The sequence below is a fragment of the Manis javanica genome, chromosome 3 (assembly GCF_040802235.1).
Source record: "Manis javanica isolate MJ-LG chromosome 3, MJ_LKY, whole genome shotgun sequence".
Taxonomy (NCBI): Eukaryota; Metazoa; Chordata; class Mammalia; order Pholidota; family Manidae; genus Manis; species Manis javanica.
Genome location: NC_133158.1, coordinates 173,226,731 through 173,370,909, shown reverse-complemented (window position 1 = coordinate 173,370,909; position 144,179 = coordinate 173,226,731). Strand labels below are relative to the sequence as shown.

At 39.6% G+C, this 144,179-nt stretch overlaps 1 protein-coding gene and 1 long non-coding RNA gene across 6 annotated transcripts; one reads left to right on the top strand and one right to left on the bottom strand.

The window, feature by feature from the left end:
• Positions 1-53,119: 53,119 nt before the first annotated feature.
• LOC108403871 (uncharacterized) lies at positions 53,120-77,620 on the bottom strand. Of its 4 annotated transcripts, none has more exons than XR_012129552.1 (5): positions 77,387-77,620; positions 72,768-72,894; positions 54,689-54,822; positions 53,878-53,931; positions 53,120-53,401 (listed from the first exon to the last, which is right to left on the bottom strand). It is a non-coding gene; the product is annotated as an uncharacterized lncRNA (long non-coding RNA). The 4 variants fall into 4 exon arrangements; XR_012129551.1 differs by lacking the exon at positions 72,768-72,894 and adding an exon at positions 54,194-54,235 and having other exon boundaries at positions 53,878-53,934; positions 77,387-77,612; XR_001854812.3 differs by lacking the exon at positions 72,768-72,894 and adding an exon at positions 54,194-54,235 and having other exon boundaries at positions 77,387-77,611.
• A 57-nt stretch (positions 77,621-77,677) lies between these two features.
• On the top strand, positions 77,678-117,829 carry SLC25A36 (solute carrier family 25 member 36). 2 transcript variants are annotated; one of them, XM_017671231.3, is made up of 7 exons: positions 77,678-78,018; positions 90,763-90,930; positions 94,233-94,310; positions 96,030-96,130; positions 103,922-103,988; positions 113,011-113,300; positions 113,948-117,829. In XM_017671231.3, the coding sequence occupies exons 1-7, from the start codon at positions 77,693-77,695 to the stop codon at positions 114,139-114,141; spliced, it is 1,224 nt and encodes a 407-aa protein (XP_017526720.1). In that variant the 5' UTR covers positions 77,678-77,692; the 3' UTR covers positions 114,142-117,829. The 2 variants fall into 2 exon arrangements, with proteins under 2 accessions (XP_017526720.1, XP_036880656.1); XM_037024761.2 differs by lacking the exon at positions 94,233-94,310.
• The last annotated feature ends 26,350 nt before the right edge of the window (positions 117,830-144,179 follow it).

Here is a 144,179-nt window from a genome sequence, read left to right as displayed (position 1 = left end):
TCTAGCTTGGATTAACACATAGTCTACAGGCACACACCTGATCATCTACATTTGCTCTCTAACAACACTAAACTATGTTTTCTACCTTTATCTTGCATCTACCTACCACTTCTGCATTTTATTAAAAATAATAATAATAATAATAATAATAATAATAATAATAATAATAATAAGGGAGAAATGTGGTATCCACATATAAATCAAGTATAAAAATCAGACGAATATTCATATTTGACCTGATTGTTTATAGTTAATAATGCGTGATCAAAACCGAAAGTTTCTGTGATGACTGCCCTTGTACTGTTCACCATGTAAGAACTTATTCACAATGTAAGAATTTGTTCACCATGTAAGAACTTGTTTGTTATGGTTCAGAAGATTGGAGACTGATGAGAATTAGGCTTGGGGTGGATTAATGATTGAGCATTGAGCATTGACTCCCCTATACAGAATTTTATTGTTGTCAACAACCATTTGATCAATAAATATGAGAGATGCCCTCTCAAAAAAAAAAAAACAAAAACAAACCTCAGGAGTGAAAACTTCTAAAAAAGACTTTGCTCAACTTCACAAATATATTAAAAAACATTGTTACTGGTTGCCCCCTCAAGGAACTCTCAGGCAAGCTGATGGGAGTAATGTATTAAGAGATTTCGAAAAGACTCACAGACAGGGAAACATTATCCCAGTACCTGTTTGGGTGGATGAATGGTCCATCAGTAAAGAAAAACTGGCAGCCTTACACACATTAGTTCAAGAACAGCATCAGCTAAATATATTAGAACTTTCCACAAGCCCGTGGAATTCCCCTGTATTCGTTATAAAAAAGAAGTCCAGAAAATGGAGACACTTACATGACTAAAGACAAATTAATGCAGTCCTTAAACCTATGGGACCTTTACAAGAAGGCCTCCCTTCTCCAGCCATGATTCCAAAAGACTAGGACATGGCTATCATTGGTCTTAAAGATTGTTTTCTTTTTTTTTACAATTCCTTTAGCTTTGGCAGATAGGGAAAAATTTTCTTTTACTGTATCCTCCTTAAATTTACAAGCTCCTTCAGAAAGATTCCAATAGAAAGTACTTCTTCAAGGAATGTTAAACAGCCCTACAATTTGTCAAAATTATGTGCAAGGGCTCTCATGTCCCCTCCTGGGGTGAGCCAGGAGCTCTGTCCATCCTCTCACTGTATCTCTAAATAAAAGCTTCCCCTTAGCTCTCCTACCTTGACTGTTTGCTAAGTTCATTCTTTGACTCCGCAAACAAGAACCCCGGCACCATCTTGGGGGCTCATCTGGGGTAACTTCAGAGGTGAGTATCAGCATCCAAGCCTGCCTCTTCTTTCTCTGTCCTAGAAGGGAGCCATCTATGGCACACAACATTGGGCACCCCTCAGCCACTTAAATGGGACTAGCCCGGCTGCCATTCTCAAAGTCTCGAGCGACAGGTTCCCCTGCGTGTCCCTCACTGGATCCTCCGTCTCCCTTGGGAGCCGGGAACGTCACCTGAGTGGAGGCCAGGATTCCCTTTCAGAGGCATCTCCTTGGATGCGAGGGACTGAGGGAGGCTGTGGCACCTGCGAGAGTCTAGGCTGAGGTCACACTTCAGCGGCTTCTCAAAGGGCCGCATGTCTGGCCCTTTAGCCCCCAATAGCCCAACTGGGTGTCCGTGAGGAGTGACTCTATCTCTGACTTCCAGCCTGCTTCTTCAGGCAACCCTGGCCTCTGAGTGAGGCAGGGGATGTTCCTAACTCTCTCCTAACTTCATCAGTTTCACGGAGCCTGATGCCCACCACAGCAAGGTAAGAGATTGTTCTTATTCCTGACTAAATGCTGTACTGAGCATCGATTAGCCACTTAAAAGACGATTAGCATCGGCTACCAGTATTAAGTCTCTGATAAGAAAGGCTTGGCCCCTGAGAGAAGTATACAACATAATAAGGTTATGCAGCTAAATATATTTTAATGCAATGAAGGGAAATGGTAAAAAATCCCTTAGACTACAATATGGAACTAGTTTTCTAAATTTTTTTAGTGAAAATCTATTCTACTTATTGGGTTCATCATAATAAAAAATTGAGAGGTTTTTAAACTAGACTCCCTGAAACGGAAGAAATTTATCTTCTGCAATACAGCCTGGCTTTAAATAATGGTGCTAGAATTGTACTTGCATTTCATTTCCAGCACCCTGGACACCCACAGTCCCTCTCAGTACAGAGCCTTCATCGGCCCTTTTAGTCTGGGGCCATCTAAACCTTAACCCAGTTATGTAAACTACTCACCCTTAGAGTGTATTCTTGAAAGTTGAGATACTTTTAAATCAAGTAAGCTAAAAAGAAAGAAGGCAATTGAATATTAGTAACTGAAATCTTTGTATCAGTTTATCTGTCTATATATGTTCTCTTATGAAAAGTGTTGCTAACTGTAGTCACTACATCTCTATGTTTGTGTGTCTAACTGTGTAAATGAAAAATATTTTTATACCTCGGATGGTATTAATAAAAATTGATTTAAAGACAAGCACTTGTAAAAATTGGGCATTCTAAAACTTCCAGAAAATTCTAATAGAAAATATTAAGCATTAATGCTAATTTAAGTTGAACTGAAACAGACATGTCCTTATGGTTATCAGCTGCCTAAGTTTACCTAAAGTCATTTAAGTTGATGTTATCTGTTAAATCTTTCAAGGAAAAATGCTTAAAATGAGGCTTGGCTTTGTCTAATGTGAGTAAAATAGCATAGTTGTTAGGAATGAGTAAATTAAGTGTAGCAAGTGAACATCTTAATAAGAGTGTGTTACAGTGTGTTACATTGTGTATACCTACAAATGGCCTGAGAATCTTTGAAGTAACCAGAACCTTAATGTTTTGCTAAGTAGACATATTTTGTGCTTAGAGATTGTGCTGTAAAGCACATGGTTCCAGAAATTATAAAATGTGTTCATTAATTTGTTAATCTAAAGAATGCTAGTGTAATGGTTTACAATAGCCCACTTCTCAGTGTTCACTGAAAATTAAGGTTCCTAATGGTTTTAAGTTCAAAATAAAACTACTTAAAGTAATAAGGAAAACATTTCTGCATGATAAAGAATGTATCTTGATAAAAGAAGGTAACTGTTCTAAAGTGCAGCTGTTTATTTAAAGAGGGAGAACACAATGTAAAAAGAAAGTTGCAGAAAGATTGTGGAAAAATTTATAAAGTCATGCTATGTGAAATTAAAGCAAGTAAGTCTTGATATCTGGTACACAGCAAAACTAGAATTTTTTGTTTGTTAAAAGAACAAAGGTTTAGTCTACCGTTAATGGTGAAAGATTGCAAAGGGTTTTCTAAATTGTTTTATCAAAACAGTTTCTCATGCTTAAAGTCTCAATGAGTTGTCTGAGTATTTAAGAAAATGAGATCTTAATATTAAAAGGACTAAAAGCTAAACTTTGCTAACAACTGTGTAACCTTCCGTATTTGCCTTTGAGGTGTTTTGTTGTCATTCTGGTTAAATGGATAAGTATTGCTTTATGGCAACCTGTAATCTTATTTAAGCAAGTGCCAAAGAAACTTTCTTCTGACAGCTTCCCAAAATCAAATTCAAAAAGGTGCTTTTTACCACTAGTTCACTCTGATATTTTCCAGAGGGCCCCTGGAACATGTCAGAGGAATTTTTTCTCCTCATCAGGGAAAATGTTTAGCTATTTTGACTTATTTATCTGATACATATTTACCTAGAAAGCACTGTCAAAGGGAATGATGCTAAACTTTGTTACTAAATGTTTTATGTTACAAAAATATCCAAATTTTCTTATGTCAACTGTCTTATAATAAGCTCTCATCATTTATAGGTCTTCTGTCATATAAAGTCACTGTTTTATTACTCCTAAACTAGTAAAGAACTAGATTTCAGCAGAGCAAGTATTAGTTACATAAGATTAAGTAAATTAAAGAAAATGATTTTGTGGCTTTTTGTCTCAAATATTGCTGATAAAGTGTTTTAAGCTTTTTCTCTTAAGCTGACTGACAGCAGTTTAGTAAATGACAATACCTTTACAAGCAGAATTGAAACATTTATCTTTTTCTCTGACCCCTCCAGAATTTAAAAACTTTCAGTGAGTATTTTTATATTTTATGGCAGTATGTTTATTTGCATAAGCTCAATAAGAATCTGCTTTCCTTGTAACAGGAACAATTAAAAACTCTGGTTATATTACCAAGGCTTTGACTGGAAGGTCATACCTGAGAGACACGTGCATAAACTCAGATATGAACAGACAGCTTTAAGGAACTAAGATTGACTTTATAGAACCAACAAAGCCCCTTGGAAGAACTGGCCTGGTACCTTGCTTACAGGGTTCCCAGCAGCCTTACCAGGGGAGTAAGGAAGGTCGCTTCCTGGCAGGTGCAGGAACCTCAGGATGCCTTGGGGACCTCAAGAAGAAAGGAATTCACTCAAATCTACAGGTACTGCAGGCAAAACCTGAAGGCAAGTCTGGCTTGGCTTTTTGGCCTCAAGAGGCCTTTAAATGTCCAATATGAAATTCCTTATAAAAAGTTCCAGCAAAGCACATTTAAAAGATCTTATGTAATCAATTGCTCTTCTTGCTGCACTTATGCAAATAGTCAAGCCAAGTGTTAATTATTTTCTTAATATACTTACTTCTAATAAAAATGAGGGTGATTTTAGAGAAGAGTATTGTTTTAATAATGCAGCCTTATCTATACTAAATCCTAATACTAGTCATTGGGATGTAGACTAGATCCAGAATTCTAGTTTCCCCACAGTATCTAGCTATGACTCTCCAGATGTTTTAGTTTTCTCCCATCATTTCAATTAAGTTTACTGTTTCTAGCCCTCATATTCAGCCATGCATTCTTAATCTTGTCAAGTTGCTCCAAAAAGGAAAATCCAACTCCAGTTGCTACTTTAACACGATTTGGTCTATCTTGCTTAGAAACTATAACACTGCAAATAGCAATAGGAATGGGACCCGGAATAGAAGTGCCAGTCTTCTGAGGCCCTCTCAACTGACCAGTGATGGAGACCTAACTGCACTCCTCACTGCACCCCCTCAGCATGAAGTGGCCAGAGTGATTATTGTCCCCTTTCCCTAGCAGCAGCTAGGGTCTCTATCTGTAGAGGGGGGAACGAGACAGGGACCAAGAGCTTTGGCAGAGTAGGGTGAGGACCTCCAGGAAAAGCAAGGCAGGATATTTGCAGTCAGAGCAATGTAACTACATGCAAGGAAACCCCCAACCAAAAATCTGTGTTAAACATTAAGCACTAGAGTCATTCTTCAGTGAGATCAGTTAAAGCTCAAAGGGCCAGGAGCAACTTGGCCTGGAATGTTTGAGTGTTCCACAATAAAGAAGGTTATCTCAGCATAACCTGTGGCTTCACTGTAAACAGCCCTAGCAAACAGACAACAAGCCAGCCCACCTTACAGTGTACAAGTCAACACCCTATGCCCTCTCTTCACATTATCAAAGTATATGTGGCATGGGATGCATCCTTCCTGCTCTAATAGATTATCCCAGAAATAGTCATGAAAGATTTCTCTGAGCTCTGCTATCTGATTGTGATGACAACTTGAAACTTTTAGATCCCATCTCTGTTGCAGTTGCAGCTGCATTCATCCTGCCGGTTCCTGGACTTGTTGGTGGAATGCAAAATGAAATATCTAAGTTAGCCTGTGAGTACAGTAAGACAACAAATTTAACTGTTTCCATATTATCTGAACTCAATATAGCATTGGGGGAAGTGCGAAAAGCAGTGCTCCAAAATTGTGCTACTATAGACTATCTGCTATTAAAAGAACATATGGGATGTGAACAGTTTCTAGGAATGTGTTGTCTTAATTTGTCTGATTTTTCTGAAACTATTCAAAATCAATTAGACAGTATTCATCATCATTTTTTTAAGATAATTATTTCTTATTGAAGGGTAGTTGACACACAGTATTACATTAGTTTCAGGTGTACAACACAGTGATTGAACATTTATATACATGATAATACTAGGTACCACCTATCACCATACCAAGTTGTTATAATATTTTGACTATATTCCTTATGCTATACATCACATCCCGGTTACTTATTTATTTTACAATTGGAAGTGTGTACTTTTTTTTTTTTGAGGGCATCTCTTCTATTTTTTTTGATCAAATGGTTGTTAACAACAGTAAAATTCTGTATAGGGACTCAATGCTCAATGTATAATCATTAATCCACCCCAAGCCTAATTTTCGTCAGTCTCCAATCTTCTGAAGCATAACGAACAAGTTCTTACATGGAGAACAAATTCTTACATAGTGAATAAGTTACATGGTGAATAGTACAAGGACAGTCATCACAGAAACTTTCGGTTTTGATCATGCATTATGAACTATAAACAGTCAGTTCAAATATGAATATTCGTTTGATTTTTATACTTGATTTATATGTGGATACCACATATCTCTCTTTATTATTATTTTGAATAAAATGCTGAAGTGGTAGGTAGATGCAAGATAAAGGTAGAAAATATAGTTTAGTGTTGTAAGAGAGCAAATGTAGATGATCAGGTGTGTGCCTATAGACTAAGTGTTAATCCAAGCTAGACAAGGGCAATAAAACATCCACGGATGCAGCAGATTTCTCTCAGAACAGGAGGGGGGAGGTTCTAAGCCTCACCTCTGCTGATCCCTAATTTCTCACCTGATGGACCCCCTGCAATTGTGCCTGTCTTAGGTTGTTCCTCCCTTGAGGAATCTTACCCGTTTCTGGCTAACCAGTCATCTTCCGGGGCCATACAGGGAAATGTGAAGTTGGTAAGTGAGAGAGAAGCCTTATTCTTTGAAAAGGTTAGTTTTTTACTTCTTTGCAGATTTATGCCCTGTGGCTTCTATGCCCAGCATTTGTCTTGAGGTATCTTTACCACTTGGAAGAATTGTGATACACGGTAAATTCGATGTGAGGCACGAATTCTATTTATGGGTTGTAATTAGGAAGGAAGAAGAAAAGCTATAGAAGTAGCAGGCAGAAGAAAACATGGGAAGATTGATTATTTCTTTGACATACCTTCTTGTATAGTAACTTCAGCATGTATAGGTTTTTAATTACTGATTAAATTGCGCACACACATTAACATAATAGAAATACAGTTACATAACCAAAGCATGCCTATAATTACCAGCCATCTCCAGTGAAACCAAGAAAACCAGTTAGGCACCTTGGGCATTTATGAAACTTATCTATGATATGGTGGATATTGTCCAACTGAACTTGAACAGTCTGAGAGAAATCAAATTAAAACAACCCATTCCTGGGGACTGTTCACATCCCATATGTTCTTTTAACAGTATATAGTCTGTAGTAGTAAGATTTTGGAGCGCTACAATTTGCACTTCTCCTAATTCATGGTTGAATTCCAGCAGTGTAGATCCAGTCAAATTTGTTGTTTTACTGTATGCACAGGCCAGCTTAGATATCTTCTTCTTCATTCCAATGGCAAGTCCAGGAACTGGTGGGATGAGTGCATCTACACCTGTAGCAGTGCATGGATCTTTGTTGGAGTTTTCTGATAATCATCTGGCATGAATCTTCCAGAGAGTGGTGATGTTGGAAGTTCTTTTTCATATCATATCTTAGTTCATTTTCTGGGTAGCCAAATTAGGCTTTGATCCTCTGTATAAACACAAACAGACCCTTTGCCCACACTTTGATATGCCCTTTATACCATTGTGTAGAACTCATTGGAGGTCACCACACAGGAACTGCTTTTTTTGTTGCTGTTATCTTAATCTACACTTACATGATGAATATTATGTTTACTAGGCTTTCCCCTATATCAGGTCCCCCCTATAAACACCTTTACAGTCACTGTCCATCAGCATAGCAAAGTGTTGTAGAGTCACTACTTGTCTTCTCTGTGTTGTACAGCCTTCCCCTTTCTCCCACCCCCCATGCATGATAATATTAATACCCCCCTCCTACTTCCCCCCTTTATCCCTCCCTACCCACCCATCCTCCCCAGTCCCTTTCCCTTTGGTACCTGTTAGTCCATTCTTGAGTTCTGTGATTCTGCTGCTGTTTTGTTCCTTCAGTTTTTCCTTTGTTCTTATACTCCACAGATGAGTGAAATCATTTGGTATTTCTCTTCCGCTTGGCTTATTTCGCTGAGCATAATACCCTCCAGCTCCATCCATGTTGCTGCAAATGGTAGGATTTGCCCTCTTCTTATGTATATGTACTCCATTCCATTGTGTATATGTACCACATCTTCTTTATCCATTCATCTATCAATGGACATTTAGGTTGCTTCCAATTCTTGGCTATTGTAAATAGTGCTGCGATAAACATAGGGGTGCATCTGTCTTTCTCAAACTTGATTGCTGCATTCTTAGGGTAAATTCCTAGGAGTTGAATTCCTGGGTCAAATGGTAAGTCTGTTTTGAGCATTTTGATGTACCTCCATACTGCTTTCCACAATGGTTGAACTAATTTACATTCCCACCAGCAGTGTAGGAGGGTTCCCCTTTCTCCACAGCCTCGCCAACATTTGTTGTTGTTTGTCTTTTGGATGGCAGCCATCCTTACTGGTGTGAGGTGATACCTCATTGTAGTTTTAATTTGCATTTCTCTGATAATTAGCAATGTGGAGCATCTTTTCATGTGTCTGTTGGCCATCTGTATTTCTTTTTTAGAGAACTGTCTGTTCAGTTCCTCTGCCCATTTTTTAATTGGGTTATTTGTTTTTTGTTTGTTGAGGCATGTGAGCTCTTTATATATTTTGGATGTCAAGTCTTTATCGGATCTGTCATTTTCAAATATATTCTCCCATACTGTAGGGTTCCTTGTTGTTCTATTGATGGTGTCTTTTGCTGTACAGAAGCTTTTCAGCTTAATATAGTCCCAGTTGTTCATTTTTGCTTTTGTTTTCCTTGCCCGGGGAGATATGTTCAAGAAGAGGTCACTCATGTTTATGTCTAAGAGGTTTTTGCCTATGTTTTTTTCCAAGAGTTTAATGGTTTCATGGCTTACATTCAGGTCTTTGATCCATTTTGAGTTTACTTTTGTATATGGGGTTAGGCAATGGTCCAGTTTCATTCTCCTACATGTAGCTGTCCAGTTTTGCCAGCACCATCTGTTGAAGAGACTGTCATTTCGCCATTGTATATCCATGGCTCCTTTATCAAATATTAATTGACCATATATGTTTGAGTTAATGTCTGGATTCTCTAGTCTGTTCCATTAGTCTGTGGCTCTGTTCTTGTGCCAGTGCCAAATTGTCTTGATTACTATGGCTTTATAGTAGAGCTTGAAGTTGGGGAGTGAGATCCCCCCTACTTTATTCTTCTTTCTCAGGATTGCTTTGGCTATTCGGGGTCTTTGGTGTTTCCATATGAATTTTTGAATTATTTGTTCCAGTTCATTGAAGAATGTTGCTGGTAGTTTCATAGGGATTGCATCAAATCTTGTATATTGTTTTGGGCAGGATGGCCATTTTGACAATATTAATTCTTCCTAGACACGAGCATGGGATGAGTTTCCATCTGTTAGTGTCCCCTTTAATTTCTCTTAAGAGTGACTTGTAGTTTTCAGAGTATAAGTCTTTCACTTCTTTGGTTAGGTTTATTCCTAGGTATTTTTTTTTTGATGCAATTGTGAATGGAGTTGTTTTCCTGATTTCTCTTTCTGTTGGTTCATTGGTAGTGTATAGGAAAGCCACAGATTTCTGTGTGTTGATTTTGTATCCTGCAACTTTGCTGTATTCTGATATCAGTTCTAGTAGTTTTGGGGTGGAGTCTTTAGAGTTTTTTATGTATAGTATCATGTCATCTGCAAATAGTGACAGTTTAACTTCTTCTTCACCAATCCGGATTCCTTGTATTTCTTTGTTTTGTCTAATTGCCGTGGCTAGGACCTCCAGTACTATGTTAAATAACAGTGGGGAGAGTTGGCATTCCTGTCTAGTTCCCGATCTCAGAGGAAAAGCTTTCAGCTTCTTGTTGTTCAATATAATGTTGGCTGTGGGTTTATCATAGATGGCCTTTATTATGTTGACGCACTTGCCATCTATTCCCATTTTGCTGAGAGTTTTTATAATGAATGGATGTTGAACTTTGTCAAATGCTTTTTCAGCATCTACGGAGATGATCATGTGATTTTTGTCTTTCTTTTTGTTGATGTGGTGGATGATGTTGATGGATTTTCGAATGTTGTACCATCCTTGCATCCCTGGGATGAATCCCACTTGTTCATGGTGTACGATCCTTTTGATGTATTTTTGAATTCAGTTTGCTAATATTTTGTTGAGTATTTTTGCATCTATGTTCATCAGGGATATTGGTCTGTAGTTTTCTTTTTTGGTGGGGTCTTTGCCTGGTTTTGGTATTAGGGTGATATTAGCTTCATAGAATGAGTTTGGGAGTATTCCCTCCTCTTCTATTTTTTGGAAAACTTTAAGGAGAATGGGTATTATGTCTTCCCTGTATGTCTGATAAAATTCTGAGGTAAATTCATCTGGCCCGGGTGTTTTGTTCTTTGGTAGTTTTTTGATTACTGCTTCAATTTCGTTGCTGGTAATTGGTCTATTTAGATTTTCTGTTTCTTTCTGGGTCAGTCTTGGAAGGTTGTATTTTTCTAGGAATTCGTCCATTTCTCCTAGGTTTCCAAGCTTGTTAGCATGTAGGTTTTCATAGTACTCACTAATAATTCTTTGTACTTCTGTCGGGTCCGTCGTGATTTTTCCTTTCTCGTTTCTGATACTGTCGATTTGTGTTGACTCTCTTTTCCTCTTAATAAGTCTGGCTAGAGGCTTATCTATTTTGTTTATTTTCTCGAAGAACCAGCTCTTGGTTTCATTGATTTTTGCTATTGTTTTATTCTTCTCAATTTTATTTATTTCTTCTCTGATCTTTATTATGTCCCTCCTTCTGCTGACCTTAGGCCTCATTTGTTCTTCTTTTTCCAATTTCGATAATTGTGACATTAGACCATTTATTTGAGATTGTTCTTCCTTTTTTAAATATGCCTGTTTGCTATATACTTTCCTCTTAAGACTGCTTTTGCTGTGTCCCACAGTAGTTGGGGCTCAGTGTTGTTGTTGTCGTTTGTTTCCATATATTGCTGGATCTCCATTTTGATTTGGTCATTGATCCATTGATTATTTAGGAGCGTGTTGTTAAGCCTCCATGTGTTTGTGAGCCTTTTTGCTTTCTTTGTTCTGTTTATTTCTTGTTTTATGCCTTTGTGGTCTGAAAAGTTGGTTGGTAGGATTTCAGTCTTTTGGAATTTACTGAGGTTCTTTTTGTGGCCTAGTATGTGGTCTATTCTGGAGAATGTTCCATATGCACTTGAGAAGAATGTGTATCCTGTTGCTTTTGTATGTAGAGTTCTGTAGATGTCTATTAGGTCCATCTGTTCTAGTGTGTTGTTCAGTGCCTCTGTGTCCTTACTTATTTTCTTTCTGGTGGATCCGTCCTTTGGAGTGAGTGGTGTGTTGAAGTCTCCTAGAATGAATGCATTGCATTCTATTTCCTCCTTTAGTTCTGTTAGTATTTGTTTCAGGTATGTTGGTGCTCCTGTACTGGGTGCATATATATTTATAATGCTTATATCCTCTTGTTGGACTGAGCCCTTTATCATTATGTAATGTCCTTCTTTGTCTTTTGTTACTTTCTTTATTTTGAAGTCTGTTTTGTCTGATACCAGAATTGCAACACCTGCTTTCTTCTCTCTGTTGTTTGCATGAAATATCTTTTTCCATTCCTTGACTTTAAGTCTGTGCATGCCTTTGGGTTTGAGGTGAGTCTCTTGTAAGCAGCATATGGATGGATCTTGCTTTTTTATCCATTCTGTTACTCTGTGTCTTTTGATTGGTGCATTCAGTACATTTACATTTAGGGTGATTATTGAGAGGTATGAACTTATTGCCATTGCAGGCTTTAAGTTTGTGGTTACCAAAGGTTCCAGGTTAGCGTCTTTACTATCTTACTGTCTAACCTAACTCGCTTGTTGAGCTATTATAAACGCGGTCTGATCATTCTTTATTTCTCTCCCTTCTTATTCCTCCTCCTCCCTTCTTCATATGTTGAGTGTTCTGTTCTGTGCTCTTTTTAGGAGTGTTCCCATCTAGAGCAGTCCCTGTAGGATGCCCTGTAGAGGTTGTTTGTGGGAGGCAAATTCCCTCAACTTTTGCTTGTCTGGGAATTGTTTAATCCCTCCTTCATATTTAAATGATATTCGTGCTGGATACAGTAGTCTTGGTTCGAGGCCCTTCTGTTTCATTGCATTAAGTATATCATGCCATTCTCTTCTGGCCTGTAGGTTTTATGTTGAGAAGTCTGATGATAGCCTGATGGGTTTTCCTTTGTAGGTAACCTTTTTTTTCTCTCTTGCTGACTTTAATACTTTGTCCTTGTCTTTGATCTTTGCCATTTTAATTATTATGTGTCTTGGTGTTGCCCTCCTTGGATCCCTTGTCATGGGAGTTCTGTGTACCTCTGTGGTCTGAGAGGCCATTTCTTCCCCTAGTTTGGGGAAGTCTTCAGCAATTATTTCTTCGAAGACACTTTCTATCCCTTTTTCTCTCTCTTCTTCTTCTGGTACCCCTATAATGCGTATATTGTTCCTTTTCAATTGGTCACTCAGCTCTCTCAGAATTCTTTCATTCCTGGAGATCCTTTTATCTCTCTCTGCATCAGCTTCTCTGCGTTCCTGTTCTCTGTTTTCTAGCCCATTAATGGTCTCTTGCATCTCGTCCATTCTGTTTTGAAGTCCTTCCAGAGCTTGTTTTATTTCTGTATTCTCCTTCCTTAGTTCTTGCATATTTCTCTGCAAGTCCATCAGCATGGTTATGACTTTTGTTTTGAATTCTTTATCAGAAAGACTGGCTAAATCTGTCTCCCCAGGTTCCTTTTCAGGGGAAGATGTAGCAGATGCCGAAGCTGTCTGGGTTAGTCTTGTCTGGATGATATTTTTTTTGCCTTTTCATGTTGATAGGTGCTATTGACTGTCAGCTGGGAGGGCCAAACTTTTCACTTGCTACTGGCCTTTCTTTACTGGGACAACTGCAACCCCTAGTGGCTTGTGTTGGGTAATTGTGTGTAGACTGGGTCTTTGTGTCTTGCCTGGTCGATATGGAGAAAACTCCCTTTCTGAGGGGGCGGGGCCTGCCTTAGGCTGCTTGTCTCTTTTGCAGCGCCCGGAGGGGTAATGGACGGGGGGTTTCTTTGGCTGTTTACCTCCGTGAGGGGTCTCAGAGCTGTTGCCCAGGGGGTTAGTGCGCCCGGTTTTCCCTGTAATTTCCAGCCACTGGACGTGACTTTTGTTGTTTCCGTCCAGCTGTTATGTCCCTGTCCCTTTAAGACTTTCAAAAAGCACTTGCTTTTCTTTGTCACAGGGGCATCAGCTTCGGAACCCGCTCAGAGATCTTGCTGCCCTATTTCCCTAGTTTCCAGCCCTCCATGCATGCACTGTGTCTGCGCTCTGGTGCGGGTGGTTGGGGCTGGGTGTTTAGCAGTCCTGGGCGCCCTCTCCCTCCCACCGGGAGCTGGGGGGAGGTGTGCTCCTGTCCCGCTGGGCCAGGGCTTGTATCTTACCCCTTTCGCCAAGCGCTGAGCTCTTGCACGAGTGGATGTAGTCTGGTTGTTGTCCTGTGTCTTCTGATCTCTCTTTTAGGATTAGTTGTATTTGTTGTATTTTCAAAAATATATACGTTTTGGGGAGGAGATTCCCACTGTCCTACTCATGCCACCATGTTGGCTCCGCCCCTGTTCATCATATTATTAATAGGTTTTCACAAAGGCCTGGGTTACCTAACTGGTTTTCTTGATTTCATTGGATATGGCTGGTAATTGTAGGTCTGCTTTTGTTATGTATCTGTATTCCTGTTCTGTTAAAGTGTGTATGTAATTTAATTAGCAGTTTGTTAAACCCTATACATGCTTATGTTACTCTACAAGAAGTTATGTCAAAGAAATAACCAATCTTCTCATATTTTCTTCCTTTGCTACCTCTATAGCTTTTCTTTTTTCTTTCATAAATACTGCACTTTACCAGAATTTGTGCCTCATACTTAAAATTACTGTGTATCATAATCCTTCCAGCTGGTAAAGATACCTCAAGACAAGTGCTGGGCATAGGAGCCACAGGGCATAAATCTGCAAAGAAGTAAAAAGCTAACCTTTTCAAATAATATTGCCTCTCTCTCACCAACTTTACATCTCCCTGTACGGCCCCAGAAGATGGCTGGTTAGCCAGAGACAGGTAAGATTCCTCAAGGGAGGAACAACCTAAGACAGGCACAGTCGCAGGGGGGCTATCAGGTGAGAAGTTGGGGGTCATCAGAGGTGAGGCTTAGAACCTCATCCCCCAGCTTTGAGAGAAATCTCCTGCACCCATGGCTGTTTTGTCACCCTTGACTAGCTCGGATCAATACCTATTCTATAGGCACGGACCTGACCACCTACACTTGCCTTCCTGCTGCACTAAACTCTACTTTCCATCTTTATTTTGTATCATGAGATTTAAAAGATTATCTTTTATGAAAAGATAAACTGTTAAAAAGCTTTATATTAGAAACTGTAATCTTAATTATGTCTACCTACTACTTAAACATTTTACTAAAAAAATAAGGGGGAAATGTGGGATTAATATATAAATCAAGTATAGAAATCAAATGTGTAATCATATATGACTTGATTATTTTTCCTCTAATTCCTGATACATGATCAAGAACAGAAGAAACAAGACGAAAACAGTTTCTGTGACCTAATCACCCTTGCTATTGTTTCAATACTGCATAAGATGTTGCGCCCCAGGAGACTGGAGACTGCCGAGGATTAAGTTTAGAGTTAGTTAGTGATTGTGTATTAAGTCCCACACACAGAATTCTGTTAACATTTATTTGCTTAATAAATACGAAGGGTGCCCTCTCAGCACCACTCTTGCGCTGTTAAGCCTCGAGGCCCCTGGCTAGTCCTTTCAGATCTTCGGTGTCTCATTGTGTCTCCCCCCTTGTCTGCGGGTCAGAAGCAGGGAGGGACTGATAAGGTCATTAACATAATTACTTTTTTCTTAAAAAATATATAATGGTTTCAAATACTTTTCAAATAATTTTCAAATTGTCAGATACTTTTCAAATAATTTTATTATTAACAGTGTGATTCCTGAATAGTGTTTAGGACTTCTTGGCAGTTCTTTTGTATCCTTAGTATATATCCCACTTGGGACATGTACAGTAAAAGTATTGTATTTTAAAGGCATATGAATCACTTTGATATGTGGTTAGGCTGTCAACTGATATCTAATTGGTTATTTATTTTTTTTCCAATATTTCAACACTCCTTTTTTTCCAATTGGATGTTTTTTATTACATATAAAACATTAGCATAGTTCCTATAAAATAAGTACCTGTAAAACAGGTATATCTAGATAAACTTTTATCCCTGTTCTCTCCACCCTACTTTCCTTTCCTTATAGATGTCGTATACTAGTTTTCGGATTATCCTTCCATAAAAACTATATATGAAAGGCATCTCACCGCAACCCCCTCTGCAACTTGAACTCCAGACACAGTCTCGCTGAAGAAGGAAGTTTATTGTCTGTAGGACAAAATGTCTGCCTCAAGAGAGTGAGAGCAGCTGCTGTGGAAATTAGCTGGCTGGTTATATAGAATGCGAAGGGAGAGGTGATTGGTGGTGGGCAGTCTGCTGATCTCGAGGAAGTGGGGTTGTTCTGAGAAAATGGAAACTTGAGCTGTTTGGCAGGGGCTAGAACCCAGATATGTTCCAGGATGTGGGTTTCTTACATTCCCGCTTCTTGTTTAGTTTAAAAAATGGGGAGGGTGAAGGGGCATAGACATCTTCTTAGGCTGCTTCCTGCTGGTGGGGGGCACGAGGCTGTAATCTCTAGACTGCAGCTTCTGCTGATGGGGGGTATTGTTTAGTTTAAAAAATGGGGAGGGTGAAGGGGCATAGACATCTTCTTAGGCTGCTTCCTGCTGGTGGGGGGCACGAGGCTGTAATCTCTAGACTGCAGCTTCTGCTGATGGGGGGTATTTGTGCAGGGAGTAGTGGTTTGTGTGTTTTGAAGAGTTTGGTAGTCTTGTGAGATTAGTTGGTTAATAGTTTGGTTGGTGATTTTGGAAATGTGGGTTTGTATAATGGAACGGAAGCAGTTAAGGAGACACGGGGCTATGAGGAGAAGGAAGCAGATTAGAAGAAGGGGGGAGATAAGTGGGAGGAGGATGTTAAAAAGCTGGTCAGAGAGGGGCCACCAGGAAGGATTGCTAGAGAGAGACTTTTGCTTGTTGAGAAGGTCACGGGAGAGATTAGTGAGTCATTGGAGGTTATCTTTTTCTTGATTGGTTGATGTAGTAGCAACATTCTTCCTTCAGGAAGAGGCAGGTCCCTCTTTTTTCATCAGTGAGGAGGTCAAGGGCTCTACGGTTTTGGAGGGTTACTTTGGCTAGGGATGAAAGTTGGAGTTGGAGAGTTTGTATGAATTGGGCGGTGACTTCTACTGTTGTGGTGAGTTTGTGAGATCTGTAAGATCTTGTGTGAATTGGTGGGAGGCTAGTAGAGAGTGAGCGAGGCTGCCGGTAGCCAGGCTTGCAGCAGTGATAACTGTAACAAGGCTGACTCCTACTAGTGCCGGAGTCCAGCTCCAGCCGAGGTGTGGGTCACGACGGAAAGGACAGCTCGGTGAGTGAGGAGATGAGTGAGGGGATGAAGCACCTGATCAAGGTTGTAACATCTCCCAACATCAAGTGGCAGGGTCTTTATTTTTATATCTTTTTAAGGTTTACATAATGTTAAATGCTTTTCTTTAGTCATGAATAGTACAATCCTTTTTCTGTCAGTTTACATAATTTCAGCTTATTGCCCTTAAGTAAATATCATCATTTCTTCTAATAGTAACCGTTTAACATTTAATTTTTAACTTTCCCCTGGTCTATTGTGATTAGTAATTTATGTAAGCTACGTGCTAGGTGCTAAACAGAAAATGGCATGAGACAGCATGTGGGCTATGATTTTTACTTATAAGCGTGTAAAATTATATAGAGTTTAAGATACATGTCTAAGGCTGTATAAAGTTTAAGCAGGTTATATAAAATGCAAGCTGAATGTCTTTTGGTTATTAAGTGTAACTATATTATTCATTAAATCCTATCCTACACATGTGGGTTTAGGCTTACATTTAAAGTCTAGGGATGGTACTCCTATCACTCATAAATGTTTTGACATTTCTTAACATTCCTGTGAATACAATAGGAACACCTCATTTTTTCATAATATTCATTTTACAATTTCAGATGTTTACACCTTTCCTCCTGTGTCTACAGGCACCAGGGCCTTGCAGTCCTCTTTAATCTTTTATATAACAACACTAAATCTGCTCTTACTACCTTACCATTAATATAATAATGTTTTATCCTAAATTAATCAGAAACTTCTATATGTGGGTATTTGTAAATATAAATCTTATTTTGCTCATAAATTCTTTCTTTGAGGGAGATACCAGAGGTGTCTTCTAATATTATAAGCAACATAAGGGGGGCCGTGAGCAGTGGGGACTATTAATCCCTTCTTATTACTTTGCTGTTTCATATAATTTTTTTGGGAGAATGCGTTTTTCCATGACCCAGGTTCCCATAACTTTTTCTCTGCCAGTATTCTAAAGAAATCCTGGTTAGTCATGTTTGAATTGTTACCAAGGGGAGAACAGACTGCATCTAGTTTTGAGAGGCCTGGGTTGTTCTGCCTCACTTCTTTGTGGCAATATGCCTGGAACAGTTGGGCCCGTAACACTGCTTTCGTTTCCGGAATTGCTGCTTTGATCAATATTTTGGGTTATGTTATTTGCTAAAGATTAATAAATCTTAAATACATAAGATTTCCCATTTATGAGCCCAATCACCATCGTCATAACTGCAAAAATAAGTGCAGGAATTAGCAGGGGCCAGCTGTGAGGTTTCCTGTTTTCAGGATTCCTCCTTGTGCCTGGACCTTATCAAACAGCATGAGCAGCATGGCCCGCGCCATACTAGTACTGCTAGAGAGGCTGCTCTGCGTTGTCGATGGTGTGTAAGGGGTGGGGTACTTGGGGTTCGCGACTGGAGAAAAGTCTAGTTAGTTCTCTGTTAGTGTAGACAGTCATGGGTGGGATGAGAGTGACTGAAAAACAAGGTCTATCCATGACATGGGGTAGGCAAACGTAGGGAATTGAGTTGCAAAGGAAGAAGGTTCCGTGGGAAGAGGTTAGGTTTTGGGTGATATTGTGAAATGTGGAGGCAGTAGGGCACAGTGAGACATTTTTGCCTAGCAGTCTGTTATGCTTAGAAAAGAAGGTAGGGTGGGTAAAGGGGAAGAGAGGAGGGGTCTGGGTGAGCAAGGTTTGGTACTGCTATTTCTTGGGATGGGTATTGGAGTAAGTAGAGGTTTTTGAAGGGGACAGCAGAGGACACATGAAGTGTTAAGAGATGAAAAGTTTTTTAGGAGGGTGAGACATGTGGAGAGGAGATCTGTGAGAGAGAAGTGGAGAAAGTAGTTGAGATATCACAGAGAATTTAGGATTTGTAGTCTGGTGTGGTTGAGATTTTGCTAAGGCTATGTTTGTACGAGATTGTTGGAGAGTTTTTGCAATGAGGATTTTTCCTCGTCCGTGATACCAGTTGGGGTTATAGAGACCTACTGCTGCTATCCTAGATTCCCAGGAAGCAGGGTTGGTTATGGTAAAGATAACGTTTGGCTGCCCACTGGCAGAGAGTAGGTGGATGGGATTGATTCCCCAGGCTCCCAATGTCTTATAGGCAGGGTAAGAGTAGTGGTACTTACAGCTCCATGAGGGGCATCCTTCCCATCCCCCCGGATCTTTACAGGAGGTGGAACTTTGGTCTTCTTGAAAACAAAGGTTTTTAGCTAGGAGGGAGCTGGCTGAGCTGGAACAGTGGTGGTTTGTGCATGAATCGAGGGCACTGAAGGTTAGACAATACTGGTGCACTGGCCGAGGGGACAGGAAGAAGAGTTGAGGAGTTTAGTTTTCTCTCCATCTATGAGGGTCCAGACTTCGAAGGTGTATTGGCAAGGGGGGAAGTGCAGTCATGGGAAGGATGAGAGGGAGGGAGGGAGGAGTAGGGGGAGGGGGAGGGGGAGCATTTAAAGGATGAATGGGATATGGCTTTGAGGCGGGGGAAATGTCTTCAGGGATGGATGGCAGTGAGGAAGGCTTCTTCTGGATGCAAAGAGTTAGTGGTCCCGTCTGCGTAGAGATGAAGGTGTCTGTGGGGAGAGTGCGGAGCGGGGTAGCTGTTTGAGTAAAGGGTTTTATATGTGAGTTATGTACCCAGTGAGGGATCCCCGATAGTTTTACTGCTGAGGGGTGGTAAGAATTACTTTGTAGGGGCCTTGCCATTTTGGAGTTAAAGGGAGACGAGGTTTGTGGAGCGGGTAAAGGAGGACTAAGTCTCCTGGCTGGTAGGGTGTGGGGGGAGGTGTCTGTGGTGCTGGGGTGAGGTGATCTGCATGAGACCACAGAAGGGTTTGGAGATGGTGGAGTAGAGGGGGGAAGAGGTGGGGGGAGAACTGGAGCTTGAGGGTGCAGACTGGGGGGGGGAGTATGGGTCTTCCATACATAAGTTCAAAGGGGGACAAAAAGGTGGGTTTTGGGGGTAAGGCTCTGAGTTTAAGCAAAGCTAGGGGTAGGAGTTTTATCCAGTCGAGGTGGAGTTCAATAGATAGTTTGGTAAGGATTGTTTTTAAGGTTCCGTTGGTTCTTTCGACTTTCCCTGAAGATTGGGGGTGATATGGGATATGAAAATGCCAAGGTATGTTGAGGACCCGCGTGATGGTTTGGGATATTTGAGAGGTGAACTCGGGACCACTGTCAGATTGAAAGGAGGTGGGGAGACCAAAATGGGGAATAATCTCAGATAGGAGGATGTTTGAGACTGTTTGGGCCCTTGTTGGTGGTGGTGGGGAATGCCTCTACCCACCCGAAAAAGGTATCAACTAGGACTAGTAGGCATTTATGCTTCTTTACTGTGGGCATGTGGGTGATATCTAGTTGCCAGTCATTTCCGGGGAGGAGACCTCGAACCTGATGACTAGGAAAACTTGCCTTGCATGTAGGTGTGTTGGGATTGACATTTTGGCAGGTGCTGCATGATGAGGCAAGGTTTTTTAGAAAAGTGAGCTCTGAAATAGAGAGGGGGTGATGAGATTTAATGAAGTGGTGAAGGGCTTGGAGGTAGGGGTGAAAGTTTGTGTAGATAGATGAGGACAGTTTCTGTGGAGGGGGAGCTAATAGTGGGGAGGAAGATTTGAGAGCCCCGGTGAGAGCGCTGATTAGAGGTGTTCAAGCTGCCTGTTTAGCTGCTTCATCTGCCCTGTTGTTTCCTTGAGTGATGGATTGGTCTGACTGATGGGAACAACAATGAACTAGACCTATGGCGGTTGGTAGGTATGAGGCTTCTAGTAATTGTATGAAATGTTTGGCATTAGTAATGGAGTTGCCCTTAGTATTGAGGAGTGTTCTCTTTCAAGATCACTGCGTGGGATAGGATGTGGAAAGGATATTTAGAGTCAGTATAGATGGTGAGGGAGGAATTTTGACTCAAGGTAAAGGCGCAAGTGAGAGCCAACAGCTCCGCTTGTTGGTTGGTGGTGTTTGGGAGAAGGGGTTTTGCTTCAGTGGTTTGGCTGAGGGAGAGAATAGCGTATCCAGCTCGACGGGTATTTTCGTGGAGGAAGGAACTACCATTGGTGAACCAGGTGTGGTCTGCTTGGGGAGGAGCACCCTCTTGGTTGTGGGAAGGGCAGGGAAGTAACTCATCTAGAATCTGCAGGCAGTGGTGAGAGGGGGTAGTTTGTGGGGTTTGTAGGTTGGGAGGAGGTAGGAGGAGGGTAGAGGGATTGCAGGGGGAGCAGACTTCGAATTTAATGGTGGGATCAAGGCCACTTGGAGTGACAGAACTCTCCAAGGGGGAAGAGTTTTTAGACCTTTGTATGTGAGGTGTTCAGAAAGGTGGTGCTGGGAGAGGACAGTGGTAAGAGCTCCGAAGGTGAGCTTCTTTGATTCTTGAGTGAGTATGGTGGCCATGGCTTAAGCTCATAAGCATGGGGCCCACCCTCAGACAGTGGGGTCTAATTGCTTTGAGAGGTGAACAACGAGGGGCGAGGGAGGGTCCTAATTTATGACTCAGAACTCCAAGGGCAAACCCTTGATTTTCTGAGATGAATAGGAGGAAGGGGCGTGAGAGGTCAGAGAGGTGAAGGGCTGGGGCTCGTAGAAGAGCAGCTTGGAGGGGCTGGAAAGGTTTGGTTATGGGTGCAAGGAGGGGTTCTGCTGAGGAGCCGAGGGTGGCGGAGTAAAGAGGGGCAGCTAGGAGGGAATAGTTGGGGATCCAGTTTCGAAGAAATCCAGCGAGTCCTAAAAAGAAGAGGATTTCTTATTTGGTCTGGGGAGGGGGTAAATCTTGGATGAATTTTTTTCTGCACATAGTGATAGCTTTAAAGCCAGGGGTGAGAAGGACCCCTAAGTAGGAAATTTCAGGGGTAGATAACTGAACTTTAGAAGGTGAAACTCGGTACCCACGGGTTGCTAAGAAATTTAGGAGATGATTGGTGTCTTGGGAGATTTTCAGGGAGGGACTACATAGAAGGAGATCATCAACATATTGGAGGAGAGGAGAGTTTGGGAGGGTGAGGGACTTGAGATCTTGTGCTAGGGTTTGCCCAAAATGATAGGGGCTGTCTCGGAAGCCTTGGGGAAGGATGGTCCAGGTTAGTTAGGTGGAAATTCGGGTAGTGGGGTCAGTCCATGTGAAGGCGAAGAGATTTTGGGAATCAGGGTGGAGAAGGATAGTGAAGAATGCATCTTTGAGGTCTAGAATGGAGAAGTGTGAGGAGGAGGCAGGAATGGTGGACAGTAGGGTATAAAGATTGGGAACTACTGGGTGGATAGGAATAACAGCAGCATTGATGAGCCTGAGGTCTTGGACAAGCCTATAAGAGCCATTGGGTTTTTTTTACCGCTAGTATTGGGGTATTGTAATGGGAATTGATGGGTTTCAACAAGCCTTTTCTCAAAAGATCTTGGATAATGGGGCTGTAGGCCCAGTAGACTTGAGAGGGGTAAGGGGTACTGGGATTGAGAGGGGTAGGAGGTGGGATTTTTGAGGTTGATGGTTATGGGAGGACAGCAGTGGAGGAGGTGGTGGTGTCCCATACCATAGGGTTAACTTGACTGGGAGGTATGGGAGGAGGGGGAGTTTGCGGCAGGTTGGAGAGTGAGTAGGAAAGGGATTGAAGGCGAGTTGGGGTTGAGGCGTTTGTGGGGAGTAAAAATGATGGAGGCGCCTAGCTTTTTTTTTTCCTTTGGTATCATTAATGTACAATTACATGAGGAACATTATGTTTATTAGACTCCCCCCATCACCAAGTTCCCCCCACATACCCCATTACAATCACTGCCCATCAGCATAGTAAGATGCTGTAGAATCACTACCTGTCCTCTCCGTGCTGTACAGCCTTCCCCGTGCCATCCCCCCACACACATTATACATGCTAATCGTAAGGCCCCCCTGCTTTCCCACCCATCCTCCCTGATCCCTTTCCCTTTGGTAGCTGTTAGTCCTTCCTTGGGTTCTGTTCCCAAGTTCAAACCCAGTCTGCTGCTGTTTTTCTCCTTCAGTTTTTTCTTTGTTCTTATACTCCACAAATGAGTGAAATCATTTGATACTTGTCTTTCTCCACCTGGCTTATTTCACTGAGCATAATACCCTCTAGCTCCATCCATGTTGTTGCAAATGGTAGGATTTGTCTTCTTCTTATGGCTGAATAATATTCCATTGTGTATATGTACCACATCTTCTTTATCCATTCAATGTAGTAAAATTTATTCTATTTTTACCTATGCTTTCAGCTTTTGTAACTTAAAAATATTCACTGTTGTGCTACTGCCACCTGGTGGCCATGCAGGTGATGTCATACTTCAGTTTACATTTTTTCCTGTATGTAGACTTTTTGATTTGGTTTGATTTGGTTTATTGACAAGAAGGTACTATTAAACCAGTAGAAAATATAAAGGTATTTTAAGGTCTAAAACACTGTAAAATAGAGGAAGATTTCACATTGGCTGGGACTTGGGAGTCAACAATGCCTAGGTTTGAATCCTAGGATTATAATATGTAGTTTACCATAAAATCATTTTACCCTCCAAGCTCAGTTTCCTCAAAGTCATAGTATCTATCTTTTATGAATATTATGAAGAATGAATTAGACAACATATACAGGGAAGAATAGTTAAGCATTCAATGACTAATATTCAGTGACTTACATTGTTAATTATTAAGAAATAATATCATCCAGAAAATATATTAGTGTATTGTCTGTAACTGAATGTGTATCACTAATAGGTATTACTAAATACATTAACGTTTAAGAGTAATGACCTAAGGTTGTATAATTTTACTAATGATAATTTCAAATAACTGTAGCAGCACTGTCCTCAGGAATAGCACTTTCCTACATAATTTAATAAATATCCATGTGCAGTTGTCAGGACTGTTAGAAAACAGCATAAAACCTAAATGTGATTTATTCCCACCAGGTGGTTTAAAACAGTTTAACAGTAAGGTATTAACAAAGGGAAAGAATGTGAACCCTGTAGTACTCAGCCAATGAGGAACCAGGGGAGGGACTCGCACACTAGGAGATAAATTATTGGTGCCAAACTCCCCAGGTTTGCCTGCCCACCAGACAGCCGACCGTCATTAAAGCCTTGCTCCGCTGTTCTCTTTGTCTCCATGTCCACTTATTGAATTTGGGCCAGTGAGTGTGTTTCTCACAGGAGCATGCTACTTACAGTGGACATTTAATTAGCTATTAGAAGCCCATGAAAAAGCTGGAAGAAACCTTGGACATTATAGTTCACACCCCTTATTTTACAGATGCAGAAACTAAAGTCCAGGAACTACAAAGCTAGTTAGTTGCAGAGCAGGACTGAATCCTGGGTCTCCATCTGCATGGTACTGTGTGAACTCTGTACTGCCACTCAGTTCCCTAGAGTGGAATGTGGATTGCACTGTAACTGGCTATACCATGGTTTGAACGAAAGTGGAGTAGAACACAAAAACCTTTTTCTTTAGGTTTTTATTTTGTTTCATTTGGTGTAATATGAAGGATAAACCAGCTGGAAGAAAGCCTCTGCCGTATTTGTGCATGAATAGTTTGTTTAGTACTCCTGTTAGTAATTTTAGAAATAGAGGTAAATAACATGCAATGGTTGTATCCCCCAGTTTTCTCATTCTCCTCTGTGTCTCCAGAGCACTCTCTCTATGCCTGTCATTACATTTATTTGTTACACTGGGGGAACATTTTTGGTTAATTTTTTTCTTTCCTTGGACTATTAATTCCTTAAAAGGCATGTTTTTCATCAGTGTTTATCTAGTTGTTAGTATAGCAATGAATTCTTTGTTGAATAAAGGAATCCCCTTCTCAGAGCAATATAATTTGTAGACGAGGCATTAGGACAGTGGGGCAGAGCCTCCACAGCACAGACTTTGGGAAGTAGCTAGAGACTCAGTGCGGAGCCTTTGAAGGCTTGGCAAAAAGAAATATGTCAGCTCTGAGAAGTTGTGGGTGAAACTGTAACATTTCCAGAATATCTCACCTGACTTTAGTGTATTTGCATATCTTCACGGATGGAGAGCAGTCCATATCAATGGGTAATTACCTGGGCAACCGAGGGTGTGTCTGAACCTGAGAGTTTAAAGGGAGGGGCTGGCCAGCTTGCTGGCTTGCTTCTTCCAGAACAGAGGAGAAAGACGCCCCTGGACTGCAGTTTGTAAGCAATAACCAGGTTTTAATCTTTATTTCTCCCTTTGACTGATTTCGGTTTTTAGAGGTGTTTTGCCCCAGGATTTCCTCTCCCCGGACTTACATCTGGTGGCAGTTGGCAGGGCACCTCTGAACCCGAAATCTGTCATAATGGGTGCAACCTTTGGGAGGGCTGCTTCTGTGGATGGTGGGAAGGCCCCAGCAGATGCAGCAGCAGAGGGTGCCACTTCACCTGTTGTTATACACCCAGCTGTGGGGCTTCCAAGTTGGGAACCCCTAGTGGGGAATTGGTCTACGATAAAGTACCTCCTAGAGGGGCGGGGCCTTTCCCAGAACTGGGGAAGGGTGGAAACACTGGAATCTGCAAGTAGCCCTCTGTGAGTTGGAAGACTGCTTGGAGACCCTAGGTGGCCATGTAATAGCTGGAATCGTATGGTGTCTTTTCATGGAGATAGTGGAAAATGTTATACAGGAGAAAGAGGATTATCCAGAGGGTTAGTGAGGAGAGAGAGGGACTTAGGCAGGAGAGGGACACACTTCAGCATCGCTTGGAGGAGCTGGGCGATAACCTATGGGATGCTGTTAAAGAACAGAGGCAATTACTGAAAAGGCAGGTCATGCTCCTAGAAGACTCCTTAGAGGCAAGGGGGGAGATGGCACAAAAAGCCGCGTTGCAGGAGGCCATGGGGGAGGGGGAGGAAAGACTGGTGCCTTCAGTCCCAGAAATGATGGAGGAGGAGCCGCTGGGGGAGGAGCCCGAGGGAGAAGAGGAGGAGGCGGGGCCGTTTATTGGATGGGCTACCCAGGCCACTGCCGGAGGTACCATCTTCTCCTGTTTTAAAGGCCTGCCCAGCTGTAATTAAGAAAATAAAAACGAAACAACTGCAGGCTCGGGGAGGAGCAGCCTCCTCCCCAGGTTGTGGAGCACTCCATGCTCTGCCCCTATACCCAGGATAAGCTGGTGGACATGAGCGTCCAGTATAGGCAGAGGCCATTGGAATCTGCCTACATGGCTTTTGTATCTCTGGGACATGGGGGTGGACAACATTGTTAATGTTGGGTACTGAAATGAGTGGAATGGCTTCCCTCTGACTCACCCTTTCCTCCAGCAGCAGTTGCAAAATGCCCATCACACTTCAGGGAATTAGACACTCCTGGAATTGCTGACAGCTGCCATGAGGATAGTTTGGCCTAATCAGGGTGATTTACCGTATTTTCCCAGTACTTGGGAAACATATGCAGAGCTCCAACAGGTACTTCAGAAAACCTGAAGTATGAAAAACATCATCTATGATGTGGACCCCCAGGGCCCTGATGAGGAGGTGTTCACTGTAGGAATGAGAAACCTGCTGCTGCACACAGCTCCCACTTCTCTCTTTGGGTCCCTAGTGAATACTCTTACCCCCACCTAGGGCAACCCATAAGGGAGGCTATTCGTACTTTAGCAGATATGGGGGAGGTTGAAACAATAATGGCACAGGGGGAAGTACGGGCCATGACTGAAAGGAGAAGTGCAAAAGGCTCTGTGAAGGTCTCGAGGACCCAGATGTGGTTGATGTGATAAATGCCGGGGTAGTGAAAGAAAAACTCGATGAGCAGCCCAGTAGAATATTGTTAGAACTGTGGCACCAATTAAAGCCAGAGCAGAAGTTCCAGCCACTGAGGTGCAGGACACAGAAACCAGAGTCAAGGCCTCATGCCTGGCCTGTGTCCCTGCAGAACTTCCTGGGAGACAGTACTCAGGATTCGCCTGAGCCCTCAGCTCCACAGAAGGACGATTGGGCATCGCAGTTTGACTGAGGGTGGGGCTCAAAGTCCCCACCTTGGGGGACATGGTGGGGACCAGAGGTCACATGTAGGATTAGCAATTTATTGGTCCCTTGTGAGTATACAATGTGTCCTGGCACTGGTGGACAGAGGAGTTGAGTGTTCTTTGATTCATGGCAACCCTGAACATTTTCCCAGGATCCCTACTGTGATAGATGGCTATTGGGGTAAGGCAATTAGAGTGAAGAAAGCCTAGCCCTATCCCCTGGACCTTCCCAGGCTGTGTCACATGTGCTTCCCCTACATCAGAGGTAGGTAGCAACTGGCAGAGTCTACTGCTGCCCCACCTACATCCACCAGGCATGGCCAGCCACACCACTGTTTGCCAGGCACTGCATGTTTCCTGGAATGAGTGAGAAAGACCGTGATGCACAGAATTGCTCCATTCTTCCAGAAACCAAGGGTCCAATGCATCATGCCTGGCTCCTCCTTCCCTTAGATGAATATATTGAAAAGTCCCCAAAGGCTTTGGGGCTTTTAGCAGGCCTGCTCAGCCTGTTCCAGCACACTTAACTTCTCTGGCTGTAAAACTCATGTCTTCTGGCTAAATGTCAACTCCTTGATGTGGCCCACAGAGCTCCACGACATGCACGGAAGGATACTTGAAACTAGAGGGTCACAGAAAGTGAGTGGTGACCTCTGGGGGGCAGTGCGGTGTGCTGGTTAGAACCTGGAGTAGACAGTGTGATCAGAATCCCAATTCCGCCTCCTAACAATGGCTTAACGGCTGCCACAAGTCCTTCGCCTGTCAGGAGGGCCTCTCACACCGTGTGGTCCTGGGGCCACTCTTGGCAGCTCAGCAGCTCACCTACCTCCTTCTTCTGAAACAAGGAGCAGCCTCCAAAGCCTAAGAAATCAGTCACCAGAGACTCCAACTTGGGTTAAGACCAAGACTTTCGGTATCTGCTCACCATTCTGGCCACTTACGGGGAGGAGCCAGCCAAGCAGTACCCACAGTGGATGGATCTCAGCTGGACGCTCTGGTGAGCTCACTGGCATGTGATTCTGGGTCAGCCAGCCCTCCTCCAGCAGCAGGTCTGTCCAGGCAGGGTTTCCATGACTTTAGTGCCCTTCTTCCATATCGGACCCACAGGAATGGATAAAGAAAGACAACAGAGCAATGGTATGTGGGCAGCAAGGATATGCTACTTACAACTCTCCTGAGGCTTGTGGAACTTCAAGCGTGTGTTCCTGGCACTGACCACCCCATCCATTTATCTAGTTACTCATGCCCCTGTGAACCTCAGTTTCTTCATCAGTAAAACAGTATAAAAAGCCAAACAATGTCTGCCTATTGTGAGAATAACATGAGATAATATGTTAAATCTTTAGGAGTCAAATTATGCTAAACCTCATATCCTGAACCAGTGCTAACAACAGGAATATCGTGCAAGCCACGTGTTAATTTTAATTTTTGTAATAGCCCCATTAAAAATGTTTAACTGAAAAGTATTAATTGTAATATTTTATTTAATCCTATATATCTGAAATACAATTTCAACAAGTGATTAATTAAAACCTAATGAGGCAAATTCTGTATGTATTTTACACCTAGCACACATCTCAGTTAAGAGTAGACACATTTTAAGAGCTCAGTGGCTACTTGTGGCCAGGGGATGCCATGTTGGACAACACACCTCTAGATTAAAGCTGGACTTAACTCTACAGATATAGAGAGCCATGGTGGATTTTTGCTACAGTACCAAATTGCACAAAAAAAATGCAGTTTAGGGAACTTTAATATAGCTGTGAGCTAGGGGCACAGCTGTTCTGACTCAGAGGTCCAAGCAATAGACCAAGAGACGGCACTCTATTTTCTGTCTCCCAGCACTATACAAGACCTGACAGAGTCCTTGGTAATTGGATTAGATGGAACAATCAACCAACAAATCACCAGGGTGGAGTGGCTATCTGGAACTGCAGAGCAAGTTATGGAGAAGGGTCAAGGTGAATCTGAAGGTCCTAGCCTGGAATCTGAGCAAAAGGATGGGATGCTGCAAGAAATAAGGAGTCTGGGTGAGGAGGTGGGGAGATGGCAGCATGATTCTCACTGAGAACTGGCAGTGTTCAATGTGACAGAAGGCTACTGGGACTGTGAGTAGGTGGGGGAATGAGGGACGAGCTCAGAAGATGTACACCACTCAGGCAGCAATCACCAAGTGGCAGAAAGGCACCAGGCACTCCTGAGCCGCTGGGAGGTGAGTGGCCATAGTGGCAAAGAGAGGAGATAGTGAAGGCTATCCTACACTGCTGATGGGAATGTAAATTGGTTCAACCATTGTGGAAAGCAGTATGGAGGTTCCTCAAAAAACTCAAAATAGAAATACCATTTGATCCAGGAATTCCACTCCTAGGCATTTACCCTAAGAATGCAGCAGCCCAGTTTGAAAAAGACATATGCACCCCTGTCTTTATCACAGCAGTATTTACAATAGCCAAGAAATAGAAGCAACCTGAGTGTCCATCAGTAGATGAATGGATAAAGAAGATGTGGTACATATACACAATGGAATATTATTCAGCCATAAGAAAGAAACAAATCCTACCATTTGCAACAACATGGATGTAGCTAGAGGGTATTATGCTCAGTAAAATAAGTCAGGTGGAGAAAGACAAATACCAAATGACCTCTCTCATTTGTGGAGTAAAACAACAAAGCAAAACTGAAGGAGGAAAATAGCAGCAGACTCAGACTCTAAGGAGGGACTAGTGGTTACCAAAGGGGAGGGTTGGGGAGGGAGAAGGGGATTGTGGGGTATCATGATTGGTGTACATGGTGTGTGTGGGATCATGGGGAAGACAGTGTAGCTCAGAGAAGGCAAATAGGAACTCTGTGGCATTTTACTACACTGATGGACAGTGACTGCAATGGGGTATTGGGGAGGCACTCGATAATAAGGGTGAATGTAATAACCACATTGTTTTCCTTGTGAAACCTTCATAAGAGTATCAATGATACCTTAATAAAAATAAAATAAGATAAAAACTAAAAATAAATAAATAATCAATGGATCAATGAACAAATTAAAACACAAATCAACAATACATACACACAAATGAAAACAAAAATTCAACAGACCAAAATCTATGGGATGCTGTGAAGGCAGTTCTAAGATGATAGTACATATCAACACAGGCTTACCTCAAGAAACAAGAACAATCCCAAATAAATAGCTTATACTCTGAACTCAATAAATTAGAAAAAGAAAAACAAATGAAGCCCAAAGTCAGTAGAAGGAGGGGCATAATAAAGATCAGAGCAGAAATAAAATAGAGAATAAAACAATAGAAAGAACTCAGTGAAACAAGGAGCTGGTTCTTTGAGAAAATAAATAATATAGATAAAATCCCAGCCTGACTTATCAAGAAAAAAAGAGACCGTATACACATATACAGAATCAGAAACAAAGAAAGAATAATCACAATGGACACCACAGAAATACAAAGAGTTACTAAAGAATACTATGAAAAAATTGTATGCCAATAAATTGGACAACCTAAAAGGAATGGACAACTTCCTACACAAATACAACATTCTAAGACTGGCCCAGGGAGAAATGGAAAATCTGAACAGACCACTTGCCAGCAATGAAATAAAATTAGTAATCAAAAAAACACTCAACAAACTAAATCCCAGGTCCAGATGGCTTCAGAGTTGAATGTTACCAAACATTTAAATACAAGCTTCTTAAAGTATTCCAAAAAGCAGAAGAGGAGTGAATACTTTTGAACCTATTCTATGAGACTGGCATCACTCCAACATCAAAACCAGACAAAAACACTCCAGAAAAGGAAATATCCCTGATGAACATATATGCAAAACTTCTCAATGATATATTAGCAAACTGAATTCAAAAATACATCAAAAGGATCATCCATTATGACCAAGTGGGATTTATTCCAGGGATGCAAGGATGGTACAATATTCATAAGTCAATCAATATCATACACCACATTAACAAAAAGGATAAAACCACATGATTTTCTCCATAGGTGCTGAAAAGGAATTTGACAAAATTCAACATCCATTCATGATAGAAACCCTCAATAAAATAGGTACAGAGAGTACGTACCTCAACATAACAAAGGCCATATGACAAACCCACAGCCAACATCATTCTTAATAGCAAAAAGCTAAAAGCTTTTCCTCTAAGATCAGAAAGAAGACAGGATATCCACTCTCACCACTTTTATTTAACATAGTACTGGAGATCCTAGCCATGACATTCAGACAAAACAAAGAGAGAAAAAGCATCCAAATTGGTAAGGAAGAAGTTAAACTGTTGCTATTTGCAGATGACATGATATTATACACAGAAAACTCTAAATAATCCACCAAAATTACTAGAACTAATAACTGAATTCAGTAAAGTTGCAGGATACAAAATTAGCTAGGAAATCAGTCGCATTCCTATATACTAACAACTAGCTAGCAGAAGGAGAAATCAGGAAAACAACTCTATTTATAATTGCATCAAAAAGAACAAAATACCTAGGAATAAACCTAACCAAGGAGGCCAAATATCTATACTCTGAAAACTAAAAGACAGTCATGAGAGAAATTAAAGAAGACACCAAAAACTGTGCACCTATCCAATTCTCATGGATAGGAAGAATTAATATTGTCAAAATGGCCATTCTGCCCAAAGCAATTTACAGATTCAAGGCAATCCCTATCAAAATACCAACAGCATTTTTCAATGAACTAGAACAAATAATTCTAAAATTCATATGGAACCACAAAATACTCCCAAATAACCAAAGCAATCCTGACAAAGAACAAAGCTGGGAGTATTACACTCATGACTTCAAGCTCTACTACAAAGCCACAGTAATCAAGATGGTTTGATACTTGCATAAGAACAGACCCATAGGTCAATAGAGCAGAATAGAGAGCCCAGATATAAACCCAAGGACATATGGTCAATATATGATAAAGGAACCATGAATATACAATGGGGAAAACACAGCCTTTTCAACAACTGGTATTGGGAAAACTGGACAGCTACATGTAAGAAAATGAAACTGGATTGTTGTCTAACTCCATACACAAAAATAAACTTGAAATTGATCAAAGACCTGAAATGTAAGTCATGAAACCATAAAACTTTTAGAAGAAAACATAGGCAAAAATCTCTTGAATATAAGCATGAGCAATTTTTTTCCTGGACACATTTCCTCAGGCTAGGGAAACAAAATCAGAAATGAACAAGTGGGACTACATCAAACAAGCTTCTGTACATCAAAGGACACCATCAGCAGAACAAAAGGCATCCTATAGCATGGGAGAATGTATTTGTAAATAGCTTACCTATTAAGGGATTAATATCCAAAATGTATAAAGAAGTCATACTCCTCAACATCCAAAAAACAAATAACCCACTTAAAAAATGGGCAGAGGATTTGAAGACACTTGTACATAAAAAGATCCTCCACATCATTAATCATCAGGGAAATGCAAATTAAAACCACAATGAGATATCCCTCATACTAGTTAGAGTGGCCACTATCCGAAAGACAGGCAATAACAAATGTTGGCAAGGATGCAGAGAAATGGGAATCCTCCTACACTGTTGGTGGAAGTGTAAATTGGTGCAATTCCTATGGAACATGGTAGGGAGGTTCCTCAAAAAACTAAAAATAGAAATACCATTTGACCCAGTAATTCCACTCCTAGGAATTTATCCAAAGAATACAAAAATCCCTGACTCAAAAAGATATACACACCCCTGTTTATTGCCCCACTATTTGCAATAGCCAAGATACAGAAGCAACCTGAGCATCCATCAATAGATGAATGGATAAAGAAAAGGTGATACATATACACAATGGAATATTATTTAGCCCTAAAAAGAAAAATCCTGCCATTTAGAAAAACATGGATGAATCTAGAGGGTATTATGCTCAGTGAAATAAGCCAGGCAGAGAAAGACAAATATCATATGACTTCACTTATTTGTGGAGCATAAAAACAAAGCAAAACAGAAGGGAAAATACAGCAGTAGACTCACAGACACTGAAAAGTGACTAGTGGTTACCAAGGGGAGGGTTTGGGGCAGGTGTGGAGAGAGGGTGAGAGAGATAAAGGGGCACAATGATTCACAACCACAATATAAGTTGTTCACAGGGATGGTAGTACAGCATGGAGAATATAGTCAATTATTCTGTAACATCTTCCTATGTTTATAGATATTACCTCAGTAGACGGTGTGAGGATTTAATAACATGGGCAACTGTTGAACCATTGTGTTGTACATTTGAAACTAATATAAGATTGTATATCAATGATACTTTAATTTTAAAAGAAATCACATCAGAGCCAACTTGAAGGAGGTCCCCCTGGCCAAAGATGGGATAATTTGAACATCAAAAACAATAATCATTTCAATTAGATTGAGACTGACCAAATATATACAAATATAGTTTAAAAAACACAACAGATATACATAAATTCACTGATTTAAATAATTTCATAAAATCACCATTGGATGTCTTTGGAGGTGGCTAGTATGCCAACTCAGTCTGAAACTGACACATAAAAGGAAAGGATCAAGCATTTATCCTGCCTTTTGTATTCAGACTGTTTTTCAGGGTAACCAAAAATTGATGAAAGTTCTTTATAAAAGAATCACAGCTAACAAATGTAGTAAGTGTTAATGACTTAGAAAATAACTATTTTGCAATTTCTCATAAAATAAGAACAGATAATGGTCAACAATGGCTGCCAAAAGCACCGAGTGAAACGTAGTTGGAAGACTTTATAGTGGATGGGTTATGCTGACATCATCCAAAACAGCTGATCAGTATTAAAACTGCTGAAAGTGAGACAACCAGACATTGTGTAATTCCTGATGTGATGTAACAGGAAGTACACACCACTTGTAGACAAATTATGCCAAATAAATATCTTTAAATTTCAAACATTTTTTGAAAATTAACAAGAATTTTATCAAGTCTCTGGTTCTACTTAAGAGTTTTCAGGAACACAAGGGATGGAATAACATGTAAAATAACAGTTCAAACATTAAATCAAATATATACAGAAGACCAGACATTCTATAGTGTAAATGATTTAGTTTCTTCATCAAATAAGTAGCATTTTTAAAAAGAAGAGAGAACATTTATAGTTATTTTTTAAATGAGATGTATGCAAAATATGAATTGAATGAAATGTGTGCACATTTTTGCATCCTGGTTCAAATAAACCAACAGAAAAAAATACAGAGGAAAGGAGCCAAGATGGTGGTGTGAGTAGGGCAGTGGAAATTTCCTCCCCAAACCATATATATTTTTAAAAATACAACAAATACAACTATTCCTGAAAGAGAGACCAGTGGATACAGTACAACAGCCAGGCTACATCTATATCTGCAAAAACTCAGCGACTCACGAAGTGGGTAAGATACAAGACGTGGCCTGGCGGGACCTGAGCACTCCCCCCACCCTAGCACCCTGGTGGGAGGAAAGGAGTTGGAGCAGGGAGGGAGTGAAAAGCCCAGAACTACTAAACAACTAGCTCTAGTAATCCACGGTGTGCTGGATATTAGAGAAATGGTAAAGCAAAATCTGAGAGCAGGTGCCTGCAACTGGCACCCCTGGGACAAAAGAACAATGAGTACCTTTTGAAAGTCTTAAAAGGACAGGGACCTCACATCTGGATGGAATCATTCCAGCACATGCAGCACAGCAGCTGGGAATTCCAGGGAACTCCAGACACCCCTAACCCCCTGGGTGGCAGCGCAGCTCTGAAGCCCCTCACAGTGATAAGCAGCCTGCCAGTCATTCCCCCAGCTGGCATGACCCTGGACACTGGTCCAATAGCTTGAGAGTGGGCACACAGGCTGGTGGCAGCCGAGTGACCCGGGAGCAGCCACGACTCCAGCAGGCACCCAGAATCTCTTCCCAGCATGCAGCCACCCATGCCAGACCCAAAGGCCACTGCCAGCATGCAGCTGCCTGGTGCAGGCAGAAGGGCACCACTCTCACAGGATAGTGTGCTGGGCTTGCCTGCCACTCCCTGCAGGGCTCTGGGCTGCCCTTATGGCGACCATGCCCACAGCAGCTTAGGGGATTAATCTGGAGGCTGCTCCAGGAGTGCGGGTAACCAACCGAGGCAGTGGAGAAGGGCAAGGTGACCAGCAAGCAGGAAAGGACTTTGTTCTTCCAGCTGACACACATGCTACCTGCCTACAGCTACCTCTATCACCATGAAAAAACAGAAGAATTTGGTCCAGTCCAGAATTACCCAGACAACCCCCAAGAGAGGGCCTGGGGAGATAGATTTAACCAATCTTCCTGAAAAAGAATTAAAAATAAAGGTCATAACCATGCTGATGGACCTGCAGAGAAATATGCAAGAGCTAAAGGAGCAAGTAGGGAGGGAGAGTACAGAAATAAAACAATCTCTGGAAGGACTTAAGAGCAGACTGGATGAGGTGCAAGAGGCCATTAATAGAATAGAAATCAGAGAACAGGAATACAGAGAAGCTGAGGCAGAGAGAGATAAAAGGAACTACAAGAATGAAAGAATATTAAGAGAACTGTGTGACCAATCCAAATGGAGCAATATTCACATTATAGAAGTACCAGAAGAAGAAGAGAGAGAAAAAGGGATAAAAAGTGTCTTTGAAGAAATAATTGCTGAAAACTTTCCCAAACTGGGGGAGGAAATAGTCTCTCAGACCATGGAGACCCACAGAACTCCCACAAGGGACCCAAGGAGGACAACACCAAGACATATAATAATTAAAATGGCAAAGATCAAAGACAAGGACAGAATATTAAAGGCAGCCAGAGAGAGGAAAAAGGTCATCTACAAAGGAAAACCCATCAGGCTATCATCAGACTTTTCAACAGAAACCTTACAGGCCAGAAGAGAAAGGCATGATATATTTAACGCAATGAAACAGAAGGGCCTTGAACCAAGAATACTGTATCCAGCATGATTATCATTTAAATATGAAGGAGGGATTAAACAATTCCCAGACAAAAGTTGAGTGAATTTGCCTCCCACAAACTACCTCTACAGGATATTTTAAAGGGACTGCTCCAGATGGAAGTGCTCCTAAGGCTAAATAGATGTCACCAGAGAAAATAAAATCACACCAAAGAAAGCAGACCAACAAAATACTAACTAAAGGCAAAAAGTAAAATCAACTACTCACAAAAGCAGTCAAAGGAAAGACAAAAGAGTACAGAATAAAACACCTAACATATAAAGAATGGAGGAGGAGGAATAAGAAGGGAGGGAAATAAAGAATCGTCAGACTGTGTTTATAATAGCTTAATAAGAGAGTTGACTTAGATGGCTAGATAGTAAAGAAGCTACCCTTGAACCTGTGGTAACCACGAATCTAAAGCCTGCGATGGCAGTAAGTACATATCTTTCAATAATCACCCTATATGTAAATGGACTGAATGCACCAATCAAAAGACACAGAGTAACAGAATGGATAAAAAAAGCAAGACCCATCTAAATGCTGCCTACAAGAGACTGACCTCAAACCCAAAGACACAGACTAAAAGTGAAGGGGTGGAAAAAGATATTTCATGCAAACAATACGTAGAAAAAAGCAGGTGTTGCAGTACTTGTATCAGACAAAATAGACTTCAAAATAAAGAAAGTAACAAGAGATAAAGAAGGACATTGCATAATGATAAAGGAGTCAATCCCACAAGAAAATATTACCATTATAAATATCTATGCACCCAATACAGGAGCACCAACATATGTGAAACAAATACTAACAGAATTAAAGGAAGAAATACAATGCAATGCATTCATTCTAGGAGACTTCAACACACCATTCACTCCAAAGGACAGATCCAGCAGACAGAAAATAAGTGAGTACACAGAGGCACTGAACAACACACTAGAACAGATGGACTTAACAGAAATCTACAGAACTCTACACCCAAAAGCAGGAGGATACACATTCTTCTCAAGTGCACATGGAACATTCTCCAGAATAGACCACATAATAGGCCACAAAAAGAGCCTCAGTAAATTCAAAAAGATTGAAATTCTACCAACCAACTTCTCATATCACTAATTTATAAAACTAGAAATAAATTGTACAAAGAAAACAAAAAGGATCACAAACACAGGAGGCTTAACAACATGCTTCTAAATAATCAATGGATCAATGACTAAATTAAAACAGAGATCAAGCAATATATGGAGACAAATGACAGTGACAGCATAAAGCCCCAATTTCTGTGGGACGCAGTGAAGGCAGTTCTAAGAGGAAAGTATATAGCAATCCAGGCCCATTTAAAGAAGGAAGAACAATCCCAAATGAATAGTCTAAAGTCACAATTATTGAAACTGGAAAAAGAAGAACAAATGAGGCCCAAAGTCAGCAGAAGGAGGGACATAATAAAGATCAGAGAAGAAATAAATAAAATTGAGAATAATAAAACAATAGAAAAAATCAATGAAACCAAGAGCTGGCTCTTTGGGAGAAAAAAAAAGATAAGCCCCTAGGCAGACTTATTAAGAAAAAAAGAGAATCTACAAACATCAAGAGAAACAGAAATGAGAAGGAAAAATGATGATGGACCCCACAGAAATACAAAAAATTATTAGAGAATACTATGAAAATCTATATGCTAACAAGCTGGAAAACTTAGAAGAAATGGACAACTTCCTAGAAAAATATAACCTTACAAGACTGACCAAGGAAAAAACAGAAAATCTAAACAGATCAATTACCAGCAAAGAAATTGAATTCATAATAAAAAAAACTACCCAAGAACAAAACTCCTGGGTCAGATGGATTCACCACTCAATTTTATCAGACATAATACCCATTCTCCTTAAAGTTTTCCAAAAAACAGAAGAGGAGGGAATAATTCTAAACTAATTATATGAAGCCAGCATCACTCTAATACCAAAACCAGGCAAAGACCCCACCAAAAAAGAAAATTATAGACCAATATCCCTGATCAACAGAGATGCAAAAATGCTCAACAGAATATTGGCAAAGTGAATTCAAAAATACATCAAGAGGATCATACACCATGATCAATTGGGATTCATCTCAGGGATGCAAGGATGGTACAACATTCAAAAATCCATCAACATCATCCACCACATCAACAAAAGGAAGGACAAAAACCACATGATAATTTCCATAGATGCTGAAAAAGCATTTGACAAAATTCAACATCCATTCATGATAAAAACTCTCAACAAAATGGGTATACAGGGCAAGTACCTCAACATAATAAAGACCATGTGTGACAAACCTACAGCCAACATCATACCTAACAGCAAGAAGGTGAAAGCTTTTCCTCTAAGATCAGGAACAAGACAGGGATGCCCACTCTCCCCACTGTTACTCAACATAGTACTGGAAGTCCTAACCAAGGCAATCAGGCAAAACAAAGAAATACAAGTCATTCAGATTGGTAAAGAAAAAGTTAAACTGTCACTATTTGCAGATCACATGATATTGTACATAAAATACCCTAAAGACTCCATTCCAAAACTGCTAGAACTAATATCTGAATTCAGCAAAGTTGCAGGGTACAAAATTAATACACCAAAATCGGTTGCTTTCCTATTCACTAACGATGAACTAACAGAAAAAGAAATCAGGAAAACAATTCCATTCACAGTTGCATCAAAAAGAACAAAATACCTAGGAATAAACCTAACCAAGGAAGTGAAAGACCTATACCCTGAAAACTACAAGACACTCAAGAGAAAAATTAAAGAGCACACTAACAAATGGAAACTCATCCCATTCTCTTGGCTAGGAAGAATTAATATTGTCAAAATGGCCATCCTGCCTAAAGCAATCTACAGATTCAAGGCAATGCCTATCCAAATACCATCGACATACTTCAACGAACTGGAACAAATAGTTTTAAAATTCATATGGTACCACAAAAGACTCCGAATAGCCAAAGGAATCATGAGAAGGAAGAATAAAACAGGGGGCATCTTGCTTCCCAACTTCAATCTCTACTTCAAAGCCACAGTAATGAAGACAATTTGGTACTGGCACAAGAACAGAGCCACAGACCAGTGGATCAGAATAGAGAGTCCAGATATTAACCCAAACATATATGGGCAATTAATATATGATAAAGGAGCCATGGACATACAATGGGGAAATGACAGCATCCTCAACAGCTGCTGTTGGCAAAACTGGACAGCTACATGTAAGAGAATAAAACTGGATAATTGTCTAACCTCATACACAAAAGTAAATTTGAAAAGGATCGAAGACCTGAATGTTATTCATGAAACCATAAAACTCTTAGAAAAAAACATAGGCAAAAATCTCTTGGACATAAACATGAGCGACTTCTTTATGAACATATCTCCCCAGGCAAGGGAAACAAAAGCAAAAATGAACAAGTGGGACTATATCAAGCTGAAAAGCTTCTGTACAGCAAATGACACCACCAATAGAACAAAAAGGCATCCTACAGTATGGCAGAATATATTCATAAATGACAGATCCGATAAAGGGTTGACATGCAAAATATATAAAGAGTTCACATACCTCGACAAACAAAAAGAAAATTATCCGATTTAAAAATGGTCAGAGGAGCTGAATAGACAGTTCTCCAAAGAAGAAATTCAGATGGCCAACAGGCACATGAAAAGATGCTCCACATCACTAGTCATCAGAGAAATGCAAATTAAAATCACAAGGATGGCCACCATCCAAAAGACAAACAACAAATATTGGTGAGGTTGTGGAGAAAGGAGAACCCTCCTACACTGCTGGTGGGAATGTAAATTAGTTCAACCATTGTGGAAAGCAGTATGGAGGTTCCTCAAAAAACTCAAAATAGAAATACCATTTGACCCAGGAATTCCACTCCTAGGAATTTACCCTAAGAATGCAGGAGCCCAGTTTCAAAAAGGCACATGCACCCCTATGTTTATTGCAGCACTATTTAAAATAGGCAAGAAATAGAAGCAACCTAAGTGTCCATCAGTAGATGAATGGATAAAGAAGATGGTGGTACATATACACAATAGAATATTATTCAGCCATAAGAAGAAAACAAATCCTACCATTTGCAACAACATGGATGTAGCTAGAGGGTATTATGCTCAGTGAAATAAGCCAGTTGGCAGAAAGACAGGTACCAAATGATTTCACTCATCTGTGGAGTATAAGAACCAAGAAAAAACTGAAGGAACAAAACAGCAGCAGAATCACACAGAACCCTAGAATGGACTAACAGTTACCAAAGGGAAAGGGACTGGGGAGGATGGGTGGGAAGGTAGAGATAGGTGGGGGGGGGGGGGCGGGAAATGAGGCATTACGATTTGCACATATAATGTGGGGGGGAGCACGGGGAGGTCTGTGTAACACAGAAGACAAGTAGTGATTCTACAGCATCTTACTACACTGATGGACAGTGACTGTAATAAGGTTTGTGGCGGGTACTTGGTGATGGGGGTGTCTAGTAAACATAATATTCCTCATGTAATTGTAGATTAATGATACCACAATAAAAAATAAAATAAAATAAAAACCAATAATAAAAATAGCTACCTTTAAAAAAAATACAGGAGTTTGGAAAATCAAGAGAAATTGAATGGTTGAACTCTGACTAGATATTAGGTTACATTAAGAAAGTATAATTATGGGGGGGTGGAGCAAGGGAAATAATCATGGAGTTTTTGGCTGTTCTTTTTTAAAAGTCCTTATCTATTAGTGGTACACACTACTGTATTTATAGATTAAGAGATATGATACCTGAGAATTACTTTCAAATATCCAAACAAAAATATTTGGGAGAAGAGATGGTGCAAGAATGGCAGGAAATTGATCATTGTTGAAACTAGGTGATGAGTCATGAGGATTCATTACAACACTCTATTTTTACATGTGAATATCTTTGTAAAGTCAAGTAAATGATCACCTTAGTAATTGCAGAAAGCTCATTTAATCCATTCAATATCCATTCATAATTGCTTTTCTTTGCAAACTGGGAATAAAAGAGAATTTATTTAACCTGATAAAGTATGCCTATCAAAACCTACAACAAACATTATAGTTAATAATGAAACAGAAGCATTTTTAAAAATCAGGAATAAAATAAGGATGCCCCTACTACTATCATTTTTCAGCAACACTGAATCAGAGAACCTAATCAGTACAGTAAGTGAAGAAAAAAGAATAAGAGATACAAGGATTGGAAAGGAAAAAGGTCAATATTCTCAAATGAAATGATTGTCTACATAGAAAAACCCTAAATGACAATAAACATTATTAGAATAATTCTAAGAATAATAATAATAATAAGGGTTTAGCAAGGGAATGATAAAACAATGGTATTTTTTCTCAGTGAGGAGGGAAAGGATTAAATTGGGGTAAAACACAGGTAGCTTTCAAAAGCATTGGTAATGTATTTCTTAAGACAAATGCTGGAGAAAAGGCTGTTTATTTTCTTATTCTATATACCTTATAATATGTGTGTGTGTGATTTTGTTTGCATGAAATACAAAATAATAAAATATTAAAAACAAATAAAACTAATGGATTTCTTATTTCTGGAATTTCTAAAGCATAAAACAAATGGCCATGTCTGTTGGGGATGTTGGAGAGATATTCTTGTTTTGAGTTACTTGCTCTTGAATGTCATTTGCCATATTCAAAAGTTCTCTACCAGTGATTATCACCAGATTGTTGCCATGTAACAGTGTGAACTTGAGGTTTCCAAATGTTCAGATATTCACCAAAAACCTGGGAACAAAAATTTTCTTAAGTTTCATTTTGTGAAACACTGTATGGATCAACACTGCAAAGGCCAAACAAAAGACATTTATCTGTACAGGTGCTAGGCTATAACTTCTGTTCCAGACTCATAGTCCTAGAGGCAGCCTTCGACTCTGAGTAGGGTCACCAGTACACCCCACAACCCCATTCTTCTCCAATCCCACCATCTTCATTCTTAGACACCTGCTGCCTAGCCCAGCAGGCCGCTATGTTTGTGTGAATGCCTCTTCCAGAATTTTACGCACTGATAGGAACCTGCCTGTATTTCTCTTAGTTCACCATCGGAGGGCAGATGTGAAAAATAAGAGGAAAAAACCATAGCTTTTGATAACACTGGGACTTTTAGAAAAAGGAATCCAGGGATTAACCATGAAAATTAACTATGTTTATCTGAATTTTAACCGCAAAAATTGTACATCTATCTGAGTTTAGAAGTATTCTGCATTTGCCGAATAAGGTATAAGGGTGAGAATGCTTATGTCTTTCAAGAGCTGATAAAATAAGTGGCAACAGTTTAAAGAGGGATCTCTACAGAATGCTGCTCTGAGAATCAGAGCTTAGCATCACTCAAATGTGTAGGCTCAGGACAACCAGGAACTCGGCTTATTTCAGAAATTCTTACGTAGGTGTGAGTGATTCAGTACTCTCCCTAGGAATCACACTTTTCTGATGAGCATGTCTCTTGAAGAGAATCTCTCCAGGTCTGCTCTCTTCAGACAGAATATGAAGAGACTCTCTATATGGGGCAAGGAGGGGCAAGCCAGCTTCTGTCCCAGACCGTGGGCAGTGACACAGTGTATGGTATGCTTATGTTTAGCAACCAGTTCTTTTTTTTAAAAATTTTTTATTAAGGTATGATTGATATACACTCTTATGAAGGTTTCACATGAAAAAACAATGTGGTTACTGCATTTACCCATATTATCAAGTCCCCACCCATACCCCAATGCAGTCACTGTCCATCAGTGCAGCAAGTTGCCAGAGATCCACTGTGTCCCTTCTCTGTGATACACTGTTCTCCCCGTGATCCCCCACACCCTGTGTACTGAACATAATACCCTTCAGTCCCCTTCTCCCTCCCTCCCCACCCGCCCTCCCACACCCCTCTCCGTTGGTAACCACTAGTTCATTCTTGGAGTCTGTGAGTCTGCTGCCATTTTGTTCCTTCACTTTTGCTTCATTGTTATTCTCCACAAATGAGGGAAATCATTTGGATTTGTCTTTCTCCACCTGGCTTCTTTCACTGAGCATAATATCCTCCAGCTCCATCCCTGTTGTTGCAAATGGTAGGATTTGTTTCTTTCTTATGGCTGAATAGTATTCCATTGTATATATGTACCACATCTTCTTTATCCATTCATCTACAGATGGACAATTAGGTTGCTTCCATATCTTGGCTATTGTAAAAAGTAGCAACCAGTTCTCAAACAAAAGAAGCTCTGATTTGTAGCATTTGCCATTTCCATGGTATAAATGCCCCTACCTTGGCCAATTTAGCCAACGTGGTGTTGCTGAACATAGAGTTGGGAATAGATACTGTGAAATAAAGAAAAGCTGACCACTGTACTGGGGACCACCAAAAAGATTTCTAAGGCCTAAGTATTGAAGATTTCATTTGCTCTGGGCATCTCAAAATGGTCATCCATAAAAAAATTTAAAAATCTAAGCTAAAGGCTAAACGATTTGCATCCACATTCCTGTTAAAGGATAAGGAAAATGCTTTTCCACTTATTTCCACTGCCAGGATATGTATTGCCCAGGATGTGAGTTGCCCCCATCCTCTTCCTTGCATAACGTATGCTGTGTAACTAAACACATCCCTTTGAAGTTCTGTCTCTCTTGCATGGCTTCTTGGGGAAAGAAAACCTTTGTATGGCTTGAGCTCTTCAGAATGTATCTCCTACCCAACCTGTAGGAGTTATGTCTTCTGGGGTTGAGGTCTGAATTCTGGCTAAAATAAAACTGTCTTTATTTCTGAAGTGATTTTGATCAATTTTTCACTGACAATACGCACAAGCACATTTGCCATCCAGAACAAGCCAGCTTATATCACACCACCAACTCCCTCTGACCTTCCACTTCCATGTCAAAGTTAAATCTTAACTGTGGAAGCAAGGCCACCCTAAGATTTGCAGGGATTAGGGTGAGGGCACAAATGTATGCTCATATACTATATGCCTAAATATTTAAGTCATTAATCAAACCGACTAACTTGATTAAAACATATCTCCTGCTGCCATGACAAACAGACCTTCACAACTCCCAGAAAACCAGGTTTAAATTAGAGTTCTATGCCGACATGGTCAAATAGAAACCATCCCTAGCCCTCTCCCAGCCCCAAACCCCTTCATGGCAAGCTCTAGCCCATACTTCTGTGCTCCATCACACCTTGTGCATACAGCTACCCCTTGACCATCCCTTGGGCCCAGATTTGAGCATCCCGTCAGTGTGGTCTGGACACAGCAGAATGGGCCCTGGGAAGAGGCCATGCCAGTGTGAAAGTGGACTTGAGTTCACGTGGCAGGGAATTATGGGGTCCCAAGTATCCGAAGCATGAGGAAAAGGTTAGTCTCCAACTGGGCATGGCCCCATTGCCCTGTGAATTCTTCATCCCTTTGGAAGGGCAAAGCCAGACCAGGGCCAAAGCAAGCCCTTTAAAGGACAGGACCCAGGACAGGGAGTCTTCTCCCCCAGGCTGAGGGCAGCTACTGCACACAAGTCCCTCCTGCTGTCCTGGTTTTCTGATGATCTTCAGTGTTTAACATACCTACCTTGACAGCGCTCCTAAAGTTTCAAGCACCCAGGCAGAGGCCCAAGCACTTACAATCAGCAAGGACTGAGCTATGTGGTGAAGGAATAAAAAGATCCTTCTGCCCTTCTTATATAGTACATCCCAACTTAAGATTCATTACATTTGGATCTTCACTTACACTTTACAGTGGGGTAGGTAAACCAAGACCCACAGGCCAAATTCTGCTGGGCTGTTTTTGTGTTCTGCTGGGCCCACAAGCTTAGAATGGATTTTACATTTTGAAAGACTTGGGGGAAAAAATTTCCCCTGTATTTCATGATGGGAAAATTATATGAAATTCTAATTTCAATGTCCATAAATAAAGTTTTATTGGAACACAGCCTTGCCCATTTTTCTCAATACATCAGTTTGTGGCTGTTTTTGCTTTACAACAGTAGAACTGAATAGTTGTGTCAGAGACTACAGCCACAAAACCTAAATTATTTACTCTCTAATAATTTATGGAAAAAGTTTGCCATCCCCTGCTTTACAGTTAAGTTTCTTTCCTGTGTTTCTTGAGAGAAGATTGTTGATATGTAGAATAGAGTAAGATGGGTGTGAGCCCCAGAGAAAGAAGGGGAGGGTGGGGACAAGGAGAAGGGGAGACCAGAAATTCTGACCAGGTGATTTGCAGAACTTCCTTCTGTTCCCTTAGAAAGAGAAGCTATGTATAGAAGCAGCCAGAGACCGCAGGGAGGGCACCTACAGATAGGAAGAGGAAGGAGCAGTGGGCATAGTGCCCCCTAGCGCCCAGGCCAGTCTTCGCCTTTGTTTTTCCCATTAATCTCAATGATAGCCTCCACTTAATTGGAACATTAAATCTCTACAGTGGTAGTCACCACAATTGCGTGATTATCTTTGTGGTTGAAAATAGCATTGGGCCCTCATTATTAAAACATCTAGAGCAGCAATGTCTACTAGAAATATAATGTAAACCAGAATATAATTTTACATTTTCTAGCAGCCTCTTTAAAATGAAGTGAAAAGAACTGGTGACATTAGTAAAGTATCTTACTTAATATATCTAAAATATTAACAGTTCAACCTGCAGTCAGCATAAAATCATTAATGAGATGCTTTGTATTCTTTCATACTGTCTTTTAAATTTGGTGGGCATATTTGACATGACACATCTCAACTTAAAATCTCAGGCTTAATTTTCACCAGAAATACTTGATCTGTATTTATATTTTATTAAACTCACAGTTGGCAAAGTAAATCAGATACTTAAATTATTCTAAACTTTTCAAATAATTCAGTCAAGCTTCAGTTTTTAGACATAAATTGAAATTTATTAAAATTAAATAAAATTAAAATTCAGCTCCTCAGTTGTACCAGCCACCTTTTAGGTGCTCACTAGTCACATATGGCTAGGAACTCTACTCCAAGCCACAACACAGAACTGCCACGCATTGTTCTCTGGGACTGGTTCCTATGAACAACAGGGCAACACCAAATATTTACAAAGGACTTATTCTCTCTCTTTAAGCTCTCCAAACAACAGGGATCAAGATGTGTGACTTCTCCATGTTGACTGCCTGTAATGCTTCCCAGGATCACTACTTGGAGGAACTCTTGTGACCAGGAAGAAGGAAAGGTCTTCGGCTGACACAGTTTCCAAAGGGCAAAGGTACCAAAAAGTCCCAAAGGTTGTGATATTTCCATGCTCCCCATCAACTCCGTAAACAAGTCTTATTGTTGACTTTGTCTTTAAAATATCAGTTATAGTTGGAGGATTCATACTTCCCAAGTTCAAAATCTACTACAAAGCTTCAGTAATCAAGGCAATGCAGTAAATGGCATGAGGAGATAGATATATATCTATATATAGATATGTATCTCAATGATAAAGAATTGAGGGTCCAGAAATAAACCCATACATCTATGGGTTATTCAACAAAGATGCCAAACCTATTCAATGGGGAAAGGACAGTCGTTTCAGTAAATAGTGCTGGGACAACTGGATATTCACATAGCAAAGAATGAATTTGACCCATACAAAAATTAACTCAAAATAGACCAAAGATGTAAATGGAAGAGCTAAAACTATTAAGTTCTCAGGAGAAAAAATTTGCATGTCCTTGGATTAGGCAATAGTTTCTTAGGTTTAACACCAAAAGCACAAGCAATCAAAGTAAAAATAGGTAATATACTGAGTTTCATCATATCAAAAGTTTTTGTCTATCAGATGATACCATCAAAAAAGTGAAAAGAAAGCCCACTGAATGGGAGAAAATATTTGCAAATCATAATAGTATAGTATCCATATATATATATATATATATATATATATATATATATATATATATATATATAAATAAAGAATTCTTACAACTCAACAGTAAAAAGACAAACATCCTCATTTTTTTCAAATGGGCAAAAAATTTCCATCAACATTTCTCCAAATAATTACACAAATGGCCAATAAGTACATGAAAAGATGCTAACCCTCAGTAGTGTTAGGGAAATGCAAATCAAAACTACAATGAGATACACACTAGGATGGTTGTATATGTATTTTTCCATGGATAATAACAAGTGTAATGAGGATGTAGAAACCTTGGAACACTCATACATTGCTGGTGGGAATGTAAAATGGTGCAGCCTCTGTGGAAAACAGTTTGGCGGTTCCTCAAAAAGTTAAACGTAGAGTTAATTTATGATCCAGCAATCGTACTCCTAGGTATATATACCCAAGAGAATTGAAAACATGCTTATATGAAAACATGCATATGAATGTTCATAGCAGCATTACTCATAATTGTGATAAAGTGCAAACCTAACTGCATGAACTGATAAAAGGATAAACAAATGTGATATATCCACACCACAGAATATTATTCAACAATGAAAAGGAATGAAATACTGATGCATGCTCTGACGTGGATAAACCTCGAAAACCTTATGCTTGGTAGAAAAGCCAGATGCAAAAGGCCACATATGGTATGATTCCATTTGTATGAAGTGTTTAAAATAGGCAAATTCATAAAGATAGGAGACTAATGGTTGCCAGGGGGTCGGGGAGGAGAGACATGGGAGAGACTGCTAAGGGTATGCAGTTTCTTGTAGGGTGGTGAGAATGTTCTGGAATCAGGTAGTGGTGATAATTGTTCAACTTTGAGGATATATTAAATACCCCTGAATTGCACACTTTGAAATGGTAAATTTTATGGCATGTGTATTATGTCTCAATTTGGAAATGTGTGTGTATATAATGTTTATCTTCCACTTGTCCTCATCTTCCCTGCCAGTATTCTCATGCAGGTCACCCTCACTTCTCATTCACCTAAAAAAGCCTCCTAATTGGTCTTGCTGCCTCCACTCTGGCCCACTATTACCCATTCTTCACACAACAGCCAACCCAATGGTGTGTGTGTGTGTTTGTGTGTGTGATTTTTATAATGTGTTTATTTTGTAATAATATCATACTTATAAAATAGTTGCAAAAAAAGTACAAAGAGTTCCCCGGTACCCTTCACCCAGATTTCCCATCTATGTAGCCATAGAATAATCATCAACAGTAAGAAATATATGCTACTCTATAAACAAATCTATGGGCCTTATTGACATATCACCAGTAGTCCCATCAATGTCCTTTTTCTGCTCCAGAATCCAACCCGGGACCCCCTATTGGATTCAGTTGTCCTGTCTCCTTAGTCTCCGCCAACCTGAGGCAGTTCCTCAGTCTTTCCTTATCTTTTATAACCTTGGCCCTTTTGAAGAATACAGGCTAGTTATTTTGTAGAATGTCTCTCTATTTGGGTTTGTCTGATGTTCACTCAAGATTAATGTCAAGCTAGGCATTTTTGGCAAGGACATCACAGAAACGATGCTGGGCCCATCTCAGTCACCTTATCAGAAGGCACCTGGTGTCAGTTTTCCCTTTCCTAGTGATCAGGGGTTAAGGAGGTGTTGCCAGGTTTGTCCTCTACAAATTTGTGAGTTTTCCCTTTGTAAAAAGTATCTTGTGAGAGATACTATGAGACTCTGCAAACATCCTCTTTCTCATCATACTTTGCCCACTAAATTTAGTATTGATGGATAATTTTTGCCTGTAATGATTATTACTGTTATTATTGGGTCATATGATAGTTTTCTATGTCTATCATTTCTTCTCAATTAATTTAATCTCCTATAATGAAAAACTATTCCTTATTATTTATTTATGTCAGTATAAACTCATGGGTATGAGTTATAATTCATTATTCTCACTATTTTATCACACAAATTTATCCTAACTTTGGCCACTGGGAGCTCTTTTAGTTGGTCCCTGTGTTGTTTTGAAACATTCCCATTACTTTCTGAGTACTTCTTTGCCTGCTAGCACTGCAAAATATTCCAAGCTCATCTTGTACTTTCCCCGGCCTCGGACTGCAGCTTTATCTTTCTAAAGATAATTTCTGCCAGGTCACCCCCTGCTTCATACTCTTCAATGACTCCCCAAAGAACAAAATCTTTACTGTGATTTCAAGGCCCTTTTATACTTCTCAGGCTTCAATCCCTGTTATTCTCCCCCCCTTGTTTACTTGGATTCCAGTTACAAGGTTCTGATAGTACTTAAGACATGCCTATCTTGTGACGACAGGGCCTTTGCATAGCTGCTCTTTGTCACCCTTTAACATTCACCTGTCACCTCTACAGAAAAGAATCCTTGACCTCTCCACCTAAAAGAGTTTCCATCCTTATCTTACTCATCATCTCACCACAATCCCACCTCTCCCTAGCATTTGGCAAAATCTCTGTTGTGTTTAAAACCTACATTTCAACACTTTTTCTTTGTTTTTGGCATTTTAAAATAAGGATTAAACAAATATGAATTTAGCAGTGATAAATGCACATTGTTGCAGGCAAGTTGAATCAAATCTGACAGTGTTGCCACTGGTGACATGATTTCCAACTGCCTAAACAGCCCTTGGAAAAGTTCCAAACATAACAAAGGACATTCTTCTCTGATTTACACAATAGTTGCACCTCTGGAAAATGTAGTGTTTATTAAAGCCTAGCAGAAAATACTTTTGTGTTTACATGTAAAACAGGATTAAGCTTTAGGCTCAAGAGCTTATAAAGAAGTTTTTCACCTACTTGAATGTCAGGCAGAGCCCTTGAGAGTCATGTGCAATCTACAATTTGTCACTGAGTGAGACTGTCCTGGGCTTTGCAGGATATTTATCATCCCTGACCTAGTAGCTCTGACCTTGCCAGCAGATCCTCCAGTCTCTGTGCTGATGAAATGGATCCCTATGTGACTGAGATTTCTAAACATTTAGGTTTCTGAAACCATTTGTTGTAGATTTCTAAGAATATCTCGTGGGGCAGTGGGGGGCAGTTTTTTGGAAGCCATGATGCAGGACTGAGCCCCATAGACAAGGTAGGCAAAGGAGCCATTGGGTAGCGCCTGGTGCGTGTGATTGCCCCACCTCCCTGCTATCACCATATTAGACACAGGCTATCACTGCCAGGAAGGCTCTCCCAGTCAGGAAAGAGAGAGAACACCCCACAGAAGGTCCTTCCTTGTCTCAGTGATGCTCACAGCATGGCTGCTCTCTTGGGCCACTGAGGGCCTCTGCTTTGTATCAGCATTGTCTAAGCACACAGTCTCCTCCCTATCAACCTGTAGGCTTCAGGAAAGCTCCATCCGGCCCACTCCTGCAGCACCAGCATCCAGAATAGAACCCAGCAGGTATTCTGCCAATGTTTGCAGGGAAAAAAATGTAGATGTGCTTTAACCAGGAAGAAATGAGAGACAAAACAGGCCTGAAGCAACATCACTGGCCATCAGAGATTACTGAGCCCATCCAGTGTGCCAGACTCTGGACTAGGCTCAGAATGCAGAGATGAGCAAGACAAATGCCTCCCCGTGGGGAGGAAACAGACCCTTAAACCTATGGCAACCGGGTCAGTGAGGGATGCATGGGACTAGGTGCCCCTGAAGAGAGGCAGCTAACCTTGCCTGAAGTAGTTAGGGCCAGGGAACACATCTGCAAGATGCTACCTGAGCAGAGCAGGTAGGAGCTAGCCCAAGGGAGGATGGCAATTATTCCAAGCAGAGGGAGCCAGGCTTGCGAAGTCACATTAGGAGAACTCAGGCAACCCACTCCTCCTCCAGATACCCCTCTGGAACTGCCTTCTTCTGATGTCAGGGAAGCAGGGAGAGCTCAGGAGTCAGATTGGGGCAGGCTGCAAGGAGCATAGCTTACTTTAAAAGACAAACAAGCTGTATGTATGCAGTGCCCAGCTCTGCCTCTCACCAAGCCTCAGGAACTGACCGAATTCTTACAGAGCTTAGTAAAGTCTTCTTGGATTTCTGAAGATTCCACCTCTTGGAAGTGTCTTTCCCTTGGCCAATCACATTCTTTCCCCCAGCCCACCTTTGGGGAGAGGGCAGAGGCACTCAGGTTTACAGAGCTGCTACTCTGGGCCAGATGTGGTTCTAGGGGCTCCACATAAGCCATTCTGTGTAACCTCCTAACACAACACACAGCAGGAATTCCTATCTCCATTTACAGAGGAGGAACCCGAGGCTCAGAGAGGCCATGTGCCTTCCCAATAGCACACAGCTCATACCAGTTTCCTCCTTCCCCGTGCCCTTGTTGCGGGCTGTTAATCACTTCATGATGGCTTGAGAGTGAAGGTGTGATCTATGGGAGGACTTTGAGGACAGGATTTTCTAAGAGTCTCCTTGACCAAGAAGAAGAATCAACTTAGCCTATGACAAGGCACAGTCTGCGGTCTGGCTCAGTTGACTCAAAAACACATAAGATACCCTTGGGTAAGAAGCTTGTGAGTGTTAAATGGGGGAACGCCTGGCACATGGCAGAGGCTCACTCTCATGCATTGCCGGCTCCCCTGTCCTGATCTGACTGTGCTACTGTCATCCATGGACACTGGTTTGCAGCCTTTGCCCCTGCTGGTGCGTCTGTGTATCCAGCATGCTCCCAGCAGGGGAGAGGCAGAGCACTGAGAGACTTTGCAAAGGCTGATGGGCAGGGAGAAGGCAGCCGGCGAGAGCTTCGAGCTCTCGAAGTACCAGCTGTGCTGAGAAGCCCTTTCTACCCCCAGACCTGCACGGATGAAAGAAGAGGACAAAATTCTGGAGTCTAGTAAAAGCTGAGACTGCAGAGGAAGGCCTGTCACCAGGTAATACAACCATATATCAGCAGTTCTCAAACTTTAGAGAGCATCAGAATTCCTTTGGAAGGCCTGTTGAAATACAGCTTGCTAGGTTCCCCTACACGCCACGCACACACCAGGAGGTTTGGAATAGGGCCAAGAGCTTGCATTTCCAGTAAGCTCCCAGGCTATGCAAAGACCGCTGGCTTGTAGCTCACTCTTTGAGAACCACTGCCAGGAAGGAACAGAACCATTGTGGGGAGAAGTTCAGGGAGGTGTAAATGCCCTGGACCTCTCTCTCCCTCCACCTTCCAGTCCCCTGCTAGTGTTTTCCATTGGCTGAACCCAACCTGATACTAGAAGGCAAGGACCTGGCGTGACAGAAACTGGAACAAAGAAGAGAAGGGATCTGGGAGGTGACAGAAAGGAATAATCAGAAATTCCCCCAACCAGCCCCTTGCCCTCTGCTGCCCTCTACTTCCACTAGCCCAGTAAGCAGGGGACCCCATTCTCATTCAAATGCTATTTTCTGTCATTTGGCTTTTTTGAGTATTATTCTTGAGTAACAGAATACATTATGTTTTATATTAAGCTCACAAGCTTAAAGAAAAGTATGATTCTCTTGACTCAATTATGTAAATAAGCTATCATGTCATGTTGCCCTGCAGAAATTTCATGCATTTTGGGGTTGAGAACTTTTGAAATTCATGTCTGCAATAAAGCTATCATTCTTCCCCCTTTTCATTTCTGCCTTTTCCACAGCTGTTTCCAGGAGGCCTGTTTTCTGATTAAAACATGGCTTTCTTCTTTCTCAGAATTTAGCTTTTTTAACCTAAGCAAATGATAACAATATAGAATTTCTTGAACTTCCTCACAACTTCTCTTCTTATATCCCCAGCTCCCAAGTTTGAGGAGTAAGAACATTTTTTTTTAGCAGTGAGCCTGAACTTCAATTTGGTAAAACCAGTTCAGGGGGAAGAAAATCTGTTTAACTAAATTCCATTTTCTGTTTGTGAATAAAAACATTAACCATTATTAGTCATTCCTCAAAACCCTAAGTCTCCAGAGTTATCCCTGAGACTGAGACATTTTACACACAGGAACTCCCAGCACCAAGGTGGGATAAAAGAAGAAACATCAGGTTGGTCGGTGCTCTGAGTCAGAAGCTTGGAAGGGCTGAGGCATGTCAAAATATAACCCCAAGGCAGTAGACCTCTGGCAGCTTCTGAGCCCCTGAAGACATTCTCCCTCACTGAATGCCTCATGCTGCCCCTCAGCCTCCTGTCTGAGTTTCTGGCTGCTCTGCCTTCCTACTGAGTTACCATGCTCTCTACCTACAGATGAGTGGATTTATCTTTTGCACAAACTCTCATCCACTGATAGAGGCAGCCCATAGAGTTGTGCTGAGAAGAACTGTGGGCTTACCTGCTAGTAAAATAAGTAAAGAAATGAAGGAGCAAGATAATCATAAATTGTGATAAGGAAAGAAATCATAATAATGAGAATAACTGGTGGGGACAACATTAACTAGAGGGGTGGTCATGGGATACTGCTCTGTGGTATTTGATTAACTGGAGAGTGGTGTGGCAATGCACACTGAAAAATAGAAATGAATCCAGCACACAATCACCAAATGAAACAAAGTCCTGGAGAAGAGAAAAGGCTTGGAATATTCCAGAAACAGAATGAGGCCAGTGCAGCTGGAATAGAATGATCAAAGGAGGGAGTAGTATGAGGTAAGTTTAGAGAAGCTGGCCACAGGCAGAGCTTTGTAGATGAAGTGTAACAGCTCTTTGTAGCTGTTTAAGAAGCCAACCCAAGACATACATAGTGGCTTAAAAAAACAGCCATTTTATTTGCTCACATTTCTGGGAGGTAGCCACTTGGGCTGGGATCAGCAGAAGAAACACTGGTCTTGCCTGGCCTCAGTTATATGGCTGCCACCATTTGGTGGCTCATCGGGGACTAGATGACCTATGACGACTTCCCACACGTATCTGGTCAGTGCCAGCTATTGGCCAGTGGGTATAGGGGGCCTCAGATGGAAGAATTCATCTCTGTCAATGTGATCCCTTGTCCTCCAGTGGGCTAGAGACCAGACTTCTTCATTCTAAGAAAACAAAAATAGAAGCTGTAAGGCCTTTTGAGGCTCAGGTTTAAAAGTCAAATAATGGCACTTGTACTGCATTCTATCGGTCAACCCAAGTCACAAAGCCAGTCTAGATTCAAAGGACAGGAAAATGGACTACTCTCTATGGGAGGAGTGCAAAGTCACACAGCAAAGGAGCATGCACACAGGGGTGAGAGGAGTTTGTGACTCATTTTGCAATATAGTCCCCTGAGGTGAAAAGTTTACATTCTAATTTAAGTATAATAGCTGGTCTTGATGAGTTTCAATGGACAGTTTTAATGGTGTTACCTGATTGTTTAATTAGAATGACTACCATTTCTAATTCGTCTCCCTGTTGATATATTGCAAACTGCAGCTTTCATATTCATGGACTTTACCTTTCTTGAACCACTGCGTGCACATTTGTTTTAACAAAAAGTTTTTAAAAATTTTAAAAGGAAAAAGGAAAAACCAACCTCATGGTCTGTGGGCTTGAAAAAAAGAAGGAAATGTTCCAACTGGGTTCAGTGCTACTGAGAGGTCAGGGAAGATGAAAACAGAAAAGTTTATTAGGTTTGGCAATATGGAGATCATAGGCAAATTCAGCAAGCATGACCACCTCTGTAGAACAATGAGACTAGAACCCATAATCCCGAATCCTCACAAAAGCCTTTAAAGCTAAGAATCGTTAACTTTCATGTAACTCAACATTGCACATGACACTGAAGAGAACTCTAGAAGCCTGAGGGCCTGGGTTTAAACCCTGGCTCCTCCACTTACAGACCGTATTACCTGGGCATGTTGTTCAACCAGTCTGTACCTCAGTCTCCTCATCTGTAAAATGAAAATAATGATAATGCCCTCTTCACAGGGTTGAGAATCTTATCATTTCACATGTGTAAGGCCTTTTGAACACTTGTTACCTAGCTACCCTCTACCTAATCACCCATCTTGTACAGACGAAGGAACAGCAGTTCTCAGAGCTTTCTGCAGATTCTAAGACAAATGAGAGGAAGGATGTCAGCCCAGCTCTCCTGGACGCCACATCATGAGGTAGAACTGGGAGAGCAACTCCCGCTCAGGCATCTGCACCTCAGAACCAGGTTCCTTTAAGAGCGAGAGGCCTCTCTTGGAGGTGAGCCAAGTGGTAAGCAAGGACCCAGTGAGCAAGTCATGCCCTTCTGGAATGCCTGGCCCCTCATATGTGCTTGTCATTCATAGATAACGTGCACACTCTGAGCACGTGCGATGAGTGTCACATCTAGCAGACAGAAACTGCACACTCACCTTCAGGAATGGCTGTTGTGTCACTCATTTCCAAGCATGATTATCATCTTCCCAAACTGCTCACTTCTTTCCAATCTATATCAAGGTTGTTCGTTTTTTTTTTTATTATCAATGTTCCAATTATTTCTGGGAGACTAGAAAATACAGTACACAACCATAATTACTATTGATAAACCCTTTAGGAAGGCAGTGGGATGTTCTGTATACAGAATCAAAATAATGTTAACATCAAATTCCATTTCTGGGAATTTATACTGAGAAGAAAGGAAATAACAGGCACAAAGACACTGTATGATTCCATGGAATATTACATAGCCACGTTTTCATCTCTCTAGGCAGTATGAAAATTCATTATGCTTTAATGTGAAAATTTCAAAAATACAGAATTATGTCTGCACTGTTACCATGCATAGAAGTGCACAAAAAAATCATGTACACAGATGGGAAATAATAAAGAACATCATTTGGGTCCATCTTCTCTCAGCCTCAGCTTTATGATCTTGGGCAAGAACTTCAGTTCTCTGAAACTCAGTTTCCTCATCTATAAAATGGGTATAGTTAATAAATGTCTATTAGCATTTACTGTGTGCCAGGCACTGTAGTGCTTTATGGGCCTTATCTTATTTAACCTTTCAGTGATCCTAAGTAGAAATGACTCTTACCATCATTTTCCAAACTGAAGCCTAGAGATGTGAAGTGACTTCCTAAGGTCACATAGTGAGAGGATATGTGGAATTTGAACACGAATTCCTTCCCAGCTGCTCTCCGAGCCAGAGCCCATGATTATCAGGCTACAGTTGAGGGTCATTGTGAAAATTGAGGTCAATATGTAAAAACATTTCAGCATATAGTAGCCACTGCACACATAGATCTATTTGCCTTGTGGATAACTGGGTAATGAAAAACACCAACAGTGGGAGGCAGGGACATCAGAAAGAGCCCTGCTGTGGAGGCAGCCCAGAAGGTTGGTTCCAGAGAACAGCAATGCTGACAGCTACTTTATATTAAGTGTTTGCTTTGTGCAAGGCTCTATTCTAATTGTTAGCTTTTTTAATCCTTGTAGCAACTCTGTGAAGTAGGTAGTTATTATTCCCACTTTATAAGTAAGGAAATTCAAGGCACAGAGAGATTGAGAAACTTGCCTGATGTCACATAGCTACTAAGTGGAGGAACAAGGAATCAGACCCCAGGCAATGAGAACCCCAATTCTTGAGCTCACCTGCTTGCTCCTTGTGATAGCTGACTTTGGAAGATTGTACCAACTATTTGCTCCATGTGGTCATCTCAGATCTAGGGATTGTCAATGAATATTTCCCTGTTTCACAGGAAATTCAATTGCTGGTACTATAATGTGTATATGGTTTCTTTTTAAAAAATGTCTAAAAGTAAGCAAAGGAGTTGGCAGACATTTCTCAAAGAAAATATACAAATGGCCAGTAAGCACATGAAAAGATGTTCAACATCACTAATCACTAGGAAATGCAAGTCAAAACCAAATGAGATACTACTTCACACTCATAAAAGGATGGATGGCCATTATTTAAATAAATGAATAAATAAACTGAAAATCAGAAGCATTGACAAGAATGTGGAAAAACTGGAATCCTGTGCATTGCTAGTGGGACTGTATCACGGTGCAGCTGCTGTGAAGAACAGTATGGAGTCCCTCAAAAAACTAAACATAGAATTACCATACACTCTAGCAATTCTACTTCTGCATATATACCCAAAAGAAAGCAGAGACTCAAATAAATATCTGTACATGTTCATAGCCGCAGTTATTCAGAACAGCAAGGTGAAGGCACACTACTATGGGCTGAATTGTGTCCCGCACAAATTCATGTGTTGAAGTCCTACTCCCCAGTATACTCAGAATGTGACTGCATTTGGAGACAGGGCCTTTAGAGAGGTAATTAAGGTTAAATGAGGACATGAGGTGGGCTCCCATCCAATAGGAAGATGAAATTAGGACAGACACAGTTAGGGGGAAGACCATGTGAAGATACAGGAGAAGACAGCCATCTACAAGCCAAAGAGAGAGGTCTCAGCAGAAATCAACCCTGTCAACACTCTGATCTTGGACTTCTAGCCTCCAGAACAGTGAGAAAATTAATTTCTCTTGTATAAGCCACCCAGGCTGTGGTACTTCTGTTATGGCAGCCCTAGCAAGCTATCATATAACTATGGGTCCATCAACAGACTAATGAATAATTGAAACGTGGTATATACATATGATGGAATATTATTTAGCCTTGAAAAGAAAGGAAATTCTAACATATGATACAACATGGATGAACCTTGAGGACATTATGCTAAGAGAAATGACAGTCCCACATGGACAAATACTGCATGATTTGACTTGTATGAACCCACTCTTCCATAGAGTAGTTAAATTTATAGACAGGAAGTAAAATAGTGTTGCTAGAGGACAGGTGAGGGAGAAAATGGGGAGTTATTGTTTAATGGGTACAAAGTTTCATTCTTGGATAATGGAAGTTTCTGAAGGTGGATGGTGGTGACGTTGCACAGCACTGTCAGTGAGCCCATGTCACTGAACTGCACACTTTAAAACAATCAATGATAAATTGTAAGTATGTTTTGACACAGTTAAAAAACATTTTAATGAAAAAAAGAGGTTTCTACTGACAAAATAAAATGAAAACCATATTAGTACAATTAGGAAAACAGAACTACTCTAGATGTTTTAAACAAAGAAAAATTAATACCAAGAATTGGTTATCAAAGAGGGAAATCAAAAAATTAGCCACTGCAGGAAGCAACTACTAACCCTGGAGCTGAAGACGTAAAAGAGGAAATGGCATTGTCACCCAGAGCCCAGGAACACTGCACCTTTGAGGCTGCCATACCCAACAGCCTGCACCTGCTGGCCACAGCTTCTCCCCAGTATGCCCAGAGCACTACCAGAAACTGGGGGTGGGGGTGAGGGTAGCTTCGTCCCTTCTTTTACCTTCCAATCTCTGACCAGTGGCTCGTACTGGAAGACCCTAACAGAAGCAAGACGAAAAGAGACTCTGGGAGGTGCAGTTTGCAGGCTTCCAGCCTAGAGGAGTCAACAGGACAAGCTGACTGATGACAGACTCATTGGACTCAGTCTTTAAACATACTTATCAAAAAGAAGGGAGCAGTGATGAAAGAAAATGAAGTTTTGAAACTCACAGGATTTGTTACCTTCCATCAACCCCACCTCCGGGTTTGTGGAACTTCCCAGGACTAATCCACGGGATTCTGTGGAGGTGGAGCTGTCACCCAGGGAGGATGGCCCTTCCTACCTCACAGGGCTGGCAAGGAACCCAAACACGTCTCGTCTCCAGCTCCTATCCCTGTGAAGAGTGATTAGTTCAGGGATAGGCACACGATCCAAGCAGGCCTATTCCCAGCCATTTTGGGGACTTGTGGTCATAAAAAAGGATCTCACTCTTTAAGATGTCATGAGCTTGAAGGTCCCTGTGAGCCTGAAGATACTGGAATCATCTTCCTACCAATGAGAGAGGGCCTGCTTGGGAATGTATCGCCAGCTTTTTTAGTCACCGTGCAATTTGTTAGTTGGGTATTGGGCCTGGGATAAATTAAAAACCCTAAGACAGCTTCTTCTGTTTCTTTTAAAAACTGTATTTTCAAAGTTTCCTCATGTGAACTGCTGTTGATTAAGGTCTCCTCACTATAACCTTATGCAGTGGAATTTTTTTAACTCTAAATGCAGGTTCAGCTAGTTCAGGGTGTAACACTCTAGAGTTCCCCACAAGGCGCTGCCCTCAGGGCGCAGATCCCAGCACTGTGACCTTATAATTATGTTCTTTGTGAACTTCTGTCAATAATTGCCTTGGATGGGGTCCAGGCAGCTTTATACTGCATTCTGATGTGTACAGAAAGGTGTCTCTGGGACCTGCCTGTGTGTCTGTTTGTTTAGTGATGACAGGGGTCACCAAAGCCAGGAAAAACCTAGAAACCACAGCTGCCACCCCTGTCACTAGGAGAAAATCGTAACATCTTACATAGAACCAAATGTGTTTGGAGTTTCCTGTGCCTATAGCTATTAACATGGTATTTACATAACTGGAATTCTTTCTGTGGCAGGTAACAAAAATCCAACTCAAACTAAATACAAACTTTGTTAGCTTCTATAAATGAACATTTTAAGGAAACCCTCAGGGGTTACTAGGTGCCAATATGGGAACCTCTCTCTCCATCTCTAGCTCTTGTCTTCTTTTATTCCTGAGGTCACTATGTTGCAATTCTATTTAAGCATCTCAGGCCCAGCACTTGGTAAGAGTGCACCTGGAGAGTCATGTGCCCTTCGGGAAGTCATTCTCCAAGCAGACAGTGAACAAATGCAAGAGAACATAATGGTGACATACTCAGGATGGGGTGGTGGGAACCATCTGCCCCAGCAAAAAGAATTTTATCACTGATCTTGAGAGTCACCTGCACTCATGGTAATATCAAGGTGACTGACTTTTACTCAGTTTTTATTACTGTTTCTAAATTACCTAAAGACAATGCTCCCCCTAAGTCCTGTACTGAGGATGGTGGCTCCCACTACCCCTGCCTTTGGTAAACCATTAGGTCACCAAATGTGTGGTAAGAATAAATTTACAAGGTGGGCACTCGTGGGGGACTGAGCACCTTAAGGGATGGGGATTCCTAGAGTGGAACCAGGACCAGCAAAAGGATGATAGGTTTGCCTTCTGGCTGTCTTTATCACCCACCGAAAACTGGCTCAGAAATCACCTACAGGCATGACACCTCTGGCTGTGTTCCCCCACCCGCAATCCAAGGCTGACTGTGCTCAGCAGGACAGAAGAGATCATATATGACGTTGTCACTTACACTGTACTTCCCTCAAAGCCATTGACCTGTTTGGCTGACATGATTGTGGAGAAACATCAGCTCCAACCATGATTTTAGCTCATCATTCATTCATTCATACATTCATCCAAACAACATTCATGCAGCACTCCCATGATACCTTCTGGGAGGCAGTGAGACACAACCATACCCTCCAGGCCATCACCGACTTCCCGGCCTCTTCCTAAAACTCCAAACTCCTTGGTCAGCTTGACCTTAGAGCTTTTTAACCTAGGATCCATTGACTCTTGGAGGCAATCAATGAACCCTTGCATGTTTTTATTTATGATGATAAATTTTTCTGGGGAGCTGTCCCTTCCTCAGCTTCAGCAGATACCCACAAAATGACCTGCTTCTCAGGTCATCACCAGAACAGTGCTGCAATGTTACTCTTCTGCAGAAACTTCCAATTAATACACAGTGTGCTGGAAATACCTTCCATTTGCAACAGCAGGTTCTATAAACGGAATACATGCATTAATGAACCAACACTGTAGTTTGACTTTCTCTGTATAAGATGTTCCTTTTTAAATGAGGACTAATTTTATTCACATTTGGTAACAGGAAGCTAGAGCTGTCAACACAGATATTTGTACATGTCATGTAGTCCCTAAAATAGCACTTGAAGCCAGCCACTAGATTCCATAAAGCTGATGCCTTAATGAAACCATTCTTCCCTTCTTGCAAAATAGTGTCGACATTGATAAACATGTCATCAACTGTGGCAAAGAAACATTGGTTAGGGGTTTATTAAATAGTAGCACTTCTGTCTTGCAGGAAGAACTGTTTGCATTATATTTTCATATTAATATTAGATTGGCATAGTTTAAACAGAGTTTTAAAGGGTGAGAGCCTATTTTCCTCTGTAGAAGTAAGGTTAATTCCCACTGTTTTAAAGAAATGACTTCAGTCTGGTTTGATAGCTTCCCTGCTGGTTGCTACCTGCTGAGGGTTTTAGCAGTTAATTTGGAAACCTCCACAAAATCAGAGCAAGTGAAATAACACAAAACTATATGCAGAGATTCTTGATAGCAGAGATAGATACTCAACTGCTTTGTTCCCTTCTACTTCTCTTTTCTTTATCTTCTGAACATTTTCTGAGCTCCAAGAAGAAGCACACTTTGCAGCCAGCTTCCCAAGGACACTTGGTATCTTGAACAACTGTGAAGCAATTATTGAGTGACTACTGTATTGTGCTTTATTTAGTAAAGGCACTTAGGAAAGTCAGCTAAAATCTAACCGTGAAGACAGGACTTACACAAAATAAATAGGAAGTAACACAAGATGACAGGTAATTAAGTACTAAATTATGAAGTGCTCATTCAGAATCCTATTTGAGTTTAGAGAACAGAGATGGCAGTATTGGCTTGATTATTGTGTTAGATTTTAATTAGAGGTAAAAATTGAGTTTACCTTGAAGAAGAGGGTAGTGATACTACTAAAAGCAGTACCACCAATAGGAAAAAAAAGTAAATGAAGAACTGACTTTCCACGACTTACTTCTAGCAATGCTTTGTATGAATTACTTCATTTAATCCTCAGAGCAACCCATTTCCCAGAAGAGGAAATTGAGGCTCAGAGAGATTAAGAATGGAGTCAGGTTTGGCCAATGATGACTCAGGTTTGTCTGCGACTTGCGCTCGTGTCCTTTGCACCACCCCACATAGACCACCTCCCCAAGATGTGGGTGGCAGCACCCTTCCTCTTCTCTTGAAATTGTAAAATTAAATAAGATTTGAGAAGAGCCATCCCTTGGCTGCACCTAGACTTTCAAAAGGTAGACATGGTTTGTTAGTTAAGTTGGAGAAGATCTGGCCATCCATCTGGCTCACAGTGTGTCCACATCCCCTAAAGAGTGGAGTAAGAAATAGGGACTTCTGCAAACTGGAAACGAGAGATAGAAGGCCAAAAGGAAAGCCCCCACCCCCCCAAACAGGAAGAGGCAAGGAAATGTCTGGCTTTCTAAAAGGCCTGACCCAACACTAAGTGACTTCAGGTGAGACAGAGTGGCCCCATTGAAGCTACATGGACGCCTGCTGTCACACCTAGGGCCACAGGCCGTCCGGCTCAACACAGCATGTGTGGTACCCAGCCTCCAAGGTGACCCCAGTGATGCCACCTCCTGGGTTCTGACACTGGTGTAGCCCCCTCTCACAAGGCACCAAGGTGGTCTGTGTGATCGATGACATGTCATGGAAATGATGGGATGTCACTTCTGAGATTAGATTATAGAAGACTGTGGCTGCTCTGGGCTCTTCCTCCTCCTCTTCTTCCTCCTCCTCCTTCCTGTTTCTCTCCCTCCCTCATTATCTCTCCCCCTCCTTCACTCCTACCTCACTGAAGCCAGCTAACATGTTATAAACATCCCTATGGAGAGGCCACATGATGAGAAAGCAAAGCCTGACAACAGCTGGATGAGTGAGCCTAAAAGCATGTTCTTCAACCTGAGTCAAAGCTTAAGGTGACTCTGGCCTAGGGGACAGCTTCACTGTGACCTCATGAGAAACCCTGAGTCAGAACCACCCATCTCACTGCACCCAATTCCTGACCTCAGATACTGTATTAAATGATAAATGTTGCCATTTCAGCTGTCAAATTTTGTATTAGATCTTAGAGAGCAAATGCAGGGTCGGAAGGATCTTAACAACTGGATAAAGAGCTGCTTCTGAAAAATGGAGCCTAACGGAGAAATGAGCTGGGGATCCTCTTGCTTCCAGGCTCCAAAGCTCATTCTGCCGTCTTACGCCTCCACACAGCTATGCCTTCTGCCAGAGGCCTCGTCTACAGGTCTTCCTGTCTGCCTTTCAGGTCTGGGCTCAAACATCTCCTCCTGCAGGAATCTCCCTGATCTCCTCAGCTGGGAGAGTCACTCTGGCTTCTAGGGTCCCAGTGTCACTTTCCCTTTATCACAGCCACGACATGCTATGGCCTATCTACTGTCTGCCCACCCCACCAAACTGTGGGCACCTTGAGGGAAGGGATGTCCCCAGCTTCCAGCTAACTCCTCGGCACATAGCAGATGCCCAGGAAGGTGTAGAAGAACTTCTGTGAGTTCAGATCCATAGGAAGCTCCTAGAGAAGAGAGACAACTCACTGCAAAGCAAGTAGAGACTGGCTTGCATGGCAAGGAGAGAACCTTTGGGACACACCAGAAAGAGACTTCCTCTCAGAGCAGCCAGTGGCCAGGACAGGGAGCATGGCCTTGAGGCCACCTGCCTCAGAGAGACCTTTCAGAGCAGGCTGAGGAGGGCACCTTGGGGCCCAAGGCCTGAGACCAGAAGCCAGCTCTGGACAGGACACAGTATCTAACCAGGCCCGCACAGTATGCCAACCCAATTGACCTTGGCCCAGAAGCCAGGCTGTCTTTATTTAGGATCCAGACAGAGCTGCCAAGAGGCAGAGAAGCCTGGGGCCAGCTGTGAAACCAGCAGGGTCAGCCAATCCGATCTGGAACTAGGCTTTGGTTAATCAGAAACTAGGTTTCTAGAAGATGCTCAGGTGTGAGGCAGTGGAGGAGGGGAGTGGGGTAGGGGAAATATTTTCCATTTGTTTCCTTTTTAATATTGAGTCTGAGAAAACAGTTCAAACTCATCTGAAAGGGATTTTTTTTCCTTCATCTTGATAAACATATAGGGTTGGGAATAAAAATCCTTCTATATGCTCCCCACCCTGTCCCACCTTGATTTGCACAAATACCCTAACGTCAAGCACGTGAGGTCATTTTCGCCAGTAGCAGCCATGAGCAGTCTGAGCCACAAGTTGGCGGCGCACTCTGGGCTGCATCTCCCAGTCCCAGGTGGGACCCTCCGAGGCGCGTCCTGAGACATAGGCCTTTGCTGACACACTGTTTCAGTTAGAGCGCTGGGAGAACAGAGAAATCAAGCTGTAAACACTCCCCCTGGTTTGTCACTTTTTTTTTCTTTTGTACATTGGGTATTTCTCTTCTATCAGAAAATTTCACTTCTATAATCTAATTTACTAGCCGTTTCTTTGGTGCTACTTACGTTTCGTGCTGTGTTTAGACAAGACTTCTTCATACCCAAATCGTATCTTTTTTGAAGTCTCCCATGGGTATGGTTACATGAAATGTGCATAGTTTCATTTTTAAGTCAATTTTGTTGAGCTATAACTTTAAAAAGATGCACCCATTTCAAGAGTACAGTTCAATGAGTTTTGACAAATACATACAGCCGAATAATCAGCGCTATAATGAAGGGTATCTCCCTCACCTCAATGAATGAGTTCCATCCCCTGAGTTCCCTCCATTGCATGTCCACACCCTTTACAATCAGTTTCCCACTCCGACCAATCACCAATCTGCTTTTTCTCCCTTTAGACTGGTTTTGCCTATTCTGGAATGCCGTATTGGAATTTTATGGTATGTCTTTTATATCTGACTCCTTTCACTAAGCTTAATGTTGGTGAGACTTATCCACATTATTGTGTGTATCTTCTTTCTTTGTTATTGTTGAGCTGTATTTCATAGTATGGATAAATGATTCAGTTCATTTATTCTTTCACCTACTGGGTATTTTCCAGGTTTTGGTTATCATGAATAAAGCTGCCTGCCTTCACTTTTTCATTTTGTTTTGTTTCTGATGGTTTAATTTTTTTTAATAGACTTTATTTCTTAGAGCAGTTTAGCGTTCACAGCAAAACTGAGCAGAAAATAGAGAATTCCCTTATCCCCCCTTAATGCCACAGACATGACCCCCAGAGTGGTACATTTGTTATCACTGGGGGAGTTTCAGCACTTTTAGACTGCCATGAGTCAAAGTTACTCACTGCTCCTAGACCTTATGTTAGCAAGAGTTCATGATAAATATCTCATAGAGAACAAATTAATAAAACATGCATTCAAAGTTAGCAACTCTATCTTATTAAAGGCATGCAGCCTCAGGTCTCCACCATGGCTCACTCTGCTGGCAGATCAGAGATGGGCTCAGCTGCTCGCGGGAGAGGAAGGAGCCCTCACATGAGCCCAGCAGTGAGCAGTGAGCAGCCTTGGGAAGACCCAGGGCAGTGGACGGAGCAGGGACTGAGGAGTGTCTGGAGAGGACTGGAGAGTGCATTTCCAGTTCAGATGTTCACTGGTGGTTCCACTAGAACCAGTGTTTCCTCATCTCTGCAATGATGGTGCTGAGTCCTCTCACCAGACTGCCATGAGGATGAAATGAAATGACATATAAAGCACATAGCAGAGGCTCAATGGATGGCACTTACTATTCCAATCATACTACCCAAGACTCATTAGAATGACCTTGCTCTATTCATGTAAAGTGTTCTTAAATTAGCATCTTCTACTCATTGTAGATGATGAATCTTGGTTGAAAATGACATTTTTATAAAAGGTATCATGCACCTTCTTCCTTTGCCCATCTGCTTACTCTTCTTCTCACCCTGACCTCATCCTTCCTCAAAGAGCCCTCTGTCCAAGCCGTCCCTGCAAGAGCCCCCAAACGCATTTCCTTTTCTTTTATTGCCTTCCTCCCTCCAGTTTCCATACACCACCAGGGTGATCTTTTGAAATTGAAATCTTAGTCTTTGTACTACTGTGCTTAAAACACTGAAGTGAGTAAAAGCCTCACCATGATCTACAAGTGCCTACCCGAGCAGGCCCCTGGACACCTATCCAGCTCCATCTCCAACCAGTCTTTCCTTGCTCACAGTGCTCCTGTCCACTGCCTTCCATTTTCCATAAACTCACCCAGGCCCTTTGCACTAACTATTTCTGGAAATGCACTTCACCCCTTGTATGGGCTGAGCTGTGTCCTCCCGAAATTCACATTTTGAAGTCCTAAACTCCAGTACCTCAAAAGGGACTGTATTTTGGAGACAGGATCATTAAAGAGAAAATTAAAGTCAAATGAGGTCATGTGGGTGGGACCTAGTCCAACATGATTGGTGTCCGTGTAAGAGGAGATAAGGAGACAGACACAGACAGGGAGCCTGCCAACACCTCGCTCTTGGACTTTCAGCTTCCAGAACCATAGATAAATTTCTCTTGCTTAAGTAACCCAATCTGTAGTATTTTTGTTATGGCAGCCCTCAAAAACTAATATAACTGCCATCTTCACATGGCTGGTTCTTTCTCATCATTCTCAGTTTTCAACATGAATGTCATGTCCTTAAAGAATATGTCCACAACCACTCAATCTAGACCACATCCTACCATCATTTGTTTTTCTTTACAGTAAAATAGTTTTACAGTATGAAATTACTTTATTTGTTGACCAGCATATTGTTTGTGATACACTAAAGTATCTTAAACTCAGTTGGCAACTTGTTGCTCTGCAGAGAAAGTACCTGACACAGAATAGGCACATGGAAAATATTTATTGACTGTCCATGATGCCGAGCGCCAAAGAGGCTGCCAAGGCATGTATGAGATAGTTCCCAAACTGGGGAGGCGTGGTGCCTGCTGTGTGCCAGGAACCCTGACGCTCAGGGAGTGCAGGATCCTGAGAAGCACACAAGGCATGGTCTGAAGAGATGAGCACAGTGCTGTGAAAGCACAAAGGAGGGGAGGGAGGTGTTCAGACATGCCTTGGAAAGACCCAGGGCAGTGGACAGAGCCCATAGGAGTGAAGCAACAGTGTGACTGTGGGTACAGCCAGCAGTTCAGTTGGCCTGGAGTGATCTATGCTTGCAGGGCCAGTCGGAGGCAAGTGGGAGGGCGAGGGAGGCAGGGGCTTCACCATGAAGGGCTAAGCCAAGGAAGTTGGACTTTCTTCTCCCTTTCCACATCCTCTCTGTCCCTCTACCTCCCCCTCTCTTACAAGTAGAAGGAATCAATAAATCACAGCACAACAATTAAAACACAACACATAGGTGTGTTGTAAGAGCCAAATGATAAAATACATGTGAAAGCATCTACTAATGTGTCAGATCCCTAACTGATAAAAATTAGCTGAATAAAAGTTATCTGAGTAACTGTAATGTTTCATTTCTTGCACTTGAATGGATGGTGCTCTATTTCTCATTCACACTGACTGTTTTACCAATTTATCACTTTTTGATTGCTTACCCACACACATGTAGTGACTCACTACATTCAGTTCACAATCCTGTCTTGCCCATGTAAAAGTGGAATCATGCACACTCTTAATGTATAGGAATCAAATGATATAAGCAGTGGATTCACTCAAGCTTGAAGCAATCCTATAGTTCAACTAAAATTATGGTTTCTAATTTAATTCTATTGTGGTCAGAGAACATAATTTGTATGACTTGAGTCCTCTTACATTTTTTCAGATATATTCTATTGGTCAAGGAGTCTGGTCTTTCTGGCAAATGATCCCTGTGCACTTGAAAGGAATGTGTATTCCACTGTTGTTGAGAGAAGTGTTCCATAAATGCCAACCAGGAAAAGTTGGTTGATAGTGTTGTTCAAAGCTAGTATATGCTTACTGATTGTTGATTTGTTCTATTGATTTTTTAGAATGATGTTTAAAAATCTGACTATAATTGTAGTTTTGTCTAATTTTCCTTTGCAGTTCTTTCAGTTTTTGTTATACATATCTTTTAGCCTTATTATCAGGTAAACAAACATTTAGTATTGTTATATCCTCTTGATGAATTGATTATTTATCATTGTGAAGTGACTTTCTTTATTCCTGATAATATTCTTTGTGCAGAAATCTACTTTGTGTGATATATAACCACTCAAGTTTTCTTTTGATTAGTGTTAGCATGGTACACTTTTTCCCTTTTTACTTTTAACATATATGTGTCTTAATGTTTATGTTTTAGGCAGCATACAATTGGGTCTTGCTTTCTTTTCAATTTGACTATCTCCTCCTTTTAACTGGAGTCATGTACATTTAAAAAAAATTTTGGTATCATTAATCTACGATTACATGAGCAACATTATGGTTACTAGACTTCCTCAATTATCAAGTCCGCACCACATACCCCATTACAGTCACTGTCCATCAGCATAGTAAGATGCTATAGAATCACTAATTGTCTTCTTTGTGTTGTATGTCCTTCCCCGTGCCTGCCCCCCTACATTATGTCTGCTAATTGTAATGTCCCTTTTTCCCCCTTATCCCTCCTTTCACACCCATCCTCTCCAGCCCCTTTCCCTTTGGTAACTGTAAGTCCATTCTTGGGTTCTGTGAGTCTGCTGCTGTTTTGTTCCTTTAGTTTTTTCTTTGTTCTTATACTCCACAGATAAGTGAAATCATTTGATACTTGTCTTTTTCCATCTAGCTTATTTCACTGAGCATAACACCTTCTAGCCCCACCCATGTTGCTGCAAATGGTAGGATTTATTTTCTTCTTATGGCTGAATAATATTCCCTTGTGTATATGTACCACCATCTTCTTTATCCATTCATCTACTGATGGGCACTTGGGTTGCTTCCATTTCTTGGCTATTGTAAATAGTGTTGCGATAAACATAGGGATACATATGTCTTTTTGAAACTGGGCTCCTGCATTCTTAGGGTAAATTCCTAGGAGTGGAATTCCTGGGTCAAATGGTATTTCTATTTTTAGTTTTTTGAGGAACCTCCATACTGCTTTCCACAATGGTTGAACTAATTTACATTCTCACCAGCAGTGTAGGAGGGTTCCCCTTTTCTCCACATCCTTGCCAACCTTTGTTGTTATTTGTCTTTTGGATGGTGGCCATCCTAACTGGTGTGAAGTGATATCTCATTGTGGTTTTAATTTGCATTTCTCTGATGATTAGCGATGTGGAGCATCTTTTCATGTGCTTGTTGGCCATCTGAATTTCTTCTTTGGAGAAGTGTCTGTTCAGATCCTGTGCCTATTTTTTAATTGGATTATTTGCTTTTTGTTTGTTGAGGTGCATGAGCTCTTTATATATTTTGTACGTCAACCCTTTATCAGATATGTCATTTATGAATATATTCTCCCATACTGTAGGATAACTTTTTGTTCTATTGATGGTGTCCTTTGCTTTACAGAAGCTTTTCAGCTTGATATAGTTGTACTTGTTCATTTTTGCTTTTGTTTCCCTTGCCCAGGGAGATATATTCATGAAGAAGTCACTCATGTTTATGTCCAAGAGATTTTTGCCTGTTTTTTTCTAAGAGTTTTATGATTTCATGACTTACATTCAGGTCTTTGGTCCATTTAGAGTTTACTTTTGTGTATGGGGTTAGAGAATGATCCAGTTTCATTCTCTTACATGTAGCTGTCCAGTTTTGCCAACACCAGCTGTTGAAGAGGCTGTCATTTCCCCATTGTATATCCATATGGAGCCATGTACATACAATATGATTATTGCTATAGTTAGGTGTAAGTCTACCATCCTGATATTTGTTTTCTATTTGTCCCATCTGTTCTTTGTGCCCTTTTCCCTTTTTCTGTCTTCTATTTGAATGTATTTCTTTATTCAATTTTGCCTGTTTTTCTGGCTTATTAGGTATAACTTTGTTATATTAGTGTGTTTTACAGTTTATATCATATATTTTCAACTTATCAGTGTATCTTCAAATGATATTATACTCCTTCACAGATATACAAGACTTATAATAGAATATTTTAGTTCATATTTTCCTGCCTTTTTTTCGCATGTCTGGTAATCTTTGATTGATGCCAGGCAGGGTAAATTCTACCTTGTCAGGTGCTGGATATTTTGGTATTCTTGTAAAGATTAGCTTTTGTTCTAGGGTGCACTTAACTGTGCACAGTTTAATCCTCATATCTCACTTTTAAGATATATTATGTAGAAACAGAACAGTGTTTAGTCTGGGCTAATTTTTCTCCAATGATGGGACAAGATCCTTCTGAGTACTCTACCCAATGCCCCAGGATTTGTGAGATTTTTCCATTCTGACTGATTCAGGAATAGGTGCTGTTCCTGGGCCTATGTGAATGCCAAATACTGTTTCCTCTAATTCTGTGAGTTTTTGCCTCTCTCAGGTGTATTCTTCATGTGCATGTGCTGATCAGTACTCAACTGAAAATTTAAGGACTCTGCAGATACCTGGGTTCTTGATAGTCTGTCCCACAAACTCTAGCTGCCTCGGTCTTCCTGGACTCTCAGCTGTGCATCCTTAACCTAGAATGCCTGCCAGGCTCTGCTTGGTTTTCTATCTTCCTGTGCTGTAGCCTAAAAACTTTATCCAGGCAATAAGTAGGGGTAATTGTATGACTGACTGTTTCCCATTTCTCAGGAATCACTATTTTTCACTGTCTGATGTTAAGTGTCTTAAAAACAATAGTTCATGTAATTTGCCTGGCTTTTGATATTTCTGATCCCTGTTATTCCATTTTTTTTGCAAGTAAAAGTCTTACAGAGCCAAAATTATGGAAAACCTGTAAAAACAACTTTAGGTATTTCCCAATCAATGAAAAGACGAAAAACAAATTATTTAGCTATGGCCAAGAAATCAGAGGTAGTGGTTTCACTGACATTCTGGAAGAAGACATTAAAGGATTAATTGAGCCAAGAGAAACATGAAGTACAAAAAATTCTTAGCATCCTGTACTTCTGAGAGATTTAAAGACTTTTCCAAGGCAATTCTGACTATGGGGTGTGGGGCTTTCCCTTCTAGCACTCATCTTTGACCTAGTACGCTGAGACTTCACGTCCTGTTCTCCATTTTGCTTCTGTTCACTCAGCTATTAAGCAGCATAAGAGAGAGTAGGAACTGAAATAGAGCCTGGAGAAGGTGAATAGCTGCTGAATGGGTTCTCCCCATCCCAGGCTCAAGGGAATTGATCAGTTGTGAGATGAAACTCTTGTCACTCACCTCATCAGACACCTGTCAAGTGCTGCTTCTCAGAGCATTGCTGCCAAACTGGAAACCCATCCCTTTAACCAATGACCTTTGACCAAGGGTGATGACCCAGTGCTAATTTCTTGCTGGGGAAAAGAAAACACTAAGTACGCTTTTTGGCTTCAGGGGCTGAAAGACCCAAACTAGCACATGTGAAACCATTTAAAAAAAAATATCCAAGGGCAAATCCTAGATTTCATTTCAAGACTGAAAAGGCCCACTGGATACCCAGCACAATGAATGAGGAGACTCCCACCACCATCGTGGCATTTTGTCATGAAATTTCCCAAAACCAGGGATAAAGGAAAGAACCTTAAAAGGTTAAAAGAGCACAAAATACATTCTATATAAAAGAACAGAGGTACAAATGGAGTCAAACTTCTCAGTATTAGCCCTGGAAGCTAGAAACCAATGGGGGCAATAACTTCAAAAGTCAGAGGGAAAATGATTTTTCAGCCCAGAATCCTATACTTAGCCAAATCATCAATTACGAAGATAATATAAAAGCATGCATTATAATACCTCCTTTGCACCTTTTCTTCAGAAGCTGCTGAAGGATGTACTTCAGCAAAATGAAATAACAAATAAATAAGGAAAAGGGCCATGAGATCTAGGACAAAAGCAGGGGACTATAAATTACAGGATGACAATCATGCAGCCAAGTAAGCTCTACTTCACACTGGAGCAGGAAGACAGAAGAATCCAGGAGGGAAGTCTCCAGAGGGAGGGAAAAAATGGGATTCAAAGACTGATATTTAAATATTTAGAAGGTAATGTTTTTAGGCTATTGATAGATCTGATGTAGTATATGGAAAAAATTAAGGATACATGTAGAAAATTAAACAAATGGAGAAAGAAACTGCAATTGTTAACTCTAAGTAAAAATTTGTACAAAAAACATACATAATTTTAGTTTTGCAGTGGACAAAATTTACATGGTCACAATGAAATAAATAATTGCTAAGTTAACTAAAATATTGTGTATAACTATTGGGAAGATGGAGTAGGGGAAATGAGAACAGAGGAGTGAAGAGAGCTAAATCTGTGTCTATTATAACCAGAAGTGTAATAGATAATGTCTGAAATTAATAAATCAAGAAAAACAGCATTAGCTGCTATTATTGAGAATTACAGAACTAAAGAAAAACTGAAAAGTTGTAAGTGGTCACTTCTGGAGTAAAAGTGAGTAGATAGATAGGAAGGAATGGGGTAGGGAGTCTGATGTTTTTCCTTATAACTCTTCTAATACTATATATTTACTTTTTAACAACCATATGCATTGCTTATATTATTGTTTTGTGGTAAAATATCCATAACATTAAATTTTACCATTTTAACCATTTTTCAAAAGTGTGCAATTGAGTGGCATTAAGTGCATTACCATCATCACTAGCCTTCTCCAGAATTTTCCAATCATCCCAAACTGAAACTTCATACCCACTAAACACTGTCTCCTAATCCCTGATAACAAAGATTTTTAATTTCTTTATGAATTTGACTATTTTAGTTAGCTCATGTAAGTGGAATAATAAAATAATATCCTTTTGAGACTAGTTTATTACTTAGCATAATGTCCTCAAGGTTTATTCAGGTGTTAGAATTCCCCTTTTATAAAAAGCTGAATAGATATTCCATTGTATGTATATACAATATTTTGTTTAGCCATTCATCTGGTGATGGGACACTTAGGTTGTTTCCACCTTTTGGCTGTTGTGAATAGTGCTGCTATGAACATTGGTGGGAATTTATGTTTGTCTCTACTTTCAATTCTTTTGGGATTATACCTAGGTGTGGAATTGCTGGATCATATAATTCCATGTTTAAGTTTTTGAGGAACTGCCATGCAGCTTTTCACAGCCAGCACACCATTTTATATTCCCACCAGCAATGCACAAAGGTTCCAATTTCTTCACATCTTGGCCAACACTTGGTATTTTCTATTTTTGTTTGTTTGCTTGTTTTGTTTTGTTTTTACAATAGTCATCTAAATGAGTTTAAAGTAGTATCTCATTGTGATTTTGATTTGAATTTCTGTAATGATTAGTGAAGCTGAGCATCTTTTCATGTGCTTGGTGGCTATTTGCATATCTTTGGAGAAATGTTTACTCAAGTCTTTTGTTCATTTTTTGAATTGGGTTGTTTACCTTTATTACCTAGTATAGCTCTGGGCCAGAGGGGGTTCCCAGTTACGGGCAAGTCCACTATGGATTCAGATGAGACCAAATAACAATGGAACATTTGGGGGTAAAAGTCTTACACCAAGCTTCATTCTCACAGCAGCAGACTGAGTACTAGAGTCATGTCTGCATCCAGCAAGTCTGCATGCAGCAAGTCCATCTCTGTCTCTGCCTCTGCTTCTGGCTCTGCCTCCACTCCAGGCTCTGCCTCTGCCACAGGCTCTGCCCCAAACACTGGGCAGAGCTCTTTGTATAGCAACACAGGAAATAATGACTTACTGCCAACACATATGCAAGCATGCTCCTGCTCCGTAGGCCAAGTATTACATCACTGCACATGCACAGTGGGCAAGTATATTAGGATCAGGTGAGGATCCTGGCCATGGAACTTCCATTTTCCCTATACCTAGTAATAAAAACAAAGAATGAATGGTAATAACAAGATCCCAATTCCAATATGCAAGCTGGGTCTCAAAGCAGGGACCCTTGATAAGCCCTTCAGATGGGTTCTTAAATGGGAAGCAGTGTAGTACTTTTCTATCACCACAAACTATTGAAGTACCAGGTATTGTCCAGACAAAATGAAAAGGTGTGTTACCCTTATCTCAACAAAATTTATTAATTGCAAGGTTTCTCCCCCTTTCTAATACTCCAGTCCTGGAGGGTAGGAAAAGTTGTTGGACGTTTTTTTTCTTTTCCACACCTCCTGGGACACACTTCTGAATTAAACCCAGAGGGATAGTGTTTCCTTAAAGCAAACTATTGATTCATTTTGGGTAAAATTCATTTCTCCAAACAACTTACCTATTTGGTAGCTCTGCTTATCACCTGTGAATTTAAGAACCTTTATCATTGAATATATGTGTTAACAGAGTGGCTGCTGGGAGTGGTGGCTCAACAGCAGAGCAAATCTGTGTTAGAGAACAACTGCCCTCAGAACTCCATCTGGAGGTCAGATATAAGTGCACGTTTTATCCTTAGGGCACATTTTCTTAGGTTTATCCAGAAGCTCCTCCCCCTTTTTGTACTAACTGTAGCTAATATTCTCAATGAACCAAAAACAATTGAGATGGTGTAGAATAGAAGATGAGAATACAAACTCTGGAGCCAGACTACCTAGGTTTCCATCTGTGGAGAAAGTGAAGGTTCCTATGGCCAGGATTCTCACCTGGCCCTGGTCAGCTTGCTCACTACACGTGTGGGCAATATGTTGTTACTGACTCTATATAAAAAGCTCCACCCAGTACTCTGAGCTGTTGCATGGTTGCAAGGCTGCAAGGCTGCAGGAGAGCAGAGGCTGGAGTGGTGGCAGCACCGAGGACAGACTGAGATGGCTGTGGGGGCAGAGAGTACCAGAGGCAGAGACCGGCTTGCTGCATGCAGACTCACTCTGAGTGGACAGGATTCTAGTGACTGACCTGACACTGTGAGAATAAAGTTGGGTATAAACCCTTTCACCCCAAGAACGTTCCATGGTCATTTTTCAGTCTCACTGAATCCACAGTTAACTTGTTCATGGCTGAAACCTATTGGCAAGACACCATTCCAGCTCAGCTACTTGCTAGCTGAATCACCTTGACAAATCCTCTAACCTCTCCGTACCTGTTTCCTCACCTGTAAAATGTACGTTCTAGAGGGGAATCTAATTTAAATACATGTAAAGCACCTTCAACAATACATGGTGCGTGGTAAGTGCTGTATAAACCTGAAGTTCTCTGAGGTGACTGCCACCATGGCATGGAGTACCCAGAAGGGTACTCATTCAACCCTTACTAATGACGTCCTCTGAGGAGTGAGATTTATGAGGGGAGATAAAGGAGAGGATTTCAATTTCTACTTTAAGCAACTCTGTATTATTTGAATTTATTTTCATTAAAAGCAAAAATAAGGAAAAGAGTAAATAAAATGGTATCCAGCTAACAGAATATAAAACAATCTCTCCCTACCTCCCACTAAAACGGCTAAGAAAAACATGAAGATTTTAAAAAATCCAACCCAAACATTTAAAATTAATGTTGCCAAGCCAAGGCTTTAAAGCCATATGAATTTTCTGTTCCTGCAAGACCAAAAGAGGCTAATAATGGTGGAGAAAAGTGGCATTGAGGTCCATCTATGCTCCACTCCCCCACAGATAGATGGATATTAAAAACTTTTCTTCAGTCCATTAACAATTAAAATTCAAGGCCAACACTAATGAGGAAGTAGAATAGCAGTCACCTCTACTTCACAATAAACTTCACAATAAGAGTATTTGTTTTGAGACAAGCATTCACTTATGGTCCCTTCCCTATCAGTTTCTCTTTCTATACTCAGTAAAAAAAACTACTACTCCCAGAAAACCCCTCAGCAGGAAAGGGAGGCTAGCGGAGATGAAGGTGTGCCTGACACCAAAGCGTGATGTTGGCCCCACCCACCCGGCCCTGTCATTCTCCAGGAAAAGCACCTGAAAACTTTGTGTTAAGGGGCAAGGGATCTAAAAACCTGGTCTTTGTGCTGGTCTTGAAGAATCACTTAAAGATGTGCTCTTGTCAACAGGAGTGAGGAAGGAAGATTATAAAAGAGTAGGCAGATGACAGTGCTGTGAAAACTCAGCAAGCAAGGGAACCCTTCAACCCTGGAATCAAGAAAGATGACCTCAGCAACCACACCCAAGGGGCGGCCGATAATGTAGCAGCCAAAATGTGCAGGGGTCAGAGTCTCCTTCCACGATGGCGTCTGAAGGCAGTTCAAAAGGAAACGGTCACGTTATGAATTGTTATTGCTCATTATGGGAATAACTGGTACTGCACAGAACAGGGGCTCCCTCTTTACCAGTTTCAGAAGCTTGATTAAATGTAATTACTACGGCGTTCATTATCACAACACGTGGAGCTACAGCTCTTGTCTTAAAAGAAAGACACCTAAAATGATGCAGTCACTTTGGAAAACAGTCTGGCAGTTCTCAAAGGGTTAAACATAGAACTTATCACATGACCCAGCAATTCCACTGCCAGGTATGTTCCCAAGAAAATTGAAAATAGATGTACATGCTAAAACTTGTACACAAATATTCATGGCAGAATTACTCACAATAGAGAAAAACTGGAAACAATCCAAATAGCCATTGACTGGGAATGTATAAACAAAATGTGGAGTATCCATACAATGGGATGTTACTCAGGCATAGGAGGGAATAAAGTTTTGATATGTGCTACAAGAATGAACCTTGAAAACATTGTGCTTAGTTTAAGAAACCCAGCACAAAAGGGCACATATTGTATGATTCTGTTTATATGAAAAATCCCATTAGGCAAACAGAGAGAGAGAGAGAAAATAGATTAGTGGGTGCCAGGATATAAAGGGAGAGGAGAATGGGAGTGACTGCTAACAAGCATGGGATTTCTTTCTGGATGAGGAAAATATTCTGGATTTGGGTAGTGGTGATATGTGAGAATGTACTAAAAACCACTAAATTGTATACTTCATGTAGGTGAATTTTATGGCATGTATATGATACCTCAGTAAAGCTTCCACAAAAGAGAAAGACATACCCCCCAAATGTTAATTCAGCAGTTTTGGGGAAATACGGCCAGGGGGCCAATTTGTATTTCTACTTTTCTGTTTTTTTTCAAACTTTCCCCTTCTAATGGCCATATATTACTTACCAACTAAAACTTTGGAATCAGGTAGACTCTGCTGGATTCAAATCTGAGCTCCTCTGGTTGAACTGGATAATCTTGGGCAAGTCACTTAATTATTCTATACCTCAGTCTTCTCATGAAAAATTGGGGGGGAGTTAACATCCCTTGCCTCATAGTGTAGTTGTGAGAGTTTAATAACAGAATACTGTAAAGTGCTTAGATCAGAGCTTGGCACATTAGTAAGTGCTCAGGAAATATCAGCTGCCATTTTTGCTACTGAGAATACAGGGCAGTAAAGTAATACTTCTAATTATTACAGGTAGTGCCCATACAGAACTGTATTAGGTGCTTTACATACTTTTAAGGCACTTAGTCCTCACAACTGCCTGTGAGGTGACCACTTTTATGCCCATTTTACCGAAAAGCAATTACTGTGGAGTGGACGAACGTTGCCAGTGGCATGCAGTCTATATATTTTGTAGGAATTTAGGAGCAGGTAAAGAGCATAGATAGTTGAGGCAATCGTGGAGGACTTCATGAAGGAAGTGCCCTGTAAGGAAAAGAAAGTGGGCCCTAAATAATCTTATATGGGAGGGGAAGGGTGGTGAGGGCCTTGCAGATGGAATGGAAGTTACCAAAGAGGTGGTAAATATTAACATTTGTTCAGTGTAGGTGATGCATAGATTATGCATTATTTCTGCACCTTATATATAATTATTAATCAGCATAAAGATATTTAATCACCACATTATGGAGAAATAAAATATTTTCTTTCCTCTAGTCTCTAAGTATACATACAAGAAACGTGCTGGTTAGGAGAATGAGTAAATGCGTTTTTTTCTTTCTTTCTAAAATTAATCTTAGTGTTTTAATCCTACTTGCCCTAGTTACTATGGCTTGGAGACTTTTTTCCTCATGGATCTACCTCACTCCTTGCCATAACCACATAATACTGCACAGTAGGAATATTCTCTAATTTATTTCTCCATTCCCCTATAGATTCCAATTTTCCACTATTACAAGCATTATTTGTAAACACTGTACTGTTTGTGATCCTGAGTAGGAGAATCCTTGTACGAGCCTTTTCACGCACTGTTACTCCAAAGTAGATACTAGGAAGCAGAAATGCCATAAATCCAATTTTTTAAAAGTGAATCAAACAGAAGGTAAATGGAAAATCTCTGTACCTCGCCCTCAATTTTGTCGTAAACCTAAACTGCTATAAAAAATACTCTTTTATTTTAAAGGTTAAGTCAAAGAAAGAGCGGCTTTACTCACAATCCCACTCGGCTCGCAGACTGGGAACCCAGCCAGCCTCTCACGTGGCCGGGAGCAGGGAGTTGGGAGCTCGGATCTTCGCGCCCCGAGAGTCGTGGCTCTGCCGAGTGCAATCAAACCAACCCACAGCTTAGATGCGAGGTCACGGCGACCTACCATCTCCCACGCACGCGCTCCCGCCCGCTAGGCGGCCCCTTCCATTAAAAAAAAAAAAAAAAGTCGGGGGAAGGAGCCTTAGCGATCACGTGAAAGAGGCATGCCGGCCGCGTGACGTCACGAGGCTCGGGCCAATGAGAGCCTCTGTTTATGTTGGGGTGTGGTGGTCATCGGACTAGGCAATCCCCGGCAGCCAGCCTCCGCCCGCCGCGCTGCGCGGCTCCTGGGCTCCGGTGGAGAGCAGCAGCTGGAGCGAGAGGCGGCGCGGCTGCGGTGCCGCGGGGAGGGCCGCCCCGGTTTCCTTCTGCAGTCGTGTCCCTGTCAGCCCCCTCGCGGTCCTTGGGGCACTGCACGCCCCAGAACGCAGCCGCCTGCCATCGCGGCGGCCGGATCCCGCGTCCCGCGTGTGCGCCCGGAGGACATGCGGAAGAGAGAATGAGCCAGAGGGACACGCTGGTGCATCTGTTTGCCGGAGGGTAAGGTCCGGGCGGGGCGTGAGGCCGGGCTGAGGGCCGGGGCCCGAGACGCGGGCGAGACGCGTGAGGGGAGCCGAGAGGGCGAGGCCCGGCGGCGGCGCGAGGAGGGGGCTTGAGCCAGCGGAACTGAGGGGACCGGGGCCCAGGCGGGGAGGGATGGGAGGATGAGGCCCAGGCGGAACGCGGGACGTGGGGCCTGGGTAGCCGGGGCGAGAGCGGCGGGCGGGGCTGGGGTCGGCGTGGGCCCGGGCCGCGCGTCGCGGCCTAGCCCGTGACCGGGATGCGGGGCCGCGGGGAGGAACGGAGCTGCGGGCCACACATAGGTTGTTTGGCCTCGGGTGACTACAGCGGGAGGTGCGGAGGCCGCAGACAAAATGGGCGCCGGGCCTTCCCTCCTGGTCGCGCGGGCTACGGGGCCTCCTCACGTCGCTCACGCCCCACCTCGGCCCTCGGGTGGCCGATTTCCGGGTGCTGCTCTGCAGGCTGGGCCCTGCGGGGGCTTCCGGCGCCAGCCGAGAGTGTTTTGGTACATTCTGTCACCTGCGGTAGCTGTAGATTTCCAGCTCTTGGAAATTTTCCTTTCTCGAGCTTCTCGGGGTTGCGAGATGCTGCGCAAAGCGGCGGTGCCTCTGGGGTCAGATTGTTTTCATGAAAACCAACCCTCTTGCACACACGCTGCTTTTCCTTTGCTTAAAGGAGAAAATGAGGGACAGGGAGAGGTCAGACGCTTCGGCGATAGTTACTGTGTGTACAAAATTAGGATTGAGCCCGAACTCTAAATTCTCTGATTGCCAACCTAAGTGCTGTAGGTATTTTTCTGAGCCAAATTTATTTGCCCTTTTTAAGTTTGTTCCTTCCGAATTATTTGGAGAATTACAGCAATTTTGAGTTTAGGAGTTACTGCCTGTCTGTAGAATCAGTTATCAAAAATGAATACGGTGAATTTGCTGAGGCTCTTTTCTGCTTACTATGATTATATAAGGTCGCATTCCCTTAAAAAATCGAATAGTTTGTTTTTAAATCGACCACTTTAAGAATATTAAAGTCATACATATTCTGGTTGTATTCATAGTATCTTGATTTGAGTTGGAGGTAGGGACTATTACCAATGATGGGAATACTTTGCTTGGGTTGGCACATTCATTCAGCAAGCATGTATATTGTACAACAATTAAGGACCAGCCACCGTTCTGGCATTTAAAAAGTATTTTAATTTTAGTTGGTGGGGCCCAGTTTAGGCAAAGTTTGCTTTCCATTTTCTGATAATGTTCACCAACAATCTTGGGAAACTAAATCATTAAAAAACCATTAGCCATATAGCAGTTGCTGTAAAGATGTTATTAGATTCCCACATGTAATTAGATCATAAGGTAATGTCTGCAAGTTAGGAGACTGCACGACTGCACATCTGTTTCCAACTATTTTAATTCGAGAAATGGCCAAATCCTTTGATTTTAATGGCTTCATCTGTAAAATAGGAAAGTTTTACTGTATGATCTCTAAAGCCCTTTGCTAGGTCTTAATATTTCTAATATTCCGTATTAAAGAGTCATATATCAGGTTTGTAAGAAGAGGGGCATATTAATTTGAAATGTTAGCTTGATTGCACCAACTTCCCAGTTCCAATTTGGATTATCAGTCATTTTAGTACTAATACATATAAAGGCACTTTTGGTTAGCTTTTTCTTTAAAAACAGAAATGGAGAATTTTTGCAGCATCTAAGCACAGGTAGATTTAGGAGCCATCTATTCTAACACTCCCATGCCCCTCCAAAAACCAGGTTATTAAGAGTATTAAATGAGGTACTGGCATGTAGGGCCTGACAGAGTAGGTGCACAGCCTTGTAAATTTTCTTCCATTGCATCTTGTCTTGATTTTACTTTTATATGTGGTTGTATAAGTTGTTTCAATAAAACCTGGCTTTTTTAGAGAAACAGTAGAACTAGGAAGGTTGGTAAAGATTACCTGGTTTCAGCCCTTTATAATATGGCAAAATATTGAGGTGTAAAATGGACAGCTTTTTCATATGGGGTAAACAATCTCTAGAGATCTTCCCAGTTCTTTCCTTATTTTTAATATATTATTTTTTTTTATTAAGGTATTCATATACAATCTTATGAAGGTTTCAAACCCTCACCCCCACTGTTGCAGTCACTGTCCATCTGTGTAGTAAGATACTATAGTGTCACTACTTACCTTCTCCATGCCATATCCAGTTCATTATATCAAATCAGTTCCATAGAATACTCTGGAAGTCTGTGGAAATGCAAAATAGGTTGTTCTGAATTGAAGCTACCTAATTCTTTTATATCTCAATGTTGCTTAGTTAGGCAATCATTTTTTAGGACATTCTGTGTCAAGAACTACATTTTTTTTACCCTGATAGAATTATGTAAATTAGGTCCTAGGGAATTTATATTTTACTTTAACAACTAGAGAAAAGGAGAGATCTTTTTGTTAGCTGTTAAGCGCGCAGGCTTACTTCAGTTAGTTACTATTTGGATTAAGTTAGGAAAATCAACATATTTTAAAGGAACCAACCTTTCATGATGGCATTTAATTTTAGGCAAGAATTGTCTGAATATGGAGCATTTGGATTGTTTTCCTGACAATTATAAGTGTACTTATTCAAGTATGTGTTTATCAGGGTCTCAGATTTCTAATATTTCTGATAGATTCCAAGTAGCTGTATTATTAAATCAGGGACGTTTGAAAAAGACCAGCACTGGATCTCAGGTCTGGGTGACATACTCACATGCATAACTCATGATTTAAGACACCCCTTGGTCTTACTATGTTTTTACCAGAGTTAATATTAAGAGTTTATAAGATCAAGAGTTTGTTAGACATGGTAAGTTTGAAAAGTAGAGAGGTTGAGGAACCAGTAAGTGGTTGGATGTGTTAGTATATACTAAGTCCAGGAAAGAGGTGTGGACTATTGATACATTTAGTCTGGAACCCAGATGGGGCGGTTAGCTAGATGAGATCACTAAGGGAGTAGAAGGAATCAGCAAAGTGAACTTAGAGTGACTAAGAAAATGTGTTATAAAAGCTAAATGAAGGAAATACACAGTATTTAGGAAGGAGTGGGTGATCAGCTGTCATATGTTACTGTCAAGATAGGAGGTCTGAGAGCTGTTAATCATTGAATTTGGTGACCCTGATTAGCAGTTTCTAAGGCAGAGCTGAGAGTAAAACTGCAGTTAGAGTGGGAAAGGGTTAGAGACCATAGAAGATTTTGAGATTTGCTGATAAGAGGGGGACAAAGAGACAAAACAGTAGTTTGTGGAGAAAATGAGAAAATTTACATCTACTAAACCTGCCACATACCCTCAGCATATTTTGTTTATGTAGTGAGTTTTAGTCCTCATATGTCTTACCATTTTTCCTCCGAGTGAAGACTGTTCAAATACAACTTGGCCTGTGTGATATGGCTTCCTTCCGTTTTCATGTTCATCTAAGTTGTCAGCTAATATTTTCTTTTCAATATAGTGTTTTGTTATTGCTTTAGCATTCAGAATAAACCTAGCCACTAGTTAATTTTTTTCCTGCATCAGAAACACTACATGTACACAGAAACCATAGTTTTCAACCAATCTTACATCTGACTTGATAAGTTAGAACGTCTGTCAAATATATAGAACATATTCTTCATTCACTGATTCAAGAAGTAGTGTTTCTTGCCCAAACGTTAAAGCTCAGATTGAGAACTAGGCTGTGATTATAATCCCACTTTTCTATTTCACTACGTGAATTTAAATCTTTCACGAAGGGCTATATTAAAAATGGGATATTTAAGGGAAGACTTTTTGTAATCTCTATTATATATCTATCTGTTACCTTCATTTTTAATGAAGTAAAAGGGGAGATGTGGAGGGCCATATGTGATGTCACCCCAGAAGTGACATCACCAAACCTGGGCACTGGAAAGTAATATATATCACCAGGAAGTGAGATCACCGGAAACAAGAGACAATGCCAGATATAAGATCAGTCTGGAAGTGACATCATTATTAGCCTCTGTATATAAGTGGTGCTCAGAAAATAAACTGCATCACTTGTCTGCCATCAGCAGGCAATGAAGCTCCTCATTCCCACTCCATTCAGGTTCAGCTGGTTTGTGGAGCTGGTCTCCACATGAGTGAAAATGTGACAGAAAGTTTTAGAATATAGAACCAGTGGAACTTGAGGATAGTTGGATATGAGAAAGCCACTGTATCCCTTTGTATTTCCATTCTATCCAATGATTAATTCATACTGTCTCACAAAGATAGCATTTTTTTGTGTGTGATCAGAGCACCTGAAATCTACTCTTAGCAAATTTACAGTATTTGATAGGTATTATTTATTATGGTCATTATGTTATACAGTGGAACTTCAGACTTACTCTTCCTATGTAACTGCAATTTTGTACCTTTTGATTAGCACCTCCCCATTTACCCTGCCTCCTTGCCCCTACCACCCTTCTACTCTCTGCTTCTATGAATTTGACTTTTTAGACTTCATATAGCAGCGTGTCTTCCTTTTTCATCCACGCTGTTGCAAATAGCAGGGTCTTCCACATGGCATTCTTAATTCCAAATTCTTCCCTTTCTTGATCCTGATTCTTTCCAGTCTTAGTACATTCTACAATTCTGTCTTGCAAATTTTTAAAATACTTGTATTGGCTATGCAAATTAATGCTCATAAGAACTTTGCTTATTATAAATAATATTTAAATCAGTATACATTGCTAAGAACCTTGTCGGGGAGTGGAATAGACTGATTTTAGATGTTATGGTTTTTATATAGAATGTTTTAAAAGTAATTACTGGTCTTTTTCATTAGTTGTTTTATGACTTGCTTGGCTTAATAAAATAATCATACTGTTCATATACTGTTCCACATCTTACAAATTCATAAATGAGACAAATTGTATATATTTAATATATCTTAGTTATGCCATTTAGTTGTGAAGCTGAGAATGGGTTTTCCCCATCCTCAAGCTGTTAAATAGCATGCTTCAATTAAGTGGTGCTTCAATCTTTTTTTTTAATTAATTAATTTTTATTTTTATTTTTTATAAATTTTGGTATCATTAATCTACAATTACATGAAGAACATTATGTTTACTAGGCTCTCCCTTTCACCAAGTCCCCCCCACATACCCCTTCACAGTCACTGTCCATCTGCATAATAAGATGCTGTAAAATCACTACTTGTCTTCTCTGTGTTGCACAGTCCTCCCCGTGCCCCACACACACTATACATGCTAATCGTAATGCCCTCTTTCTTTTTCCCTGCCCTTATCCCTCTCTTCCTACCCATCCTCCCCAGTCCCTTTCCCTTTGGTAACTATTAGTCTATTCTTGGGTTCTGTGATTCTGCGGCTGTTTTGTTCCTTCAGTTTTCCTTTGTTCTTATACTCCACATATGAGTGAAATCATTTGGTACTTGTCTTTCTCCACCTGGCTTATTTCACTGAGCATAATAGCCTCTAGCTCCATCCATGTTGTTGTGAATGGTAGGATCTGTTTTTTTCTTATGGTTGAGTAATATTCCATTGTGTATATGTACCACATCTTCTTTATCCGTCATCTACTGATGGACATTTAGGTTGCTTCCATTTCTTGGCTATTGTAAATAGTGCTGTGATAAACGTAGGGGTACATCTGTCTTTTTCAAACTGGAGTGCTGCATTCTTAGGGTAAATTCCTAGAAGTGGAATTCCTGGGTCAAATGGTATTTCTATTTTGAGCATTCTGAGGAACCTCCATACTGCTTTCCACAATGGTTGAACTAATGTACATTCCCATCAGCAGTGTAGGAGGGTTCCCCTTTCTCCACAACCTCGCCAACATTTGTTGTTCCTAGTCTTTTCTATGTTGGCCATCCTAACTGGTGTGAGGTGATATCTCATTGTGGTTTTAATTTGCATTTCTCTGATGATTAGCGATGTGGAGCATCTTTTCATGTGCCTGTTGGCCATTTGGATTTCTTCTTTAGAGAACTGTCTATTCAGCTCCTCTGCCCATTTTTTAATTGGATTATTTGCTTTTTGTTTGTTGAGGTGTGTGAGCTCTTTATATATTTTAGATGTCATTTATCGGATCTGTATTTATGAATATATTCTCCCATAATGTAGAATACCTTTTTGTTCTATTGATGGTGTCCTTTGCTGTACAGAAGCTTTTTAGCTTGATATAGTCAGTGGTGCCTTAGTCTTATTGTAAGTTGACTAGCCCATAAAAATACCCCTACCCAGGAACTACCATGTCCTTCCTAGTAAGTTACATCTAATTAGTATAGAACACTGTATTTCAGATGCATAGTAATCCATTAGTGGATTATACAATCAATTTGGTTAGTTTGACCAACATTTTAAAAATCATAGAAAACAGTGCAGTAGAATTGAAAACAGTGGGTACATTGTATATAACGAGGATAAATATTGTTCTGTGAAATGTTTTTTTGTGTGGATATACTGCATCTTGGTGTGAAATACTTTTTTCATGGATTTAAGTCAAAGATTTGAAAACCACTAATAAAGAGGGAAAGAGCAGAATTAAGAACATGGAGATATGGATTGTTCTTTAAGTAACTGGCTGTCAATGTGGAGCAAGTAATTTTCCCTTGCTTTTCTTTCCTCACGTACAAGGTAAGGAAGTTGCACCAAATGCTCTGTCTCCTACCTCTGAAATGTTAGGATACCAAACGCTACACTGTTCATTCGCTTAGGTCGGCACCTGAGTGCGCCCCCCCCCCCCGTGTCACAGGCACTGTAGAGGTGCTGGGGTTGGACTAGTGCATAGGAAGCGCTGCCTTCCTGGGGCTTACGTTCTAGCATAAGGGACATAGAAGATAAGTAAAGTATTGAGTATTCTAAGTTGGCATTATGTGCTGTATAGAAGAATGTGAGGAAGGTGGATAAAGAGTGGTGGATATGATTTTATATGATGGTCAGAGGACATCACTGAGAAGTGATAACTGAGCAGAGATAAGGAGGTGGGGTAGTAAACCACTCCCATACTCGAGGCAGGAATATTACAGATGAGAGAACAGCAAGAGCAAGGTCTTGAGGCCGGAGCATGCTTGGTGTAGTAAACTCTAGTAATCAGTTACAGCCGAGGCCAGCGTGGCTGGAGCAGTGTGTGTGTGAGAAGGCGGACAGTTGGAAATGAGGTTGGAGAGAGCAGGGAAGAGCAGATTGTGTAAGATTGTAGGCCATTATGAGGACTTGGGCTTTTATTCAGAATGACATAGAAAGTCTTCAGCAATTTTGGTGCAGAGGAGTATGACTTGATCTGACTTAAATTTTTAATACAATTACTCTGACTTCTGTATTGAAGGTAAATTGGAGGAGGTGAGACAAGGGACAAGGGGAGAAGCTCGGAGACACAAATTATGTTACTGCAGAGCCTTCAGAAAGATCAGGGTGGAAATTGTGAGAAGTGGTCAAGATTCCAAATTTATTTTGGAGTTCTGTGTCAGACACTTGCACACTATGTACGCATGTTTTCATGGGTTCCAGTCAGAAACGCAAGCCACATTCCCCAGTTAAAAAACCCCTGGGGTTTTAAAAAAAAACTAACTTCAAAATTTTGGTGAAAATTAATTATAAAAATTAAGAAATGTACGTAAATGACAAGAAAGAGAGAAAGAAATGAGAGAGGGAGGGAGGGAGTTAACACTCCGTTTTCCCTTTATTCCATCCTCTCAAATGTAGTTATATCACGCTTTTTGGTTGAATCAGTAGTCAGTGCTTTATTGTGAATATATTGATAGCAGAGCTAAGTTGTAAACTTTTTCATTTTTGAATGACTTCATTCCTCCCCACCCCATGTCAATAATTGCCCCACATTTTAAACCATTTGCTTAGTTATGTGAGTATACTTGAATATTTATTTTCATACAGTCAAATATATTTATTGGACAGTCTTTCCTGGAGATTATCCCTTTGAATTCTGTCATCCCAATCCAATCTGGACTGATTTTCTAAGCCTGACATTTTGCTATCATCTTGGGACTCCTTTCTCCCTCTCCTGGGTTAATTATTCTGTCCCTGCCTTCAATTCCCTCCTCCAACCCCCACCCCAGCCCCGAGTTTTATTGAGGTATAATAGGCATATAACATTGTTTTAGGTTTAGGTGTACAACATAATGATCTGATACATTCCTTGCCCTTTTTGTTTACTCCTTGTAGAACACAGCCTGTAGTAGCTGTGTAAGAAAGGGTATAAGAGAAGAAATTTCTTGAATATTTCTTTGTCTGCAAGTATATTTATTTGCTGGAAGTAGGTTTGGTGTCGAATTCTAGAATAAGTAATCTGCAGTTGTTGAGAAGTCTGACGCTATTCTGACTTTTTCTATGTATGTGACTTTTTGCTTTTTCTGGCAGTTGATCAGATGATTTTTGGGGGTGGGGGGCACCTGTTAAATCTGAGCTCAGAGTTTGTTGAGTTCATGTTCTTCAGAGAATTAAGCTTATGCCTGGGAATACAGTTCTACCCATTTGTGTGTGTGTGTGTGTGTTGGGGACAGGGAACCATCTGGGTATCTACTCACCTATCAGCCAGTGCTTCTGTATTCAGTTCTTTGCCTCACTACCATCTTGAGTACTTGGTCCCTTTAATCATTAGGCCTCTAAGGGATTCTGCAGGGCAAAACTGCTTCTCTGGTATTTCCTTCTGCAAGCCTTTCTTCCTCTTTATTAAGTCAGTTACCTTTTCCATATGCCTTACCGCTTGAAGTCTTGTTCCTTATTAATTTGTCCTCTGGCTCTCTCTGGCATATTCTTTTAGAGAAGAAGAGTTTTGACATTGAGAAAAGATAAATCTAATGTAGTTAGTCCTGTTTCTTTCCAAGTAGAGATTTTACATGTTTATGGACAGCAGTAGTTTTGTTCTCCACATCAATTCTAATAATTTCAGTCAGCATGCATAGTAATTCCTTTAAATTGATTTAAGATAAAAGCAGCTTGAGAAATACTGTAGAGTCGCCCCTGTACTACATACCAGTAGCTTTTTAGAATGTAAACTCTTTCAGGATAGCCCAAGTGCTTGTGTGTATGCCCCTCAGCCCCCAGCTCTGTACAGTTCAGATCCGCATTATGTATTTTGCTTGTTGTAGTGGTATTTTAGGAATCATATCTTTTCTGTGGTCTCACCATGAAGTATTTGTAATAGTTTTATTACAAAATTTTAGTTGTTATCAGTAGTAGATGCTGATGACTTTAGTAGCTGATACTTATCATGTACTTTATGTGCCACGTCAAAATACTTCACATGGGTCATATTATATATCATCATTAAAACAAGCCTGTGAGTCTCAGATAATTGTTTTTCCCTAGTTATTTTCCCTAGGTTATTTTCTTTGTGTAATTGTGTTTATTCTCTTTGAATCAGGATTGACTGGGTAGGAATCATGGCCTATGTGCTAACTTTGCTTTCTGTTTTTTATTTATTTTAATTATAGAAGTAATTCATGTTCATTGTGATAACCAAGAATACATTTTTGGGTTTTTACAGAATATAAAACCAAAACAAATATGCATGTTTATTAGAAATTTGGGGCCAATTTGGGTTGTATGTTCAATAAGCTTACAAAGTAAATACATTAAACAGCTTTAAAAAGACTAGGTAAGTTCACATTAAAAACAGATTTGATTTACTGTGAATAAATCACTGTTAGAGTGTGAATACAATGTGGTTTACCACACAGGCTCTCTTGAGTTATGCAGTGTATGTATACTACAGTCTGTACTGTGATGGTTCACATCTCTACCACTTAGCCCTCAGCATTAACAAAATAAACTTTGGTCTTCTGTTTAAGATACACCTTGTGACCTTATATATAATTAGGTTTCAAGCCTATTTCATGGCTGTTTAAACATGCCTATTCCTTATTTATTGAGTATAGAGTTCTCTTTTAGAGCTAGTTAATTTTGTTTCAAATGTCTTATAGCCCTACCATTTATCTAATTGATGTGTTAATTTTTGACAGTGTAATTATAGTCTTGGTCCCTTTTTGGGAGGTAACATTTTTAAAGCTTTCTATTTAAAGCCATAGTGGAATTTTGGGGAAACATTGCTTATTGTGATTAAAAGTTTCGCATATTTGGGTTTTTTCATCGTATTTATCAAGGTATAATTATATACAGTGAAACTCACCCTTTGGTAAGTATACAGATCAGTGAGTCTTGGCAGATGTATAAGGTACTGTATTCACCACTAAAATCAAGATATAGAACTTTTCCTATTTCCCAAGAATTCCTCCATGCCTTTTGCAGTCAGTCCTCCTCCTGCTACTTCTTGTTAACCACTGATCTCATTTCTGTTCACCTAGTTTTGCCTTTTCCAGCATGTCATAAAAATGAAGATGTCATTAAATGAAAGCCTTTTGTGTCTGGCTTTTCAGGTAGTGTAATGCTTTTGCAACTTATTCATGTTGTAGCTTTTTTTTTTAGTAGAATATTAATCCATAATATTAATCCAGTAATCCATTCTACATACATACCACAGTTTATCTTTCATCAATTGGTAGACATTTCAGTTTTTTCCAGTTTTTGGCTCTTAAGAGTAAAGTTGCTATGAATGCCCCTGGACGGGTCTTTGTGTGGATATCTGTCTGTTGATTTCTTCCAGGTCAACACCTTGGAGTACAGGATTATTTGGCAGTAGTATGTTTAACTGTAAGAAACTACCAGACTGTGTTCTTTTCTTTTTTTTCCCCCCCAATTACTTTAAAAAATGACTACTATTGTTCCCACCAGCAGTGTATAAATGTCCAGTTGCTCTTTATCCATTATTGACTGTCAACAGTCTTTAGCCATTGGTAGATATGCAGTGGTATCTCATTGTGATTTTAATTTGCATTCCCCTGGTGACAAATGATTTTGAAAAATCTGTTTATTTTCATCCATAAAACTTCAATGAGGTGTCTGTTCAAGTCTTTCTGAGTTGTTTTCATTATTGAGTTGTGTTTCTGAATATAAGCACTTTATCATATAAGTGTTTTGCCACTATTTTCTCTCAGTCTGTGACCTCTTTACAAAGACACAAAGTTTTTAGTTTTGGTGAAGTTCAATTTTTTCTTTTGTGATTCATGCTTTGTTGTTTTCATCTAGAAGTTTTGTGGCTTTATATTGTGGCCTATGATCCATTTTGAGTTAATTTTTTAAATGCGGTATGAAGTAAGAATCAGCTTTTATTTTACTTAGGATGTTCTCTTTTTAATTTGAGTGAAATTTTCACTTTGAATAAAGTTTGTTTCAATTTTATTTTCTTGACGGTTTGTACTGTTACATCAATATGAAATACTCTTATTTAAGGATTTCTTGTCTTAAATTTTATTTTCAGTGATAGTGTTGCCATATTTTCTTTCCATTTATATATATATATTATATATATATGTATACACACACACACACACACACACACACATTGTTAAAATTCTGATGGTAGAATTATTTACTATTTATCTGTGGTTGGCTGCTTTTCTTTTTCTTCCTCCAATGCCGCTTTTGGAGGTCTGGGTTACCTCTGACTCAGTCTGTTTTTCTTGGGCTTTGGAGAGTTGGGGTGGGGATGACGCTGTATTTTTTTTTAATCACTTTATTTAATAAATAAAATTAAAAAATAAAGTGCTTTTTTTTTTTTAAGATAACTAAGACTATAGAAGCTATAGTTTAATTAAAATCTAACAGCAGGGTTTTTTTTGCATTTAAAGACTCAGATTAGAGCAGTTTATCTGCAAAGGCAAACTCAGTATTGGCATGGATTGCACAGTCTGTGATATCCAAGTTTCCCCCTTAGAAAATAGAAACTGCTTAAAAATGTACAGGGCCCTCTTAGGGAACCTTAGGTCATCTATTCCAGGGACATGGAGAGATGGCTGGATGGGAAGAAAGAGCTTGGAAGGAGAAGTGGTCAGCAGTTCCCTAGGTGCATGTACCCAAAACGTCAGTGGACAGTATGAATGCAGTAAAGCTTTCCTGAATGATTTTCCTTTCCTTTTAGTTAGAAAGCAGCTCTCAGGGCTTCACTGGATAGCTGCTAATGCTTTAAGAGAAAATTATTTCCTAGTTTTACATTTAAAAATAATAATTATTCAGCCTGTCTCTTACATACTTTAATTTAAAAATTTAATGTTTGTTCAGAGCTTTCATTTTGTTGCTTTGGTGACCAGTCTTTGTATTTATATTGGACTCCTCTAGCTTAGCTTACCTACTTGGCACAAATTTCCACACATGGGCCAAACAGATTCTGAATTCGAGATTCAAATACCATATTTTCTGGTATGTGAAACGAGTTTTGGGATAAAGCAGGAAATATATATGATTATCCATCAGTGATTTATTATTCTGAAAACCATTTTTTAAGTTTTAAAAGATAGAATAGGACTTTGATATTCAATATACCTCAAATAATGGTCTGTGTTTCCACAGAGCTCCGAGTATTATCTAGGCATAGAGCACCAAATAAATCCTTAGAGCAGTATTTAAAGCTATGATGTGACTTACCAGTAAATTGTACTTACAAACTCACCATTTGGAATCTTTAGCTAATTATTCCTGTTAGGTAAATACTAACCTGAGTTATTTTTAGCCCCTCGAGTAAATGAAACATTAAAAAAAAATTTAGTCTTCCAAAATAAAAAATTTTAATTTTAGTGCCTTGGCAAAGCCCTAGTTGCCCATTAGTTTTACAGCTCTGTGCATGTGTACTAACTTACTAAGTAAGTAAGTTTTTTTCGTTCTTTTGTAGATGTGGTGGTACGGTGGGAGCTATTCTGACATGTCCACTGGAAGTTGTAAAAACACGGCTGCAGTCATCTTCTGTGACACTTTATAGTATCTCTGAAGTTCAGCTGAACACCATGGCTGGAGCCAGTGTCAACCGGGTAGTGTCTCCTGGACCTCTCCATTGCCTAAAGTGAGAGCACAGTAGTCATGAATTTCTTAGTCTCTTTACCTTAATTATCTCCATATGTTTGTCTATTTATACTCCATCCTATTGTAAAAGGCTTGTTACAAACTTGACAGTTTCTCTGAATTACATTAATTAGAAATGACAATCCCTAATGGAGAGGAACAGTTGGATAACATAAAATATAAGATCGTTTCAAAATCATGTGCATTTGGAATATTTTTCTACATTTTTTCAATGAATTCATTTTCTAAAGCTATTGTAGGTATTATAATTTGCATTATTAATTCATTTATTTTGAAATGTGATAGCATTAAATGCTTACGCTTTGTGTGTGATCTTAATTTTCCATGTGCTAACACAAGTAAGTATATCCATTAATGTCAGTCCATGCTTTTTATTTAACCTAAACATAACTGAGATTTAAAGTGAGATCTGCTGATTTTAAAATGTGATCTTTTGTTTGACATTTCTTGATGGTTTGAAAAAGATTTGTTTTTATGTTTTACTATACTTCGTTATGTCACAGATTGGATTTGAAATTCTCAAACTATTGAAATAAGGCTTTACATGTTTTAACATAGTTATGTAACTGAGCGGCTTGTGTATCTTATCAGCTCACTTGGGACATAATCTATTTGAACTTAGTTCAATAGTGTTTATTTTGTAGCAGCAAATAAACTCAGACTGTGTGTTTACCTTCCTTACCAAAGGATTTCATCAGTCCTTTTTCAAACTAACTTAAATACATGAATAGGTAAAATCAAATTGTTAACAGTTTAGGATCAAAAGGGCATAGTTATAGATAAATACTCTGAGTTATGATTTTGGCATTTGTTAATAGTGAGTACCTCTGCTTAAATTTCTTCCTTTCACCTTTGTGACAATACTGTATTTTTTACTGTACTTTTTAATAGTTATGCCTTCTCTGACTTCACAGGAACTGTAGGAATCCCTCTGGGCTCTGTTTTAATGTATCAGTTTTTTAGGCTCTCTTATATATGAGTCAATTTAACATGTTTTGCCTATCATCAGTATAGAGATGATTTCCAAGTCTCCTTGGAAGACTTCCATAACATCTCTTTACTTTTTCTCCCATGTTTCCCTACTTAGGAGCTCTCTCCTAATCAATCTATTTCATGGCCTCCTTTTTTTCCCCAACATCTTTATTGAGATAAAATTTGCATACGATAAAAGTCATCCATTTAAATGTACAATTCAATTGTTTTTAGTAAATTCATTCAGAGTTGTGCAGCCATTACCACATTGTAAATCTAGGGCATTTTCATCACCACCACAGAAAGAAACCCTTTCCTGTTAGCAGGTACTCGTTTTCTCCCTTCCTCATGCCCCCAGCCATAGCCAACTACTACCTGTCACTATAGATTTGCCCATTCTGGATATTTATATAAATGGAATTATATGTTGATGTCTTTTGATGGGTTTCTTTCACTTAACATGTTTTCAAAGTTCATTTTGTAGCAAGTATCTTTTCATTGCCATATATTCCACTGTATGGATATATATCACATTTTGTCCCATCATGGGTTGATAGACAGACATCTGGGGTTTTTCCACTTTTTGGGTATTATAAATTATGCCACTAAAGGGACATAGGTACTCATTTCTGTTCTAGATAAACTAGGATTGGAACTGCTGATCATATGGTAACTTGATGTTTAATGTTTTGAGGAACTGCCAAAAGTCTTCCAAAGTGGCTACACTGTTTTTACATTCCCATAACCAATGAAGGAGATTCCCATCTGCTGTATATACTTGCCAACTCTTCTTGTACTGTGTCTTTTTTATTACAGCCACCTTAGTGAATATAATGTGTTTCGTGGCTTCATTAGCTTTAGGAATCCCTCATGGGCTCATTAGTTTCTCAGGTGGTTCATTAGTGAGTTTCAAAAGGTCTATAAATTAGATACTGTATGCAAAAACATGTTTGCAAGTGTGTGTGGTTTTCTTATTTTAAGACACTTAACGTCCTTAATTTCTCAAGGGGATTTGTGGTACAGAAAAGGCTAACACACTGAATCTTCAAAATGTGCTCTGCAATTGTCATTCTTGACTCTGCTTTTGTCTAATCTAGTAGTATAAACTGTGGTTCTCTATCATCTATGTCTGCCATCTGAAAACATGCTGAAAATGGAAATTGCTGAGCATTGTCTTAATACCTGTTGAATCAGAATACTTTGTGAGATCAGAAATCTGCATTTTAAACAAATGCTCCAGTAAGTGCTTACTGTGAGCCAGGTCCTCCTTTGAGTTTATATATTAATTTATTTATTCTTCACAATAAAAAAAAATAGTACCGTTTTTCTCTATTATACTGATGGAGGGAGTAAGGATAAGAGAAAAGTTAACTACTTTACATGTCCATGGTAGTCAAAATTGGGCTTCCTCTTGAGAAGTCTGGCCCTACCACACAGGCTTTTAAATGACTTAAAGTCCACTGCCTTTCAAGAGATCATTCTTAAGCATACAGATGCTTGAGAACCACTGGCTTAGTTTGTTAACTGAATTAAAATGCCTGCTCTTCCTCAATCTCTTTCTTTGTACCCTCCAATGTTAATTTAATAACTCACCCTCAGAAAGCCTTCCATCACTTAGACATGCCTCTGTTCATTTTCCTGCTGAGCATATTTATCTAACTTGTATAGTATTTGCTTATTAATATGGTCTTAAATTACTTGTTCAGTAGAATTCATTTTTCCACAGCTGAACAACAAATTTCTCAAAGACAAGGGTCTCACCCTCTCTTTTCTATCTCCTATTACAGTAAGTATTCAATTAGTAAATGTTAACGGAGTAGAGCGAACAATGGTTAACAAGTCAACAATTTGAGTGCCCTTAAGGATGTTAGGGCAGTAGATTTCACCACAGCCTTTTGTTGGAATGGTTGGATGAGATAATGCTGGAGTACTGACAGAGTTGTCCAGTGTGGGGGAAAGACCTCAAATACTAGGAGGAAGCTAAATTTCTAATTGAGAATTAAATTTTCTGTAAGGATAGTAAAATGGAAGAGAGATTGAAGAAGATAAAGAGTAGCATGTTCACATGAAAATAAATGTAGGAATCTATATGGTTATATCTTTAAAACTTTAAGGAAAGAATCTGGAGTTCTTTTTATTATCACTAATAAATCTATTATCAATCTTCTGTAATTTGGATTTTCGTAAGTAGGAAACTGACTGGAGCAGTATAATATTATAGTACAAACATGGGCTTTAGACTCCAGGTTTGTTATACAAGTACCATACTTTAAAGGACATTCATTTCTAAATAATATTTTTCTCTTGCAGGGTGATCTTGGAAAAAGAAGGGCCTCGTTCCTTGTTTAGAGGATTAGGCCCCAATTTAGTGGGGGTGGCTCCTTCCAGGTAAAAAAAAATAATTCAAGCAAAGTCGTGGCAGTATTTCTTGTTTCAAGGTTAATGAAGGGAGGTGCTGTAGAGAAGTCAAGGTGGTAAGAAAGGTTTGTTACACTCTCACTATGGTGTAACAAACAGGTTATTTCTAACCATCTAAAGGATGGGCTGATGACATTATGTGGGAGGTGCAAAGGCCCGCTTAGTTGGTTGTGAAGCAGCTTTTGCACAAAGTTCAAAAGACTTAACTAGCAGTAAGAAGGGAGAAGGCTTGATCATTAGAACTAACCTATTTTTTTGCTTGCAGGACAAGCTAAACTGATAGAATGATTTCATTTCCTAATAAGAAAGCCAAAAAGGCCTTAGTACATTAATTTGTCATTTTTCTCTGATATCTTTTTTGTCTTGGATTGACTGCTTCCATGACAGAACATGGTGCAGAGTTCATATTCAGAGTGAAAATGCGTACCAGCTTTCTGTATCCAAACAGTATACCAGATCCATATCTCATCATTTACTGATTTTCAGCTTTTTATGGACTCTTTTCTCTCTTTTTAAAAAATCATGCAAAATTGCATCCTTATTGTAAAAACTAAAAAAAAAAATGTCTAGTGTAAAACTTGCCATTGTAACTTAAATACATCACCTCTCACCCAGTGCACCTTCTCACACATACTTCAGCTTCTCCCCACAGATAACATCATTAATAAACAGCTTGGTATATAATCTTAATTTTTCTGGCCTATCATTTACATAAAATATATAATGTATATATTTATCATTTATATGAATTGACTCTTACTAAAAATATTTCACCAAATTTATCTTCATGCATTGTTTTTTCTTAACAATTTGGCATTAATGAATCTTTTTTTCCCCCTTTCTCATAAAGTAGAATGTTTCATTTTAAATTAACTTGCCTTTTTTCTTAAGCACATTTTAAAAAGCACAATAGTGAGACTTTCTTCATTCGTACTTGTTTGTCTATTCTGTCCCTTATTGGACAGGTAGTCAGGATTGTTGGGAATTAACAGGATATTTGATCCAGCAAGCAAGTAATTTAATGTCTGGAAAGCCAAACGGTGAGAAGGTAGTTGGAAGGCATAAAGTCGTAATCAGTAACTTAATGGGGAATATTTACAGATTTAATGGAATGTTTACCAATGTTGGAAAACCTGATGGGGCTGATGTCTTTTGGAATTGTTATGTCTGTTTAAGATGCAGTAGAGATTAGAATATACTACAGTCTCTCACAATTACTTGATTTATTCTTTGATCAGTTAGATCAGTTCTACCTCCCTCTCTCCACCAGGAAAATATATACATATATTTAAATGCTCATATCTACATTTGCTTACCTCAAGTATTATTCAATTTAGTCTTAGCATTACATAAGCCTTTCTGGCCTTACTCATGTGTTTTTTAGTCAAGGCCTTATACAAATAGTTTTTGTTTCAGTTAGTTGCTATCAAAGTATTGGGCAGGGTTGGGAGGGTGGCAGGGATGTATCTGCTTGAGGAACTTTACATTTTCAGTTTGGCTTTATGCCTTCTTCTATATAAAAAGTAGGGTCTTTAAGGAAAAAATGTAAATTAACCTGATGTTACATGAGAATGTGGGTAAGACTTTGTTCTTAGATTTTTCTTAAATTGTAAAGATCAATTTACATGTCATTTAAGTCTTATGAATTAAGCAGCATGCTTATTGATAAAATTTAAATCTTTATTTTAGAGCAATATACTTTGCTGCTTATTCAAACTGCAAGGAAAAGTTGAATGGTGTATGTGACCCTGATTCTACCCAGGTACACATGATTTCAGCAGCAATGGCAGGTATGAATATAAAATAATAAAAAACAAAAAGTTTTCTGAAACCTAGAGACTTAATATAGAATTAGATGAATTTACATTGTAACTTAAGACAGCTATTGTGCTTCTCATTGATTAGCATCTGGCAACATGATTTTTATATTTATTTCAGTGTACAGTAAACCTGAACAGGAGGTATATATATATGTATATATAAAATATGAATTGGCATTTTTAAAATTAGGAGTTTGTGAGAGTATACAGGTAGTATAATATTTACATTGTCTTATATAGTCCACTGAATATTTAGTGATCACTTTTAACAGTTTTAAGAACCCAATCTTAATTATACTATAAGTTATGGAGCTATAATTTACTCTTCTCTCCTCAATTTCTGTTAGTGCCTTTCCCCTTTTTGCTGCATGTTTTGGCTTCTGTCTGAAATGTGCCGGCAGTTCTTGGTAAAGTATTCATTTTGTCCTGTGCTCAAATGCTGGAGTTTTATGAGAGATATATTACTGATAATGCAGTTACTGTGATTATGTATTTTGAAAAATATGTTTAGCATTCCACATAAATCACATTAGGTAGCACTCAAAATTTTGGTATTTGCTATGTCTGCATGTTTACTATAGAATGTTTCCAGGAACTCTCTTCTGTCATCATTAATGAATATATATGATTCAGAATTAAAATAACTAGTCTTGGGCCTTTGCACTACCTTAAAGATTGGAGATTGGTTTGACCAGTCTGGTTCTGGAATCATTTGATGCCATGATTGTTAGACAAAGCCATGACCTGTGGTTCTCATTAGAAAATTCTCTACAGTTTTCTGAGATTTGTTGCATATTTAACTATATATATATCACATTTCCAAATTATGCTATCACTTTATAAAGCAAATTGTAACTGCTTTCAACTGTTGATAGATAAACTGTCAATTATGTGCTTAATAATGAGTGCCTTAAACTGTTGACCATTTTCTGTTTAGAAATAAATTGGATCAATTTGAACCACATACTTAACGAACTAAGTGTAAGTTTGAAATACTGATTTCTGAAAGGTCAATAGCTATATAGTAAATCCAGTATATACCTTATAAATTATTTTCAAGACTTTTTATGTTTACTAACTGTTGACTGACTCATTGAAGTTTAAAGCTGGAAGATAAAACCTGAAAGATCAAGGTGGTAAAATACTTTGATTTGCTAGTGAGGAGAGATCTTGGTCACATTATGTAGTTTATGTGAACCTCCATTACCTTATTGTTGGAATGAATAGGTTGCTTTACATAGATTGTATTTTGAGAATTAATTCTTTAGTACCATAGAGATCATCTAGTTGCAACCAGAATTATTTTTTAATGTACTTTTTGCAGATGCTGAATACTAATAGATAGGATTTTCCCTCTACAAATTTGAGTGGGTATAAGGTAAAAGTTAGTGGCTAATTTCAAACTATATAACCACTGTATTAGGATCTTTAAAAATATACTTCTGGATTCTCAGTGTTTTTATATATTAATCCCAGAAAATTGTAAAGAAATGTTAATCTATTTTGAAAGAAATGAAGTCAAGGAAGTAGAAGACCAGTCATTTTAATGTAGTTGAGAATAGTTGTTAAATATTCAGTGCAAATTTGGAGTTTCAGAATATCTTAATTCCCAGTGGAGATCTTTTTTCATTAGGATATCTCATCAGAATTTATTGCTATATTGATACCAAATTACAAAGAATTTCAGTGGAATTTCTGTTTTGCACTATTTTTCTCAAATATGTATAAATGTTAACTCAGTTTTTTATTTATACACTATTTCCCAACTTGAATTCCTTGAATTTTGTAAATTGATGATCTACTTGTTCAGAGATTATTGCACTGTACACTTACTGTGTAATTTGAAAATACTTCTTCTATTTGTTTGCAATTACATTTTTCTGAGAATTGTGCTTTCAGAGCTTCCTTGCACTATTTATGAGCATTAACATTTAGCTTCGCATTTTTTATATGTAATTATATACATGGTTAGCGAAACTGAATAGTCTCATCCAGACTCATTGATGTAGCCTTTTGCCCCTTTGTTCTTGAAATAACTAGACCAGATTGTTCAGATTTTGTTTTAGGGTCATTTTTAGAGGTCTTCTAAATATGAATTGGGGGTGCAAAGTGGTTAGAGGCTGTCAGTATGACAAATCATTTTTTAACTGACTGTTAAAAGGAAAAAAAATGCTAACCTTGTCACTTTACTATAAAAAATGTACTAAAACAGACCATTAATGATATTGCCTATAAGATTTAGCCACATCAGACAGCATACACATTACTGATTTGGTAATACCTGTTCATAGTTTTTCTTTGAAGTAATTTCTCAAGTCAGTTGCACTTTGCATTTACCCATTTGAACTCATGTGTTTAGAAACTAAGCCTTTCTTATTAAAAGGATAGTCTAGTTAAGGTGGTTCTTAATTCCATTTGTTTTGGTTTTCAAGGGAAAACTGTAAGAACGTATGCATTGAAAGTTTTTTTTCCATTTGTGAGTCTCTTTAATCAAAGGAAGTAATTTTGACATTGTTTTAATCTGCCTTTCCGCAATCCTCCTACTTATGACCTATGTCAGACTACGTATATCTTAGCTATTGAGAGTATTCGTTTTGTGGAGGGTAATTCTGTGTTGTTGTTTAAATGAACTTGCATATCCCTCTGTATACACCCAGACACAGGTGCATACAAAAAATAGTATTAAGTTTCTTCTTCCCTTACGGTAATTCCCAATTTTCAAGTTTTTATTTGACATGTATATACTTAAATGTACATTACAGATTTAAAGGAAATGAATTCTGATTTTTCTTGGATTATATATTCAGACAGTTACAGCTCAATTTTTAAAATACCAATAATGTAATTATTAACATTTACTACATAACTAGTGGGTTTTATATTTGCTTATAGCATTCACTGTTATTTTTCAACATATATTTTTCTATTTGACTTAAAGTTTATTATCAAAGGTTAAGTTTTTACTCATTAAATAGAAATCCTGTCTTGAATATATCAGGTATTTTTAAAAATACTTTGTCCATGGCAGTTCTTTCAGCCAGCGGACAGTTGGGCAGATATTTTGTGTGTTTGTGTGTAAATATTCTTCCTGTTTTTTGTTTTGTAGAACACAAGAAATTTAAAACAAAATAATCCAAAATATTCCATAAAAATGGATGTGCAATATTACTGGCCATAGTGCAAAAGGTGAAAGGTACTATTTTAGCAACATGTACTTTATTTTAAAAAATTATAAATAGTTATAAAATGAGGTTTCTTGAATTTTTTTTTTTAAGATTCACTAAGTAGGCTGATTGTTAAGGAATAGGAAAGTGTGATTTCATCTCTGAGCGTCTAGATAATAATGGTAGGAAAATGGAATATGGTAATCCCCTCTAAATATTTTCTTAGATTTCCCTTTGACAAGGTTAGCATTTTTTCTTTAAGGCAAAATTGGTCTTTTAGGTAAGTATTTGGACTCTGAAACTGCTGCAGATGGCAGAATTTTCAGTACTCGGTGCATTTTTTTAAAAAAATTTATGGCCCATTCTTATACTCCTTTCTTTTTCTTTTTTAACTTAAAATTTTCAAAAAAGTTAGATCTCACAGTAAATATTTCTCAAATCCTTCCAATGGGATTCATTTTGTACACATGTTTCTGATGAGGTCACTGCTTGTTGTTATGATACAGAAAAGCCTGTGTCTATTTTAGGCATTTACTGTACATTTCTCCCGAGAAAAGAGTGAGATCGTGTCATCTCATGCTCCCCATCCGCAGGTCACTCCTGTAGAAATATGGACTAACTTAAACCTCGTGAGTACTGATCTGAGCATCTCTTGCAGCCTCTAGTTATAAGAAACACACCCTGGGAATTTATAGTAGCTATGGAATTAATAGAAGGCGGGAAATGAACTTTTATTTCCTGAATTTGTGTGTGCAATGAGTATTTTATAAAACTTTAATTCTGATCCCTTTATACTATTCCTTCTAGAAGGAAGAATGGGGTAACTTTACAGTAACAAGGCTGGGGTCTTCAGCTTGGCTATAATAGCCTTGACCTCCAAACAATTTGTTGACAATATGTAAATATACGTAGTTGTAAATGTTATAACACCCTAGAACTTTTAGAAAAAAATAGTTCTTTGTTTAGCGTAACATTTTAAAAGTCTAATACAGTACTTTCCATTCTTTTGTCTGTTGATACTTGGCTTTCTATTCTCTTGCAAAAATGTTGATATCTTAATGCCTACTATTTATTACTTTCCCAATAAATGCAGACAAAAATATGTGGGATCATAGCTGTTACAGTTTTAATTAGATTTTTAGTAGTTAAAAAATACATTTCTCTTAAGGTTAGTTGGGCTTTGCTCTTACAGAAGTTAATTGAAATAAAAAGTACTGAAAATGCAATACTACAGATACCGCTCAATTAATGAAATGGACTTTGTCAGCAAGCTTACTATAAAATATAAAGCAAGATTTCTGTTGACCTGGTTTTTCATTGGTTGCATTATCAAAGGGAGTCTTAGATGAAACAAAACTTTAAAAACTGCACTTTAAAAGTTTTTTTAAAAGCTTTTTAATAAAATAGTAACCACACCAACAGGATGGTCAGTGTACTGCCACTTTGCTTTAACTGACGTGTGGAGTAGTATTAATTCTTCTTAATCTAGAAATAAATCTCTCATATACTTCTAAGTCAGTTTTAATGTTTAACAGGTGCTTAAAATATTAATATGAACTAGCATATATCATGAAACTGTCACAAGATGTAAATGCCAAAATAAAAATAGGAAATTCCTAAATTCCAGAGTCACCATTCACAGTACAATTGCTTGTTTGTCTTAGGAGAACTGGGAAGATACCTTTAGCTTTGGCCGTTTGTCAACTTCAAATTGCCTTACCATGTGTAATTCTGAGTTAGCGATAAATTTTTTTTCCCCACGTTTCATTTCTTGAATTAGTAGATTATATTTCTGTCAATTTAATTAACCTACTAATGTCTATTTAGTTTGTTAGAGTGTCTTTGGTTAAGAGACTATATAATAGCATAGAACTCAGGGACCAAAGTCGTGATTCTAATCTAATGGTTTTACCTGGTGAAGGACCAATAGCTAAAAACCCACAGAATATACCTAGATTCATTATCTAATCTAATGGTTTCTGGCAGGCTGGAGCCTTTATTAAGAGCTGGCTTATTTGGGACGGTTGAGCCAAAATGACTGTAGTAAGCACAGGTAACTGACTATAGCAGTTAGGGATAAGATGACAACATTCTGTCACTTAACTTACCTAAATTTTAATGTCTCCTGTCCCCTAGGTTAATTTGTATCTGGAAATGAATTTTAGTTAAGTGAGAAATGCCTGCTGTTTGCTTCCTGTCATTGTTTATTAACATGTACAGCGAATAATAAAAATTATGATTTATGGGTATTTAAAATCTTTATTCCTAGTAATACTTAAAAATATTTGTAATATTTAAAATTTTCCTATATGGGTTTTTTTTTTCAGCCTCTAGTTGAGGTATTTTGTGACTTAGAATCTGAGTATTAAACATGGGTACTAGGTTATATTTCTAGGAATAGAACTTTTATTTTTTAAAAAGAAAGCTTTGATGCTCATCTTTTCAAACAAAGTATAGTAAGTTGAGATTTTTACCTAGGCTGTTTTTTTTTTTAAGTTTGATAGAAGGATTCCTGGTTCTGGGCTTTCAAGATTTAATAAAAAGCAAAATTTTTTTTAATTCCATACAATTTTTGATTAAAAAAAACTGTGAGTAATGCAAAATGTTTTCTTGGTTTGTGCTGCCTAGTGGCTTTTCACTAATAAATCCCTAATACAGTTGTACAGATATGTGGCTAATACAAATATTTAAGTTTAAAGCATCATTAAATTAGGGCTATGATCAGAATGCTGTCTGGTGCCTATTTGCTTTGAAATATAATTTGAATATCTTCTGTTTGAATTTTTTCACTTAAAAAAATGAGGTTCAAGAGAAGAAAAGAAGTAATACCCTTTAACTTTATTCTTAACTAAGCCAGGCCATGCAAGAAAAATCTTACCCCCCAAAAAGTAACTTAAACTGATCTGAGTTTTGTATTGTTCTTCTCTTTCCTTTTACCAAGAATATATGCATGAGAAAAACCTTTTATTTTAAAAAGTTCCTGACAACCTGTCCAACACTTTATATTTTTATTTAATACTGGCCGATGCTTACAAAATTGTTGATCCCTTCTAGATTTATACCTCTGTATATAGTATTAAAAGCACTTAAGAGACATGGAGGCTATATAAACATTGCAAAATTATTAAAGGAATTATCCAATCAAACTTTTATTCCATTTATCTTGATAAATAGATTCATTCTAAGCATCACTTTGTGAAACATCTCACTATTTCAAACAGTGGATTAATGGAGAGTTAACTAATTATCTGACAGAGAGGGGAAAAGAAACCGTGAGACTAAATTGCACTTTGTAAACCATAGTGAAATTATTTTTCATTTGTAGATACATCCATACTGACTTTGAAAGCCAACAAAGATTTATGATTGGTTCTACATTGTGTGCTAATTTAAAAAATATTATTGCTAAGTGCACCACAGCACTTTTGTTCCTGAAAGTACTTGACTCATATTAAATGTGCTGGTTATATTCACCTTTCTAAAAAAATGTGCTTGACCTTCTAGTATTTTTAATATAATTCATAGAAAGTATTAAAACAGTTCCTTAGACATTTCTGCATGTAAATTTTCATTGAATTTCAAGGCCAAATGAGTAAGTGTAACTTGATATAAGTAGTTCTATGAAGTTTATGTAGCTGATCTTAAATGTTCACAAGCAATATCTTAAAACCTCATTTTTGTATAGATGAAGCAATCTTCATAAAAATCCCCATCATCAAGATTGCATTTCATGTGCTGCTATTTTTCCATAACACTGGGGAGATAGCAAGTAAGATATTGACTACCCTAGAAACATACTGTTCCAGAAATCACAATTTATTACCGAGAATGAGCCATCTTAGGTGACTACCCTTCTGCATTCATAGTAAATACTACTGTAGTTTTAGATCTTTTTTCTACCCTGAGTTTCTCACTTCAGTGTATATAAAAAAGTGAGTGAGTTTTGGTTCCTATTTGTAATCTAGTGAGCTTTTCAGTTTTTGTATTTGTTTAAATGGGTGAAAAATAGTTCTGTCCTGTTAGCCCTAACAGAAACCTGACCTCTGTGATATCATTATTTTAAGTTTTATCAAGTATATGTTTATAATAAGTGTTCATAAGGCGAACAACAGTCATTCCTGTTATACAGTCATTTTACGATTAAATATTCATAAATGCTGATGCTTACATTGAATCCATTTTGAATAGTGATTTGTGATGTTAATTGGACCCCAAATAGCTGTTACATATACATTTGCATGCTAAAAACCCTAGAATACACAATTTTTGTATGTCTGTAAAAATGTGTTTCTGAATTTGCTTAGTCGAGGCTACCCCAGAGGATATTGATTATTTCGGGAGAGGGATTTATATATAATCAGATTTTGCTCTTAAAAGTACCTGTTAGTTATGGTCAGAATTTAAGAATGTAGATTGAAAATAAAGAACATTCATGGTTGTATGGTTTTGTAAAACAAAATTGTAAAGATATATCAACTAATAGTTAAAATGTTTATATGCATTTTCTTTAAGATAGATTTATATAATTTTTAAAACCTGAAAGTTAATAGCGTGTTCCCATTTTTTACCAGAGTTCATTTTAAACATGTTTGTTTAGGTTTTACTGCTATCACAGCGACCAACCCCATTTGGCTTATAAAGACTCGGTTACAGCTTGATGCAAGGTATGTTAATTAGTTAAAACAAAGTTGGTTAAAGTTTGTTTCAACTGTTTTTCTTTAAGTTTATATCTGTGACACTTCAGTGCCAGGTATCTAACTATGGTTTTCCCCTCTTGCTGCAGAATTTGCTTTTTTTTTGTTTTTGAAGCATGGGTCTACTGCCAGCAGCAAAGGGGATATAATAGTTGCAGTATGAGACTTCCCAAGGAAGAGAGGGTATTCTGAATTGTGTTTGTATTTATGTATGTATATGTATTGAAGTATAGTAGATACACACTTTAACACTCTTAACACTGGTTTCAAGTATATAACACAGTGCCTCAACAGTTACCCATATTTTTAAATCCTCACACCCCCTACTGCAGTTACTGTCAACATAGAAAGATGTTACAGAATCATTGGCTGTATTCTGCATGCCCTACTACCATCCGCGTGACCGATTTATATTCTGATTGAGAATTTTTGTGCCCTTTTATCCCCCTCACCCTCCACAGTTACCTACCCCTATCCTTACCCCGTGGTAACCACCAGTCACTTCTCAGTGTCTATGAGTCTACTACTATTTTGTTAATTTTGTTCTGATATTCCACAAATAAGTGAAATCATATGGTATTTGTCATTCCCTGCCTGGCTTATTTCACTTAGCATAATACCATCTAGGTGCATCCATGTTGTCGTAAATGGAAGGATTTCTTACTTTTTTATGGCTGAGTAATATTCCATTGTATATATGTACCACATCTTTATTCATCTATTGATGGACACTTTGATTGCTTCCATATCTTGGCTATTGTAAATAATGTGGCAGTAATCATAGGGGTACATTTATCTGTTGGAATCAGAGATTTTGCTTTCTTCAGTTAAGTTTCCAGTTAAGTATCACTAGGTCATATGGAATTTCTATTTTTAGTTTTCTGAGTAACCTCTTACTGTTCTACACAGTGGCTGCACCAATTTACATTCCCACCAGCAGTGTAGGAGGGTTCCCTGCTCCCTTTCTCCACATCATCACCAGCACTTGTTATTTCTTGTCTTTTGAATAATGGCCATTCTAACTACTGTGAGGTAATACTTCATCATGTTTTTGATTTGCATTTCCCTGATGATTAGTGATGTGGAGCATTTTTTTCTTGTGCCTGTTGCCCACCTCTATTTCTCTTCTGGAAATGTCTGTTCATGTTCTCTGCCCATTTTTTAATTGGGTTGTTTATATTTTGGTGTTGAGTCCTTACATATTTTGGATGTTAACCCCTTACTAGGTAAGTCATTTGCAGATATATTCTCGCATACTGTAGGATGACTTTTGGTTCTGTTGATGGTGTCCTTTGCTGTACAGAAGCTTTTTAGTGTGATGTAGTCCCACTTGTTTATTTTTTATTTAGTTTCCCTTGTCTGAGATGTGTCCAAGAAAAAATTGCTCATACTTAATGCTCAAGAGGTTTTTGCTTCTGTTTTCTTTCTAAGAGTTTTATGGTTTCAAGTCTTACATTTAGGTCTTTAATCTGTTTCAAGTTTACTTTTGTGTCTGGAGTTAGACAGTAATCCAGTTTCATTCTCTTGCATATAGCTGCTAATTTCCCCAACACCAGTTATTGAAGAAATTCTCTTTTCCCCATTTTATACTCATGGCTCCTTTATCATATATTAATTAACCAGAGATGCATGGGTTTATATCTGGGCTCTTTCTTCTGTTCCATCGATCTATACATATGTTCTTGTTTCAGGACCAAGCTATTTTGATTACTGTAGCTTTGAAGTCAGGGTATGTAATCCCCCCAGCTTTGCTCTTCTTTCTCCGGATTGCTTTGGCTATTCAGTGTCTTCTGTGGTTCCGTATGAATTTTAGAACCATTTGTTCTAGTTCATTGAAGAATGCTGTTAGTATTTTGATAGGAATTGCCTTGAATCTGTAAATTTCTTTGGGCAGGATGGCCATTTTGACAATATTAATTCTTTCTATCCATGAGCATTGGATAGATGTTCATTTTTTGGTGTCTTCAGTTTCTCACATGACTGTCTTGTAGTTTTCAGAGTATAGGTCTTTGACCCCCTTGGTTAGGTTTGTTCCTAAGTATTTTATTCTTTTCGATGCAGTTGTAAATGGAGTTGTCTTCCTAATTTCTCTTTTTGCTAGTTTATTGTTAATATATAGGAATGCAACATATTTCTGTGTATTAATTTTGTATCCCACAATTTTGCTGAATCCAGTTATTCTGATGGTTTTTGGGTGGAGTCTTTAGGGTTTTCTTTGTATAATATCATGTCATCTGCAAATAATGACAGTTTAACTTCTTCCTTACCCATTTGAATGCCCTTTATCTCTTTGTCTTGTCTGATTGCCATGGCTAGGACCTACAGTATTATGTTGAATAAAAGTGATGAGAGTAGGCATCCTTGTCTTGTTCCTGATCTTAGAAGAAAAGCTTTCAGCTTTTTTGCTCTTGAGTATGATGTTAGCTGTGGGTTTGTCATATATATATATATAGCCTTTATTATGTTGAGATATGTACCCTCTGTACCCATTTTGTTGAGGATTTTTATGAATAGTTGTTGAATTTTGTCAAATGCTTTTTCATCTATAGAGGTGATCATGTGATTTTTATCCTTTCTGTTAATATGGTGTATGACGTTTATTTATAAGTATTGTACCATCCTTGCATCTCTGGAATAAATCCCACTAGGTCATGATCCTTTTGATGTATTTTGAATTTGGTTTGCTAATATTTTGTTGAAGATTTTTACATCGATGTTTATCAGGAATATTGATCTGTAGTTTTCTTTTTTTGTGATGTCTTTGTCTGGTTTTGGTATTAGAGTGATGCTCTAATTAGATTAGAGTATAAGTTCGGAAGTATTCCCTCCTTTCTACCTTTTGTAATACTTTTAGGAGATATTAGCTCTTCTTTAAATGTTTGGTAGAATTCAGCTGTGAAGCCATCTGGTCCTATACTTTTGTTTGTTGGAAATTTTTTGATTACCAGTTCAATTTCGTGTTATTGGTCTGTTCAGATTTTCTGTATCTTCCTGGGTCAGCCTTGGAACATTGTATTTTTCCAGGAAGTTGTCCATTTCTTGGCATGTAATTTTTCATAGTGTTCTCTAATAGTTCTTTGTATTTTTGCAGTATCCATTGTGATTATTCCATTTTCATTTCTGATTCTGTTTATGTGTGTATACTCTTTTTTTCTTGATAAGTCTAGCCTAGGGGTTTATCTATTTTGTTTATTTTCTCAAAGAACCAGCTCCTGGTGTCATTGATTTTTTTTTTCCTGCTTTATTCTTCTCTATTTTATTTCTGCTCTGGTATTTATTATGTCCCTCCTTCTACTGACTTTGACCCTCATTTGTTCTTGTTTTTCTAGTTTCTTTAATAGTGAGTTTAGACTGTTTATTTGGGATTGTGCTTGTTTCTTGAGGTATGCCTATATTGCTGTGTACTTCCCTTAGAACTGCTTTTGCAGAGTCCCACAAATTTTGGACTGTAGTATTTTTGTTTTCATGTGTCTCCATGTGTAGCTTGATTTGTGTTCTGATTTGTTCATTGACCCATTGATTATTTAGAAACATTTTGTTTAGCCTCCATGTGTTTGTAGGCTTTTTTTGTTTTCTTTGTGTAATTTGTAGTTTCATACCATTGTGGTCTGAGAACCTGCTTGATACAATTTCAGTCTTTTTAAATTTATTGAGGCTCTTCTTGTGGTCTAGCATGTGATCTATTCTGAAGAACATTCCATGTGCATTTGAGAAAAATGTGTATTCAGCTTTTGGGTTAAGTGTTCTGTAGATATCACTTAAGTCTATATGATCTAATGTGTTGTTCAGTGCCTCTGTTTCCTTATTTATTTTCTGTCTTCCTGATCTGTTGATGTAAATGGCTTGTTAAAGTCCCCTAATATAAATGAGTTGCTATGTCCCATTTTAATTCTGTTAGTATTTGTTGCACATATTTAGGTGCTCCTATGTTGGAAGCATAGATTTTTATGATGGTTATAACCTCTTGTTGGACTGACCCCTTTATCATTATGCAACGTCCACCTTTGTCTCTTGTTACATTCTTTGTTTTGTAGTCTTATTTTGTCTGATGTAACTACTGCTACTCCTGCTTTTTCCTTCCTATTGTTTGCATGAAATACTTTTTTCCATCCCTTCACTTTCAGTCTGTATATATCTTTAAGTCTGAAACAAGTCTGTTGTAGGCAGCAAATAGATGGGTCTTGTTTCATTCTGTCACCATGTCTTTTGATTGGTATATTTGGTCCATTTACATTTAAGGTGATTATTGCTAGGTATGTACTTACTGCCATTTTTTAATTGTTTTCTGGTTTTATTTGTAGTTCCTCTATGTTTCTTTCTTCCCCTTTTATACTCTATTATTTGGTTTAGTGTTTTCTTTAGTGTTGTGATCGGATCTCTCTTTTTTAATTGTTTGTGTATTCATTACAGGCTTTGGTTTGTGGTTACTGGTAAGGTTCATAGTTTCCTGTGTAACAGTCTATATTTAGTTGATGCTCAGTCTATTTCAAACACAGTCTAGAAGTGCTTTTTATTCTTCTTCCACACATTATGTATTAGATGTCATAATCTTTATTTTTTGTGTATCCCTTGACTGATTTTGTATATAGGTGGTTTTAGTACTTTTAGTTTTATACTTCTTGGTAACTAACTGGCTTACCACCTTTACTGTGGGTTCATTTTCACTGGTGAAAACTGTTTAAGCTTAAGAAACATTTCCATCTACAGAAGGTCCTTTAACATAACCTGTAATACCAGTTTAGTGGTTGTAAATTCCTTTACCTTCATTTATTGTGAAGTTGAGAAATCTTTAATCTCTCCTTCAAATTTGAATAGTTATCTTGCTAGGTAGAGGATTCTTGGTTGAAGGCCCTTCTGTTTCATTGCATTAACTATTTAATGCAACTCCCTTCTGGTGATTAAGTTTCTGTTAGATCTGCTGATAGCCTGATGGGGTTTCCCTTATAAGTAATTCTTTCTCTCTCTCTGCCTACTTTCAGTACTCACTCCTTATCCTTAATCTTTGCTATTTTAATCATAGTCTTAGTGTTGTCTTCCTGGGGTTCCTTTTGTTGGGGGCTCTCTGTGCTTCCATGACCTGAATGTCTGTTTCCTTCCCCAGATTGGGGAGGTTTTCAACAATTATCTCTTCAGAAAGACTTTCTATCCCTGTATCTCTCTCTTCTGGTATCATTATTAAGCAAATATTGTTTCATTTGGATTTACCACACAGCTCTCTTACAGCACTCTTTAATTTCTAGAGATTCTTTTTTCTCTCTGTTCCTTGCTTCATTTTTTTTCTGTTCTCTTACTTCCATCTCATTGGCTTCTCTACTTGTAGCTATTCTTCATTTTCCTTCATTGTATATTTCATTTCAGTTCTTCAGCTCTGAGTGGCTCTTTATCAACTTTTCTCTTTGTTGAAGTCCTCCCTGAGATTGTCAATACTTTTCCACAGGTCACTGAGCAAGTATATTTATGACTTACTTTGAAATCTTGTATCAAGAAGATGGATGATCTGTGTTGCATCTAGCCCTCTTTCTGGTGTTTTGTCCTGTACTTTTGTTTGGAACATATTCCTCTGTCTCATTTTTCTGGGTTTCTGTGTTTCTTCCTTTGTATTAGGTGGATCTGCTATGCTTACTGGTCTAGAGAGTAATGGCTTTATGAAGAAGCTGTCCTGTGGTGCCCAGAAGCTCAGACTCCTTACTTTCCAGTGCATGGTTTTCCTTTGTGGTGGAGCCCCAGTTGCTGTCAGTGGGCTATGGATGGGATTGCCTTTCTGTCTGTCTGCCAGCAGTGGTCTATCTCAGTCCACGACGGGTGGCAGGTCACTTCAGCTGGCCCTTAAGCTGCACTTCTGCTGGGAATGTTGTGGGCAGGGCCACCCTCTGTCTGCCCTGCATTGTTAGTGAGGCTGCTGGGTTAACGGGGTGGGTGGCTGTGGGGTGGAATGACGAGTGGCACACTGCTGCCCACGAGGAGGAGGGTGTTCTCTGAGAAGGCTCCCGCAGGTGCATCCCTAACTGAGCTGAGACAGGGCCAAGAAAGCTGAGGCAGCCTCCCTCTGCCTGCCAGGCAGCAGGGTCTGGTGCTGCTGGACTGAGCTAGTGAGCAGGTTGGCAGGTGCACAGGAAGCACCTCAGAACCGAGCTGCCAGTGAGGAGGGTGGGGCATGTGGGGCTCCTGCTAGTACCTAACCTCTTGTGCCAAGGGAGGGCTGGGAAGTGTCATCCACCTGCCCTTTCTTCTGTGGAGAGAACTCCATCCATTCCTCACCCCTCTGATAGCCCTCCCACTGCTGGCAAGTTTCAAACTGCCACCTCTGTGTTGGGTCTCAGCAGGACCAAGGAACGGTGCCTGTCCTCCACAAGCAGTCTCAGCCTCCCAGAGTGTTCCAGCTCTCCCTGGTGCCCAGCCCTACTAATCACCAGAACCCAATGCACTGTGGACTCAGGGCTCCCGGAGCAGACCTCCAGGGCCAGGTGTGCAGGTTCCTGAGTGTCTTGCCTTCTCCCTGCTCCCTTCCTTTTCCTCCCACCTGTGGGCTGGGATGGGGGAAGGCTTGGATCCTGCTGGATTGTGGCTCTGCCACTTTACCCTTCTCTCTGTGGTTTCTTCTTCACCAGGTCTGTTCTGCAGTCCTCAGGTCATTTTCAGGATTCATTATATTTGCTGTAGTTGCTTCCTTCGGTGTGTGTGTTTGGGAGGAGGTTTCCATCTTCCCTTCCTGCTCAGCCATCTTTTTTTTGGTACATGTTGTATTTTTAAATGAAAGGAGAAAGAAAACCTAGCTCAGGCAATGATACTGTCACTACACAGTTGATCATAATCAGCCTCGCAACAGCTAAATAACCCATTTGACCAACTAGTCCAGACTAAATCTTTGAGATTCATTGCTCAAATTCAGCACTTTATATATAGAGAGCTCTGGCATGGGCTTAAGCTCATACATTCATAGACTTTTCATCTGCTATCACTGACCACTTTATGTTAGGAAGATTCATTCATTTGATAAATTTGAGCAGGTGGGTGGTGCTCAGTTTAGTGCTAGGTTCTAGAGATATACCAGGAAACAGTGGAGACTAACTTTAAATGGAATGGTCAAGGAATGGTTCTTTGAGCCCATTTTAAGCAGAGGCAATAGTCAGTGCAAACCTCACAGCCCCTAAGTTTAGGACATTTGACATCTGAGAACTGACAGAAGTCCAGAAGCAGTGCAAGCTTAAGAGTCTTGGCATATCAGCCACTCTTGGTGTTTAGGTAGTATTTCAAAGAGATGATCCTATTGATGTAAGTAATAATATAATAGTTTTGAAACTGTTTTAGCATTTCAGTTTGGAACAAACTTTATTTCTACTGCTTTTTATATTAGTATTTGTAAAGTAGTGTTACAGCTGGTAGACTATAAATAAAACAGAGGTAAGAAATCACTTACAATTACACCTGCTTAAATATCTGTTTTCTACATTCTGTCATGTTGAACTATGCTTTTTGGATACTTGAAAAGTAATGTCTAATCCTTGTTTCATCTGGATTGATTTCTAATGAAACCTTAAGTGTTGTAGCTAAACTGCTTTTATTTAAGTTGGAAGTATATTTGACATATAGTTTCAGGTGTACAGCATAATGATTTGACAGTTATATACATTGTTAAATGCTCACATAGTAAGTACAGTTTTATATGTCACATAGTTTATTTCTTACCACCAGTGGTTGATAAGACAACGCAAAAGTTAAAAAAGTTTGCAATGCCAGTCCATGGTATACTATGGTAAACTACCAGGGGTGTGCTTCAGTAGGTTCTAGGGTTGATATTTGGGGAACCAGGAAAATATGGCTTAAATTTCTTTGTTACTGTTTTTATTTAAAATTGTAACATACCTGCACAGTTTCATGGAGTTGGGGATAGTAGTGAAAGGTTGGTTTGAAACTGCTGAGATCAAGAACAGGGCTGATGTGTTTGTATATTACCCTTTGGGACTTGTAGCTCTTTTAACTTTGTTGTAAGGCAGGATCTGATAGAAATTAATTGTAGTTGGTTGCATGCATCATTCAACTTATATTTAGTCAGCATCATTAGTTGAGGACAGTCTGAGTTCAAGATAATCATTAGTTCACAAAACTAGAGGAACTTGTAGGTTATCAAATAGCTGTCTTAGTTATGGTTTTATTCTGTTAGGTGAAAAACAGGTTGTACATAACTTCCAGTAGGAAAATTTTCTATTTCTTTCCCTCTTGGGTTATCATTTAAACCCATTTCTTACCAGGTTCTATTGAAGGACTCATGTAAGTATAAGATAACACATATTTTTAGATAACACATATTTTTATAAACTCAAAATTATAAACTTGTGTAAAAGTGGATGCTATGTCCTTAGGTAATACTGAGGAAATTTTCTTGGGCACAGTACTCAGTAAATACTTGCTAACTGTAGAGGTCCTCTGCAGACGTAAAGGATACAGCTGTTACCTTTAAAGGATCAGAGGAAATTTGACATTAATTCACACAGTCACTTTTTGGTAAGGACCGGCTTGATGAGATTGGAAGAGTCCTTCAGGTGCACAGAAATGAAATTAATTACTCCTTCCTTTGTGATATACTATCATCACTGGTGTCTTGTTTATTCTTTTTATGTTATTAAATGCAGAAGAAATCTCAGCTTAGAAGTGGATTTAATGTGTTTTTGAGCTGTGGTCACAGTGTATTTGATTTGGACTAAAAGATTTTTGTTGCTTATCCCTACAATACAAACTTCAGTGAGGACATGAAACTAAAGATTCAGTGTATTGTGCTTTGCATTCAGTAAAATAAACTATTTACATGTTACGCATCTGATAAACTAAATTTGGGACCAAAGAACAGGAAATCTAAAATGAATGTTTTTAAATTCTAACTTCATGAGAGCTTAAAGAGTATCATTCTTTATTAGAGAGGCATATTTCTAAATTATATTTATTAAAAATGCTATATTAATTTACATTAATAAGATTTTTCCTTTTTGCTTTTCAGGAACCGTGGGGAAAAGCGAATGGGCGCTTTTGAATGTGTTCGTAAAGTGTATCACACAGATGGACTCAGAGGATTTTATAGGGGCATGTCTGCTTCATATGCTGGCATATCAGAGACCGTTATCCATTTTGTTATTTATGAAAGTATTAAGCAAAAACTACTGGAATACAAGATTGCTTCTATGATGGAAAGTGATGAAGAGTCTGTAAAAGAAGCATCAGACTTTGTGGGCATGATGCTAGCTGCTGCCACCTCAAAAACTTGTGCTACAACAATAGCATATCCACACGGTAAGAGGAGTCTAGTTGATAGGACTAATGTTCTGTTAACTTAGAAATATTTTCCCATCCCAGCCAACAGTCTGCTTACTAGAGCAGTTTACTGAATTCAGTATAAGAAAATAGGATTTTTAGGAGTTCATTATGATGGGATTAAATCTGTATAAGTAACATATGGCTATTTCAATAGATCAGTATATTCCACAGGAGGTTGTTTAGCATGGGTTGTGGACAAGTTTCAGTCCAGAGTCCCATTCCAGCCAGGTGGCTTTTGGACAAGTTTCTGTTTTTTTAAAAAACTGTGGTTGTAGGTAGTATATTAGATATTCTGTGTACATTATTGTTAATCTACATAAAAGTCCTGCAGAGTTCTTAACCTTCTGTATTTAAGTCTCAGTGTCCTGGGACATAACCAGGATTGTCTTCATTTTCAAATGGAAAATAAGAAATATTAAGGTTAAGTAACTTAAGCTTAAGGTTACTCAGTGGTGGAGTCCACGTTTGAACTGAAGTCTGTAATCCCAAAGATGAAACTTTTTTATATTACTTCATGTTGGCAAAGAAGTATATATGATACATACTGAATTCCTCAGTATTAGGAGGGTACAAAGATATCACTAACATTTAAATTAAAATGACTTTTTTTTCCCCCTCAACAGAAGTTGTAAGAACAAGACTACGTGAAGAGGGAACAAAATATAGATCTTTTTTTCAGACACTGTCTCTGGTTGTTCAAGAAGAAGGTTATGGGTCTCTTTACCGTGGTCTAACAACTCATCTGGTGAGACAGATTCCAAACACAGCCATTATGATGGCCACCTATGAATTGGTGGTCTACCTACTCAATGGATAGCAACATCAGGCTGCCTGCTCTTAAGAAGGAAGACCAAAAGCTTACAGTGGACCATGGAGTATCAAAGCCAACATAGTGGACAGAGGAGAAATAGTTTGGGAACATGTAACTTTGCCTGTGGAAGTTTGGTTGTAGGAATTAATCACAACCACATTACTTGGTCTTTTCAGTAATGTGAAAAATAAACCTTGGCTGCCTCCAAGAAAAAGCCTTTAGAAATATTTCTTCCTCAGAATTGCCATTTTCTCTGTCATGTCCATGGACACAGTTGCATTTTATTGATTTATGGCAGTCAGAGTACAGTGTTTATTCTGTGAGCACTTTTCTGTCTTCTAAACAAAACCATCCCTAATTATATACTATACTGTAACTATCCAAAGATAGTACCGACAGTCATAATTTCTCACTTCTGGCTTCTGTGTAATTCCTGTAAAATTGTAAAATAACAACAATAATAGTGAGATCCTTGATACTGTTCTCCATTTCCTTGAGAGGATTTAGCACAGTATTTTAAAGTTAATTATTTGGCATTACTTGTCACTGTTTTTGACAACTAATTAGGTCATGTCTAAATAATCTTGTGTATTTGTAACTTGAAAGTGTTTTGGTTTCCACTGCTAATATGTACTTGATGTTTAGCATAATATGGACACTTAAATTATTTGTTAACAGTTTATCAACACAAATGATAATGGTTTTGGACAAAATAGCCTAATGTTCATTCTCAGCCATTTCAGTAACTTGAGCATGTCCTCATCTCTACTCTAACTTTATGATACATGAACAAATGCAGTTGTCTGTTCAGTGATTTATGAGTTATGAATGAATTAATCACCTATCATACCTAGGTATCATTTTCTTAAAGTGGAAAAAATTTACCACTTCTGAATCTTTCTCTGTTTGCTTTCACATTAAGAATTTGGACATTTGAATTAATTATTTTCAGATGATCTGAATAGATTGCATTTATTTTGTAGAGAAAATGGTAATTTTCAGCTTTTCCCTAACAAGATCTTTTTTTTTTTTTAAGTATTTAAAATATTTGGGGCAGTCTAAACATAGAAGAGGGGCCCTCTGCTATCTGACTGAGCAGGTAGTTATCCAAATGACTTACAGTTTTGTAATAAACTGCTTTTGACAAGAAATGTATTCTATCCTAATTTCTTGAATGATGCATCATAAAGATTCAAGTTAGTTCAGATTAAGTGTGCTAACCGGACATAGCTTTTACATTTTGCTATTGAGTTCAACTGCACCTTTTAATACTTTTAAAAGTATGTATGACCCCTATGAAAATGTTTGCTGTAATTCGGAGAGACTTTTGCTTATGGATGTTGCTATAATGGTGTATAAAGCTTCTACAGTGTGGTAGTCATTTCAGTAAAAATGAACTGTACCTTATGTGCAATGGGTTATCTTAATGACTGTGAATGCGCTTTGTGGCCATTTTGGGTGTTAGTGTGAGTAGAAGAAAATTCCATGTTAGGATATTTTTAAACATTGGTCGTGTATTAGGTAGAAACTGTGTTTGTACATTTTTTCTGGATTTTAGGTATTTTGTTTTCGAGATCTACAGTATAAGTGTTCTAAATATTCTGTGTATACTGTGGTGCCCCTAACAGAAAACTGTAGGATGTCATTGCAAGCCTTCTCTGCTGTCACCAATGAAAAAGTGCCCTCTTAAATTCCTCCACTTTAACTCTCTTGTAATCAACAGTAACTGGATGTTTTTGAGGTGCTTCCATTGGAATTGAAAATATTCCAATCTCTTTGGAGACCAAAGGCATATTCAACTTGCTTACCTTTGGGATTATTCATATTTTTATGGTGAATTTCAGCTTTGACATTTATTGTGAGGAACATGCCAAAAAAACTATAACGAGTCTGTGACTTAAATCTGTAGAGAAAGTCTCATAGTGTTTGCCTTTCAGGTGCCACTTACACTGCCCCGACTGCAGTGCTGTTTGCCTTGGGCAGATCCTTGGGTTGAATGTAGGACAGAGACTCTGCCTCACCTTAATGATCTCAGTAGCCCACAAATGATTAGGAATAATACTAAAACCCACAGCTAAGGAACATCTTACTATTTAGTTGTAGCAGGTTCATAACAAGTGTCCTTCGAGGGTGAATAAGTATTCTACTCCTGTTTATATTTAGCAAGTAAAATGTATTTAGCAAGTAATGAACTTTATAGTACATTATATTCAGCTTCTAAAAGTGAATATTATGTATGTATTGGAAGGAAAAGATCTTAGTCTTAGACTTTGTTTCTTGTGCAACAACTGGAAGGGAGCAATGAAACTTTTTGTTGTTTTTTTCCCAAAGCACAATCAGCCGTAGTTTACTTTTATGTATGACAGAGATAATTTAAAAAAGAAAACTATATATAAAAGTTGTATATAAGGTTTGCCTCTGAAACATTTTTTTGGGAGATTTTTTTAATTGATGTATAATGTTTAGAAAGAAAAACACCCAACCATTGGACCTTTTTTTTTTAATGCTGTGTTTTGTTTTCATCTATTTCTGTCATGACTTTATTTCTAGAATAGAGTGAGTCAGCAGTCTTCAGACTGGTGTGTACTTATGTTATAGACTCTTCTCAGAAAATGGAACTGAGCTTATTCATGGTGAAGCACTAGGTACTGACAGAGCATATTCTCAAGAGCAGCAGATAACTGTGGCACATAGAAGCAGTTTCCTAAATTTTGAAGTCCAAATCAGAGAATTCCCAACCCAGTGATGTGGGGCACCATATCGTGCTTTTAAATCCAGGAAAAAACTGTCACCAAACTTTGTCTTAATTTTCATAATGTATGTAACTTTGTGAAACAAACTATCCTAGATGAGGCCCACAAATAATTGATTTGTAACTTTGGTACCAAGATAGAATATCATTAGGTTATTTAGTCCAGCCTTTTGTTTCCCAAAACCTAATACCCATAGTGAAATAGTATCATTATATTAGGACCAGCAGAGTTTGATTTGTTCAAAATAACAAGTGGTCACTCTTTTAGTGGAGCATAAATATGTCAGCATTTTAAAATTTGTTTTAAATCACTAAAATATTGGCTTGAATGTGAAGGATTTAAGCACTAGAAATCAATCTGCTCTTTACTCTTACAGCCTTGTTCATGCCTGTCTGTTGTTTACATGCTCTTCTGCAGACTGTTAGTACTATAGAGACCCCTTTTTGGCTGATAGAGTCATTCAGCCTTTTTCTCTTATAATGTCAGTCATGAGTTTAACATTCCTAAGAAATATAGGTGTTTCTGAATGGTTTAAATTGGAAGGAATTTTTAACTATATGGAAGTATGTGATACCATGTACTAACCTGCCCACTAAGATCTCTTCTCCATCATGCCCTTTGTTTCTTGTTAATCTGCACATTGCTTTTTATGCTACTCCTTTTGGAAAGTGAAAATTGTAGTTTCACTCAGTTTTTGTGTCAATAAACATTTTGAATGTGTACCCCTGAATATGTGAACCAATTAAATTATGACTTACAGTCATCACTAAATCATCAACTTCAAAAGAGTTGGTGTCTTATCACCATTTATGTGAGGTTTGCTATTCTCGCATTTGTGTACATGGTTGTAAATTATGTGCATTTACTTTGTATTTATGTTAGCAAGCTGAATTTTATTTGAATTGTTAAATTCAAAAAAATTAAAATTGCTTACGAAGGTGTTTTTTTTTTTTTTTAAATAATGCGTTGCAGTATTTTGGTATGGTGAGAATATGATCACACTTTCTTAGGGTAATGTTTACCAAAAGCACTTCGCCGTTTTCAAGTTAAATGTTATTCGGCTTCTGTCTGCCAGAACTAGAGATATCTAAGAATCAAAAGTAATCTAACTCCCTCATAGTTCACTAAGAATTTCTGGTTTTCCTTATTTTCCACAAGCTTATTGATCTTTAAATCTAGTATTTTTCATGTATCAAAACATACAAATTATAAAATATACCTGATACTTCCCTAGGTTATAAATTTTTTTTAACACTAGGGCCTTTTTTTTTTTTTTAAGTTTGGCCTTTAGGAAAGCTAAGAATATTAAAATTAGAAGTAAAGAGCTGGAAACATGTCAGAATAACCAAATGAATCCACATATAATAGGTTGAAGTATAAGGGACACAAAAGTGTTGTGTAGTGCCTACCCAGTTTACATTTTGTTTCATTTTCTAAGTTTTTCCAAATGTAGCCACCATCAAACATCACCCAGTTTTGTAAGTTAGGTAACCAGGACAAATATACCTTGTTCCTTTTCTCAAAGTTAACACTGCTGAAATTGTCAGGCCTATTAACAGTACTTTTTTCACTGAAAATTGTGGGTAGAGTGAAGACATTGGCAAAATAATGGCTGAGGTTCATATTCCTTAGCTCATGTCCTAAGTTTAAATTAGGTGTACTTGTGTTCATAACTGAATGTCAGGAGCTATGATAAAGGAAGGAATTGTGAGTTTATGACGTAAGGCTCATCTAAATTTCTTAAAAGTGCAGCATCTATACTGATAAAACTCATGTAAGCAAGCAAAGTGTAATTAAATGATTTCCTTTCTTTTCTTATTTTTTTGTGTTGTGCAGACCAGCAGGCTACCTTGATACATAAGACAATTCAACAATTAAATTCAGAGAGTGCTATGTTTATACAGCTGGTTTCATGTGATTTCCCAATGGCCTATAATTTTAGTGAATAGACAAATGATAGAGTGATATCAGTAACAATTGGGCTGTTTTGACTTGGGTGACTTGAATCTTAGTCCTGTGTTTATTTACTACACTGTTACTCAGTAGCACTTACGATGACACAGATGATTGGGAAAAGAAACTTCATTTAAAGGAGAAAGGAGGTTTGGATCAGAATGAGTCACTGGGGAGTTGTGAGACTTGGAGCTCGGTATGTAAATTGGAACAGTATGAACTTTCTGAAGCTAATACATGTAGAGATTGCAGTACATCCTGAGGCTGCTGGGGTACCACTGGGGTTTTCCCTCAGAGCATCCTACCATCATAGAAAGTCAAATTTACCAAACAAATGTTCTGTTCACATTGTATTATGTGAGCTGCTTGCACTCATACTGTTGAGCCTTAGATGTCCTATGTTCTCTGGAAATGTTAACAGTGATAACTCTTTTAGAAAGAGATCTTGAAAGTTTGCTTGAGAGAAGTAGTGCTTTAACCAGGCTTTGAAACAAGAGTACAGGAGCATTCCTTGTTGAAGCACAGGTCAAAGTAAAGTGTTTTAGTAGAACTATCAGGAGAAATAACCCATTTTCTTTTATCCTCTCCTGGAAATTGACTAAAAAAAAACTGTCTTAAAATTTTGAAACAAGTGATAGACCCAGGATTCTAAACCTAATTCTAACTCAAAAGAGCTTACCACATCAAGCCAATAAAATGTAGTGCTAGAGGGGAGGAGCCAAGATGGCGGCATGAGTAGAGCAGTGGAAATCTCCTCCCAAAACCATATATATTTTTGAAAATGTAACAAATACAACTATCCCTAAAAGATCAGAAGATACAGGACAACAGCCAGGCTACATCTACACCTGCGAGAACCCAGAACCTCATGAAGGGGGTAAGATACAAGCCCCAGTCCGGCAGGACCCGCGCACCCCTCACCCCAGCTCCCAGTGGGAGGAGAGGTGTCGGATCAGTGTGGGAGAGGGAGCCCAGGACTGCTAAATACCCAGCCCTAGTCGTCCGCACTGGGAGCACAGACACAGTGCATGGTGTGCTGGATACTAGGGAAATGGAACAGTAAAACCTGCAAGCGGGTACCCTGCAGCTGGGGCCCCTGGGACAAAGAATAGTGAGTGCTTTTTGAAAATTAAAGGGGCAGGGACACCACAGCTGGACGGAAGCGTCCCGGGACACTTAGCACCCTAACCCCCTGGGTGGCAGTGCAGCTCTGAGGGCCTTTCTGGAGATAAACAGCCTCCCACCTATTCCCCCTCCCATGTAGCCCCGCCATAACAGAGCAGCAGCCTGAGGCCCACCATGCCCACGGTAACCACAGAGCTCCATAGTGGTTGTGCAAGAATCAGAGACCTCATCTGTGCACAACTGCCCAGCCCAGCACAAGCCGCTAGGGGTTGCCATTCTCCCAGGAGAGGAAGGCCACAAACTTAGCAAGAAGGGACATTCTCCCAGCTGAGACATGTGCCAGTTCCCCATAACTACCTCTATCGCCATGAAAAGGCAGAAAAATTTGATCCAGACCAAAATCACAGAGACAACCCCTGAGAAGGAGCATGGAGAAATAGACCTAACCAATCTCCCTGAAAAAGAATTCAAAATAACGGTCATAACCATGCTGATGGAGCTGCAGAGAAATATGCAAGAGCTAACAGACAAAGTAGGGAGACTATAGAAATAAAACAATCTCTGGAAGGATTTAAAAGCAGAATGGATGACATGCAAGAGGCCATTGATGGAATAGAAACCAGAGAACAGGAATGCATAGAAGCTGACGCAGAAAGAGATAAAAGATATCAAGGACTGAGACAATACTAAGAGAACTGTGTGACCAATCTAAAAGGAACAATATCCGCATTATAGGGGTACCAGAAGAAGAAGAAGAGAAAAAGGGATAGGAGGTGTATTTCAAGAAATAATTGCTGAAAACTTCCCCAAACTGGGGGAGGAAATAGTCATTCAGACCACAGAAGTACACAGAACTCCCAACAGAAGGGACCCAACGAGGATAACACCAAGACATAGTAATTAAAATGGCAAAATCAAGGACAAAGACAGACTTTTAAAGGCAGCTAGAGAGAGGAAAAAGGTCACCTACAAAGGAAAACCCATAAGGCTATCATCAGACTTCTCAACAGAAACTTTACAGGCCAGAAGAGAATGGCATGATATATTTCATGCAATGAAACAGAAGGGCCTTGAACCAAGTATACTATATCCAGCATGATTATCACTTAAATATGAAGGAGGGGTTAAACAATTCCCAGACAAGCAAAAGTTGAGGGAATTTCCTCAGACAAACCACATCTATAGGGTATTTTAGAGGAACTGCTCTAGATGGGAGCACTCCTAAGGCTAAATAGATGTCACCAGAGAAAATAAAATCACAGCAAAGAAAGCAGACCAATCAAATACTAAAGGCAAAAAATAAAATAAACTACCCACAAAAGCAGTCAAGTGAAACACAAAAGAGCACAGAATAAAACACCCAACGTATAAAGAATGCAGGAGGAGGAATAAGAAGGGAGAGAAATAAAGAATCATCAGACAGTGTTAATAGCTCAATAAGTGAGTTAAGTTAGACAGTAAGATAGTAAAGAAGCTAGCCTTGAACCTTTGGTAACCATGGATCTAAAGCCTGCAATGGCAATAAATACATATCTTTCAATAATCACCCCAAATTTAAATGGACTGAATGCACCAATCAAAAGACAGAGTAACAGAATGGATAAACAAGCAAGACCAATTGCAAGAGACTCACCTCAAACCCAAAGACATGCACAGACTTAAAGTCAAGGAATGGAAAAAGATATTTCATGCAAACAACAAGGTGAATAAAGCAGGTGTTGCAGTACTAGTATCAGACAAAATAGACTTCAAAATAAGAAAGTAACGAGATAAAAAAGAACATTACATAATGATAAAGGACTCAGTCCAACAAGAGGATATAACCATTATATATGCACCCAACACAGGAGCACCAGCATATGTGAAACAAATACTAACAAAGGAGGAAATAGAATGCAATGCAATTATTTTAGGAGACTTCAACACATCACTCACTCCAAAGGACAGATCCACCAGACAGAAAATAAGTAAGGACACGGAGGCACTAAACAACACACTAGAACAGATGGACCTAATAGACATCTATAGAACTCTACATCCAAAAGCAACAGGATACACACTCTTCTCAAGTGCACATGGAACATTCTCCAGAATAGACCACATAGTAGGCCACAAAAAGATCCTCAGTAAATTCCAAAAGATTGAAATCCTCCCAATCAACTTTTCAGACCACAAAGGTATAAAACTAGAAATAAATTGTACAAAGAAAGTAAAAAGGCTCACAAACACATGGAGGCTTAACAACATGCTCCTAAATAATCAATGGATCAATGACCAAATTAAAATGGAGATCCAGCAATATATGGAAACAAATAACAACAACACAAAGCCCCAACTTCTGTGGGACGCAGCAAAAGCAGTCTTAAGAGGAATGTATATAGCAATCCAGGCATATTTAAAGAAGGAAGAAAAATCCCAAATGAATAGTCTAATGTCACAATTATCAAAATTGGAAAAAGAAGAACAAATGAGGCATAAGGTCAGCAGATGGAGGGACATAATGAAGATCAGAGAAGAAATAAATAAAATTGAGAAGAATAAAACAATAGAAAAAATCAATGAAACCAAGAGCTAGTTCTTCAAGAAAATAAACAAAATAGATAACCCTCTAGCCAGACTTATTAAGAGAAAAAGAGAGTCAACACACATCAACAGAATCAGAAATGAGAAAGGAAAAGTCACAACGGACCCCACAGAAATACAAAGAATTATTAGAGACTACTATGAAAACCTATATGCTAAGAAGCTAGAAAATCTAAAAGAAATGGACAACTTCCTAGAAAAATACAATCTTCCAAGACTGACCAAGGAAGAAACACAAAATCTAAACAAACCAATTACCAGCAAAGAAATTGAATTGGTAATCAAAAAACTACCCAAGAACAAAACCCCCGGGCCAGATGGATTTACCTCAGAATTTTATCAGACATACAGAGAAGAAATAATACCCATTCTCCCTAAAGTTTTCCAAAATATAGAAGAGGAGGGAATACTCCCAAACTCATTCTGTGAAGTGAACATCACCCTAATACCAAAACCAGGCAATGACCCCACCAAAAAAGAAAATTACAGACCAATATCCCTGATGAACATAGATGCAAAAATACTCAACAAAATATTAGCAAACTGAATTCAAAAATATATCTAAACGATCGTACACCAAGACCAAGTGGGATTCATTCCAGGGAGGCAAGGATGGTACAACATTCGAAAATCCATCCACATCAACCGCCACGTAAATTGAAAGGACAGAAACCACATGATCATCTCCATAGATGCTGAAAAAGCAATTGACAAAATTCAACATCCATTCATGATAAAAACTCTCAACAAAATGGGCATAGAGGGCAAGTACCTCAATATAATAAAGGCCATATATGATAAACCCACACCCAACATCATACTGAACAGTGAGAAGCTGAAAGCTTTTCCTCTGCGATCGGGAACAAGACGGATGCCCACTCTCCCCACTGTTACTCAACATAGTACTGGAGGTCCTAGCCGTGGCAATTAGACAAAACAAAGAAATACAAGGAATCCAGATTGGTAAAGAAGAAGTTAAACTGTCACTATTTGCAGTTGACATGATATTGTACATAAAAACCCTAAAGACTCCACTCCAAAACGACTAGAACTGATATCGGAATTCAGCAAAGTTGCAGGATACAAAAATAACACACATAAATCTGTGGCTTTCCTATACAGTAACAATGAACTAATAGAGAAATCAGAAAAACAATTCCATTCACAATAGCATCAAAAAGAATAAAAGACCTAGGAATAAACTTAACCAAGGAAGTGAAAGACCTATACCCTGAAAACTATAAGACACTCTTAAGAGAAATTAAAGAGGACACTAACAAATGGAAACTCATTCCATGCTCTTGGGTAGGAAGAATTAATATAGTAAAAATGGCCATCCTGCCCAAAGCAATATACAGATTTGATGCAATCCCTATAAAATTACCAACAGCATTCTTCAACAAACTGGAACAAATAGTTCAAAAATTAATATGGAAATACCAAAGATCCCGAATACCCAAAGCAATCGTGAGAAGGAAGAATAAAGTGGGGGGGGGGGGATCTTGTTCCCCAACTTCAAGCTCTACTACAAAGCCACAATAATCAAGACAATTCGGTACTGGCACAAGAATAGAGCCACAGATCAGTGGAACACAATAGAGACTCCAGACATTAACCCAAACGTATATGGTCAATTAATATATGATAAAGGAGCCATGGATATACAATGGGGAAATTACAGCCTCTTCAACAGCTGGTGCTGGCAAAATTGGACAGGTACATGTAAGAGAATGAAACTGGATCACTGTCTAACCCATACACAAAAGTAAACTCAAAATGGATCAAAGACCTGTAAGTCATGTAACCATAAAACTTTTAGAAAAAACATAGGCAAAAATCTCTTGGACATAAATATTAGCAACTTCTTCATGAACTAATCTCCCCGGGCAAGGGAAACAACCAAAAATGAACAAGTGGGACTATATCAAGCTGAAAAGCTTCTGTACAGCAAAGGACACCATCAATGGAACAAAATGATACCGTATGTATGGCAGAATATATTCATAAATGACAGATCCGATAAAGGGTTGACAGCCAAAATATATAAAGAGCTCATACCTCAACAAACGAAAAGCAAATAAGCCAATTCAGAAATGGGCAGAGGATCTGAACAGACATTTCACCAAAGAAGAAATTGAGATAGCCAACAAGCACATGAAAAGATGCTCCACATCTCTAGTCATCAGAGAAATGCAAATAAAAACCACAATGAGATATCACCTGACACCAGTAAGTATGGCCACCATCCAAAAGACAAACAACAACAAATGTTGGTGAGGTTGTGGAGAAAGGGGAACCCTCCTACACTGCTGGTGGGAATGTAAATTAGTTCAGCCTTTGTGGAAAGCAGTATGGAGGTTCCTCAAAAAAGCTCAAAATAGACATACCATTTGACCCAGGAATTCCACTTCCAGGAATTTACCCTAAGAATGCAGCACTCCAGTTTGAAAAAGACAGATGCACCCCTATGTTTATCGCCACACTATTTGCAATCGCCAAGAAATAGAAGCAACCTAAGTGTCCATCAGTAGATGAATGGATAAAGAAGATGTGGTACATATACACAATGGAATACTATTCAGTCATACGAAGAAAACAAATCCTACCATTTGCAACAACATGGATGGAGCTAGAGGGTATTATGCTCAGTGAAATAAGCCAGGCAGAGAAAGCAAGTATCAAATGATTTCACTCATGTGGAGTATAAGAACAAAGCAAAACTGAAGGAACAAAACAGCAGCAGAATCCAGAACCCAAGAGTGGACTAACAGTTACCAAAGGGAAACGGACTGGGAAGGTTGGGTGGGAAGGGACGATGGATAAGGGGGAAAAATGGGGATTACAATTAGCAGACATTATGTGGGGGGATGCATGGGGAAGTCAGTGTAACAGAAGACAAGTAGTGATTTATAGCATCTTACTCTGCTGATGGACAGTGACTGTAATGGCATATGTAGTGGGGACTTGATAATTGGGGAAGTCTAGTAACCATAATGTTGCTCATGTAATTAATTGTACGTTAATGATACCAAAGTAAAATAAATAAATAAAATAAAATGGGGCTGCCTTGAAAAGATGCAGTTTCTAAGGAAGTTTAAAACTATATCCACTCCATAACCTAGAACTATGTGTGTGTGTTGGCAGTGGCAGGCCATAAGAGAAAGAAAATGTCCACAAATGTTGACAGCATATTTATAATAATACGGTCATTAAGAGAAGGTCAATTGTATGTTCATACAGTGAAATAACTATAGTAAAAAATAGAATTATAAAAAATGTGCTACATGAAACAAGTCTGACAGAGTAGTGTATACTCTTATATGAGTGTGAAGAACAGGCAAAATCTGTCAACATAGTAGAAGTCAAATTGGAGGTGGGGGTGAGGGGTTTACTAACAAAAAACCCTGTGAAACTTACTGGAGTCATGGCAATGCCCCACGTGTTGATCTGCATAGTGTTTAAATAGGTGCATACATACTATGAACACTGATGAGCTGTACATTTAAGATTTGTTAACAATATATTAAATACTGAAGTACTTTAATAAAAAGTATTTTAATTAAAAATTGTTTTAATACTGAAATATTCTTTTACTGAAGGAAAAAAATTTGAATGAAACCTGTGAAGACTTGGGATACTGAAATCTTCAAAGTACAGTTTTAATAATAGTTATGCTTAATACATTTTGAGAAGTAAAATGGATGTTTTGAGAGTGAACGTCTTGGTTTTGGTATTAAGAGTAAGCAGGACCTCCGAGCAACTCACCTTTTCCATGACTAGGTCTCAGAATATGCTTTTAGAGACACTGCTTGTAAAAGGTAGAAGATTTCCCCAAGGACTTTTACTGCTTCCCCATCCCGTGTTGTTTAGCCCAAAGCCAAATAATTAGAACTTCATCTGGATTGATTAGAGCAGGGAGTGCTAGGGCTTGGGCAGCCAAGAACAGTTCTGTCTGGTGTCGGGCTGAAGACTTAGATGAATCAGGCTGAGGTGCTTTTAGGTGAGTGTGCTTCCTGGGTACCAGTAAAAACCAAATCCAATCGGAAAACTTTCTTGTTGGGCCCACAGAACTCCCATAGTGTTAACCTGATAATCACCCAACACAAGACCAGCCACTGGTAGTGATTATAGAAATAGGAGAACAACAGATTTACACCACAAAGAACTTAATACGTTCCAATTGTTAGAAAGGGCAGAGTAGCTGTAATTAATAAAGTTGAGCATGTAATAAGAAACAAAGAATAAACAGATCTTAAAAGTTAACAGTAAAAATGAGAAATACATGGACCAAAATCAAGAACTCATGGATAAGCCAAAAATGAACCAGACATAACAAGTGATTTAAATTTGAAGACATGTCTAAATAATTACCCAGAACAAAATTACCTAAATAATTACAGCAACAAAAGATAGAGGGACTATATGAAAGAAAAATTAGGCAATAGGGAGGATGGAATGAGAAAATCTACTATGCTTTATTATATTAATAGTAAGTGAAAAGAATGGAGAAGATGCAGTATTTTTAAATAATTAGAAAATTTTCAAGAGTTGATATATCAGCATGAATCTATAGCTTCAAAAACAATGCATCCTAAGTAGGACCAGAACATGTTTGTGGACAGTGAAACTGAAGAAATCAAAGTGAAGATTTTGATTTCTGCTCCTGCATGGTGGGCTAGGTATTAAGGCCAGTACTCCTAATGAGTGCAATGAAAACGCTAGGTAAAATATTCTAAAAAAATCTAACACCTAAAAGTTAATGTAATCATGAGAATGAGCAGGCCAAAATCCAAGACACCGTAAGAACCTAGAAAGTTCAGAGAACACTCCAAGCCACTTCAGACCTTGTAAGCATTTGCTGATCAAACATTTTGGTAGCCTTTCAAGATAAGGGAGACAGAAGTAGATGACCAGGCCCCAGCTAAGCTAAGGAGTCTGGTAGACCCCATAAAGTTGAAGCTCCAGAAGTAAATTTGGATTCTTTCTTGCACCCCATGGAACTAGACAGTTTCCTTGTTGCTGAGCAGAAGAAAAGAGCCCATCCTTGAGATTATAGATAACGTATGGATCCTTGAACAGAATTAGAGCCCACATTTGCATTGCTAGTGTTGGGGAGGTGACTTCAGGTCATGAATTATAGTTACCATTCATTTCTGGGAAAAGCCATCCCCAGCCTAGGTCACAATGAAGCCACATCAACCATCTCATCAAGGATTATGAGCATTACGCAGCCAAATAATACACACACAGGGCAACTGCCCACCGATAACAACCCTCCCAAGCCCTCACAGTCCACTGTCCCAAAAAGAAAACAGGCCTAAAGTTGTCAAAATATAGATGATAAAATTAATTGGTACATTTTGAAAAGTGCTTTCAGATGATTGAAAATACCTAGGGAAATTGGACACTAAAAATGGCAGAACAGATTTGAAAACCAAATATAGCTTATAGAAGTGAAAAATACAATTTAAAGCACAGTCAGATATAGCCAAAGAGAATTGTTTAACCAAAAGTTGGAGGAGAAGAAATTGCAATATGTAGCAAAGAAGAGAAAAAATACAGAGGAGATGGTCAGAGACAAGGGAGATAGACTAGAAGTTCAGTACATTTTGTTGGTATCTCAGAGAAGCAGGGAGAGAATGGATAATAGAGCTCATCTGCTGCTGGAGAGGCCAAGAACTTTCTAAAATGTGTGAAGAACACAACTCCTAAGATACAAAATCCAAGGTAGTCACTAACAGAATAAATAAAAAATGAACCCATATCTAGACACAGGATCATGAAACTAGATAACCAAAGGCAAGGAGAAAATCTGGGGATAAAGCATCCAGTTATTCTTCTTACAGAGCCTTCAAAGCAGTGGCAGCTAGCCGCCCAAATAAACCTTCAGAATAGAAGACAATGGAATTGTCTCTCCCAGTGTACTGACAAACTAGAATTTTTCACATAGTAAAAATCTTTCAGGAATGAGAATGGAATAAATAAAATTAGGAGTTTGTTATTAGCATTAGCAGAAGCGCACCAAAGGAAATCCTAAAAGATGTACTTTAAGCAGAAGGAATGTGATATCACAGAAGGCCTAAGATGCAGGGAAAAAAGCAGTAAGATAGGCAAATGCAAAAGGTAATATAAAAGTCTAATGATAATGAGATTTTAAAAAACAAAACAAGAAAAACACAGCTCATTACAATTTTATAAAAGTGGAGATGTTGATAAATGAAATTAAAGTGCTCTATGAACCTTATATTATCCAGGAGGAGGGTGAAGATTTTGATTCATTTTAAATTTTGTTAAGTATAAATTGTAACATGTAGGATAACCAAAGAAAGAACAGAAATAGCACCACTTCCACACTAGTAAAGGGAAAAACATGAGGGGATTCTTTTCAAAGTCAGCTAAAATGGAGGTCAGAAAGGAATGACAAACAGCATGAAATAATAAGTTTTAAATTCAAATATGAGTAGTTAAGTGGAAATGGACTAAATGCTCCAGTTTAAAGGTAGGAGACTGGATTCAAAAACAACAAAAACATTACAAGAAACATCGGTAAACCGTAAGGACACATTAACATTAAAAATAAAAGGATTTCTGAAAAAGGGTAAGACATGAAAATGTTACCCGAAGGGGAGGGGCTCAAGATGGCAGCATGAGTAAGACAGCGGAAATCTCCCAAAACCATATATATTTTTGAAAATACAGCAAATACAACTATTCCTAAAAGAGAGACCAGAAGATACTGTACAACAGCCAGACTGCATCTACATCTCCAAGAACTCAGCATCTCATAAAAAGGGTAAGATACAAAGCCGTGACCTGGTGGGACCCGAGCACTCCCCCCACCCCAGCTCACTGGCGGGAGGAAAAGAATCAGAGTGGGGAGGGAGTGGAAGCAGAGGACTGATAAATAATCAGCTCTAGTAATCTGCACCGGGAGCACAGACCACATCGCATGGTGTAATGGATATTAGAGAAATGGAAAAGTAAAATCCGAGACAGAGACTGTGAGCAGGTCCCCATAGTCGGCTCCCCTGGAACAAAATAAAACCCGGCATTTAAAAAGTCTTAAGGGGACAGGGTTTAAGAGGTAGACAAAATCGTGGCACACAGTCCAGCAGGTGGGGAATCTTAAGGAATTTCAGACACCCTAACCGCCTGGGTGGCAATGGAACTCTGAAGCCCCTCCCAGTGATAAGCAGCCTGCTGTTCATTCCCTCCTCCCCGCCCCCCGCCGGCACTGCAAGCAAACCAGCTGAAACACCACTTCCACAAATGAGCCGGGGAGCAGCCCGGCCCACAGCAACCACACAGAGTCTTCACCCAGAGCGCAGCTAATGGGACCAGACCCAGAGGCTGCCCCTGTGAGCAGGTGTCCGGCACAGGAAGAGGAAGTAAGGGCAAGGTTGAGAAGGTATGAAGGGGTGCCATTCTTGCAGTAGAACACATCTGGCACATCTGTGACCCCTTGCAGTGCCCTAGGCTATCACAAGGGCAGCCCCACCCGCCCACCACAGCTGAGGAGATTAACTCAGAGACTGTTCCCTGTGTGCGGGTAACCGGCACAGGCAGCAGAGAAGGGCAAGATGACCGGCAAGAAGGAAGGGACTTTGTTCTCCCAGCTGACACATGTGCCACCTGCCAGCATTCACGTCTATTGCCATGAAAAGGCAGAAGAACTTCATCCAGTCAAGAATCACTCAAACAACCTCAGAGAGGTCCTGGCGAGATAGATACAACCAATCTTCCTGAAAAAGAATTCAAAATAAGAGTCATAACCATGCTGATGGACCTGCAGAAAAATATGCAAGAGCTAAGGGATGAGGTCCAGAGGGAGATAACAGAAATGAAACAATCAATAGAAGGACTTAAGAGTAGACTGGATGAGGTGCAAGAGACTGTTAATGGAATAGAAATCAGAGAACAGGAATACAGAGAAGCTGAGACAGAGAGAGATAAAAGGATCTTTAGGAAAGAAAGAATATTAAAAGAACTGTATGATTAATCCAAATGGAACAATATTCGCATTATAGGGGTACCAGAAGAAGAAGAGAGAGAAAAGAGATACTAGTATCAGACAAAATAGACTTCAAAATAAAGAAAGTAACAAGAGATAAAAAAGGACATTACATAATGATAAAGGGCTTAGCCCAACAAGAGGATATAACCATTATAAACATATATACACCCAATACAGGAGCACCAATATATGGGAAACAAATACTAACAGAACTAAAGTAGGAAATAGAATGCAATGAATTCATTTTGGGAGACTTTAACACACCACTCACTCCAAAGGACAGATCCACCAGACAGAAAGTAAGGAAGGACACAGAGGCACTGAACAACACACTAGAACAGATGGACCTAATAGACATCTATAGAACTCTACATCCAAAAGCAACAGGATATGCACTCTTCTCAAGTGCACATGGAACATTCTCCAGAATAGACCACATAGTAGGCCACAAAAAGATCCTCAGTAAATTCCAAAAGATTGAAATCCTCCCAATCAACTTTTCAGACCACAAAGGTATAAAACTAGAAATAAATTGTACAAAGAAAGTAAAAAGGCTCACAAACACATGGAGGCTTAACAACATGCTCCTAAATAATCAATGGATCAATGACCAAATTAAAATGGAGATACAGCAATATATGGAAACAAATGACAACAACAACAAAAGCCCCAACTTCTGTGGGACGCAACAAAAGCAGTCTTAAGAGGAATGTATATAGCAATCCAGGCATATTTAAAGAAGGAAGAAAAATCCCAAATGAATAGTCTAATGTCACAATTATCAAAATTGGAAAAAGAAGAACAAATGAGGCATAAGGTCAGCAGATGGAGGGACATAATGAAGATCAGAGAAGAAATAAATAAAATTGAGAAGAATAAAACAATAGAAAAAATCAATGAAACCAAGAGCTAGTTCTTCAAGAAAATAAACAAAATAGATAACCCTCTAGCCAGACTTACTAAGAGAAAAAGAGAGTCAACACACATCAACAGAATCAGAAATGAGAAAGGAAAAATCACGACAGACCCCACAGAAATACAAAGAATTATTAGAGACTAATATGAAAACCTATATGCTAACAAGCTGGAAAACCTAGGAGAAATGGACAACTTTCTAGAAAAATGCAACCTTCCAAGACTGACCAAGGAAGAAACAGAAAATCTAAACAGACCAATTACCAGCAACGAAATTGAATCAGTAATCAAAAAACTACCCAAGGACAAAACCCCCGGCCAGATGGATTTACCTCGGAATTTTATCAGACATACAGAGAAGACATAACACCCATTCTCCTTAAAGTTTTCCAAAAAATAGAAGAGGAGGGAATACTCCCAAACTCATTCTATGAAGCCAACATCACCCTAATACCAAAACCAGGCAAAGACCCCACCAAAAAAGAAAACTACAGACCAATATCCCTGATGAACGTAGATGCAAAAATACTCAACAAAATACTAGCAAACCAAATTCAAAAATAGATCAAGAGGATAATACACCATGATCAAGTGGGATTCATCTCAGGGATGCAAGGATGGTACAACATTTGAAAATCCATCACCATCATCCACCACATTAACAAAAAGTAGGACAAAAACCACATGATCACCTCCATAGATGCTGAAAAAGCATTTGACAAAATTCAACATCCATTCATGATAAAATATCTCAAGATGGGTATACAAGGCAAGTACGTCAACATACTAAAGGCCATATATGACAAACCCACAGCCAACATTATACTTAACAGCAAGAAGATGAAAGCTTTTCCTTTAAGATTGGGAACAAGACAAGGATGCCCACTCTCCCCACTTTTATTCAATATAGTTCTGTAGGTCCTAGCTACACCAATCAGACAACACAAAGAAATAAAAGGCATCCAGATTGACAAGGAAGAAGTCAAACTGTCCCTGTTTGCAGATGACATGATATTGTACATAAAAATCCCTAAAGAATCCACTCCAAAACTACTAGATGTAATATCTGAATTCAGCAAAGTGGCAGGATTCAAAATTAATACACAGAAATCTGTTGCTTTCCTATATGCTAAGATGAACTAGCAGAAAGAGAAATCAGGAAAACAATTCCATTCCCAATGACATCAAAAAGAATAAAATACCTAGGAATAAACCTAACCAAGGAAGTGAAAGATCTATACCCTGAAAACTATAAGACACTGAAGAGAAATTAAAGAGGACAGTAACAAATGGGAATTCATCCCATGCTCTTGGGTAGGCAGAATTAGTATTGTCAAAATGGCCATCCTGCCTAAAGCAATCTACAGATTCAATGCAATCCCTATCAAAATACCAACAGCATTCTTCAATGAACTGGAAAAAATAGTTCTAAAATTAATATGGAACCACAAAAGACCCCAAAAAGCCAAAGGAATCCTGAGAAGGAAGAATAAAGCAGGGGGAATTATGCTCTCTGACTTCAAGCTCTACTACAAAGCCACAGTAATCAAGACAATTTGTACTGGCACAAGAATAGACCCATAGACAAGTGGAACAGATAGAGTGCCCAGATATAAACCCAAGCATTTATGCTCAATTAATGTATGATAAAGGAGCGATGGGTATATAATAGGGAAATGACAGCCTCTTCAACAGCTGATGTTGGCAAAACAGGACAGCTACATGTAAGAAAGTGAAACTGGATCATTGCCTAACCCCATACACAAAAGTAAACTCAAAATGGATCAAAGACCTGAATGTAAGTCATGAAACCCTAAAACTCTTAGAAAAAAATATAGGCAATAATCTCCTGGACATAAACCTAAGCAACTTCTTCATGAACATATCTCCCCAGGCAAGGGAAACAAAACAAAAAATGAACAAGTTGGACTATGTCAAACTAAAAAGCTTCTGTACAGCAAAGGATCCCATCAGTAGAACAAGAAGACATCCTACAGTATGGGAGAATATATTCATAAATGACAGATCCAATAAAGGGTTGACATTCAAAATATATAAAGAGGTCATGCACCTCAACAAACAAATAACAAATAATCCGATTAAAAAATGGGCAGAGGATTTGAACAGACACTTCTCCAAAGAAAAAAATTCAGATGGCCAACAGGCACAAGAAAAGATGCTCAACATCACTAATCATCAGAGAAATGCACATTAAAAAACAATGAGATATCACCTCACACCAGTTAGGATGGCCAACATCCAAAAGACAAACAACAACAAATGTTAGCAAGGATGTGGAGAAAGGGGAACCCTCCTACACTGCTGGTGGGAATGTAAACTAGTTCAACCATTGTGGAAAGCAATATGGAGTTTCCTCAAAAAACTCAAAATAGAAATACCATTTGACCTGGGAATTCCACTCCTAGGAATTTACCCTAAGAATGCAGCACTCCAGTTTGAAAAAGACAGATGCACCCCTATGTTTATTGCAGCACTATTTAAAATAGCCAAGAAATGGAAGCAACTTAAGTATCCATCAGTAGATGAATGGATAAAGAAGATGTGGTACATATACACAATGGAATATTATTCAGCCATAAGAAGAAAACAAATCCTACCATTTGCAACAACATGGATGGAGCTAGAGGGTATTATGCTCAGTGAAATAAGCCAGGTGGAGAAAAGACAAGTACCAAATAATTTCACTCATCTGTGGAGTATAAGAACAAAGAAAAAAACTGAAAGAACAAAACAGCAGCAGACTCACAGAACCCAAGAATGGACTAACAGTTACCAAAGCAAAAGGGACTGGGGTGGGTGGGAGGTAGGGCAGGGCTAAGGGGGAAAAGGGGGCATTACGATTAGCACACAATGTAGCAGGGGAGGGGGGACACGGGAAAGGCAGTATATACAGATAAGACAAGTAGTGATTCTATAGCATCTTACTGGGCTGATTGACAGTGACTGTAATGGGGTATGTGGTGGGGACTTGATAATAGGGTGAGTCTATTAACCATAATGTTCAAGTAATTGTATATTAACAATATCAAAAAAGTTTAGTTATCAATACTGATAAATTCAGCTTAAGCAATCCTTAGAGAAAAATTTTAAAATTTAAGTCCATATATTAGGAAAGGGAAAAGACTGACAATGAGGTAAGCATTTATGTTAGAATTGGCTAGGGTCCACTAGTTTAGAGACTCAAATGCATAATAGCTCAACCTAATAGGCATTTTTCGCTTGCTTTCATTTAACAATCTTGGAGAGAGGAGCAGGTTGGTTGAGCTGTAATAGTCCTTCAGGGACTCAACTGCCTGAGGCTCTACTACTAACGGTGCTTACCATTCTCAAACTTCAGCATGTATCTAAATTGCATGGAGGACTTTTTTGGTTTTGTTTTAAGTAAAAATAAATGTTGCCTATCTTAGAGAAGTTCTAAGTAGGTATGCAGTATTCCGTCATTTGGGGAAACAGTTCAGAGACTAGCACCATTAGTTTTTTTTCCCCCATACCATTACCAAATTATTTTTCACCAGCTTTATTGACATATACTTGACATATAACACTATAAGTTTAAGGTGTACAACATGATGACTTAATGCGCTTATGTACTATGTGTGAAATTATTGTCACAATCGGGTCATTTAACACCTCCATCTCCTCACATAATTACCATTTGTGTGTATGTTTATGTGTAGTTAGAACATTTTAGATCTACTCTCTCAGCTACTTTCAGGAATATAATACAGTCCTGTTAAGTATAGTCACCACACTGTTCTTTGGATCCCCAGAACTTGTAACTGGCAGTTTGTACCCTCTGACTAACAACCTCCCATTCTCCTTATGTCTCAGCCCCTGCAACCACCACTGGTCTCGAAGACTTTAGCTCCTTTAGGTTCCACATATAAGTGACATCATATAGTAATTGTCTTTCTCTGTCTGACGTATTTCACTTAGCACGTTGTCAAAAAAGGCAGGACTTCTTTCTTTTCTATGGCTGAATAATATGTCATTATATATTTATTTACTTAAATATGTATATATTTGTTTTTATACATTTAATAAGATTTCATTATATATATCTCACATTTTCTTTGTCCATTCATCTATTGATGGCCATTTAGGTTGTTTCCATGTCTTGGCTATTGTGAATAATGCTGCAGTCAAGATAGCGTAAGAATTTCTCTTTGAGATGGTGATTTCATTTCCTTCAGACGTATGTATGCCCAGAGTAAAATTGCTAAATCATATGGTAGTTCTACATTTAATTCTTTGAGGAACCTCCACACTGCTTTCCACAGTGGCTGCACCAATTCACATTCCCACCAACACTGTAGGAGGGTTCCCCTTTCTCCACATCATCACCAACACTTATTTCTTAACTTTTTGATAATAGCCTGCTGGGAGCGAGCCTATGGACTTTTAAGCAATACTAGTTATGTAAGTCTTAAGACAACAGCAATCATTTCTGCAGTAAGGCAGAGTTGCTCTCCTAGCCAAATCAATATAGATCCTGCAGTCAGATTGCTAAGCAATGTTTCCTTCTCTGTTCTTTCCACTGGCCTCCTAACCCTGCCAAACTCTTGCTTCTCAAGAACACCCGCTGCCCCAGGGGAAAGACCCACCCTTAAATCTCCCTCCCAAGGGCCCCCACCCACAAGATGGCGAACTTCCTGCTTCTCTTCCAGGTCCTCAGTTCCCACCGGCGCCACCTGAAGACCAATCACCTCTTTACATATATTTTCATCACAACCTATATAAATTGAGCCTGAGAAAAATAAAATTGGTCAGCTTGATCAGACATCCTGTCTTGCTGTCCATTCTTTGTGTCTCTTGCCCCTTCATTCTCTCCTCTAGGTCGTCGACCCCCGTTGATAGTCCTGCAGGTTGGGACAACTGGCGCCCAACGTGGGGTCCGACAGACCAGAGAGGCGGAATGTCGCTCCAGGAGGGTGGGCCCACCCCCACCCCACCCATGAAAGGAGGTGTCTGCAGCTACGAGACCCTCGCCAGAGTCGCCATGTTCCGAACCTGGCGTGAGACAGACTCGTGTATACTCAATTGGTGACGCATTTAGGAAGGTAAGCATGGGGCAAGCATCCTTGCAGGAAGATTTATTTATAGCCGGACTCAAAGAGTCCCTCAGGACACGAGGAACAAGGGTTAAGAAAAAAGATTTGAAATGCTTTTTAGTCTTTATTGAAGATCTGTCCTTGGTTCCCTCAAGAAGGAACCATCAGTGAAAAGAAATGGCAACGAGTGGGCGATTGCCTTCAAGACTATTACAGAGTCTTTGGTCCAGAAAAAGTACCTGTGTCACCATTTAGCTATTGGAATCTCATTAATGATGCCCTGCACGTTCATTGCGAGTGGCCCAATTTACAGAAAGTTGTCATTGAGGGAGAAAAAACCTTGAGATCTCGCTATCATCCCCCTTCTGAGGCTTCTCGGCCAGCCTCCCCTTATCTCAAAACACATCCTTCAGATTCTGCTGCAAACCCCTCCCAAATATCATACAGACTCCCACCCTTACCAACGGTTGAGTCTCTTTCCCCGTCACTGACGGAAAAGGTTTCCTCCCCTGATAATTCCGCTGACTGCCGTCCTCTCCCTGTTATCCCTCCCCCAAATATTTACCCTAATCTCATCGACTTGAATCCTGATGAGCCCCTTAATCCCGCTGATGAAGCCACTTTGGAGGAAGAGGCAGCGCATTATAATAATCCTGACTGGCCACCTAAAGCCCCTACCATCGCCCTTGCCTCTGCGCTTCACCCACAAGCAGTAACCTTACCCCCCTTCATCCCCCCGCCACCTTATCACTCCCCTGTTCTTGACCAAGTGTTTCCCGCCTTCTCCTCTCTCTCCCGTGAGCGTTTACATGCTGCAAATGACATCTCAGTCCTCAGGCAGATGGTCAAAAATAGAAAAGAACAAATCCAACTCCTACAAGCCATCCGCGACCTAGATCAAGAGCTCTCCAAACTAACCCATTTAACCCATACCCCAAATTCTTCCTCTAAAAGTATTCCCCCCCCTCGAAATCACTTTTTCACAAAACAAAAAAATCACCCAACCCTGTCCTGACTTTTCCTGTCTCCCTACAGAGTGGGGTTTCTATTCCCCGGAGCCCCTTCCCTAGATTATTTGACCCCGATAACCCTGAAGGAGAGGGCACTGATCCTGATATGAGAGAAGAAGGTCCCGTGAGTACTACTCTTGTTGATAGAACCTAGAGAGACTCATGGCGTGACAATAGAGATGACTATTTAGACGATGGCCCCAAAGACTGAGCCGAAAGAGGCCCGTGTCCTAATGACAGGCCTCTGGTAACATCCTTTTCACCCCTAGATATCCAAGCTCTAGAAAAGCTCAAGTCAGCTGTTTCCAATTATGGGCCTACCGCCCCGTTTACTCTAGCTCTGCTAGAATCTATCACTAATAACTGGCTTACCCCAAATGAATTCCATTAGCTTGCTCGCACAGCCTTAAGTGGGGGAGACTTTGTTCTTTGGAAAGCCGAGCTTGCCGAATTCGCTAAAGAAATTGAAAGTAAAAATCTTACCTGACCCAGTTCCCGAGACTGGACAGCAAAAAGAATTTTAGGTGAAGCTCCTTATAACACTCTAGCAGTCCAAGCACGCTTTCCTACAGGCCTCCTGGCTCAAGTCAGACAAGCTGGCCTTGGAGCTTGGAAAAAGTTACCCCCTAAAGGAGCTGCTACTGCCACTCTTACTAAGATATGGCAAGAAGCAGATGAGCCCTATAGCTCTTTCATCAGCCACCTTACGGAGGCAGCTGAGCGCATGTTTGGAATCCAAGAGCCTGACAACCCCTTTATTAAACAGCTGGCTTTTGAGAATGCTAATCCAGTCTGTCAAGACCTGCTTCGGCATCATCGCAGAGTCAGTGTCCGACTTTGTGCACCTCTGCGCAGGCGCTGGAACTAGTCGTGCCATTGGACTGGCTATTGGAGTTGCCTTGCAAAGGGCAGGCATTGGCTCAACACAAAAAACTTGCTTTAATTGCAAGCAGCCTGGTCATTTTGCCAAAGATTGCCCACAGCCTCGAAACCCTTGGCCTCCCAATTCTGGCCTTAATCTGCCCCTTCCTAGTGATTCTGCCAACACCCCTAAACCAACTAATCCATTCCCCCCCTCCGCCCCTTGTCCCAGATGTGAAAAAGGATACCACTGGGCCAAAGAATGCCGGTCAAAAACTGATATACAAGGTCTGCCCCTCCATTTTAGGAACCAGGGAAACCCCTTCAGGGGGCAGCCGCCGGCCCCCCTGCAGAAGATGAACCCTGGGGCAATTGGGTTCATCCCCTTGACAGTAACTCAAAATCAATTTCAGATCTCTGGAGAGCCACAAAAAACAGCCCAGGATAGGACCTCTGTTCCACCACCAGTACAATATTGACTCCAGAAGAAGGGACAAAGCTTGTACAGACGGGCATCCGAGGGCCCCTCCCCCCTAACACTTTCAGCTTAATTCAGTCTCCCTAAAAGGGCTTCAAATACACCCTAGAGTAATTGATCCAGATTTCAAAGGAGAAATTCAGATCCTAGCCTCCACTCTTAAGGGCCCTCTATATATTCCAGCAGAATATACCCTTGCCCAACTTCTTCTCCTACCCCTTATCCCTTCCTCCAATAAGTGCCTTAAAGAGCACCATGAAACGAGTGACATAGGCACCACAGATGTCTATTGAGCTCAACAAATTACACGTGCCTGCCCCATGCTAACTCTGTCCTTAAATGGGAAAGCCTTTCAAGGCCTCCTAGACTCAGGAGCAGATGCCACTGTTATTGCCAAAGAGCAGTGGCCCCCTTCCTGGCCCCTTACAAACTCCACCACCCACCTACAGGGAATCGGACAGTCACAAAACCCTCAAGTTAGTTCCCAGTCCCTTCATTGGTCAGATCAAGAAGGGAATTCAGGGACAGTTATTTCTTTTGTAATTCCTAGGCTTCCAGTCAATTTGGGGGGATGAGACATTCTCTCTCAAATGAATATTATGTGTAGCCCAAATGAGTTAGTGACCAAGCAAATGCTGACACAAGGCTACTTGCCTGGCCAAGGGCTAGGAAAGAATGCACAAGGTATTAGAACTCCTGTGACCATCATATCAAATACTCAGAGAAAGGGACTAGGATTCCCTTTCTCTTAGAGGCCACAATCATACCTGTACCCCAGCAGTATGCTGATAAAATAACATGGAAAACAACCGAGCCTGTCTAGGTTGATCAGTGGCCTCTGAATGCAGAAAAACTACCGGCAGCCATGCAGCTTGTACAGGAGCAGCTGGTAGCAGGCCATATTGAACCTTCCAATTCTCCTTGGAATACTCCCATTTTTGTCATCGCAAAAAAATCAGGCAAATGGAGGCTCCTACAAGACCTTCGAGCCATTAATAAAGTTATGGTCCCTATGGGTGCCTTGCAGCCCGGCCTCCCGTCCCCTGCTGCTATACCCATAAACTATTATAAGATTGTTATAGACCTGCAAGATTGCTTCTTTACTATTCCTCTCCACCCAGATGATTGTATCCATTTTGCCTTTAGCCTTCCCCAAATCAACTTTAACAAACCAATGCCTAGGTATCAATGGCGTGTTCTTCCCCAAGGTATGGCAAATAGCCCTACCTTAGCCCCAAAATTCATAGCCCGAATTCTAGACCCCATTAAGAGACAATGGCCTCATATTTACTTCCTTCATTACATGGATGACATACTTATTGCTTCCCCCGATGAAGCTCAAGGCATTGCCTGTTTCCAACACCTCCTAGAACCCTTGAAGCCTCCCACTTGAAAATTGCTCCCAATAAAATTCAGTTTTCCGAACCCTATACTTACCTGGGCTATAGCCTCCAAGCTCACCGAATTTTCACATCCAAAATAGAGCTCCACATTTCTTCCCTTAAAACGCTGCATGACTTTCAAAAATTGCTAGGCAACCTACAGTTTTTAAGGCTATACCTGAAACTGCACCCTGAAAGTTTAACTCCCTTAAACAATTTACTAGCAGGCGCGCACCCTAACGCCCCTAGCAGTTGCTGCTATAGAACAGATAAATCAAGCTATCTCTCTACAAACCTCCTTTCAGATTGACTACTCCTCTCCTTTATATCTTATCATTTGTGCCACCACCCATGCTCCAGTAAGAGTTTTTTGGCAGTCTACCAAGACCTCTGAACAACGAGGCAAGCCTCTCCTTTGGGTCTACCTCTCCAGCAAACCTGTAAAAGTCCTAACACCTTACTTTTCCCTAGCTGCCTCTATTATCATAAAAGGAAGAAAACTAAGCAGACAGTATTTTGGTAAAGATCCCGATATCCTTGTAGTTCCATATACTACAGAGCAGATATATTGGTTGCTACAAACCAACAATGACTGGGGTATCGCTTGTGCCTCCTTTGCTGGGACCCTAGATAATCATTATCCCACTGACCCTTTAATCCAGTTTAGTAGACTACATCCCCTAGTTTTTCTCAAAGTTACCTCCCCCTCTCCTTTGCGAGAAGCCCTCCTCGTCTTCACAGACGGCTCAGCAACAGGGCGGGCAGCATATGTTATTCAAGATAAAACCCCCGTCTCCCTGCCCACTCCCTTTTCATCTGCCCAACTTGTTGAACTTTACGCAGTCCTCCAAGTGTTTCAATAGCTCTCTAATACCCCTTTCAATCTCTATACAGATAGTTCCTACATAGCCCACTCAGTACCCCTCCTAGAAACCACTCCCTTTATTAAACCTTCCTCCAACGCTGCTGATCTGTTTAGAAAAATTCAATTTCTCATAGTCTGACGCTCCAACCCCTTTTTTATTGGCCATTTGCGGGCTCACAGAGGACTCCCTGGCCCTCTTTCAGCAGGCAATGCCCTTGCTGATCAAGCCACCCATACCCTTCCCCTAATAGTGCTAGCCTTCAGCAGTACACCCCTAAGTCAAGCTCAGCATGCTCACTCCCTCCACCACCTTTCAGCAAATACTCTGCGACTCATGTTCAAAATTACCAGAGAGCAAGCCCGAGAAATTGTCAAAAAATGTAATGACTGTGCTCCACATCTTCCTGTTCCTCATTTAGGAGTGAACCCTTGGGGACTAATCCCGAATGAAATTTGGCAAATGGATGTCACTCATTTCACCCCCTTTAAAAAGATGAAATACCTCCATATTACTATAGATACCTTTAGTAGTTTTATCTTTGCGTTGCCCCTTACCGGAGAGGCTTCTAAAGATGTCATTACCCACACCTTGTGTTGTTTTACAGTGCTAGGCAAGCCAAAGATCATAAAAACCGACAATGGGCCAGGTTACACAGGAGCTAAATTCCAGCGCTTCTGTTCTGACTTCCAAATAAAACATATCACAGGCATCCCATATAATCCCCAAGGACAAGGAATTGTAGAGCGAGCTCATCAAACTCTTAAAAACATGCTCTCCCGCCTCAAGAACAATCCCCTCCTGTATACAACTATCAGCCCCCATAATCAACTTAGCCATGCCTTGTTTGTCATTAACTTCTTGATGCTTGACTCCCACGGATGCTCAGCTGCTGATCAGTTATGGCACCCAAAAACCAATGAAATTCAAGTGTTAGTAAAATGGAAAGATCCACTGACCTTCGCATGGAAAGGTCCCGACCCCGTTATTATCTGGGGCCGAGGGTCCATCTGCATTTATGACCAGCAAAACTCCGAGCCTCAATGGCTCCCTGAAAGGCTAGTTAAAACCGCTAACTTACCACAGTCCAGACTGGAGCTTCCATCTCCGCCTGAGACAAATTTTTTTTCCATTGCAGATGCAGTCGCCAAAAGTCCTCATCCTCCTGATCCTCCTGATCATGACCACAGCTCTGAGCCATCAGCCAGCGCCGCGACCTGCGAGATCCTGACACTTTCCCTGGAACTACACCTGGATAGTGCTTTCTGAAAGAGGAGATGTTGTTTGGTCCTGCTCTCAAACCTCGCCAGACATCTGGTGGCCAAGCGTTTTACAACCTGATCTCTGTAAGCTAGTCCTAGGTGCAAAAGCCCCTTAGAGAGTAGAACATCTTTTCCAGCAGAGTGAAGCACCTCTTATCTCTTGTGCAGGTCTCGCCACCCCTGGTTGCTCTGATGAGGGCGCCGGTCAGTTCTTAGATCATATTTCTTTTATGTTTGCCCTGGGCAGCACCGGCCCCGTAGCCTCCTTCATAAACAAGACAGACTATTATTGTGCGTCATGGGGGTGTGAGACCATGAGAGATACTTACTAGAGACCCTCCTCCTCCTGAGATTATATTACTGCCAAAGCCAATTATACCCACCACCCTTTTAAAGGACAAAAATACCCTGAAGCACTCCCCGAGTGCTTCCCTAGAAATATTACCAAAGGTTGGTGCAATCCTTTTTCTATCACACTCACTGAAGAAGAGAAAAAAGCCTCAAGTTAGGCACAAGGATACACTTGGGGTCTTCGTTTATATAAAGAACATTATGATGAAGGCATCACCTTTACTATTAAACTCCTTAAAGAGTTCCCTGCCACCCCTTCCGCCTCCATAGGCCCAAATACAGTCCTAGGTGGGAAACACCCTCCCCCACCGAAGCCTTCCGCCCTCTCACCTGACCATAGCTTCACAACTAGCAGTCTTAAACCCTCCCCTACACCACCAGTGTCTGCCCTAGCGAGCTCTAAAGACCTTGCCCTCACCCTTATAAATCAAACCTTCCTTAGTCTTAATTCCACCAATCCTGAGCTTACTGCCAAATGTTGGTTATGTTACCACTCTTCCCCCACTTTTTATGAAGGTGCCGCCATCCCTGGCAACTTCTCCACCTCCAATGATACCTACAACTGCCATTGGGAACGCGCTAGTTGGGAAGGCCTAACCTTAGCCCAAGTAGTCGGTAATGGGACTTGTATAACTAACACTCTTCAAACGATCCCTCATGAGTACACCCACCTCTGTCAGGAAATCTTCCCCATTGAAAGGGGACCCCAATTTATAGTTCCCCCCAATGACACCTGGTGGGCCTGCTTAGAAGGACTCACCCCCTGTGCCTACAATCCCGTATTACAAGAACATAGATTTGTGTTCTTGTAAAAGTTATACCCAGGCTCATTTACTACCAGCCTGATGAGTTCTTCCATATCTGGGAACAATCTTCAGACCCTTCCCTCCCTAAACGCTCCCGTCGAGAACCCATTACTACTGTTAACTATCGCTGTTCTGCTTGGCCTAGGGACTGTAGGTGCAGGCACAGGCATATCTTCTCTGCTTCTTTCTAACTCCCCCTATCATGAGCTCAGTGCCACTATAGATCAAGATATCCAGGAATTGCAGAAAGGAATCTCTGACCTGACAGATTCCATCGTGTCCCTCGCTGAAGTAGTTCTCCAAAACTGCAGAGGGCTAGACCTACTCTTTCTGCAGCAAGGCGGGCTTTGCACCGCCCTGAAAGAAGAGTGCTGCTTCTATGCTGATAAAACAGGAGTAGTTAGAGATAGTATGAAAAGAGTTAGAGAAGGGTTAGAAAAAAGAAAGAAAGAAAGAGAGCAAGATGAAAGTTGGTATAAAAATTGGTTTTCAGCCTCCCCATGGCTTACTACTCTCTTGCCCTCTCTCCTAGGCTCCCTCATAGGATTGATATTGCTCTTGTCTTTTGGCCCTTGGGCTCTTAAACATTTGATGAGCCTTATAAAGAGACAAATAG

What these genes read in the sequence shown, in the direction of transcription:
- SLC25A36 (XM_017671231.3), top strand. Translation starts at nt 77,693, where the DNA reads ATGTTGGGGTGTGGTGGTCATCGGACTAGGCAATCCCCGGCAGCCAGC. An exon ending in GGACCTCTCCATTGCCTAAA is followed by an intron (nt 90,931 to 94,232) that starts GTGAGAGCACAG and finishes TTTCTCTTGCAG; the next exon opens with GGTGATCTTGGAAAAAGAAG. An exon ending in GATTTCAGCAGCAATGGCAG is followed by an intron (nt 96,131 to 103,921) that starts GTATGAATATAA and finishes ATGTTTGTTTAG; the next exon opens with GTTTTACTGCTATCACAGCG.